This window comes from Salminus brasiliensis, chromosome 5 (assembly GCF_030463535.1).
Source record: "Salminus brasiliensis chromosome 5, fSalBra1.hap2, whole genome shotgun sequence".
Classification (NCBI taxonomy): domain Eukaryota; kingdom Metazoa; phylum Chordata; class Actinopteri; order Characiformes; family Bryconidae; genus Salminus; species Salminus brasiliensis.
In genome coordinates, this window is record NC_132882.1 from 28428205 (window position 1) to 28572383 (window position 144179).

A 144179-nucleotide genomic window follows, 5' to 3' on the forward strand; every position below is an offset into this window, starting at 1 on the left:
CAGTGTCGGAAGCATGTGATTGGGGATAATATGTATGGGTTGGGAAAACAGTGAGCCTATTACTTCAGTGGTCTATTACTAATGCTTCTTTCACTTTAAGTTACAGTTCTCTGTCCCTTTATCTTGTCAACAAATGTGTATGTCCATTAGTGATGGTTTAAGTAAATAATATTACAAAGTTACATAAGTTACATATTACATAAGTTATTATTACAGTACCTACGCATTTTCCCAATAGAATTTATGAATACGTTACTTTTACTTTGCTACTTAAATTTTAATAGCCATTACAGAATACATAAAATGGGTGTTTCAGCTTGTGAACCATTAGGAAGAACTAATGCAATGTAAAAGATTCCGTTTTGACCTCACACCCAGCAACACAGCCCAATACAGCTTCCAACTCCATAACAACTGGCCAATGTTCTGCAAGCATCTGTAACCAGAGGTTATATTATGCCAGAGGTTATATAATGCCAGACCTTGGGTTCGTTGAAACAACAGACAGAGCTGAGCTCCAGGTTCTGGAATTTGCAAGAAATATAAATAGTTTCTAATATAATCCTCATGAAATTCAGTTAACTATTCAATTTGATAAATGGCAATCATAGATTAAACCTGGCAACACATTCTAAGCACACATTCCTAGACCCCACAGTAATGTGATAATAAAAATTAAAAAAACGTTGGCACCTTTTCTATAACACAAGTTTATGTGTCCAGGCTATAATGTTCAGTCTGGTCTACACTCTTAAAAACACAGGTTCTGAAAGGATTCTTTGAAATGATGCTACAGACCAGTGGCATCTAACCCTCTTCCAGGAGATCTTTCTGCAGGCTTCACCTTCATTCCAGTCAGATGAGTTTGAATACTGTTTTTTTCTGTGATCAGATAATGTTTGGATTTCACTTTACCACCATCAGTCATCTGATATTTGACAGTGTATCCTGGTGAGAAGTGCAAAATTGTGTGAAACCTCCTAGGCCCTAAGATAGCACCTGGTGGGACTCAATATGTACTAAACCAAACAGTTACCAAATAGTTCTCAAACGCTTTTGCATCAGGATCAATTACTGAAAAACAAACCTAGAGTTTAAGAGGTTAAACTTATTTTTTAATTATATCCTAAGATTATGCATTGCAAACTTCCTGAGTTAAACGAGTGAGGAATGCAAAACTGGAACCATTGGTTGTTCTGTGAAGCACTTTCTATTTATATATCCTTATAGGGACCCTAAACTAAACAGAACTTTCCCCCTGAAAAACCTAATCTGAACAAATTGTTGACAATTGTTTCTTATTTCAGAATCTCAGTAAAGCTAAACATTTCAAGCCACTATTAAAGGTGAAGCACTTGCTTTATGTTTTTTGGAACAGGACGAATCAGTGCTGAATACGAACAATACCTACATACGATTACAGATGACTGAAAGCTGATATCTATCTTTGTGACCCTGCAATGAGGCCATATTCCTTGGAGAGCTTCACCCACTGCGCACTGAAATCCAGTTTCTCAGAGTAGACCTTCTATGCTGAGAGGTTTGTCACAGCTGCGGCACATGCCTTGACTGGTTGACAAATTTGAGCGTAAAATCCATGTTTGATGTCAGGATGGAAAGTAGATCAAATCTGGGTTTGATGTTAAAGCCTTGAATTGCTTTGACATTTAGCTTTTATCTCACCTTCAAGTTGAACAGCGATGCTGCAGCAGCGGGTAGGCAGACATTACCATGTCTGTATGTGCGCTACGGGCAGAATCACAAGCACATCAGTACAGAATTCAGATCAAGGCAGTGGCTGAGTTTTGTGATACTGGTTAGCTGTGTGATACTGGGATATCCTGGCTGATTTTTGAACTGTTTTTGTAATAGATCCAAGTAGACCAGTACAGTGCACATGCTATGATTAGGCCCAGTGAGCCTACAGCCCAGGGTTCTTCAGTACTGGTCCTGGAGCGCTGGTATCCAGCAGAGTTTGGTGATTGTTCTGCTCAAACACACCTGACTCAACTTAGCAGTTAACTGCCAGGTTTGTTTGTGTGCTGGAGCAGGACACTGAATCTCCAGGACCAGACCTGAAGAACCCTGCTGTTGTCGGTGCATGACCCTTCTCACACCGGTTTATATCGGCTCACACCGAATAGCGGCTCAAATGTACTTTCAGTAGTATATCCCAGTTCATGGAAAACAGACTTTTCCCTTACTTGTGTGGAAGAAAATAGTGTGGTATATTAGGTAAGCAATGTTAAGGTTTAAAATGTGGTCGGTGTGGTGCAACAGATAACACCACTACACACACTACATTGACCCACCGCTGTAATACGAGTAACCTTGTAAGTTGCTCTGGATAAGAGCATCTGCTAAATGCCATAAATGTAATGTAAAATGGACCATTGACACCCCATAATTTAATCAGAATCAAAATCACAATCTCAGAATTTCTCCTAGTATGCTACACATACACATATATGACTTGGTGAGAGCACACATGTATGATGTAACATTAATAAACTAACTAGAAGAGAAAAAAGGTTTCTCTTCTATATGACATTTGTGGCATAAAGTGAAGTTCTGGGTCACAGTAAAGGGGAGCAAGGAGTACAGCTCTGGGGAAAAGCTGCTAGCATATCTAGTTGTGGATTTGATAGTCCTGAGTCTTCTACCAGAGGAATGTATTTGAAAGAGGTGATGTCTAGGGTGAGAGAGGCCAGCCATAAACCTGCCAGCATGCAACAAGACCCTGCTGTTATAGGTGATGTCCTGAAGCGTTGGCAAAGAACACCTGATGATCTTCTGATTATGCACTGGAGTTTGGCTCGTTCTTGTGAGGTGAATAATCCAAACCAGATGGTGATGGATGATGTCAGGAGGATCGCTGTGTAGAACTAGATCATCAGGGCCTATGGCGGGTTGATTTCTTTCAGCTGTCTCAGGAAGAACAAGAGAGCTGTGCTCTCTTGGCTCTGAAAACCGTGTGCCCCCTCCTACTTCAGGTCCCTGGTGCCCAGGAACTTGACTCCACAGTGGAAGCCACAGAGCCATAAATGTTGAGGGGGGATTGAGGGTGAGGCAGTAGGCAGATATGTCACTGCTGGTTATGAGGCCAACCACAGTGGTGTCCTCCACAAGTTTCAGAATCTTTACAGATGAATGTTTGGAAATGCAAAAAGTCATTGGTGTAAAGACTTGAACAGAAGGGGTGAGAGCGCACAGCCTTGTCGTACTGTGGTACTGAGGGGCTGGGAGTCTGATGTGTTTTCCTAGATGCACCTGCTGCCTCCTGTTGGTCTGGAAATCCTCGATCCGTCAGCAGATGGGATGTGGCACCAACAGCTCAAACCGTTTGACCTGCAGGAGCTCTGGCTCAATAGTGTTAAAAGCTGAGCTGAAGTCCATGAATAGACCTCTACTGGGATTTTTCAAAAAAGAAACATATAGGAATGTAAAGAAAAAGCTTCTTAACTTTTGATGGATGAAAATGTTTTGGTTTTTTATTGGTCCATGCAATTTTGACACAATGTCAAGAACAAATTCAAATAATATCAAAAAGTTAAAAATGGAGATACAAGTTTTTGTTTGACAGTGGCAATATATTTATTAGGCCAATGGGTTCAATAAATAGGATTTGAAAATATTTGAAATACATTGTAAGAAGTCCTACATGTTAGTTAATGGATTCTCCCCAGTAAGAGCCAACTCCACCACTTTAAAATGAAAGTTAAGCAGCATTGCCTGCACCACACATGCACACATGTGCGCAAACCCCCTTCCACACATACACGCACACACCTACACAAAATCCTCCCCCCCTTAGACGTCAGCTTTTCTCCTGCCAGTGTGCTGGTCTGTGATAAAGAGTTGTTACCGGGGCAACACAGACCTAATTCATAAGCTTGGAATTGTCAGGCACTAACCCCTGCAGAAAGGAGTGAGGGCGCGGGTGCGAGTGGCAGCAAAAAAAAAAAAGTGGGGGCGGGGGGGCACAAGAGAGACAGTTAATTACAGAATGCAAATTATGTTGTCAGAAGAGCCGTTCAAAAAAGAGTCTCCTCCTGCCTTCCTGCTCCTCCCCCTAGTGCAGGTTTAATAAGCATCTCTTTCAAACGGGCCTGCCAGTGGCTTTCAGAGAGCGCTGGAAATAATCTCTGAATGATGAACAGAATCGTCTCCCCTCCTCCAGGCCTTGACAACCTAATTCATGCAAAATAGGGAACTGCAAAAGGAGCCACGAGCGCAAGACTATCCTCTTACTAGGTGTTGAACATCATCTACCCTTGGGCCTCCTTAAAATCATTTTTCTTAACCCTCTCTCTCCCCGTTTCTCACTGTCTCAATCTTAAATCCTTTAAAACCTCCAAAATGCCCCATTAAGAATAGCCAGCATCCTTTTATGTAAATCATGAAATGCAGGGGGAACTGTTGGTTTCGTAAATCTTCAACTGATATCATGCTGAGAGTAAAATGCTGAGGGAAATGGAGTAGGCGCAATGAATGAAAACTTTAATGGTAAAGTAGCCTAAAGAACACGACAACCCACACTAGACTCTTTTGCAGTGTTTAGACCTTAATAAACACAAATCACTGTGTAACTGATTACATTTTATATGTATTTGGCAGTCACTCTCATCATAGCGACTTACAATTTAATCATGTTACAGAGGGAAACCAATGTAGCATTGGGAGTTTTGCCTAAGGCCACTAAAAAGTGTAATTGCGAAGCCCAGTCCTAAATCTCAGGTCCTGATTTCAATTCCCAATGCGTACTCTGCTACACTATTAACCAGAGGTGAGAGTTTCACAAAGTCTCAAGTCTTGACAGTCAAGGCCCAGGTCAAGGCCCAGGTCAAGGCCCAGGTCAAGGCCCAGGTCAAGGCCCAGGTCAGTAGAAGCGAATCCCCAGTCAAGTCATTATGCATGAATATTTTACATTTTTATTAAAAGACAAAAAAAAACTACACATGAAATGAGATCAGTTCATATGCTTTAAACAATACAGTTCTTTACAGTTCTTTTCTTTTTTAACTTTATTATAATTATATCAAAGCAGTTCTTTTTATTCACTACAGCATTGACTTTATAATTGAACATCATTATTTTTGGCAGCATGTTTATGGCCTTCACAAACATGTTCAACAAATGTAAGTTTAATCTGAATTAAACCCATAGTTAGCCCATAAGCAAGTGGGCTACAGTTGGCTAAAGTTACCTTCTAATTCTAAATATAAATGTAGCTTAATCCGGCACATAGACTAGACATCTGCTAATGCTTTAAGGTTCTTCCAAAACATAATGATTGAAAGCTCTGACACGTTGCATATAATGCATGCAACAGTTCGAAAATCATTACTGGAATTCAAGGGAAGGAAGATCAGGGCAGGGATGTATGATTTGACTCCATTAACCATTAACCACTGTTTTATCTAAGTCAAAGAAAGCATGGTAACTTCTTAATGTTTTTGGGGCAACACACAGTCACCACAGCTGAGTAAACGTGTGGAGAACAGGCGATTCAGATGACCCAAAATAAATAAATTAATAATTGTTATCATTGAAATCAGCATCCAGATATAGAATGCCCCCTTTTTTTTTACAAATACTGCAACTTGCCAAGTAAAGCACATGTTACTTGCCTGCCTTTTGGGGTCTTCAGATATCTGTGTTTAAACTACAGCTCACATCAACTTTAAACATTACGTTGTGCTTAGCTAGCAGGGTGTTAACAGCGTGTTAGCACTAACAGGACAAATCTCACAAGCATGTTCAAAGCATTGCATTGGTATGCGCACCATGGCGTTATGACTGTACCTGGCTCTCAGAGTAAACAGAATTTTAAATTTATTCCTACTAACCAAACAAACCACAAGAATAGCCTACTCAACAGTCATAAAGCTTGACATTTGTCTTAGGCAGGGATTAGGTTGATTTAACTTAGCCCAGGAAATCAGAGTAAATAAGACAGCTTGAGGAGATATCATCCTTTTGCTCTGTCATGAAAGAATTCACAATTCATGAACTCAGTGCAGTTAATGTCACTAAAATTGCTTGTACTGTCTGGTTACTCTTACTTTTGTTATTATTATCATTATTCATCTTGCTACCCTGAACAAAGAATGATGTCGTTATGCTGGTATCGTTTGTTTACTATGAGTACTTTTCATATCTAACAGCACTTTTTTTTTTTTAAATCCATTTTTCTGATTCTGAGATTTTGAGACCAAATCAGGTAAGCGTTGGTAAGTCATATGCATTATTCTTTAACAAAATTGTGTTACTTGGGTCACATATAATTGCAAATATTAAATATTTCAGTACTGCAGAGGGAGCTAAGTTACATTAGCTCCCTCTACATTTAGCTTAGGGCCAAACTAAACTTAAACCTGCCTTATGGAAGTTAGTGGTATTACCTGCAATGCTATACCAGCTGTTTAGAGAATCTTTCTTTTGTTTATTTGTCGCGACCTAGTCTAGGGTCAGGGCATAACAGAAGAACAGACCCTCTGCCAGACTAAACACCGGACATTGTTTAGTATTTATGAACCAGTGGAAGCTTATTGTCAATCAGTGGAGGAATGGAGAATTGTGAGCATATGCCAAAACTACTACATCAGCACTGATTAACTAACCTGAAACAAAAGAAGCCATAATACACAGAACTAGCCTCTCTCCCTGGAGCAAAACATGGGAAAAGAGCAGACACAACAACAGGCACTCACTCCCTACTTTCATGTAAGATTTCTGAGTTTGCCAAAAAGTTAACAATACTAGCAAGCAAGTAGAGCAGATGTTTCCCAAGGACCCTCAGACAGAATTAAGTCTGCAGTCTCCATTAAACTGATCTGCTATTTATTAGTTTACTTAATTCATAACTTCATCTAATTAATAAGCACACAGCTTATTGCTCTGTAAAATCACAGGCTTTGCATCCCCTTCTGGTTTCCAGTTCCAGTAAAGGTCAGGCACATACATATCTACCTATACCTTTTGAGTTTCCTTCCAGAAGTTGTTGACTGACATCTCTGATCTGCATGATTCATCCAATAACATAGCAAAAATGGCAACTGGAAAACAAGGGAAGTGAGTAGGCCTGGGAAAGTCTGAGGAGGATCTTTTTCCAGATCATCAAAAGGGAGGAGCCCTAAGTGTCTCTTCTGGGTCATGCTTCTTCAGGCTCTTTAATAATGGAGCTTGCCCCCCTGGTGGTCACTCACAGGACTGCACACTGCAAAACATATAAGAAAACACACACACAGCAGCAGACAGATAAAGGGAATATCACGACCGTGAGCCACTACATATCCATCACTAAAGGAAAATAGTTGCAGAACAGGTGAAGACTTGATGTCCCTGTCTCAGTGAAGTATATATCTGCCTGTATTTATGGTGCCCATGTGCACAGCTCAGAAACACACCAGTTATGATACACATGCTGGAAGAGGCTGCCAACAACAGTTTCAGAGGGCCGCTAAACATTCAGGCCTATATTTTGCTCCCGTTTTTATTTTATTTTTTATTCAAGGCAAGTGTCGTTTGTCAAGTGGAAACAGATTCCTGTGTTTCGTGCAAATTTGCTCTGAAGTAAAATCAATGGATTTACAAAAGCACGAGTTCCAAATCCCATTCATCTTACAGCCTACAACTGCCCCACAGACTTCAATATGCAGCAGAAGAAAGATGCAGCACAAGTCTTCTCAAAGCTCTGGAGAGTTTGAAACAAAAAAAAAACAGCAAGAGACAGAGATAACAGTGAAGGGGGGCGTCCAATTACCCCCCCACCTCCCCCTCCAACCACCACCACCACCACCCATCACAAACCCCTGTTATCTTAATTGTACAAGACAGGCTGCTCCAACCTAAAAGTGAATCAAAGAGATCGACGCATTTATTTTAAATTAGAAAGCCATGCAGGCACACAGGAATTTGTAATTACTTATGCTAATACAGTAGCGATAGAGCCAGCAAGTGAGGCGAGAGGGAGGTTTTGATGAGGATGCCGAGGCAAGGCTGTGGCAGGCCTAGATGGCAAGAATGGAAGCAGTATCACTGAGGGTGTACTCTAATTAAAGGCAAAATTAATCCCTCTGACATGGCGGCCTAACCATAGACAGACCCTCTCTCTGTCTGTCCCCATTGGACAGCAGCAGCTGCTGAGTGGTAATTACTATTATCTGCCACTTGTTTTATTAACATGTGTCCTCAAAGAATGGAAGAGTTGGGCTCTTTGGCGCCACAGGCTGATGCCCACTCTTGATAGGTCCGCAGGAAAAATAATTATTACGGTGGAAAAACTCTTTTGTTAAGTTGCGTAAGGAGGAAACTCCCACGCAGACTTGCGCGATGTGGAACACAGTTTGGCTAATATGAGGACAGTGAATTATTAAACAGTACAAGAGAGATTAAACAGAAGATAAAGTGTTTGAGGAAGAAGAAGTGTGAAAGAGAGAGCGAAAAAACAAACAAACCGTAAGGCCTGAAACAATTCCGAGAGAGGGAGAAACACTGAGAAACGACAGGATGTGGAAAGAAATTTAGAAATGAAAATGGAATCACAATAGAAAAGGAGCAAGGCGGAGAGAGAGTGAGAGAGAGAGAGAGAGAGAGAGAGAGAGAGAGAGAGAGAGGAGAGCGAGAGAGAGAGAGAGAGCACATAAGAAAAAAAAGCATATATTGGGTCTTGTCTGCGCCAAAAGACAGTAATTACACGCCAATCATCTGCCCTGAGGACAGCACGAGGATTAACTAAGCAAGGAAATTGTGAGAAAAATTCAATTAAAATTTGAATTAATAAATGTGCTCTGGCTCCTCTGGCCAGTGGAAGCGGCACTGAAGGAAGAGAACAGAAGAGGAATCCACTGGTTCACAGATGGATGCAGCAGAGTGCCTGCTCTAAATCTGGCACACACTTTGCTTTTTATTCTGCCCATCATCTTCCATGTGTTCAAGAGCTTTCATGAGCAAGTTTCATGAGCTTGCCTTTGTCCCTGTAAGACTGGGACAGCCCTGTTCATTGCATTACCACAGCATAGTGAATGTCCCTCAGCATGTGTGAATCATAACAGCTGAGAGAAACTAGTTACATTTTGGTGACATAACATAGCGATGAAGTCAAGAAAGTAAAGTAGTGCTGACTTTTTTTTTCTGACGTTTTGCTACATGGACAAGTGTAGTGAGCTCGTCACGGCTAAATACATTCCGTTATTAACTACATGGTTCCATGTAGAACCAAATAGCTTTTGTGAACCCAGCTGAATAGTAGTAGCTGTGGCATCTGAACACTGTCATAAATTAAGCCATTAACTTATAACCAGTGCATCTTAAATAATCCTGTTGCTTACCTGCTCTTTCCCTAATCCTTCCCATTGATTTATCAGTCTACTCATGCTTTAGTAGGGTTCAGTAACACTGAGAAAAATAACTGATCAGCACAGGGAGTTATCAGTCTACTCAGGCTTTAGTAGAGCTCAGTAACACTGAGATAAATAACTGATCAGCACAGTGATTTATCAGTCTACTCAGGCTTTAGTAGAGCTCAGTAAAACTGAGATAAATAACTGATCAGCACAGTGATTTATCAGTCTACTCATGCATTAGTAGAGCTCAGTAACACTGAGATAAATAACTGATCAGCACAGTGATTTATCAGTCTACTCAGGCTTTAGTAGAGCTCAGTAACACAGATAAATAACTGATCAGCACAGTGATTTATCAGTCTGCTCAGGCTTTAGTCGAGCTCAGTAACACAGATAAATAACTGATCAGCACAGTGATTTATCAGTCTATTCAGGCTTTAGTAGAGTTTAGTAACACTGAGATAAATAACTGATCAGCACAGTGATTTATCAGTCTACTCAGGCTTTAGTAGAGCTCAGTAACACTGAGATAAATAACTGATCAGCACAGGGATTTATCAGTCTGCTCAGGCTTTAGTAGAGCTCAGTAACACTGAGATAAATAACTGATCAGCACAGTGATTTATCAGTCTGCTCAGGCTTTAGTAGAGCTCAGTAACACTGAGATAAATAACTGATCAGCACAGTGATTTATCAGTCTGCTCAGGCTTTAGTAGAGCTCAGTAACACTGAGATAAATAACTGATCAGCACAGTGATTTATCAGTCTATTCAGGCTTTAGTAGAGCTCAGTAACACTGAGATAAATAACTGATCAGCACAGGGATTTATCAGTCTACTCAGGCTTTAGTAGAGCTCAGTAACACTGAGATAAATAACTGATCAGCACAGTGATTTATCAGTCTACTCATGCATTAATAGAGCTCAGTAACACTGAGATAAATAACTGATCAGCACAGTGATTTATCAGTCTGCTCATGCTTTAGTAGAGCTCAGTAACACTGAGATAAATAACTGATCAGCACAGTGATTTATCAGTCTACTCAGGCTTTAGTAGAGCTCAGTAACACTGAGATAAATAACTGATCAGCACAGTGATTTATCAGTCTACTCAGGCTTTAGTAGAGCTCAGTAACACTGAGATAAATAACTGATCAGCACAGTGATTTATCAGTCTGCTCAGGCTTTAGTAGAGCTCAGTAACACTGAGATAAATAACTGATCAGCACAGTGATTTATCAGTCTACTCATGCTTTAGTAGAGCTCAGTAACACTGAGATAAATAACTGATCAGAGCAGTGATTTATCAGTCTGCTCAGGCTTTAGTAGAGCTCAGTAACACTGAGATAAATAACTGATCAGCACAGTGATTTATCAGTCTACTCAGGCTTTAGTAGAGCTCAGTAACACTGAGATAAATAAGATAAATAAGTGATCAGCACAGGGATTTATCAATCTACTCTTGCAATGTCGATGATATTATAAAAAATGGCATTTGGCATTTGAAACTTGTGCATTAAATCTAGTGAATAAAATCTAGTGGAGCATGTGGACCCTGCTACCCCTTAAATTACTGTAACGCATTGTGCGGTTATCTATCCATTAAAATATCCTAAAATTTGTACTATGATAGCATGCTTGTTTTGTATTAACCCCAAAACAACTGTAACATGTTTGTACTGTTACCTCCTAAATTACTGTGATTTGTACCATTTTACCCACAAAACTACTGTAATATATATATATATATATATATATATATATATATATATATATATATATATATATATACATATATACATATATATATAATATTTTTTCTCTCCTCTTATCCTACTTATCCTCTTATCCTCAGACTGCATTGAAAAATAGAATGGTTACATATTTTTGTATGCTCGATTTTGTTCCTTGCCCCACTGAGAGAATAGCAGAGATGCAATTTCACACCCAGTTCAATGATGTGCCACTAGTGTATTGACCTAAACTCTGTTAATGGAACACAGGGGACCAGTTAAACAGGGAGCAGATTTACATCCTGAACAAACACACCTCTGGCCTCTGCACCTCTATTCAACAAGCTGAGAAGGTTCCTTGTAAACAGAATGTTTACACATGATTACCGCCTTTGCAGTGTTGACTGGCAATTAATTAGGAAAAAGTCGACCCTCAAAGTGTTTGAAAATCACAGAATGACTTTGCAGTCACTTTGATTTCAGATGTCACTGTGCTTTTCCACCTCAAAAAATAAGCACTACATTTAAGCAGTCGGTGGAGCACAACGTCTTCTACATAAAGCAATGTTTTGTGGCAGCCCTCTTAGCTTCATATTTCTGAATGGAAGACATCTGCTCCGAGTTTTTGCGATTTTTACTGAGTTCAGACCTTTTATTGAATTTCTAATCATCTGATCCAAAAGCTAAATCTCAGCAACTCTTTCAGAAGAGATGTTTAAATCTTTCCACGCATGCTGCACAAATTGAGTTCTTCTCCCTCCTCTGCTCCGCTTGGCAGCCACTATTCGGCGTGGGGAGTGTAACAGAGACAAAGGAACTCCAAAAGTCCTTCTTAAGCGAAGAAAAACACTTCATTAGCTTGTATATGCATGACTAACCCCTTTTATTTGCCATCCGATTTTGACAGGGCCAGATGCCTGTGGGGCAGCTTGTACTTCACAATTAGCTCCTGCACGCCTTTAAGGCAGCAGAGGAATTCTCTTCTTGAGGTCTGGTTCAATCACCTCTTATAGACTTATCATTAAATCTTCTATCAAAATGTTGCATCATGTTTAACTGCAAAGAATAAACTATGATGAGGGAAATCGTATCTGTATTGTGGCAAAAATCCTGTAACTGTATTCTTAAAAGATGTGTTCTTTTTTCATATAATTTAATTTCTGCAGCAATAACAATACTATTACACCAAACAACCTTTTAAAATAATTTCACTTATGCAGACAAATTTCCATTGTCGGAATAACCTTTGCTAGAGTTGCAGCGCACTCCCGCCATCTCAATTGTTTGGTGTCTTTAATTGTGTTATTTGGTGTCTTAGTTTCTCTCCTGTCTTGATGTTTTCCTAAAATCTATCGTGATTTTATTACTTTTTTTCCCACCCACACTATACATGAATTCACACCTATCCAGTGCCTGTTGTAAATAATGTAAACATTAATTACATTATATCACATTATATCAAACCTGTACATTTAAACTGCTTTAAACCAGTGCAATATTGTAAATAGAAAGTAATTTATAATGTGTGTATAGTGTGTATAATGTGTGTATATGTATAGTATAAGTTAATGTGCAAATATTCAGCATGTCTATTGTGTAAATATGTGTTCCTTTTTGTACTACTCTGATGAGGTTTTTTGTAGAGTAGTACAAAAAGAAACACATATTTACAAAATAGACATGATGAATATTTGCACATTAACTTATACTATACATATACACATATTATACACACTATACACACATTATACATACTCTGTATTAACAATATTGCACTGGTTTAAAGCAGTTTAATGACAATAAACAGGGTTTGATTTGATTTGATTTGATTTGATTTGATTTTTTTTTTTTAACCAATAGGTTAAGCTCTCTCCTGCACTCTCTCTTCATTTTTTTTTTGGAGAGGGGAAAGGACATTTTCACATCTTTCACATCTTTACTCACAGACGATTTTGCAAAGACTGAGAGTCTTGCAGGGACACTATTTGCAAGACCACTATAAGATTCCTTTTGAGATTATTTCCCATCATGCTCCTGGTGGAAATTTACAAGAAGAGAAACTGTTGAACCATGGAGAAGAAACAGAAGCAGCTGTTTGGAAAAAAAACAACACCACCTCCCTCCCCCCAAAAAACATAGATGCCACAGAATGCTTCTTCCTGTTTGGTGCTGGAGACAGCTCACCTATTGATAATTCACTATGTCCAAATCACAATTTCTATGAGCCAAGACTAAAGACTTATATTAAACCCAGTTGATTATTTTTAGAAAAAGACTGAGCTAAGACAGCTATCCTGATCACCTTATACCAAGCGACCGAGATGACGGGAGCTCTCCAACCATAGCAACCATAGCAAGACTCACATGAATTTATTCTGATATTGAAAATTTGTCTGAGACAGTGAAATTGCTTGAAAGGTTGTTTGGTGTAAGGTCGGCATAAAAAGCTCACCCAGAAACACATCTAAGACTTGCACCTCAGATACACAAGACTTGAATCAGACTTGCACCCAAGAGACTCAAGATTCGACTCGGGACTTACTCAGACATGCTCCCAGAGCCTTGAGACTTGACTCAGAATTGCATCTAAACACTCCAGACTTAACTCAGTCTTGCACCTTAGAGACTCCAGACTAACATCAACTTCACATCCCAGAGACTCAAGACATAGCTTGTTCTTGCAATCTCACTCAGAGATTTCAGATCTAATGTAGAAACTTAGTTTGGCCTCACATCCCAGAGACACAAGGCTTGAACTTACACCCCAGAGCCTTGATACTCAATTTGGAAATTGCACTTAGACGGAGACATGTGATTCAACTTGGACTCTCATTCATGGACTCAAGGTTGAACTGTGATTTGCATCCCGAGTTTCTAGACTTTACATGGCCTTGCACCCCAGAGACTTGCAACTCAGCTTGGACTTGCACCCCAAGGATTTAAGACTTGACCCAGAATTGTACCTAGACAGAGACTTGAGACTCAACCCAGACTTGCACCCTGAGACTTGAAACTTGTCAGACTTCAACTCAGAGACTTGACACTCAACTTGGACTCTCACAAAGAGACTCAAGACTTTTGGATTTGGATTCACACCCAGAGACTTGAGACTCAGCCTGGACTCGCAATCAGAGATTGATGACGTGACCTGGAATTGCATCTAGACAGAGTTTTGACACTCAACTGGGACTTAGGAGATTTAGGACTTGACCCAGAATTGTACCTAGACAGTGACTTGACACTCAACTCGGACTTGCACCCAGTGACTTGACACTCAACTCAGACTTGCACCCAGTGACTTGATGCTCAATTCGGACTTGCACCCAGTGACTTGATATTCAATTCAGACTTGCACCCAGTGACTTGATGCTCAATTCGGACTTGCACCCAGTGACTTGACATTCAACTCGGACTTGCACCAAGTGACTTGACATTCAACTCGGACTTGCACCAAGTGACTTGACATTCAATTCAGACTTGCACCCAATAACTTGATGCTCAACTCAGACTTGCACCCAGTGACTTGACATTCAACTCGGACTTGCACCAAGTGACTTGACATTCAACTCGGACTTGCACCAAGTGACTTGATGTTCAATTCAGACTTGCACCCAATAACTTGATGCTCAACTCGGACTTGCACCCAGTGACTTGATGCTCAACTAAGACTTGCACCCAATCACTTGATGCTCAACTCAGACTTGCACCCACTGACCTGATGCTCAACTCAGACTTGCACCCAGTGACTTGACGCTCAACTCAGACTTGCTTCCAGTGACTTGATGCTCAACTCGGATTTGCACCTAGAGACTTCACTAGTCTTGAGAAACCTAGTAGAGCCTTAAAACTCAACATGAACTTTTACTCCAGAGATAACCTAGACTCAAACCCAGAGACTCAAGACCTAACTTGAATTCACACCCAGACTCAAGACTCAGCCTGGACTCAGAGATTCACGACTTGACTTGGAATTGCACCTAGAGAGAGATTTAAGACTCAACCCGCACCCGGAACCTCGAGATTCAACTTGGATTCCCACTTACATGAACGATGTCCCCTAGTGTCACCATTTCGGAGAGGTTTTATTTCACAGGTATTTTGCTTATGTTTTATAAATGATGAAGATATTGCTATGTGAATCAGCATATGGCATGCGTAGCATGAGATAAGATGGTCTTTAACTCTTTATGAGCTTCAGAATTCGCTTTTTCTCGGAGGACCATCAGAGGAGTTATGTTCAGTGGACACGCCCACCTAAGGAGGGGCCCAATCAATCTCCATGGCCAGAGGGAGAGACAAAAAGAAGAGGATGGCAGCACTGGGCAAGTCTTTTCCTATGCCGTCACAGACCCGTTTAGCTCCCCCCACCAGCCCTCAACTCCAACACCATCACCACCGCCACCACTCTAACCCCCAACGACTTGCACCACCCTCCCTTTCCCATTCTGCTCATGTGTGAAATGAGCAAGGGTCTTATCTCTTAGAAACACACCACTGAGCCAGAGGAGACACAGGCAGGGAGAGAGGATAGAAGGAACGAGAAAGAGCGGGAGCAAGAGGAGGGAGGGCAGAAAGCGAGGGAGAGCGAGCGTGTTTGAGAGAGAGCGTGCACGCAAGAGAGAGAGAGAGAGAGAGAGAGAGAGAGAAAGAGAGACAGCAGTGAGAGCCACGTGGCCTGCACACTAATGGCGACAGTGTTTGGTATTCTATGAGCCTCACATTTGTTTCCAGCAGCGGGGGAAACATTAATCTAGCTCAGCGGCGAGAGTATGAGCGCCAATACAAGCCGCTTGTCTTGCTGAGCATACCTCAGTGCATTCCAGTGTAAACCAATGTCAGTGCATCGCAAGCGCACCATTGTTTAATGATCATTACTACTGTTAAAAAAAAGGAGAGCTTCAAGAGGATTTACATGAATGAACTAATGTAGGAGGAATTTGCTGCACTTCTGCGGTAGATGCAGGCCACTCTGAATTGCATTCATCGCCCGAACCCACTGAGCGATGATGGTGAGTGAGGGCAGAAGAAGGAGAGAGCAATAAAAGGGTAAGTGTGAAAGGGAGAATCAAGTGAGGTGTAAGGGTTTCAGAGTGGGGCACGGCTTTATTACCGCAAATATTTTCTGCTTCAGCCGCTGCCATCCACTGATGTCTGTCCACAATGTCTGGACTGAAGAAAATTGCTTCCCTTTTTCCTGACAAACTCGATTGCCTTTTGATAAAAGGCTATCAAAGGTGTGCGTTGCTAAGGAAACAAAGACGAGGAACGTAAGGGTTAGAGCTAAAAGCTGAAGAATAGAACCGTCAAATCACAAAATCAGTATTAGCACTGCTGGTGGTGCAGTTGTTGTTAGCAATTTAGCACACTGTGCATATGTGTGTGTGTGTGTGTGTGTGTGTGTGTGTGTGTGTGCATGAGAACAAAAGACAGAAGGAAAGAAAGAAAGAAAGAAAAACACTTTATGGCCACTGCACAGCAGCACGATGGAATTTCACCTCCACATTTAACCCATCCATGACAGTGGACACACACTCACTACCCAGCCTACATCCTCATGTAAGGGCTCACATGGGTGAAATGTGGGGTAAATTGGTTCCTGGTGGGCATAGGCTCTGAGCAGGTTTGTGAACACATTGTTAATCTCATTATAAACCCATGGATTTCATCCAGGCCCCATGTGCATGTCCTACCAAGATCCCATCACCCTGGTGGACCTCCATAGGTGGGGTCAACATGGAACCTGAAGACAAAACTTTCTGGTTCCCGGTTGACCTACCCATACAGGTCTCACAGGGGAATGCAATCTGAAAAGCAATTACAGCAGTGAGAACACACACCCGAAGTGGTGGGCTGCCACCTCAGTAACAGGGGAGCAACTGGAGGTTAGGTGCCTTGCTCAAGGGCACCTCAGTCATAAAGGTAAAATGAGGAGAAGGCATTGTTCCTTCACTTCCCTCAAACTCCACTAGGGTTTAAATCGGCAGGCCTTCAGGTTCCAAGCCCACTTCTCTTACCTGCTAGGCCACGGCTGCTAATGTTAATAGTACCGGATATTAATTACTGATTATTAGACATATATTGGATATTAGACTTTACATACTTTTGCGAACTGATTCAGAGAATAAATATAATGTGTTCCCCTTTGTTGTTTGCTGAAGAAAACTAAATGAAAAACGCATCCAGCTGTCAGAAGTTTTGCAATAAAGTCAAATGATCTGGGATAACATCTGTTGCTAAACGTTTCAGATCACATTCCACAAAGAGAAAGACTTACTGAAATGTACTGGTGCTGTCAATGCAGCCGATCTAATTACCTGCAACTCAAGGTGACAAAGTGACGGGGTGGTTTGATCTCTATCTCCGCACAAAGTCAGAGAGTGAGGCAATGCTATTTCCGTCAACAGACTGTATTAGTAATGAGTCACTGGGATTACTCAGCTCTTTCAGGGTTTTATCAGCATTTTGCCGTGTGCGACGCACTGTACTTTGTTCTTGCTTGCAACATTCATAAGGAAATTAGCTAGTTACTGATTTTATAATTAGCCAGTTAGCCAGTTTCACAGACCCTCATCGAAGGCTAATTATGACTAGGCTTAACCCATTACCAGGGGACTCAAAAAGTCCAATAATTAGCTTAATTCAAAAGCATTTTTAATCACCATTAACAATGTAGTCCACAGCTAGGCCCTACATATTCAACTTGTGTTCAACCCTGTATGTTTTTGGAGACACCTGCTAATTCAAGATTCTCCACATATAAAGGATGCTGGAACAGTTCTTTGGAACATTGCTGAGGATTTGACTGCATTGATGAGTTCTGGGTCAAAAATGCTACTCCAACTCATACTATACAGGAGTTACTGAGGTATTAGATGGTCCATCACTCCAGAGAACACAGTTCCACTGTTCCGCAGCCCAGTGCCTGGGGGGCTTAGTACCTTAGTGCGGTTAAGCTTGAGTGCAAGTGCTGCATTCTATTGGCAGAGCTTTTCTAAGGAGATTTAGCCGTGTGTGCAAGTAAACATGTGGCAGCACCTTAAAGAAGCTGAGCTAGAGGTAAGAAGGGGTGTCTGGATACTTTTGGACAGACTGTGCATTTTCTTGTTCATGTGAAAATTCTGTATAGATTCAAAGTCAAATTCAGTATATCACTTTGGTCAGTACAGACCAATACGGGAAGATAATGGGAAGAGAAATAAATTCATGCGCCATGCACTACTTGAGTCCCGCTTGCCGATTTTGAAAGGGTGGTCCAAGAAAATCTCCCCCACACTCCCACATCTTGGGACTGCAGCAGAGACTGAATACTATTGCCAAAGTGCTTCTTATTAGGATCTGTTTTCATTGGGAATTCATAATTGCTCACATATGCTTATGATTGCGTATCAATTATCTCCTGCTCTCTTGATTGCAGGTACAAGTAATACTGCAGATGTGTGCCAGTCGTTCTCCTAGCCAGCGGGCTTCACCCTTCGTCTGTCTCTGCAGGTGTGAGCTCTAAAGATAGCATGGCATTCTGATTGGGTGTTAACACAGCCTTAGAGCTGTACGCCCACTCTGTGTATAGATGAGCGAGAACTTATTCATATAGTAGGCTGCCCATGTAATTACAATACTCCTCTACAAAGTGCCACTTTCACAATTAGGAGACGAAGAGGAGGAACACTGACAGCTCACTGTTTACTAAAGTGCTTTACAAGTGGCTGGATTTAATAAACAGCCCATTACAATAATCAGCAATAAGGACGAAGGTAGTTGCTGTAGGAGCTCAAGCTCAAGAGAGATCACACTTGGTCAATGTGAATGTGAAATGTCAGTGGAATGATCTGTCTGGTCTGGTAAGTGTACTCCTGTCATATGGGAAACTCAATTTAACACTGGACTCATCACAGGTGTGTATAGATAAATGTTAATTGTATGCTGAATCTCAGGCCTGTTGTTGGGAACCGTCTAGAACAGAAAATTCCATTCTAACAGGCCTGCACTGTCCTCTAGTGGTCATAACACAGCACTCCACACAACTCAAATATTCAGATTCACTTAAAGACAGTAGATTCAACAGTTAAACTAAACTACACTCCTACATGCCTCAAATGATTCTTTACTGACTTCCCCGGTGCTGTATAGAACCATGACTCGACTCAAGGAGCCCTTGGGATGCTCAACTGGTTCTTTGTTTTTTAAAGGTTTATACATGAGTTTAAACAACTTTAAACAACTTTACAGGCCTTTGCAGTACTACACAGAGCCCTCTTTGCTTAGAGTGGAGGCATCAAAATATACTTTGGATCTTTTAGGCAATATTTCAAGGATTTTCACAAGACCAAAAAAATATTCACAGATGAATAATCTTCTCTATACTGTACATTCATAAATATGCTACAAAGGGTTCTTTAGGGGATGCCATAGGCAAACAATGTGTAAATCCCCTGAGAACCTTTTCAGTGACCTTTTTAAAGAAGTTTAAAGAACCTTCAAATAATGATCAATAAATTCCACATTTATTTCAGAAATGCCATGTATTAAGGCAGAGAAAAAGGTAGAAATCTATAATATAATAAAAATTTAGGAAATAAAGGAGGAAGCGCTATAGACGCTTTGAATCATATTAAAAAATGTTAGAAATGTGAGTGTGAAGAAACATTGAATGGGTTAGTACCCTAAAATTAGTATAACAGGTTTAAATTTCTGAAATTATTAGGAATGTCCCCAATCTCCAATCCGAGTCTCTCAATGCAGAGTATCAGCTGATACCGATCCGATCTGCTTTTTGGTGTTTTTATATAAATAATAGTCCAATCCCTTTATGTTTAGTAACAGCTTCTATAATGAGAGATTTTAGTATAAGTTTAGTAGAGACTTAAAATGACTTGTTTTATAGTGTGTTTAATATTTTATAATCCAGTCTGACTCTCCACCCTGACCAATCAGCTCCCAGCTCCTGTAAAACACTGTTTTTTGACTACTGATGTGAAATTACTGGTTTATAGTGGGTGAATTTGCTGTGATTTAGGTTTCTATAGTGTGTGTGCATTAGCATTAGCGTTGGCCTCCCCTTGGTTCTGAATGTGTTCTTCAGTGCTGGTTTAAAAACAAAGAAAGGTGTGCGGTTCTCCCGCTGGTAAAACAGAGCGTATCAGTGATAGTTTTAGATATAGATAAAGTTTCAGATATTATCTGATATAAATGTGTAAATGTGGATAGCTCTCAGAACTAGCTCTTAAGACTCAACTGGACTGGGAATAAAATAGTCATTACCTGATTCATTAAAATATGCCTGGATCCGGATTGGCACATCCCTATTAATTATTGATTGAATTATTGATTAGCTTTTTCTCTGTTTATGAATATGAATATTATGGATATTTTGGATATATATATTATTTATTCAGCTCATTATTTTGGACCCATCTGAAATGTCTAATCTATTAATTACTTGTAGTTGCACTGGGCTAGTCTCTCAGAATCATGCTGCATATTTATCTGCCAGCATACAATACTGCTTTCATATTATTTTTGTAATATGAATTTTCAGAGACAGCTGCTTGCATGTACCTGTTTTACCTGTAATTCATCACTGCCTGTTTTGTTGACTTGCAAACAACAACATGCAGAACTGGAATGATGACATTTTAGCTCAGTTCACTTAATTTGCAGTTTGAATGTTATCTTCTAACAAAGGGTAGAGAGAGAGAGAGAGAGAGAGAGAGAGAGAGAGAGAGAGAGAGAGAGAAGGGATTTAGCTATGTCTCTATGGGTATATAAAATAAGATTTTATGGGTCACTGGTACATGGCCCAGTCACAGTCTGAAGGATTAAATAACATCTTCGGTTCCAGTATGTATTAAACTCTGTGGCTAGTGAATTGTCATAGCCAGTGTGATTAAAGTACATTTCACACTCAGTTGGGTATTTGAATAAGCAGTGTGGTGATGTGACTGAATGGTCACTGGATGTGATGCTTTTGTTTTGTATTTAGATTAATAAAAGAACTTATGTATTTTTTTATTTTTTTTTATTGAGTTTCTATGTTGGCTAAATATATCACAGCCTTTTTCTAGCCTTTTTGAATGGCAGGTTTTTTATTTTTTTTAATTCAAGGGGTTTAACAAGAAAACTGCAGTAACTGTTTAGGAATTGCAGCCATTGTTTACACACATTGTCCACCCAAGTAATTGCCCCAAATTAGCATAATATTAAATATAAGGAGTATTTTTAGTACTTGGAAATAAATCCTTTTCAGTTTGGAACCCATGGACGTCACCAAGTGCTGAGGTTTCTCCTTTCTGAAATGCTTTTCCAGGTTTTTACTCCAGCCATCATCCGTTGGGTTGCTGCTGGAGTAGTTGTACATTCGTTTGACCTTTTCATAGTTTTGGAAACAGACAGTTCTGACAAACCAAATGTTGTCTATGAAGTTTATAGATCTAAAGACAGTACATTTTTTGATTCTTCGTATTCTCATGTGATCAGCAGGACTTCTTCTATTGCTCAGTAACATCATGTTTTACCTTTCTCCTTCTAGCACCCTTATCTATCATTAAACAGAAACACTCAGCTAGCTCAGAGACCTTCCCTGATACTATTTTCCTCACAAATGCATCATCAGGTTGGATACCTGAAATGCTGCGTGACATAACTTCACAATCCCTGGAAGTGCTATCAGTGAACCACTAGGGGGCCCATGAATAGTTCTGATGATCTATGGGTGCGTCCCAATTGCGTCCTAATTAATAATACTAACTAGTAGAGCTGGGCAATATGCTTCTCTAAGCATATCGAGGTAATTAGACTGGTTTATTAGATGAAGTGCAGCAGATGTTGAGTAAAAAACACTGTATTCAGAATGGGAGAGTATCTGAATAGTAGTTTTTAAGATTCGGTCACTACTGTCTTATTTAGTCTGAACATGTATTGTGATAAATATCATGTATTGTGTCTTTAATGTCTTTAAATATGGTAATATAGTATTTTTACCATATCGTCCAGCACTACTAACTAGTTTAGAGTATTAACTATTAACTATACTCAAATGTCCCAAATACATTCTCAGAACCGGTCGGTTGCAATGGACGCTATTATCCCACAATGCAGTGTGAAACGGCAAGGAAGGTAAAACTGCTTCTTTAATGACATGGAACTTCATTCAATGCCAAACACATACATATTACACACAGTGTACACACACGCCTCAAGTGTTCATCATAATGACTTCCACACTCTTGATCAGGAGCCTGAAACGTCTAGATTTGTTGTAGTTGAGCTGAACTGGGACTCATTTAAGCATATTCTGAGCACAATCAATGATCATCATGGTAGAAGACCATGGTAGAGAAAATTAGGTCATTCCTTCATCTTGTGACTTCATTGGTGACTGCAGGATGTGCAGGTTTGCATGTTGTTGCTACAGTTTTCTTATGAAATTAGAGGGGAAAGAACCCACACACGGGATACAATTCATGGTTTCAGACAAATCCCTGGTAATCTGCTGCAACAGCGGTCAGGTGTGATTTTGGGTGAATTCCATCTTCAAAAGATCCATATCCTACACTTTCCTTAATTCTTTAAGAAACTCTTGTTTTTCCCTCAAGGTCTATTGACGTTTGTCCACCACTTGTTGTCCCTGTGAGTGTTTTAGATGTTTTAGCTGGACCTACCAAGGAGTAGGAGTGTCTGGATAATTTTGGACATCTTGTCATTTATTCTTATTCTTTTTTGACTCTTTAATTTTTTTTTAAATATAGAAGACAATTAGGACACCTCATTTAAAACTATGCATATCTAAAAATAATTTAATTACATTTACGTATCATTGGAGACAGTTGCTTTGTGCATCTTGCAGTCAGCTCTTGGGCTGAGCTTGGTAAGCTTGACCTGGCCATGATGGCAGTTTTTCATGTTGTTGTTGTGGTGGCGGACAGTGGGACAGGCTGATTTCTGATTGGTCTGGTTGTAAAACCCCCTTCCAGACTATCTGAATCTACAACCTCTTTTCTAAAGGCCCCGGAGAGCTCTTTGGATCTCTTCAAGGTGATACAGTTCACATCAACAATCAAGAGCAAACCAAACTAAGGCCGCGTCCCAATTGCGCACTCATGCTGTCTGAGTGTTCATCGGAAGGTTGATGGTTAACTAGTAAATACAACTTCACTCCGTTCGGGTGCTTGTAGGAAGATCTGCCCACTTAGCATGGAGATCTAAATCATATGAAACATATGCGATATTTATAGTCACTCCTGGCAAATTTGTATATCATCTAAAATCATGCTCATGTCTGGAAAAATGATCTGGAATGAAATGGGACGATACAAATGTAGAATTGTGTGTACTGACCTGCCAAACGTGCACTATTAAGATTAGTATATAGCATATACACCTTTTTGTATTTATGTGTAGTACCCAATCTAAGACTGGAGGTAGCTGACTTGATGCCTTGATGCCTTGATGCCCTGATGCCCACTCTACCTCACAAGTCAGTGTTTTAGAAGGCAGTGTGGTGAGGACTGTCTCTGTAGCCGAAGCCAGCGATTCGTCCTGACAGTCCACTGCTAGATATGAGTGTTTAGCTGTGTTTTCACTAGCACTAGCTATTAGGCAGTACTTCCTGTCTCAGTAGGCAGCATAGCTTGCGTTTAAGACACAGCGGTAATGTCTGAGGTCTGCGTGAGGTCCTCCGAAATCCTATTTTTATTATTTGTATTAATATTTTTAAATTACCTGTAAATTATATTACATTTATCTCTCAATATTGTTTCAATTAATTGTGTCAATCTGTTTAAATATATATTTAAAAAACCGCCAAATTTTAAGCGCTAAATGCCCTTGATGTCCACTTGATGTCGCTGTGCGCAGGCAGTAGTCTGATCCTAACAGTCAGAGAAGTGCAGAGGAAGAGAGAAGGCAGCGAGGAGCCGAGCATGTTCTGATGATGGTCTCTGTGTGCTTCAGTTCCTATAAACTGCTCTTCTGTCCTGCACATGTCGAATAAAGTGCATACTCGGAGTCGCATAGCTTCCCCGTTATCTCACAGTACCAGTCAGACTCACCGTGCTTTTATATATAGGCTATAACGGCGCCGGATGTTGGTCGTGGAGAGTTCTGGAGCTCTGGATTCACAGCATCTCCAGCTTCCCCCTGAGCCTGAATCTCAGCCCCCCCGTGTTTGTTATGGCGCAGGTTAACGAGTCAGACGCAGCAGTAGAGGCTTCCTCTCCGGTTCCTCCTCAGAGGACGGACTCGAGTGTCAGGGCTCTGTCTGAAGAGGAAAGAGAGAAACTGAGGAGTGAGCGGGTTTTAGTGTCTGACTTTAAGCAGCAGAAGTTCGAGCTGGAAGCTCAGAAGAACTGGGACTTATTTTACAAAAGGAACAGCACGAACTTCTTCAAGGACAGACACTGGACCACCAGAGAGTTTGAGGAGCTGAAGGCCTGCAGAGAGGTGAGCTAGTGCTGCTTGTGTTATTCAGGAGGAAATAATGTGGTGATGAATAAAATAGCATAATTATAATAAAAGCTAAAAAGGGAGCATCAAAAATATCAAATTTATGCATTTATAAATGGGTAAATTGTAGTAATTTGGCGATAATCATTTCATATACGGTCTTATGCAAAGTAAAGATAGTAAATAAAATCTCTGCATAAAACAAGCAGATATTTAGCTTTCTGCATATTTTAGACACAGTTTCTATGTATTTCATAAATTCAACATATTGGAAAAACCCTAGCATATCGGCAAGCTGCCGCTGTTGAGCCCTTGAGCAAGGTGCTTCAGGCTACCTGCTCTCCTGTGACTGCCCACCGCTCCGGGCACGTGTGCTCACAGTCACTGTGTGTGTGTTTGATCACGTGTGTTTGTTTGTGTGTGTGTGTGTGTGTGTGTGTGTTTGTTCACTGTAGGATGAGTTAAAGGCAGAGGTCATATTCCATCTGTGTCCAGCACAAATGGTGAATATGCTGTGACAAATGTCTAGACTAGTCTAGACATTAGATTAATGTAGAAGCATCAAATTATTAAAATATCATTTTTTGTCTTACATTTAAATACATTTACATTTACATTTAAAGCATTTAGCAGACGCTCTTATCCAGAGCGACTTACAAAGTGCTTTGCTGTTTACCCAAGAAAAGCCTTAGCTAGTTAGAATAGGCTAATAATTCAAAAGATACCTCTAAGCTTAGACATTACAAAGCACAAGACAATAAGGCGACCATAGAACTATTCGTCCAAGTATTCTCGGAAGAGGTGGGTCTTCAGTTTGCGTTTGAAGACAGCGAGCGACTCGGCCGCTCGGACACCCAGGGGCAGCTCGTTCCACCACTTTGGTGCCAGGACAGAAAAAAGCCTGGACGCTTGTCTTCTAAATACCCAATACAGTATGATTCCAGTTAAACTTATGGAACTGTATGAGTTATGAAATATACTCGAGTCTGTATTTAGTATATAGTCTGTATAAAAAGGTTTGATGTGTATGTGTGTGTGTGTGCGCATTGTGAAAAATCTTCACATTTTGTTGCCATATGTCAGCATCATGAGACAAAAGAACCGTAATCTAAAGTGTATACACTGAGAGCCATGTCACTCCACTGCTGCGTTCTCTCCACTGGCTTCCTGTAGCTGCCCGCATCAGATTTAAAACACTGACGCTGGCCTACAAAGCCAAGAACAGACCAGCCCCTCCGTATCTGATGGCAATGGTCAAAAGCCGATCCGCACCAAGAGCCCTTTGAGCTTCAAGTACGGCTCGGCTCGACCCGCCATCCCTCAAAATCCGCGGAAGACAAGCGTCCAGGCTTTTTTCTGTCCTGGCACCAAAGTGGTGGAACGAGCTGCCCCTGGGTGTCCGAACGGCCGAGTCGCTCGCTGTCTTCAAACGCAGACTGAAGACCCACCTCTTCAGAGAGTACTTGCCTTATTGTATTGTGTTTAGCAATGTCTAAGCTTAGAGGTATCTTTTGAATTATTAGCCTATTCTAACTAGCTAAGGTTTTCTTGGGTAAATGCCGTAAATGTAAATGCCGTAAATGAGAGTACACTACCTTAGGACACAGCCTTGCCATGATCCATCCTTAAAAAGCATGCACATACAACAACATATTCATTAATACTGTACTGAAGGGTATTAATGACAATCTGTGTTAACTTACACTGGATGCAGAATAGATTCCAATTTACCCACTGCAGAGTTTATATATCATCTAAAAGGTTTATATGTATAACCCTACACCGGTAAAGCATAACTTACCACAGAGTCTAGGTATTGTCTATAACTCTGAAGTATGCACACATACATAAAGTCTTCCCATAATGCAGTAAAAGGTAAATAAACTACTTTTACTACTATTTTGTTCCTGATTCAGTTTGAGACTCAGAAACTGGTCATGCTGGAGGCAGGATGTGGAGTGGGGAACTGCATCTTCCCTCTGTTAGAGGAGGACCTCAACATCTTCATCTATGCATGTGACTTCTCACCTCGAGCTGTACAGTTTGTGAAGGTAACCAACACATGTTATGACACCATTCCAAGTTCTTTAAAATGGTACTCTTTTTGCAGCTGATTTCTAGGGATGTGGCGTTTGTTGCTAGGGCGCTGAAAGGTTATTCACCTTTCTCACACATTTTTGCAGTACTTTTAATGTGTCATACTTTTAAGTATGATGTACAGTGAGCTGCAGAGGAGTGCATCATCTTGGTTCTGCAGGGTGGTATCAGTTTTGAAGGAGCTTTGTCAATAATGTCCACTCTCCTTTGTTTGCAGCAAAATTCCCTTTACTGCCCAGAACGATGTCTGGCATTTCAGTGTGACCTGACTAAAGATGATTTGCGAGACACTATCCCAGAACAGAGTCTTGATGTGGCCACCCTGATATTTGTCCTGTCTGCCATTCACCCTGACAAAATGCAACAAGCGCTGGAAAACCTTTACAAGGTAAGCGGCACTGTTCCTCTGATTAAATTCTGCATCAAAGCTAGGAACAATTTAAGCTAATTAAACAATGTTTTTTCCAAAACCTCAGTAACTAAAGTGCTATTTAAACGTGACCTGACATTTGGGTTTGTCAGAGAGTTTTCCTGCAGTTCAGAACCCAAAAGCCAGGGGCCACTAATTCTGGTGATACACGTATAAAAAAACACAGGAATAATAAGAAATAAAAAACCCATCATCAAATAAATCAAAAGTAAAGATACTATCAATACCAACAAATTATTATTGTTATTGTTATTATTATAGAAACAAATGTTAGTAAAATATTCATAATAACTATAATAATTTAAATCATGTCTATACTATATATCTCTCCAAAACAGCAACTTTACAAGAGGAGGAAAAAACCTTCTTCACTTTCAGTAGAAGTCTAAAACAAAAACATGTAAATTTAGAGCATTTCTATTGGTCCGTTCATGTATAATTATTCCCACAGAGTACATGGCAGCTACAGGCTTCAAAAGATGGAGAAAACTAAAAACAGCTATTAGGGTAAATGCGTAAAAAAAAAGGTAACCTTAAGCTGTGAGCAGTTAGATTTGCATGTTATTGTGACATGTTATTGTCTGGTTGTCCCGCTGCCCCTCCTCCTTTTCTCTTTTATATCTATTTATATCTTATTGCTTTCACATGTAGACAGAGGGACTTGGAGGCTCTCTTTATTCTCTCTCTCTCTCTCTCTCTCTCTCTCTCTCTCTCTCTCTCTCTCACTGTTCTCACCTTTGGATTTGAAATGACTGAAAATAAATGAAAGCGAGTCACAGAAATTCTGCCTTTTAACATATAACTTATTTCAACTTATGAAATCATGATGGATCGGACGAGGATAGTGTGTCAGTGTTGTTGTGTGTGTAGAATCACATTGAACATTCTTTTACACTTATTGTAACACACTACAGGCTGGACTGACTACCTCATGGTGGGCTATAGAACAATAGATGGATACTGAACTAACGTGCACAACTGTCTGCTCAAATTAAATGAGAAACCTGTATTAGTCCACAAAAGTCTAAAAATACATACATAGGGACAATAAAGGAAGCTACACGTTGAGTGTAGGTTTATAAGGCTCTTTGTGAAACATTTAGAAGAGTTCTTTTCACACGGCCCTCATTAGTGTGTTCACTTTTGGCTAAGACTGGCCATTTTCAGGAAACTTTGGAATTCGGTTTCACAGACTAGTCTTAAAGAATTAGTAGTAAAGGACTAGTTTACAGGCCCTCAGATTTGGTTATTGCATTAGCACCAAGTGTTCTAGATTCACTGTGAGTTGTTTCAATGTTTTTAGTGTTGCACTGGAGCCACAGGATTATTAACTCTTAACTATTTAAGATAAATGCAAACTGTGTGCCGAAATCATTGCACAGCTGCCTTAAACCATTGTGTAAAATTGAAAGCAATCCCTTATGAGGTCTAGGAGTGTTGCACTGTACCTCGTATAGTTTATTTAAAGCTATATTTCTTTAGTGACATAACACGATGATATGATCTGCAGAAAATGTTACAGTGCCTCTGTTTTTTATCTGACAGGCATTAAAACCAGGCGGTATTGTCTTGTTCAGGGACTACGGCCTCTATGACCATGCCATGCTGAGGTTTAAGTCGGGGAGCAAGCTCGGGGACAATTTCTATGTCCGACAGGATGGCACTCGCTCCTTTTTCTTCTCAAGAGGTTAGTCACTGTCAAGTCTTTAAAATCCACAATTTCTTCTGTGCCGATCTGTCCTCTGCTGACCTTGATCACATGAACCCCTTCTCTGTTTTTTAGAGCATCTTGCCAGCCTGTTTCACCAGGCTGGGTTTCAGAGCCTTGTGAATGAGTACGTTCTGAGAGAAACTGTGAACAAAAAAGAAGGGCTGTGTGTTCCTCGAGTGTTTCTCCAGAGTAAGTTCCGCAAGACGGAATGACTGTTTGGTGCTTCAAAGATAATTAATCTCTGTGAATAGTGTTTTTATGTCCTTGTACGGATTGATGAGATTTTTATCAATTGATTTTACTGTATTGATTTAACTCTGATCAAATGTCAAATAAAGAGAGCTGTTTTCTAAGATCTTACTCATTGATTTCTATATTGGTTGACTTAATTAATTACATCAAAGATTGAAACATGAAAATATACTGAAATATGTAGATGAAGAGCGTTCATTATTGATTGTTATTTACTTACTTAACTGAATCACAACAAACCATGCATTCAGAAACTCCAAAATACTTTACTGGAGAGCATTCCAGCATTTCATTGAAGATAAAATACAAACACGCAGCATGTCCGTCCACGTGGCTTCTTGACAGGACCTTTCAGAAGCAGGCAGCTGATCCCTTGAACTCTTTGATATCAGAGAGTTTGATCCACCATAGATGTCTGAAGCTCTGAAGTATCTAGAGTAGATATTTTCTTTTCCTGCTGTCTTTTTGACTATTAACCCAAATAAATTAGACTATCTAGAACAATTAATGTCGCTGGAACACGCCCCCAAAACCAGGACCAAACACGACCAAACTGGGAATGAAACAAGCACATATCTGCTCAACTTAAAGGCAGTTGAACTCGACAGCAGTTCATCCAAATGACCAGAGAGCTAATGATCCATGGACAGTGATGTGTATACAGGCTCAAATGAGGATAAAGCCTCAAATCTGAGAGCACAAAGTCGAGTGAATGGCCATAGGAGTGTTTTTCACTGTTTTCAGGCACATTTAGTAGGCGGGTTTATCCAGGTTTGCTTGCTACACACCTCCTTTCAGAGCGTGACTTCACCACTCAGTGAGCACCCACACGTTTAGGAGCCTGGATTCCAGTCATTTCTGAGCATTGAATCAATCAGTTTCTCTTCTCTTGAGCTTTCAGCAGTCTGTCCGAAAGGAGAGCACTGAATTCCTGCTGAATCTGTTTATACAGTCAATCGCACAACAGCTCGTTCTTGTTTGTGTGTTTGTGGCATTCACACAGAACACTAACGCTGCCACTCAGGCCGTCTTTTTGCCACTCTGTGGGCATGGCCGCAGTGACTCCCGCCACCTGTGACATCGGGTGCATACTATTCAGCGGGTGCATATGTATTCAGCACTTCCATGGTTACCTTTAGCTAACAGTAGACACTGGCTATTTAACAGATCATGCCCCTATTTGTCCCGTTAAGTGTGTTTACAGGGAATTCACACAGAGGACATCATGAACATCACTGAGAACAGAATGTGTGCTCAGGATTGAACTGTTCTTAGTTGTAGCTTAATTAATGCTTAGTAATCTGTAGCAGTTGGATTTTGTGTTCCTTTCTACAAGTGTGCAGAAAACAGGTCCTTAAATTTCCTTAAAAAATATTGTTTTAGAGGAATTCCCTCAATTTAATTAATTTTTGGCTTTAGTAATGTTTTATATGGAAACAAAGTCATTCAGAGTGGTTTGGAGAAACTTACTGAGTCTGCATTGTTCACAGTAGTGGTGATGGGAACCGTATGTCTGAGAAGTTTACTATCTCTTAAAAACTCCCTCACAAAAAAGCTATCACATGGAATGATTATGGATACCATGCCATGAGACATCATTTCACACTATTAATGTGGAGTGATACAAGAAGGGTGTTGTAAGGCTGCAAAGAAAACTTTTTTTTTTTTTTTTGGTTTTGACTATCATCACACATAAAACTCTGAAGCTTTACTGGTTTCCATCACTGTCAGGTAATCCATGTCAGTAAGGTTCTCTACAACAGAACATTTGACCTTAAACTGTGAATGACTTTGATCACGCTCACACTCAATAATTAAAAAAGATTAATCATTTTTAATGTACAATTTTTATTTGATCTTTTAACAGTATAAAAAATAATGTTAATACATTCATCATGTAGTTGTTTACATTTGGAAAATCTGTGGAAATGTTCTAGAAGGTCCTTCAAAATCCTAAAGATGTTTAGAATATAAAAAAATGTCACAAACTGTAAAATTTCTACACATTTCCACAAAGTTCTTTTCATTACGGTGGTGATTCTAGGCGTGTCACTGTCTTCATAATGCTGTGTTGTTTTATACCTGTAACAGCAAATTAAAATGATAGTGATAATATTATTAATATAATTTTTTTATTAACCAATTCTCAGTATTTGTCCAGGTGCCAAAATGAGTCGACAATCTCTGTATCAGGGAAACTACATATAAATAAATACTTTTGATAAAAATATATTCAGCCCTGGAAAAAAAAATTGTTTGCAGAAATGACAACTGCTCAAAAACATAAATTATTATAAATTATTCTAATTTAAACAACACAGTTCTAATATCTGAACTTTGAGAGGATTAAAAAATAACTATGGTAAAATAACCTTGACAGTCAATCACAGCTTTCATGTCTTGGCAGGCTCTCCACTAGTCTTTCACATTGCTGTTGGGAATTTATGCCATTCATAGTCTGCAAATTCAGGTAACTCAGCTTTGTTTGGTGAAATCCCTGGAATAAAATGTCTGCCAAACATGTAGAGATGCACATTTAAGAAAACAAAAACTATAAATATTTCTCTATTAGATTTTTACTTATCTGGATCTGAATTTTCACCTCCAATAAAGGTAACGATTGTGACGGCCCTAATGTAATTCAGGACCACTCCTGTCAGTAGCTTTGTTCTACACATGAGGGCAGCAAAAGCTATAGATAATTTTTAAAGGGTAGTTCTCTATCACCATTTAGACTTCTGATTGTCCAAAACCTCATCGCTTTCAGCATAATGCATATTAACTTAATATTTTACACCTGTGTTTGTGTTTGTTCTCTTTGTGTGGTTCACAAAAAAACAGTTACAGTTATAGTTAGACAGTAATAATAGCCATAGAAATGCCACAAAACCCACCTTGTTCATTTGAGCATGGGTGCATGTATAACATACCCTCTTCGCTCCTCCGTCTCACTAACTTTACTCGTAGCGTGTCTCGTTTATTCAGCTCATTGCACTGACCTTCTCGATGAAGATAATGTCCATCTCTGAAGAGAATCAACACCACGCAAACGTCCCACGGGCCTCATAGAGAAGCCTCAAAACCAACAGTAAACTAAGCACTGGCTACATCAGTGGGTGGGATCTCTGGTCACTGATCTACAATCACTTTCTTTATTCCATATTAGCAGATGCTTTAGTACAACACTGAATACGCTTGTACAAGAGTGTGCTGGGTACTGTGTATGTATATATAAATATGTGTGTGTGTGTTTGTGTGAGCATGTGTGGTGCGGTTGTTCTGTTTGAAAAGCATGTCTGTCCACGTGCCTTGTTGCTACGACCTTTTCTGACGCAGGCAGCCCATCCCTTGAACTCTTTGAGATCAGAGAGTTTGAGCCATCATAGAAAGAGCAGGTTGTTGGCACTGGTGCACGTGGCATATAGAAAAACCTGGGACCATCTAAAACACCCAGGGTGAAGACTATTCTATTCAGCTTTGCTGTCTTTAGACTGATATAGGGTTGTACAGTACAACGAAACACTGTATAGCTTAATCTCGGGTGCAGAATAGGTAGGGCATGATACAGTAATGAGGGACAATAGACAAAACATGCATAGACTAACCTAGGACTAAGACAATAAATACAAATATGTTCATTTACATTTGCAAATGTGTGCATGAAAGCTGACTAAGGCCTAAACTAAGTTACTATACTAATAATAGGAAATGGTATAAGTGTGTAGATCAGTGATATAAGAATAAATATATCAGTGCTTTCACCAAAGCATAGGAAACCAGTCATTTCTTTAATATTTTATGAGGCCCTGAAGCATACGTTTGGACACCCTACATGACCAGTAGTTACGAACACCTTTTGTCAAGCATCACAGCTTGTAAATGCTTTTTTCTAGTCAGATAAGTCCTGTTTTTACTTTAATTTAATTTAATTCCTGTTTGGGGAACTGTTGCCCATTTGTCCTTTGAAAAAGTGATGGATGAGTTGAGGGACCATGTTAGGGACATGGGAAGAAAATCTTCAGCTGTCGCCTCTTATGATAGTCCATTGTGGAATCTGAGATGCATTTGGGATCATTATCTTACTGTAGAAGTCATTCTCTTTTCTCCTCAGCTTGTTTACAGATGGTTAGATGGACGTTTGCTTCCAGAATTTTCCAGTATTTAACTGAATCTACAGTGTCCTCTACCAGGAAACTGGTCTGTGTGCCACTGGCTGCAACAGAAGGCCAAGTCATGATTGCTTAACACTTTTTGGCATTTAATTAAATTTTGTCCTATTTTGTCCAAACATGGTGGACATTTGTCTGATGGTGGCCAAAACGTTTTGTAGTTAGGAGGAGTTTAGAGACTCTTCCATGGAGGTCCTAAGTGTGCAGGTGTCGCTGCACAATAGAACAGTGCACCACCACTCGAACGTTTGCCAAATCTTCCTGATTTCCTGTCTTTTGCAGGTTGTATTAAAAAAATAGATTCAACGGGCTGGCAGTAATGTGTGTAATCATGCCTGGGAGTGTGTCTAGTTTAATTACCTCCAATTTTCAACTTAATTTAAATTAAAATTAAGAGAGAAATTATTCCACACAGGGCCAGTTGATGTTCAGTAGCTTTTTTTTTTTTGTCTTTGTCTTATAATTGAAACTGTTAAGGACATTGGAAGAGAAGGACACCATTTTCACAGTACTGTCTCTTGAGCAGTACATAATTGAACATTTGTCTACGATGAGAAGCAGTGATTCCTGCATGGCTCACCCAACCTATGAGCAAATACCTACGTCACGTCAAACTGAGTGTTGATTGTCCAATGAGGACTGTTGCGAACTGTCCACACTGTCCACAATATAATAATCATAATACAGATACAGTTATAAAGTCTGTCTGTCCTCTTCTTAAAAGTGCAGCTAGGATTTGCCTGACCAGAAAGGGGGCGGGGGGCGGGAGAGCAGCAACACTGCAGGTATTTCTTTTCCCACCTATACTCAAACAAACCCCGCCCGTTATTATGCGATTGGCACATGTAGCCCTCAATCACAAAGCCCTGTGCTCGGATTGGCTTGTTGTTCGTACCTGTTTGTGTGATTGAACTGCAGTCCAGCCAGAGCGTCGAAAGCTAATAGAATTAGCCAATCCCTGCGCAGTAGGCGGGGCGTGTCTGAAAACGGGTGGTAAAAGGAGGCTTGACGCCAGCGATTGTTGCAGTTGGACCGCTGCTCTCTGAGAAAGCACACGGACTCCGAAGCTGAGCTCAGAGAAGAGACATTTCTATCATTTTACACAGGAAATGCACTGAATTGTCGAGCATTTGCGTAAACATTTTATCCGTAGGTGGACCTGCTAGGCTATATTATTTTTATTAACACGCGCTGTGTTTCTTCAGACACAGGAGACGCGCTTATTTTGGTACTAGATATCGGCAGAAAGCCTGTCAAAATATTAAGGTTCGTTCAGTATGGACAACACAGACAAGGAGAACAGGTCGGACGAAGAATGTGAATCAGGCGAAGAGGAAGAAGTGGACCCCCGGATTCAGGTAACGTTAGCTAGGTTAAGCTGCTATATATATATATATATATTTTTTTTTTTTTTCTTTTTAGACTATTTAACTGTTTAAATAAGCGTTTCGTTAAATGAATGAAACGGTTCTCAGTCGAGTGACCGCCATGTGCAGGCAGAGCTGTTCGATTCCTGTGAGAGGTCTGAGGGGTCTGAGAGGTCTGAGGGCTTTCTAATGAGTGTAAGGACACCACCATCTGCACCCAAGTGGCCTAGTGCACCCCCAGCACTGCACAGTTCAGCTCACTCCAACACACTGACTCTATCTAGCTAACTATGCTCCCTGATTCAGGACTCGTTAATGATTCAGTTCAGTGAGTTCAGGGCAGGTGGACTCTGGGAGCAGAGAACACTGGAGCAGAAGGGCTGAAGTCTGTTGGACACATGATCAACACTATCATACTTCATATTTCCAAAATGACAGCTTGACAGAAGGAGGGCACAACCAATTAAATCAATAAAAGTAACAAAAAAGAAACAAAAACAAAAAAAAACTAATTCCATCATTTTGGAGCATTTCTATTGGTCCATTCACAATGGATGTTGGACAATATATGAAAACCAGCCCATTTACCTTATGCTCAACTATTAAAAAAAAAAGGCAAACATGGAGATCCAGGGTTTTTGAGGGACAGTGTCAGTTTTTATTTATTTATTTTTCACCTTGTTGGAATGTACAAAGGTCAAAGTCCTTGTGAAAATTAGGATGTGAGAAATAAGAGAAGAGGGAGCTGCAATAGGAAAACGGTATATGCGAGGGAGTGTGCAGCGCCAATCAAGGCCAATCAACGCTTTCGCCTTAGTATGAGCTCTGACTGGAAGGCTGACAGGTGGAGCTGCAAGCTCCAGTCTCTACAGCGCTTGACAACATTTGTCCTGTGTTCCCTCATATACCCTCTAATGATTACCTCCCATATACTCCTTATTACAGTGTATGTGCTCTGTATAATACAATGTGTGCATAAAAGAGCATGTGCAATATCTGCAGTCTTGGAGTCCTAGAAGCTCCTGTAGACTCAAAAAGTCCAGCTTTGTGTCAAGTTGTTGTTCATTCATTTGTTCGTTTATCAGGTTTTCTAAATTCTCTATTTCTGCTAACCAGGGGGAGCTTGAGAAACTGAATCAGTCCACAGATGACATCAACAGATGCGAAACAGAGTTGGAGGTATGGTCGCACATTGTTTGAATTCTCCTACACTTCAGTAAGGTTCAATAAGGCTGTTCAAAACATGTCTGGGACGTCCAATCATTGTCCAGTTACCGTTGATTGTGGAGTTTCTGTAAGATGCTGATCTATGACTGCTGTAATCCACTTGTTAAAGGTGCCCTATGCTGGAATGTTGCATTTTCCTTGGCATTCAGAATAATGACCTCCTTCAGAAGAAAAATGTACTTTAGTATAACAGAGCTGTAAAACGGGACAAATGCAAACCCCTGACTCTTATTTTACAACTGCAAAATGTACACACATCCAGCCCACTAGCAAAATATCTGTTAGCCCTAGTCAAAAGCTGGCAATGTGGGGGAAAACCCAGTGTGCCAAGATTGTGCTTTAGTAACACTGAAGAGCGGGACATCATCACCAGCATCAATGATCGATTTTGGAAAGCAGGTAGCTACACAAACCAGGCGCTATAAGAGAAGCAAAAGTCAGGAAAGCATGCAGGTATCTGTGCTAAGCTACAAGCTAACACTATCCATCCAGCAAAACTATACTACGTGATGCTATGCAGTTTTACAGTATGAGGCTGTTTTTTGACCATTGTGCTACTTTGCTGTAAACCAGCCTATCAGATCAGAGCAGAGCTCATCAAATTTTTCATGTTAAAAAAAAACTTCCTCTTGTACCTTGGACAGTCAAAGGCTACCACCCCATGGTGGCATATGGTGTCCAAAGTTTGCTGCTTTAGTTTAGCACTGCAGCAATGAAGATGATATAATAAGTTTGTGACCTGTACTTCCACTGCTTCGACTTCCAGTACTTAGATTCATTAGTATCACAGCTCAAGTTATGAGGATATTGTTTTTTTTTTTTTTTTTGGTGAATTATTCACCAGCTTTAGGTGGTAGTATATGTGCTACCATCAGTGTTTTATTAATTTTCCATCTGTGATAAGCAGACAGGACGTCTGGAATCTAATGAATGTACCCGTTGCACTCGAGGGACAAAAGTTAGAGAATTGAGCAAAGCTAGCAAGCTCTCATGACTACCTGCCCTAGATCTTAGGCTCTGTTGGGGCATGCCATAATGTAATAAGCTTTGTTGGCTCATCTACATCTGCAGTGTGGTCAGCGGGTCAGGAACAGAGGACACACCCAGTGAAAGATTCCCCTTATTTACTTCTTAACTTTTTAAGTTAGAATCAAGTTCTTCTTTTTGTTCATCAAGCATAATCTAATCAAACATTTCAGGTTCTTATTGTTGCTTATTCAGGTTTTCTGTCTATCTTTATTTGTTTACAGGTGCCAAATAATGCGTTTTTGCATATTTTAAGTTGTTTCATTGTAGCATAGCTTACAATTGTACCAAGAACAGTGTTGTTGTCCTCTTAGGGTCCTCTCAGTGAACAGTTGGCACTGTGTGTGGTTAGCTACCTGAGGAGATTGTCGCCGGTCAGCTGGGAAAGCTTTTAGCCTTTTCAGCAACTCGGGCGGTATCCCACTCCTGTCGGCCCTAGCTTTAGCTTTTAACCTTTATAACCTCACTTTTCTACTCTCCTGAAGTGACGTTAGCCACTGAGTTTAGCCTTGAACGGCTTTCTCTAGCGGACTGGATGCATGTTGGTTTTGGCGACGTACGAATAACGAGCCAGACTGTTTTGGGGGTTTAAAATTGGCCTGTTTTACAATCATGCATTCCTGATGTGGGTTTTACTTTTGAAGGGAGGCAGCAACAGTGTTTGAGGTTCATAGTATGTCAATATTAAACAATGCCAAGTAGTGCTGGGCGATATGACCTCAAATCAATATGTCGATTCATTTAACATTTTACCTTGATTACAGTTTAATGAACGCTTTTATATAAGCTGTCCGAGTCGCTAAGGTGGCAAGAGTTTTTCTCCATGTTGCTTACATGTTGCAGACTGGATAGGACAGAGTCATGTGGCTACACTTGCGGTACAATGTTTTTAAGTGGACAGTACATGAACACATGCAGTGAGAAAAGTGCTAACAGAATAAAATAAATAACTAAAAATACTTGACATGGGCAAGATTACACCTTGATTGATTAATTAATTAATTAATACAACCTTGAATTGATTAATTGCCCATCCCTAAAGCCAAGGTAAATACAGTTTTCCAGAGTTACAGGCTGCTGAACTGTATATTGGCTCCTCTACATCTGCAGTGTGGTCAGCGGGTCAGGAACAGAGCACACACTTGATGAATATACTTGTATACTTATTTAGGAGTTTGGTTGGGGCGAAAAATGCTCAGATGTGGTTTTCCAAGCCTGTTTACACCTCGTTGTTTTGCTTCAGGATAAAGCACATAGTTTTTCCCTTTCTCAGAGGTTCTCAGTGTGTGTTTTGATTCATTATTGATTAATTGCCCAGCCCTAAAGCCAAGGTAAATACAGTTTTCCATTCTAGGGCATCTTCAAAACCATAAAAATAACAAACCAAATCTGACATGAAACCAGTGTTTCAGTCTTTATTGTGCTGAACTGTGTGAAAGCAGACAGTGTGAAGGTAAACAACTGATGCAACCTGAAGTAACTGTTTAAAACCTGTAAAACTCCCAGTTGATCATGAGTTCACATCAGCCCATGCTTCCCTGTCTGGTGTGTCTTGTGGAGAATTGTGAGTGCAGGCGTTCCTGCAGATGCTATAACCATTCCGTGTTTATACTTCTGCTTGCGCCCACCAGTTTTCATGATGTCTCTTGGTGCACTTTTTTTACAACCAGGAACAAAGTCTAAAGGTGCTGAGAGGTGTCACAGTTGATGGTAATCTAGAGCAGTGCTTTGCATCTAGGAGAGAATGTGTTTTTATATATAGGAGAGAATTATTTTATATATAAAATAAATTTGTTTATTTATTAATGGCTTTCTTACACCGCTGGAACAATCACTGGGGACCTACTTTAGAATAAAAAAAAAATACATAGCCTGTTCCCTGTGTATGAATTGAATTTGGCCTGTTGACGTCATTACAGATGACGGAATTGATGTGAATCAGATAGCTAGACGGTCAAAACAAAGCAATCCTTTTTTTTCTATCTGTAAGCTCTTTTTTTTTTTTTTAAGCGTTCCTAGAAGTTACTTTGCTCCAGTTCTGAGAGCTGCTTTTGAAAGTGAGTTCCAACCCAACTGCTAATCTAATGAGGAATCTGCGTATTTGTGTTTATACCATGGACTTCATTAAGTATGACGTTTGTCTGTGGCTATATCTAATCAGCTGCTGTTTGAACTGAATAAAAGGGTGATATTGTTCTGTCATTGTAACCAGTTCTTACTAGGATTGGTTTTTAATAATGTGTGTGTGTGTGTGTGTGTGTGTGTGTGTGTGTGTGTGTGTGTGTGTGTGTGTGTGCGTGCACTGTGGTTGCCAGGATGCGAGGCAGAGGTTCCGCTCTGTGCTGGTGGAGGCCACGGTAAAGCTGGATGAGTTGGTGAAGAAGATTGGCAAGGCGGTGGAAGACTCAAAACCGTACTGGGAGGCACGTCGTGTGGCTCGGCAGGTGAGGCTCTCTCGCTCTCAACCTCATTTCAGCCCAACATGCAGGACCGCCAACCATTCCCCAGCCAGTACAGTCGTTCCTATACATGCACAGGTGCCGTTATTTCAGAAGAGCAATTGGCTATCTGCTTAGCTTACAGCGGCGCCTATCGTCGATGCACTCTTTAAAAAATAAAGCTGCTATGAAGACTTCTTTGAGTGATGCCATAGAAGAACCACTTTTGGTTCCATAAAGAATCATGTTTGTAATAAAGAGATGTGTAAGGGTGAAGAACTGTTAGTGACACTTGAAATCAAGATGTTTTTAGACCTTTTAAAAGGTTCTTCACACTCCCACATCTCTATTACATACATGGTTCTTTATGGAACCAATGGCGGCTCTTCTGTGCTATCATTCAAAGAAACATCTGAAGCACCCTGATGTTTAAGTGTAATGTATTTATTAATGTTAAGATGGCTTTATTTATTTATGTATTCATGTAATAGTTCACTCATTTAGGAATTGCAGGCTGATGCCATTGCAGGTACATAAACCCAAAGCCTTGTCCATACCAACTCTTTTGAAAGTACACTTCGAAAGTTATATTTAGTAATTTTTAACAGACAAATTGATGTTTTCCTCTTGAGAAAATCTAGGTCAAGGTAGTTTAGATGGAAAGACTCTGTGGAGAGAATATATTTTCTGCTGGCCCACTTATTTCCCTGACAAAACGTCAACTTTTTTGGTCGTGTCCTCAGTGGCCGAGAAGAGCAAAGTGCACAGAGCGGTTAAAACAGTTCCTCAGAAATGACAACAGCGTTTTATTTTGACAAGGAAATACCAAATAAAATTGTTCACCTGTGTACCGTCTTTATGTAGGAGGCTATAAAGTTTTCTGCACTGGGTGATGCCTAAGCTGTTTTGGTGTAATCACTGATCGCTTTCAGAAATAGAAATTTAGAAGGGAAATAACAGTAGGCTAAAACTGCAGCTGTGTATTTAAGTACTGCTGCATTGCAATTGCAAACCAGAAGTTGGATTGTACTACACAAAAGTGTGAAAAAGTAGGACAATGTTGGGTTGATTAAATAGAAATGTAATATATTTGTTGAGCTAAAGAATATTTGGTAATTTTTTTTTTTTATTTGGTAAGGGGCAATTTAAGTGTGGCATTGAATGCATGTTTTGTGCATTTTAGGTTGACTTTGGTTACGAGTGAAACATGCTCAGATGTGGTTTAACAACCCTGTTATTGAGGATGATTTTCCATTTACAAAAAAACTGCGCTTTACAAAAAATCAACCTTTGCTTTTGTTGGCTGGTTTATGGTACTACAACAGCCCACATGAGCCTGGCAGCAAAGCATAGCTTTGCTTTTAACACTGAACATTGGATTAATTTTTTTGTAATTATTTCCTGTACAAAAGTCTTACCGGATAGTATTGCTGTCTTCTGTGTCCTCTCAACATGATGTGCGGTTACCTAGTTGAAGACATGTGGCACGTTCCCTTCTGATACTGGCTGTAGTTTGGCAGTCAGCTGAGTTGGTCCAGTTAGTATTGGGAAAGCAACAGTTGGTTGAAAAGGTGGTAAAAGACAGTGCTAGTGTTAGCTTTTAGCCAAGCATGGATACCTGTTCAGTTTGCTGGCTTTCGCTAAATTATTTGTGCTAAATTTAAACTTTGGGCATTTGCACACATCATCCTTCTGTGGATCAACCTGTATTTCCACAACTAGCAGGGTCTGGAAGTGATGTACTGTTCTCCAGTGTCAACAACACCATGTTCTCCTGAAGTAGAGCTGAGAGTGTTGCGTACAAGTTTTTAGGATTTAGGAATTGGCTCGATGTACAGCTCTGTTTTTAGTTCTGCTGAATTTCCTTTTGAAGAAAGAGACGGCAGTGTAAACACAGTTTTCCATTCTAACCGTATTCCCTCTGATCCACCATTTTTCTGCTGATATTGGTGCACAATATTGAATCAGCGCCATCTCTTATGCGTTGATTATTTGAGTAGTGATTGTTTGCTAAACAAAGGCCGAAGTACGTCTGGAGAGGATATCCAGTTTGAGTTTATGTAGTCTCAGCGGTTTATTTATCTTTTGTATTTTGCAGTCAGCAATGCTGACAGACGGAGTGTTTATAGATTAGGCAGAGCCCCTAATGGTGACATTATCTGATGGAAGTGCGGCTCCTCGTGTCCTGTAGAGAAGCAGCAGATTGGCAGCCTGGAGGACATAGAGGTTCAACTGTGCTTTTGTGAAATGGCTGGGCTATGTATCAAAGGCTGATCTCCTTAATCATGTGAAAAATCCAAACACATTACTCACAGTTTAGGCAGGCTGGCCCCTGTTGTGTTCGGACTTGATGGGCAGGAAAAAAGAGGACGAAACAAGGCAATACAGATGAGAGAAGTGATGCACCTCCTGCTATGTTCTCTTCTGTCTCTTCTCTCTCTCTACCCACTCCCTATATAGCACACATTTTTCATAGGTCTTTAACTGCACTAAGCTGTTGGTTCATGTTGGTTCATGTTTCCAATACAAGCTCCCTCCGCACAATCGCGATATGCTACCAGCACTGGAATAGTAAAGGCTAGCACATGCTTCCTTTGATTCCATCTAAAGCCAACCTTAAAAAGGTGACCGAGGGTGTTGATACAGACGACATAGTGAGGAGTGTGGGAATATTTATGCATTGATATGTGAACGCGGGCTGACGTCTGTCAGTGCCATCAGATGCCAATGTCCAGAAACATTTAGAAAATGTAGGAGCTGGGTCTGGACAAGGCTGGACAAGAGCTACTCTGCGTCTGTAAAAATGATCAATGCATAATCGATGCAAATCGAACCACTTATCCAGTGCTGATTACATTTTTTTTTAAACATTTATGTCAATACCGTTATGATTCCAATAACATCGGACATCCCTAATGAACAGTGTCTTGATGTGACCATTCAGGCTCCTCTTAAGAGGCTTTGATTAAAACAGATTGTCCTTAACGTCTTTAGGACAGCGTTAATGGCCACAGCTCTGAGAAGCAATTAAAGAAGCATCTTTATATGTGTTTAACAAATCCATCTCCCCATAGATGAGAAGAGGTTTGGATGCTGGCGATCACTCTTGTGCTATTAATTGTTTGAGAACCCTTTCATGGAGGGAGCTGTTGAGGGCTGATGAGCCTGGTTTGGCCCTCAGGTTAATCAAGATAGTGCATTTTCAGATGAAGGGATTTGCAGTGGCATTTTCAGATTAATTACTATAAATACACTGCAACAACCTTTTTTTAATTATTTAGTTTTTGTCTGATTTTATTCCCTTTTTCTTCCAATCTGGTAATGCTGATTGACCCACTAGCAATGCTTCTGGCGTTAGGAAGGTAAGAAATTAACATGCATCATCTCATGTCGAAAAGAAACGGTGACCGGCTTTGCAACACCAGCTAACGGACACCTGTGCCGGCCAACGTCACTGTAAGAGTGATGAGGGGAGAGGGCAGCACCTACTCACTTGATGAGAGCACGGACAACTGTGCTCTCTCTCACTCCAGCTGCTGATGGCAAAGCACCATGGCTCGGGATTTGAATTTGCAACCTCTGCTCCGTAGTGGTATTATACTGATAGATAATGTCGTATATTTATTGGTAGTATGAACCTGAGTCAAATAGCTGATATTGGTCTTATTTATCACATTTTGTTAATCGTTTATTGTCCTTTTGTTCTTTTAATAGATTGACGTGGTCAATTAACAAAGCCAGGAGGTGGAATAAGATACATTTTGTGCCTCATTTGTGTAGCCGGCAAGATTAGTCAATGCTTAATCCTCAGGCCTGAAAAAGTTATTATCCTTTCTAATGAACTCTGTCCAATTTCATTCCACAATCAGCTGCTGGAGTACTTAGTTCATATATAGGTGTAATTGTTTGTATCCCTTAGAGCTTTACAGTACCAGACATCCGTGCAGTCTCTTGTGTTTTGTGTGTATACATGACTCTATTGGTTGGATTAAGTGTGCTTGAGCAGTGGTGGCGGTGAGCTGTGGGGTTTAGGTGGTGTTCTGAATTAAATGCCTTGATCCAATAAGAAAGGTTTAGAGGCCGCCAAAAATGTGATGACCTCGACTGCAGATTGCAGCTTGGAGATGTGCAGGGGCATGTATTTGATACAGAGATTTTCTGTGGTTTCTCACATGGCTCACATAGGTGTTGCATCATCTTGTTTAATAAAGAAATATAGCACTATAGCAATGTTTTATTAAAAAAAGAAATTATAAAAAAAAAAAGTGGTTGAGAGGCTACCAGTTTATTAGCGTTTTTGGCCAGGGTATACTTTTTTGAGAATGTATAAAAATGTTGGCAAGGAGGAAATGTGCATGGCAGTGCACCCCCCTTGACTCTGTCACATTGCATAGTTATAATGGAGTTCTGGCATGCTGAGTGGTCTTAGGTAAAGTGTGTGTGTGTGTGTGTGTGTGTGTGTGTGTGTGTGAGTGAGATGTGATGTAATGAGTTGTGGCAGAGGCCCTTTCCACCCTTGGTCATGGACGTTTATCACTGCTGTACAGTCAGACTGCATTCTGTGTACAGTCAGTTCCATTAGTGTAATGGTTCCTACTGGTCAGCAGGCCAAGGTCACTATACCTGCATTGCTAAAAGATTTACATTTTACAGTCAAGTCAACTGCTACTAGAATTCACAGTTACATAGCAATACTGAGATTACTGTAAACTCTCAGATAAGTAAAAAATAAATAAATAAAACAGTTCCCATGTACTGTTAATGTACAGACTCCCTTACAGGGAAATATTGCACTGGCTCTGCAAAGTCAGCAGTTAAACCTACTCTTACTTGTAACAAAATGAAACCAATAAATGACCATAGAAAAACTGAATTTCACGCTTTAATGAAATAGAGGTTTGAAGTACTGCTCACTCCCTCAGTTTACACAGTCTGTATAAAAAAAAAAAACATAAGCTGCAAAAACAGCCCTGTATTGATGTCTTCATGTATTCACCTTTTCAGCTTCCCACAGTTTACCAGCTTACCACCCAGTAGTACTGCAGTTCTCAGGAAAATTGCCGTTCTGAGTCCTTTTAAAGAGGCCCTATACAGGTCAACCAATCAGAGCAGCGCTCCTTTAACTTTAACTTAAAGGCACAGCCTGTTAAATTATAAGGACTCAAAATGTAAAATCCAAGGAAAACATAGGATACAAGCCTTTTAAACTAGTAAACACAGGACCTCTAAGTGCTTACATACACTTATTAGTCAGTCTTTAAGACTGCAAAGCCAGGTGCCATTACTGATCACCTCTCCGCTGAATTGGCTGATCACCGATACAAATCGAGGGAGGGGCTGCATGCCACATTTACCTTTCCAGACAGACTTGGTAGTGCATCATCATGCAGGGCTTCTGTAACATTACTGCATTGTTTCTCAAGATGAAATGTACTTTCACTGTTTGCTGTTCTGTGTGGTTAGCATTGTTTGCTAGCTCTGCTGTGTTCTGATACTCATTGTACTGGGCTGACTGATGGACTCTCAGTGTATATCCGGTTAGTTGTGTTAAAAGTCTACACTCTGCTGATCTGACCGGCTTAATTGGAGACATTTCAGCCGATCGGCTCATCGGATTTTGGCTGAAAATGGGCTGGTACCAACACCTAGCCGATTGATTTCACCTCTGCTGTGCATTTATTTAAATCTGACGTTCTGTATAATGTGATCTGTGTGTCACAGAATACACTGTTTTCACAGCAGTTTACTGTATCTAAGGAATTTGGATTTCTACTGTAGAATTACAGCAGTGTTTACAATGTGGTTTTGACTGCTTAGTATGCATCTGTAAATGTACTCCACTGAGATTAACACAACACACCATATACTGCTGTTAAATAGATACAGCTCTCATATGGAAATCTTCTTAACTTGACACATTAAAGTTGACACCCTAAAAAAGTCTGAATCATCTGCAGCACCAACCATGATGCCTGTGCTTGTCTAAAGCCCTGATGCTTAAACACTCTCGTGCACCCTCCCTCTCCCTGTCTCCATCCTTTATCCATTCTATCTGCTCTGCCCTTCCATGACCTCCCTCTCCAACTCAACAGTTTTTGTCTCCCTGTTTGCTTATAGCATGAGTTTTGGCTGACTCTGATCAGTGTGAGGTCATGGTACCTGGCTAAAAACCCTCTGCATTTCTCATGGACTGTTTGCGCTTTCTGTGTGTTACCCTGTTGGACGCGGTTATGTAACTGCAGCTGCTGCAGCCAGGCAACCTCATTATGTTTAACAGTGACCCAGTGGGGTTTGAACCAAACCACGATGCCAGATTTTACACAATCTGCTTATGACTCATACATCTCCCCCTTCCCCCCTGCTCAGCTGCTGAACGTTCAGTGGGTTGATTCTGCCAAGTTCTGCATTAGAAGGGATTTCCAGTAGAGAAACCCTCATTACTCTTTATTTAAGGGTGTACTTAGATAAAATGAGCTACAAAACAGTTATGCAACACCTGTGTGCTCCTAGGCTCATGGGCATTTCATTATTAGGCCAGTGTTCTCGGCAAGATCCTGGCAATAGTATACCCATCATGAAACATAAGCGGTTATATATCAATATAATATTATATATATATATATTGATTGTGATACTGTAAGGAAGGCAATGAACAGTGTTTGTTGTGAGGCTTTTTTATATGAAATTTTAGGAAAATTGTCATAGTATAAAATACTGTTACATTTAAGTTTTTAGTAAAAGAAAACCAATAGAGCTTATTTTTAACCAACCATCGTGAACAGCAGGATCCGAAGGCAGAGTACGGCACTGTTGTCTAGCCGTCAGGGTTTAAACACAACACTAAATAAACCACTGTCTGCCACTAATCATTTAAATACTATTTATTAAATACTATAAATTATTTAAATAAACTATTTATTAAAATCTTTAACGTATTGCTGAATACTATTATTATTATTATTATTATCATTATTAATACTACTATTGTGATACTCAAGTGCATCGATATTTTCTTACTCCCCTATTGGCGATCATTGCATATGAAGCTGCTTATGTATGTGTCTGAGCAGCACAGCATGATGCACAGTGGACGGAGAAAAATGGAGAGAGTGTCTGCTTTCCTTTTCTCCCAGTGTGAATGCCTGACTAATGGCACAGCTGGGATTCTACCCCAAATGCCAACTGAATAGGACATAGTGCTTTAATCGACTGAACTAGCAGCAGTGGTTGTTGATTTTGTTACATTTTTTTTGTTATTTGCTGACATGCTCCTGACACTAGAAGGGTGAGGACTTAACACACGTCCCCTATTATACATGCATAACCGGCCACTGCCTCTTTTCAAACTGCTGCCAGTTTCAACACACTGACAGAAAAGCGCCGGGTCCCCTGCTCAATTGTACCAGCTACCAGACGCCTGTGCCGGCCAATTTTGCTTCAAGGCTGACGAGGCAAAAGAACGCCATCTATCCACCCGGAGAGAACATGGGCTCTGGCCGCTGATGGCAAGGCGGCACGGCTCGGGATTTTAACTCAGGAATATAACTCTGGTGTAGTGGTAATGCATTAGAGCACTGAGCCGCTCAGACTTTATAGGTTTATGCTTTTATAATTTTTTTTCAACTCTATTTTTCCGTGCCACTGTGTGTCTGTATACATGCCGTGTGCTCTGGAGCTTGAGAGGCAGGAGTCCTCCGAGGGATGAACTTTGAGATGAGGCAGACATTACAAATGACCTCACGTGGGAGAAGGTTGAGGAGCATGTGGTGGAAATGTAGGCCAATAGTTGCATGTATAACACTGCTTCAAGTGGGTCACACTGTGTTTATCGTTTCCCTAAGGAGCCAAATATGGCAATGCGCTTCTTTTTTCATTATTCAATAGCCTTTCTGAGGCAATACATCAATACCTAAGTGCCAAACACTTGACAGAGAGGAATGTACTGCATCAGCTTGTGGTCAACTAACTGAAAAACTAAGTCCATCATCTCTGTGTGTCAGACAGCTCTTAGGCACTCTGGTCCCTATGAAGTTAATGATGCACTGTCTTAAAGGTGACCTATTATTCCCCTTTTCTACAAGTTAATACAGTTCCTGGGGAATGTAATGAAATATGTAAACATCACTGTTCAGAATGGCTGATTTGAGTACTTATTTAAAGTTCTATTAAATTATTAATGACCACTTTTTTTTTCTCTTCGCTACGCAGATTTTTAGACTTTAGAGTTTATCATTTGTCACAGGTTGCACAAGCTGCCCAGTGTTTACTTCACCTTGAGTTCGGAAGATGAGTGGGTGGAGCTACTCAGATGAGGGGCAGGAGAACTCTGAACACTGTGCTGGCTTATGACATAGAAAGGGCTGCATCTGAACAGTGTGTGTTGAATGCCCTGTTTTCTGACTTGGGCAGCCCACCATAATAAAAAAAAAAAAAAACGACAGGGTTGTCTTATTTAAGTTTGCGATGTAGTAGGCAGTCCAGATAACCAAATATCACAGTGTTATTGGATGGTTGCCTTACTGTTCTGTGTAAAACACATTTCTATGCATTTCTGTCTGTTCCTGTCCAATCGGTGGTTTCTGCCTCTGCAGTCTACATCTGTTGTAAACACATGCTACATTGCTAGATAATTACACAAACATACAGCGTCCATAAATAAACCGCTCTTTTACTGCTTAGTCATTCTGAATGAAGTGTCTCATATGTTTTCTTTGCTTTTTAGTTTATTTTGATAATAATCATGTACCATTGGTGCACATAATATTTAGTAAGGGTAACAGCTTAGCTCAGAGCTGCACAATGCCAGCCTGCCAGCACTTGTATGTTTTTTCGCTCAGGCGCTCTGTGTTTTTAGCTTATAATGGCACAACAGGTTATCATTATTTTTTTCATCTGGCAATCATCTGCAATTACACTGTTTAAAAAAAGGTTTAAAGGGTCTAAAAGGTGATCAAATCCATGCAGGAATGTCATGTCAGTATTTTCTTTTATACCAGGGTACCTCCTAAATTTTCTCATTTCTCTGAGGTAGGCTACACAAATACTTCTATTAGTCATTAAATGCACTAATTAGTTAAACTAATATGTTTTTGCGTGTGTATTAATATATTGTGTGTTCTTAACTGCAAATAATGAGCAAATAAGCAAGTAAACGTATAGACTTGGACCAAAAACGAAAGCATTGGACAGTCTGGTTGGCGTGATCAGTGACGACGACTCTGCTGCTTTGCTGAAAAGGATGACTTTTTACACTGCTGGATTACAGCATATTTGAAGGGAAAATATGGTAGGAAAAGGTGCACGAACAACAGCGATGACCAATATCTTAAGAGGACGTTTAAGAAAAGTCAATTCAAGTACTTGGACTGAGGCTGGTATCAATGCAGCAGGAACCACTGTGCACAGACATCTCCAGGAAAGGGGTAACTACTGCCGCATTCCTAATATCAAGGCATACTAACCAAATACCTCTTCAGAAGCATCTAACCTGGGCTGAGGAGCTAAAGAACTGGACTGTTTCTCGGCAATCCAAAGTTTTCAGATGAGAGAAAATTCTGGATCTGGAAAATTCTGGGAAATTGTGTAGCACAAAGCTTTATGGAGATTTTCTTTTCCAGCTGGAGTTAGCACTTGGCCCACAGTGCCAAAACTACTACAAAAAAGGTTTGCTCATGATCATGACTCTCCAGACTTCAGAATCAGTGGGTTATTGTCAAGAGAAAGATGAAACCCTTGACACCAGCAATACAGATCAGCTGAGCTCCATGATCAAAGTATCATGGGCTTCAAAAACATTTGAGCAGTGCTACAAGCTGACTGCATTTATACCTAGCCAAATAGATGCTGTGATGTGTGATGTGGTTGCTTGGAATGTCACTTCATGTGTGTTAAATATAAAAAAACCCCAAAAAAACCTATGGACATAAAACCTACTTTATTTATGATATTCTAATACAATGTACCCCCCCCCTTCTCTCCTCTACTGTTGAGTATCTGCTTTGGGTGGTGCAAACAAGTAGACTGTTAGTTCTGTGCTTTGGCTCTGGGGGAAGTTCTGTAGCAGAAGTGCTTTCAGATGAGGAACTAAAGAAATTGACCACAGCATCACTTCATGAATACATTTAATGTATTCATTGACCTCTCGGATAGGTGTCCATTCTGCACGTGATGACCATCACAGACGTGATGTTTGTTCACTCTGTCAGTTGTCTGATGTTAAGGCTGTTATCGCCCAGTTTTCCCCCCCTGATTGAGTCATGTCCAGTTGTGTCACCTAGCTGTGTAGTTTCTGAACTTGTCATGAACACAAACTTGGCATTGAGTTTATTAAAAGTTATATAGTGAACACACCTTTCTGTTGCTGTCCATTGAGGAACCACTTACTGAACTTTGTGCACATTAGGTTCAGTTTTTCTCTCGTTTTCTTTGAAAATTTGACCTGTGCTGCTATTCCATTTCCTTTTTTTTTTCCAGCATAAATGGTATTTGTTGTATTTTCTCCCTAAATGTTAACCACTTCATGCTGAAAGGCTGATTACACACCAACGTGTATTACTTTGTAACTACTGGGACTTCTGTATAAAGTAGTGGGGCTATTCTTTGGTAATAGATGTTTTTAATGCAAAAACTTTTGGCCCGCTGGTGGGTCCTGGGCATTTCAAAGGGTTCAGCTTTATCATAAACCCTGAAAGAGGCAGAGGAAAACACATTCTTAGTATTTAACTTCAGCATGAAGGATAAGCGTATAGGAAGGAGCCCAGTGTGCCAGTGTACAAAAGCTGTGAAAGCTCTGCAGTTAGAAGGAACCTTGTGTTCAGGTAGCATATTTAAAGTGGATACATTGCTGCCAGTGGTGAGTTTATGCAAGTCTTTACAACTTGGCTAGTGCCCAGACAATAAGTTGGCTTAGCCTGGAAGTGGTTTTCCCGGCATTTGCTGACAGGCAGATTAGAGTGAAAAAGTGTAAAAAATAGGACAGGATTATGCAGATAAGACTTTAAAAAAAAAACTGTACAGGAAGTGCTGCCGTTCTCTCATTTATCCATTAAATTCAGAGGGAACCTTTAGTACAGAGTGTTGATCAGTCAAAGCTGTTTGAAGAACCTTTGTTTGCTTTACCCTGCAAAAGTAAAGTTTCTCTCTGCTGTACTGTAATTCCTACAGCACACCGAATAGATCGAGCACATCGTATACGAGGGGTCAGGGTCGCCGTCCAGTTGTTGTGTTGGAGAGGAGAACATGGCATAAGGAATGGCTGATTTGTGGGAGGGGAGGAATTGGCCAGCTGGTCCCTCAGCAGGGCATCCCCACTCGTGCCTGGCAGAGTCTGCTTCATGTGTGACTGTGTGGGAGTCTGGCTGACATGTTCTGGCATGTGTCCACTGCCACTGGTGCCTGCCTGAAGATGCTGATTCTCTCTTTCCTCTTTCCAGGCTCAACTGGAGGCCCAAAGGGCCACACAGGATTTCCAGAGGGCCACAGAGATGCTGCGTGCGGCCAAGGAGACCATAGCCCTGGCCGAGCAGAGGCTACTTGAGGATGACGAGCGGCAGTTTGATTCAGCCTGGCAGGAGATGCTCAACCATGCCACCCAGAGGGTGAGTGATGTGGAGCTTTGCCTTCAGAGCAATAAATATATATATATTTTTAATTATTATTTAAATCAATACAAATCTCTTGCTGGTGCTATCTTATTGAGATAAAGAACTGAAAGGTATGGTGTATTGAACTGTTTGCCATAATTGCACCATTGAAAAAGTATTGAACTTTGTGCAGCTGTACACTGGCATCAAAGCAAGACTCACTGAGAGTGCCAATGTGGTATGTGCCAATATGGGCACTGTGGGCAGATGTCTGATATTCTTTATGTATAAATTGGGATGGCATCTTACTGGATTAACTGGATTCGCCATACAGATACATAATAGGACAATACAGCATTTATTCTTACAGGCTTACAAATGACAGTACATTAACTGTACAAACACAGTAAAATGGAACAAAGTAGAATAAATAATTGTAACAATGAAATGTAATAATAATTATATAATAACTATAATAATAATAATGCTGTTCAGGAGTACAGTGAATACATCTTTGGTCAAATCTAAACATCTGTCTGATGCTGATTTTCTTTTTCTTTTTTTTTATGTTTACATTTTTTAAAGCAACTATCTACTGATGTAATTCTGATATCATGTGTCCCTAGTTATTTCATAAACTGTTGCCCATAGCCATTCAAGTCTTAAATAGTTTCTGAAGGTGGTGATTGCCTGTCAGCCTGATCAGCTGAGCTGTTGTTATCCGTAACTCACAAATCTGATCTGATTGGCTCTCAGGATCGGCAAATAAGAGAAACCTTTGCGTATTTGAGATAAAAACTGTCCGATATGATGCGTAGCTGATCAATTATTCCATGTCTGTTATGTATTCTCAGTAATTCTGAAGCATATCTGAATTAATGAATGAATGAATATTAAATTGCTGAATAGCGCATCTTATTTACACCCCTAATAGCTGTTGATACAGAGGCTTTTTAACTTCTGCGTTTGAAGGTGATGGAGGCGGAGCAGACAAAGACCCGCAGTGAGCTGCTGCATAAGGAGACGGCAGCCAGATATAACGCAGCAATGAGCCGCATGAAGCAGCTGGAGAAGAAGCTCAAACGCACAATCAGCAAGTCCAAGTGAGTGTTCAGATACATACGCCTGGGTTAAATATTCATATCCCCGTAGCACTTACCAGCACAACCTGCCTTTGATGCCGACAATCCCTTGATCTGATTAGACAAAATTGGTTCCCCACACTGGAGCTGTGGGTCTTCAGAGCTTCCTCGGCCTCTCTCTATCCTTCACAGAGAGCGCTCCCACCTCCAAAGGATTGTGTTTCAGGCGTGCTATTACGCAGTATCTGATGATAGACAAACCTCATATACTGTACATCACTTCAGCAGGGATTATGATTGCAGTGCTTTGTGTTCTGTTATTTTCTGGGTTCACAAGAGTAAGCAACAGGCAAGCGCTTAACCCACACACACACACACACACACACACACACACAATGGGGAGTGTAATCTCTCCTCACTCAAAACATGCTGCAGAGTCTGGATATGAATAGGGCCATGTGCAGATCCACTGAGCTTCTACTGCAGCTTCATGCCGCAGGCAGGGGGACAGGAGGGTAAATCCTCCATGCTTCACACAGCAAAGGCAAAGCTGGCAGAAAAGAGCAAACAGTTTCCATGGTAATATGTACCATTCTGACAGTTCTGTTCATAGATATTAGGGCAGTGTATTGGCACGAACCAATTCAATATATTGTGATATACTGTGTTTGTTTTTGTTTTTTTCATCAAATTTTTGGGAAACTGTCTAGTATAAAAACTCCACCATATGCATTAAATCAGAGTAAAATAAATGTTTACCTTTTATGCAATAAGAACAGTGGGATCTGAAGACTTTTTGAGAATTGACACAGTATTGCAAAACATAATATCACAATCCTTTTAATAGATTAATATTTTCTTACACCCCTAATAAAAATCTTCTCTCTACCTCCTCCTTTCTCAGGCCTTATTTCGAACTAAAGGCAAAATACTACTTACAGCTTGAGGTAAGTATTATTTTCTATATATGAATTAAAGAAGTTGAGAATATAGAATAGAATAACAGTTTCTGGCTTGGGCGTACGGTTCTAGGCACGATCTTATAAGCAGAGTAGTAGGTAATCCTTTCACTTGGGACAATGGCCATAGCAATAACACCATGCTTTACCAACAAGAGCCCTTCTAATGCTACATTAATCTACCTCTGTAATCTGATAAAGTGTACATTGCTCTAGATAAGTATGCTTACCCAATGATGTGAGCGTTTTTCCTTTGGCATCACTCCAGAGAACCCGTTTGCCACCTTTATTTTTAGGCATGTAGGTGCCATTTGAATGTGTGAGCCATCATCATTACTCTCTGTTTTTCTCTCTTCCCCACCAACTCTTTATAGCAACTGAAGAAGAATGTGGATGACCTGCAGGCTAAGCTGACTCGGGCTAAAGGGGAGTATAAGACGGCTCTGAAAAACCTTGAGATGATTTCAGACGAGATCCACGAGCGCCGCCGCTCGTCCACCATTGGCCCGCGGGAGAGAGGGGTGGGGGCAGAAGGTGACGGGGTATCTGGAGATGACCTTGTGAGCTTCAAAATAGAGTCTGATGGAATATCCAGTGAGTACACACTAATCACAGAGCAAGTCATGCTCTGTCATTTGGTGAAATGATGGGTTTGATGGTCACTGTCCTTTCTGTCCCCTTTATAGTCAATAGTTTGGGACAATAGAGCAAGAGCTTTTTGGAGTTTAGTCCACAAATACCCCAATGCTAATCTTGTTTGAGCAAGTTCAGACAGGAAGCAGGCTGCTTAGATTTCGGAAAGCATTGGTTTTGCGTTGAATTGTTTAATATTTCACAGTTTTTATAGCCGTATTTGTACCATACAGCGGTACTGGGTACAAACTAGGTGGTTAAGGCCATGGTGTCAGCAGGCCAAAGACAGATAAGGGTCTATTGCATGCTGAGTTTATGAACCCAGTGTCATTCAGAGTGCACTCACACAGACTGCTTTTAAGGCGCCTGTACTGTCTTTGTGTTGAGTATTAACTTGAGCATGTGCCTTATGGTTAAATGACCTTGCTTGCTTACATAAACAAGGCAGCAGAGGCAGTTACCTCCAAACATTTAAGACATTTTAACATCTTTTTTTTCTTTAACGAGGTTGAAAGGAAGTACATGGTCATACCAGAAGATTATGGCCACCCCTGGTTTGAAGTGAACTCTGGCCATTATATCAGCTTCACTGACCATAAATGAGCACTGTAGTTCTTTAATTGCCAACTGTAGTCTGTCTGTTTCTCTGCAAACTTTGCTAGCCTCCTTTCAGCCTGTTCATCAATGGTCAGAGTCTCACAGGACCACCACAGAGCAGGTATTAGTTGAGTGGTGCATCATTCTCAGCACTGCAGTGACCCTGACATGATGGTGGTGTGTTAGTGTGTGTTGCACTGGTACAAGTGGCCCATTACCTGGGCTAGCTTTTTGACCATTTCTAATGATAAAGACTTTCTGTGATGGCGGTAATTTGCAGTGGTTCTTGTGGAGACTTAAATAACGCAAATATAAAAAAAACTGTTATCCAAGTGCTATCTCATGCTTAATTCAAATTTTGAATAAAAATCATAGTAATAACAGGACAAGTTGCACGCTTTGTAATGTTACATGCAGCTGGTATGATATCCACAGTATGCTTAGGAAAGCATGCTGCGCATCATATCAAAATCTCCCAATTTGATAAAAATATTTAAGCTGCACCCTCACCCTGCTCTGCTCTGCTTTCTCACTGCAGTGGCATCTGAGTCATTTGAGGACGAGAACTGCAGCACCAGCGCCATGTCTGAGGAGGACTCTGAGACGCAGTCCACCTGCAGCCTGAGCTCCGGAGCCAGCAGTCCTGTGGACCTGCCCTGCCCCTTTTCTTCTTCCTCCTTCTCATCGTCTTCCTCTTCTTCCTCCTCTCCGTCGCCATCTTCCCCTACCCCCTCGTCTCGGCCCTGCAGTCTGGAGTTGCCCAGCACCGTGTCTCTTTCCGACTTTGGTCTAATTTCGCCTATCCTGGGGCCTCGCAGCGAGTGCAGCGGAGCCTCCTCCCCAGAGTGTGACATGGAGAGAGGTGAGCGAGCACAGCCTCTGGGCTCAGTGTTTAAAAGGGAAGTCACAATCTAGTCTGACATAAGCATATTTTATTGAATGTTTACTCCCTGAAAACCTTACACCCAAACAACAGATATTCTATTAGGTGGACATTCTGTATTCAGAATTCTTTGAGTGTATTTTTTTATTTCCTTTTTTTCCCAAATAGCATTTTCTTCCCATAAAATGAACCAACAAGATTGCATTTTTTCTTAACCTTCTGAAGTTTGTTGCTAAATGAATCAAATATTTATTGAATTGTTTTTAACACTAAAGAGCTAATTGTAACGGTCATTAAAAAGTCTGGTCAATTGGCGCAAAAACAAGATATAGTTTGATGTTGTTTGGACCAGATGAGCTTTCCAACCTAAACACATCAAAATAACTGCATCAAAAATATGCATTTGATGCAGAAAAAAGACCATCAAGCATAGCAAAAGTATTTTTACTTTTGACAGCAAAATCAGAACACAAAAGTATATTTGAAATAAAATAAAATAAATTAACCTTCCTTGAATTTATATGAGGGGTTTGTGACTTGCATGTTTATATTTAGCTAATTAGTTAAAAAAAAAACCTGTTCCATATAACCTTGTGTTTGATTGTCCCATGGCTAAACAGCATGGAAGAAGCTTGGCCTGGCGAAGAGCCATCATGAATCTTCTTTCGCCATGCTGGATATATTGATATATGCTGGATACATTGATGATGTTTGATAATGAAGAAACTGTGGTCCAGATAATTCGTCTGCTTGGTAGGAATGAGCGTTATGTCCAGGCCTGTAATGATGATGTTGGCAGTATGTTAGGTACCTGGATCATGCTTTCAGCTTCAGGGGAGAACAGAGGAATTTTAGGCTGGCGTTCAGGTGGCTTCTGCTTTATGGTCCCTTCTGGAATACTAACACATGCATAACACCCCTACATTTATAAAGAGAAATGAAGGTGACGTGTAAGAGAGACAGTTATAGTACTCTGGTATCCTGTTTAAGCAATATTATGAGGATGGATCTTTCTGTTCTTCATGCACCTGTGCCTTAGGAAGGTCAGTTTATCACTGTGACAGATACTGCACTGCCTTTGCCAGGTGCAAAACTAAGAGCTGCCCAAGCAGAACTGCATTCCAAATAGAGCTGTTACAAATGGCCAAAATTCATGCACAAGTTATCGTTCAGTGTTGATGATCATCAGTAATTATTATGTGCATTTCCTAAAGCTCTGAAGCCTAATCCTGAATTCTGTTCCGGACTCCGAAAGAGAGGCTTTTAGGTGCTTTGCACATATCGTTATCATTTTTTGTGGACATGGGAGCACTTGCTCTGAGACTTTAGTCAAGTGTCGGCCCAGAGAACCCATCTCTGGTCTTCTCGAAATCAGTGGTCTGGGGCTTGCTGGGGCAGTAGACTCTGTTCAGTCTGCTCACTGGGCTTGTGAGCGCTACTGCTCCCAGTGCCAGGTGTGGGGTTGCATTTTTCGGATCATTTTGGTCACGTGACTGCTTTAACTTGTCGCCCTTGTGACTAAAAGCCTTCTACAAGAATGGCGTCTTATTTGCAGGTGTTTCTGGACGGTGGAATGCCGTGACTCCATATAGCGCAGTTCTTCGTTTTTGAGTATTGGTATTCATGCAAAATAATGAAAAGCGATAAACTGATGAACCTAGGCCCGGCTATTTTGCAAAAACATGTGCATAGAGTGACGTTTGTAATTGTGCAAGCGATCCACGATTTGTATTGAAATCTTCTGTGTGAGAACAAACCCAATGAAAATGAGCCCTTCCCCTATATGAGCCCAGAATCGGTCCTGGATGAGAACGTGTGAAAACGCCTGAAGTGTTGGGTGTTTTTGAAATGGTTAAGAATGGTAGTCAAAAATGTTACAAACAATATAATTGTGTTTAATTTTGATACATATTGTTATTGTTGTTGCTCAGGCCTACGTCAAAGACGCTGCATCCTGTGCTTATCAAAACTTAATGTGTGAGGTCGTCCGTCTCTGGAACTACAATCATTGCTGTGAATTCTAACTACTTCTTCATATGTTTGTGTGTCTTTGTAGGGGACAGAGCAGAGGGCGCAGAGGCTGAACTGAACAACGCACTTAATAACAACAGCAGCATTAGTAGCATGAAGAACCGCTTCCGCCTCCTGTCACTTAAACGCGGACAGATGGACAACGCCAAAGTCAATGGACACAACCCCTTCAGTATGTCCTAGAGACCCTCATGTTCCTCCTCGATGAGGTGCAGAACAGGCTGCTGTTACCCAAACATCTCACCTCCCTCCCTCCCTTCCTTCCTCCCTTCCTTCCACATCCCATGACCTTGAGACGGGCATTGGCAGCTGCCCATCTCTACATCACCCATGAATTCAGCACCATTCCTGTTGTCATGCCTGTTTAGAAAGTTCTGGTCGTTGAAAGGAAAACTGCTGGGTCTTGATTGCAAGAGCAAACGTCTGTAGAATGATCTTCTAGAAAGTGACTGAGAACGTTTACCTGTCTACATTAAGAGCCTAACACTGGCTTTATATAACAAAGAATCTAACAAGCAAAATAACCAAACCTTTCAGGTATGAAGAGACTTTGGTGGTTAAAGCTGGTGTGCAGCAGAGTGAGGTGGTCTGGAAAAGGGTGTCTGACGCTGACTGTGTTTGCTCAGAAAGGCTTAAAGAGCTGAGTAGATGTGAACAGAGATGGGTGGTGGCTTTGTATGATCTTCTTAGACTTTTGACTTTCACTGCAGCAAAGGCATGGCCTCATAAATACTGAACCATTCATGCTGCAGTGTAATAAACGCTGTGCTTGTGCTTGCACTTGAGCCTGCAGCAAACCAGCCGCACCACTGACGAAATCTGTCCACAAAGCATAGAACTTTCCATACTCGAAGGATTCAATATCTACAGACCTTCAGTAAGTAGACGTGGTTGGCTACTTTTTTTTTTTTTTTTAAGTGCAATAATGGGTCAAGCTAAGCTAAAGCACATGTACCGACAAGAGTCCTGCTGGACCTCTGCTCCCACATACATGACCACCTTCCTTCATCCTTTCCTCATAATGATTCGCACCCCAGGAGCACCATGCTCCACTCACAGGCTTGACCATACACCTGGACAGTATGCATGCTGCCATGTCTGTGTCTCTATAAAGATGAATCATCATCACTTTGGTAGATATTGGTAGAAAAACATAGAGCAATAGCTTGTACCTCGTATTCTTTACATGGAGGACGGGTCAGTGTTGTATTGGGTAGCCTAGTTTAACACTGGTGATTCACTGTGCCTGTGTTGTGCTGAGATCAGTCGTATGACCGTATGTCTGTAAGGGTTTGGTGGCTGGGGGATATTTCACAAAGCAGGATCTGCCTGGTCAGCTACTCAAAGACTGGCCAATGGGAGAAGTACTGAACTGAACGTTCTTATTGGATGCTTTTGGGTTCATTTCCAAGACTTTGGAATTGCCGCAGTCTTGAACGTGGAGAATGGGTTAAAGTGTAAAGCTCTAATAAGAAAAGAGAAGGAATGAATGTTAACCAGTCCTGTAACACAGCAGCTGCTACTAGATGTAGAGGCTCAAAGCACAGCTTCCGTTCAGTCAGTAGGCTGTTGTTCTAATGCACAACCCCCTGTGGTGTTTTCCACCTTTTTCGTTTGTGTTCCAGCGTTTTCTTTGTGTGCTCTTTGTGAATGTAGTGAAAACAGATGGTAAAAGACACTGAAACTCTTTTTATGTCTTAGGACGGTTCGCTTCTGAGTTTCAGCAGCTTGCCTGGTTGTTTTCAGACTTAAATAAAGTAATATTCTCTGATCTGTTACGTCTTTTGTTCTTGGAATTGGGGGAAATGCACAGACATGGGAATTGTGGGCTGATATAAGTATATAGTAATACTATAGTTCTGCTTACAGAACAGACTCAATTCCTCATGGCATGGATTCTTCAAGATGTTGGGAACGTTTCTTTGTGAGATGTGATCGAACTGGAGGATTTTCCTGAACAATCAGCAGAAATTATGGTCCAGAATCTCAAACATTGACTGGGAAGGCAGCTGAAGAGCCTTGAACTCATTGTCGTGTTCATGAAACCAGTTTGAGACATTGTTTGCTTTGTGACGCGGTGCATCATCATGCTGGAAGCATCCGTTAGAAAATCAGTTGTGGTCATGAAGGGAAGCGCATGGTCAGCAACAATACTATGGCTATGGCCTATGGCTTTAAAGCAATGATGGATTGGCATGAACAGGCTTAAAGTGAGACCAGAAAGCATTACACCCCCACCAGCAGCCTGGACCGTTGACACAAGGCAAATTGGGTCCATAGATTCATGCTGCTGCCTCCAAATTCTGACCCTACTATCTGTTTACTATCTCAGCAGAAATCAGGATTCATCAAACCAGGCTCTCTTTTTCCCCCAGTCTTCAACTGTCCAGTTTGGTTGAGTTTCTGCCCACTACAGTCTCCGCTTTTGGCGCCATCAGTCCTGCTATGCTCAAAATCACAGAGATCACATTTTCTCCCCACTGATGGTTGAGGGTGAACTTTACCGGAAGCTGCTGACCTGCATCTGCATGGTTGTTTGCATTACAATGCTGCCACACAAGTGACTGACTTGATAATTAGATTAATGAGTAAGAGAACAGATCTTCCTAATACAACGGTGCTTGGTGAGTGTGTCGGTATGTACATAGAGATATTAGGATACCTAGATTACCTAGACGTACCTTGATTAGCATTAACAAAAATGTAAAAGTAGAGTTTATAAATGTAGTAAAATGAATAAAAGGCAGGTGTCACCCAAACATTCTGCTCTTCTGGAGTTCAATAAATACACCATCAAATAATCCGTTTAAAATATTGGTCAGATCTTGGCTCTGAGTGGTCCAGCGGACTGAGGCGCTACCGCTATGACCTGAGGATCACTGGTTCGAATTTTGGCTGCTAACCAGCACCAGTGTTTCCTAGCCAGCGCATTAGAGCTGGGTACCCGCCTCTTGACAAGCTCTGAGGAAAGAGGCGGGTACCCAGCTCTAATGCGCTGGCTAGGAAACATGGCTACGCATGTGTTGTCCTCACCCTTCCAATGTTGGATGCATCAGAGAAATTCTATCTAATAGAAGTCTCCACAAAGCAGTACAGAAGTCAAGACCTGGGCGGTGAAGGGAAAACTGTGAAGGCCTATAGAGGAAAGATGGACTTCATTATTTGACCACTTTAGGTCCATAGCTGTCTCTGTATTTATACTGTACATTACATATTTGTTTCTCCATTTTCAGTCACATGAATACATGTACAATACACGTATACCTTACATCTATTTCCATGAAGATATCATCATGTGTTTTAACATGGGGATGTCAGTAAAAAGGCTGAACAGTAAACATGGTAATACACAAGTTTTCAACCCTGTTCCTTGAGCACTTCCTCCTGGCCGGCACATTTTCGTGTCATCATGGTCTATAACAACTACTTCACCTCAGGGGGGGGGGCTTTGTAGGCCAATGTGTAGGACCAGGAGCAAAGTTGGGAGCCACTGCTGTAATTGATTTGTAATGCAGGTCAATTACTAAAAAGCTTCTTCACTTATCACGTTTGGGAGCTCAATGTTGTTCTTCACCATTTTCCAAAACCAAGAGTTTTCCCCTCAGCCCAAATCATCTAGAGATGGTTTCCCAGATAGGGATTAAGCCTAGTCATCAAATTTCAATAGAAAAAGCTCTATTCCAAATACAGTCCAGTACTAGGCTTTATTCACATCCAAGAAAACCAGCCACTAGAGTCTAATGTATGCTTCTTTAGTTTTGTGCTGGAGCCGAGAGGCTATTGTAGCTAACAAGTAATGGAAGCTAAAGTACACAGATTAGCACACACTCACCTCAATGTCAGAAATTAGCAGCATCGTTACATCAAATTAGTCTTAAGTGCAAAACTAAAGAAGCAACCTGCAGACATCAAACACGTCCAGGCAGATCGACTGCATTTTGGGAGGGAAAATAGTGAGCGTTTTCATTTTTGCAAAATTATTGCTTTAAAATATGCATCCTGTCTCAGGATGGAAAACGATCCCACATCAAAAGTGAACCTTTCATTAATAAGACCTCTGGACCACATGGATGTTTCTAAGAAAGGCATTTCTGTTACAGTGGCTGCTGCTGTGATCTAAACCTGCTGACTCCAATTAGGACCAATTTAGAAGGTTACTTCACTCCATTCTCCAACAACAACAACAACAGCAGCAGCAGCAGCAGCGTCCCCGGTGTCTCCTCCGGGCAGTTCTGTCTGTATCACATTAAGTCTCATTTATGAACGTCCATATAATCTTTTTTATAACAACATTCGTCATTCTCGAGATAATTTAATCTGTCTGTTGATGTTTTTTTCTTTCCCCTCTTTCCTTTCACTGCACTGAAAAGAAAAAAAGACTCTGAGTGGATAAAAGATAAACAATCTGGGTAAACAATCCTCTAGAAATACCTACGTTTATTAGGAAGAACGCATTCCCAAGGATCCTATCACCTAAGGCAGGGGTGCCCAATCCTGCCTCTGGAGATCTAGTTTCCCGCAGAGTGTACTTCCACCACACCTGATTCAGATAATTAAGAGCTGCAGGGGCATTTGCATTTTTTCTCAGCTCTCAAGGACAAAAGGGCCGGATTCACAAAAGTGTCTTAAGAAAGAAATTCTTAGATGTGCTTAAAAAATAATTAAATAATAATTCATAAATAAATAAATAATCAAACCAAAATAAATTCTACTAAAAATGTTTTAATTGTTATCTTGTTTTCTTTAAAAATAAAAAAAAAGAACAGATAAACTAAATAATTTGATTTTGATGGTGGGCGAATGCTTTTTTTTTTTTAAATGTAAAAATACAGATTATTCTAGACAGTATTCTTAAATATTTTCTTGACTTGACAACAGCCTCGTGCTGGTCTTAGACTGTAAGAGTTTAGAAAGTGAAATTGTTTAAGTTATTTAAATAATAAACCTTTATACAAGGTTGCCTACATAAGGACAATAAATGCTTTCAATGTTAAGCCACTTATTTTCCAAAGCAGATTTTTAAACTTGTTGGCCGTGTCTTCCACCATCACTTCTATCTCTTGTCTACAGATATAATTTTTTTACACTTAGTCTGATTCAGTTTTTCCTCGATTTTGTAGAGAATTAACTAAGAAATTAAATTTAAAAGGTGTTGTTTATGATCATAAGTGCATTTTATTTTAAACTGTCTTTTGTCTTAACAAAAATAATTAATACTTTTTTCCCCTCAAGAACTGCACGTAATTTGGGAACTGCACATAATTTCCACTTTCAGTTTTCATTACGATTCTGACAATCACCAATGTTTTCTTATTTAGGATTTGTTCAATTTACAAGGACAACGGGATCCATCATTATAAAATTAGAGCTGTGAACAATACTGAAACACATCATGAATCTGACGTAGACCTTTTCTTTGGACGTTTCTCAAAAACAAAGTTAAGAAGTTTCTAAGGAAGATAATGGTAACTTCTTAGTATTCATCAACTATTTTCTTAGGAAAGCTTTTCTGTATCCGGCCCCAGGACTGAGCATCCCTATTCTGCAGCAATACAGTATATTACCCCTTTTAAGAAGCCAACAAAACAGCTTTGGCTCGATGGGTCATGACATCGCAAAAGAGAGCACCTGAAAACATGAGCTTACCAGACACAAAAGCAAATGGCTTCCTTTGAGACGTAGTAAAATAGTCTTGCTGGTTCTACATGATGCTTTCTAGATAAGATGATTCGGACACCGGCATCTAGCGCCGCACCTGACGTCATCTGCACTTCATATACCGTAGGAAGAGCCCTTAAAAAAGCTACATAGCCAACTATGTACCCAACAGGAATGTTCCTGTAATATACAGCACTGTAAAGTTCAACAGTTTATTGCAGTCTCCTGAGTGAAAAGTCATCCAAGGGAAAAATGAGACGAATAAAATGTTCATGCACCAGCGTCGTCGGTGTGCTGATTCTGAAGCAGCGTGTGCCTCTGACTGACCCCAACGCTGTACAATCATAGCAAGGACCATGCGGCGTCCGGTAAACAGGGTGTGAGAGTCTGTCAGATCGCGCACTAGGTGTGGGAAGCACTGTGGGGAACAGTCTGACTGAACGAAGGGGGTAGAGGGACAGACACTGCATCACTGGCGAGAGAAGGCGCCGCCGTGCTGCAGTAGGTTATTGATCGGTTTTGGGGCTGGGGGACACGCGAAGAGGAGTGGCACTGCTGAAATCCAGAAAGAAGGGCCCTTCCTGTTTGGGCAGAAAGGTGGAGGGGATGACCTTGTAAATGCCTGCAGGGACGTGGTCCATCTCCAAACAGCAGAAACCACACCTGACGAGAGGTTAAGAATGGAGAGTTACACAGCATGTACAGATGTGCTCAGATGTTTACAATACACATTATCATCACAGACCTGAATGCCATGGAAATATTAAACACAAGGTCAGAATTATACCTACAGGATTAAAAATATTTATACAACAACCAATATTTGGTTAAATGTTTCTTAGGAACTTTCACCTTGACCAGACGCTCTTGGTAGCCATCAACAAGCTTCTGGCAGAATTCTGGTTGGGTATTTGATCACTTGACAGAATTGGTCAAGTTTAATTCATTTGTCTGGACCTGACTTTTAAACACAGTCCTGCTAAAGGAGACAAAGGGTCACTGTACTCTCCAATATACCTCTGGACATTCAGGCTAACATATTTGCCTTGTCTAACCCTAAAACCTTTCCTCCAGCAGCTCTTTTAAGCCTAAAATGTGTCTATTTGGGAGCAAGGGCTACATTCTTATACAGTAGATGTATGAGATGTAAACCTCTCCTGACTGTAGACACTAGTGTTTCAGCAGCCTCCAGTTCATGGCTGGCCTGTGCTATGTTGATTTATGGGGTTATGAGTTTTAAAAGACCCCCAAAAATGAAAAACATCTGCACCATTTCTGTTTCTATTAAAAAACGTATATTGTAACTCATGCTGCCCCAGAAAAAAATATCTTTAAAGAAAATTCTGAATGCCTTAGATTACCATGACATGTAAGCTGTAAGCTTCCAACCACAACTGCAGATTGTCTCTTTTAAAAGGTCTTTCTTGACTTTTGACAAGACAACAAAACAAGGAACCAATATTTATTGATTTAGAAGTGACTAAGATAATGAGGCACCACTTATCCACAAGGAAATATAATAGAATATTTAATCAGGAAATCACACAAAATTCACAGAATTTATTTGTTTATAAATTATTTCTGTGTACTCAAATTCAACCACAGAAATTATGTCCACAGTAGTGAAACACAGAGATATTGGAATTATACCAGACAGATTTTAATAATTGCTTAAAAACTAGCATTGGACCAAACGGCAGATTCTGGGACATACCCAATTAATCATGCAACCAATAGTACCAAATGGCCGCTAGTGTCCACAGCTCAATAATCGGCCCATTTCTTCGTGTGTTTATTCATTTTACTGCATTTGTAACCCTACAGAAATAAATACTATATTTACCTCTAAAGCTCATGCAGGGAGTGCTAATTACTAAACTGCACATGTTCATAATATGGATGTCCTCATACAGGCATATCCAGACATTTTTTTTTTTAGAGCCTGTTTTTACCACTCAACCCACAGTCCCCTATACACACTATTAACAGAACTTAATCACAGCTCATAACAGCATTCTCAGAAGGTAAAAGCAGCAGTTAAAGCAGCAGCTGGAACTAATGTACAGTGCAACACAAAACTTTAAACATAAAATCTGTGGTTCTAGTGATCTGACTGTGTTTAAGTTGCTGTTCCTCCAGATGTTTGTCTATTTTCTGTTGTTTTTACACATACCTCCAAACCAACCCAGTTGTACTTGTACAATGATTTTGATTTGTCATTTTGACAATGAGCCGTACTTGAAGCTCGAAGGGCTCTCGGTGCGGATCGGCTTTTGACCGTATATTTTGTCTTGACCATATATAAATGGAATACATAAAATCACACTACTCTTGAAATATGGACCACATCATAACCCTTGACTAGATTTAGAGAAATAACACTGGCTTTGATGGGTCCATGTCCTATGTTCACATACAGGCTTTTACAAGCACTTAATGGAACTTACACACTCGCACACTCACTCACATTTAGTAGGCCCACAATTCTCCGCGATGGAGAGCCCTTACCATACCATAAATGGTACCTCATAAGAATGGTCCATACAGTAATTATAAACAACTGAAATGTATGCAGCAGTCTATCATTGAGCCAGCTGTTGGGAAAGCCTCAGTAAACAGCATGTTCCCCCCCTTTTTTCCAGTGAATATCAGCCCTGGCTTTATTTTCTGTATTTTCTCCTTTGTCCTGACACCTATACAATTACGAGAGAAGACTTCTCCTCCATACACCTCTCTTTGTGCCTTTACTCCAGGGAAGAACAGAAGAACCTTACCTGTAATCTCCACTGGCCTTCCTCAGGACAGCTGGGTCACCTGCAATGGACACGGGGAGAACCTCAAAGCCCACGCTGTACTGCCTGCCACAACAAAACCCACAACATTCACATGTTTGACAAGTAGTCAAATCACCTCACAATACAGAGACTACAATCCTAACCATGCATGTGTATGTTCACTGGGATGCTACTATAGAAAAGATTACTTAGTATGCAATGCTGACAGTTACTGTTAGTGAGCCTGTGGACCAGTTGTTGTTTGCCAGTCTCAGAAGGTTGTCATCAGTGAGTCCACACTGCCCTCTCTCCTGACTGTGCCATGGTTCCAGTAGCTTTTTTTAAATTTATTATCATTTTACATAACCAATGAATTTTCCCCCACCACTTTTGGACATTTGGCAAGCAAAAGGGATATGTGCATCCTCAAGTGGTTCTAGGTAGACAGGCAGTCTTACCTTGAGCCTCGGAGCTCGATGAGCAAAGGCCCCGATTTCTCCAGGTTAAACTGGTAGCTAGGGTTATTCTTGTAGGTGTCCCTGTAGTTCCCACAGCCTCCTGCAGTGATCCCTTTCCACTGGCCATTGATCTGCGCAGACAGATATAAGAGGAGGAGAAGACAGGAGTCTTTTTAGTATAGCAGGAGTAGTAACGCACACATACGGTTCTCACAATAAATGAAACGACTGATCTAGATCACGCTTACCCTTTTGGTGTAGGTGAAGGGTGTTGGAATTTTGCCAAAATTAAATTTGCACACTGAGTAGACCTGGTAGAGAAATCAGAGCATTTAATAATAATAGTAGTTAGTGAACTACATGCAAAACTCTAACTGGTTGCTGCCAGTCTCTCAGTAGTACTGATTTCATATTGCCAGGATGCTTTTAAAAAAAGCTTCTTAAAATGAGCCAGAAACACAAGGACTGTAAACAAACACATCATAAGGATATCTGAACATACCAGAAAACAGTTCTGTGAGCAAGGATGAAGCTATTCTAATGTAAATAAGCTCCAGATGAGCTTGGGGTCATATCAATGTTAGTGCTGTACATTTTTTTCTCCTATTTCTCTCTCTTCTACAAAATGGCAGCATATAAAAGTCACACAAGATCAATAGAACACACCCTCACACACCATGGTACCATATAAATGTGTGTGCAAAAGAGAGTTACCCTTAGTGTGTAGTTGATGGTATTTTGCTTTTCATACTGGGACACCACCAGTGTAAATGTGTGAGTTCCAGCACTGGTCAGCTTGATCTTGGTCAGGTAATGTGGGCTGTTGATTCTTATGCCATCAATATAAGGTGGAGGATCAGCTACAAGAGCAGAGACAAAGACAAAGAGTCTTACGTAAACTGATTTAGAGCTGGAGTTTAATACATAAAAGCTTAAAAAAACAGAATTACTCATAATTGCCCGTTTGATTTATTCAAAGATGCTTACCTGGATAATAGACCTTCTTTCCGTCAGTCTTGTAAACAACTAAAGTGATGAACTCTCGGTTCTGGGCAAAGTCATCCTTGAGGATGAAAGAAAGAATAAGCATAATATCACAGTTTAAATGTCATATAATTGCATTCAGTTAGTCTACTCTGTGATTAAATATAACAGGTGAAGGTCATTGTCATTTGTGGCTGTACCTTGTCAGTGATGTGTCTCGTCAGCAGCACCCACACTGCAGCACCCCCCTGTGGACACTGCACCTCCAGCTTGTACTGAGGGTTATTAGCCAAGCTGTAGGCATCTTTCACAGGGCCCTGTTTCCCATCCCAGCTACTGCAAAGGCAAGACAGAAAACAAAAGCTGGACATTTATGCATCCCTGCAACCTCCTCCATCCTCAATTTCATCTTCAGGGACTCTTCATGTATACTTTGAAGATTAGGGCATTATTGGAAAGAAGGTTTATACAGAGGTCGCAGCTCAGTTATGATGTGGGATTAAAGACCTCTTGGGTCATGCATCATTTGGTAGTTGGTCAAATAACAAACAAGAAACCCTAAGTCTAAGCTGTTTTTGATTATGTGCTTATTTGTCCTACCCTTGAACCATTAATGGATCACATGAGTTATGAGTTTGTTACAAATTCTGCTTTGTTTACTAGTGTCTAAGCTTAGAGGTATCTTTAAATTCTAGTCTATTCTAACAAGCTAAGGATATTTTTTGGAGTAAACAGCGAAGCACTTCTGTAAGTCGCTCTGGATAAGAGCGCCTGCTAAATGCTGTAAATGTAAATGCTACATACACCGATCAGCCAGAACATTAAAACCTAATAACATAAGCCCAATATTGTGTAGATCCCCCTTGTCATGCCAAAACACCTCTGTTCAGTGAAGGCATGGACTTCACAAAACGTCTGAACTGATGTCCAGTTGCATCTTGAATCAAGACGTTAACAGCAGATCCATTAAGTCCTGTCCAAATGGGCTAGCCTTCACTCCCCTCGAACATCAGTGAGACTTGGGTGCCCATGACCGTGTAGCCGGTTCATCAGTTGTTCGGTACTGACCATTACATCCCAGGAACACCCCACAAGATCTGCCTGACCCACTCATCTAGCTATCACAATCCGTCCCTTGCCAAAGTGGATCAGATCTTTATGCTAGTCCATTTTTCCTGCCTCTAACACATTTGAAACTTTGAGAATTGACTGTTCACTTGCTGCCTAATATATCCACCTCTTGACAGATGCCACTGTACCCAGATCATCAATGTAATTTACTATTCAGCTGTTAGTGGTTTTATTTTATGGCTAATGGGTGTACATGCATGTCATTTAAAAGTAGAGCCGCTATTACAAACAAACAGGGGATATGTGTTGATGGCACGTTCTCCCGCTGAGAGGCAAATCATTCTGCAGCAGGCTGTGTTTATTAGGGGAAATAGTTAAAGGCAGTTGGTCATGACTGCAATCCAACCAAATTACTAAAGAATCAGTGGTCCACGGACATTGCCGCGTAGCCAGGAACTTCCAGCTAACTGAGGCCATTCACAGGATCAACATCATAGGATATAGCTTCAGATCTGAGAGCAAAGTCAAGTGAATGGTCTTAGGAGTGTTTGCGTTAGCGGCATTCATACTAAACACGTATGCTGCCACTCAGTTTGTCTTTTTGCTACTCAGTGGGCATGGCTGCAGTGACTCCCGTCACCAGTGACGTCACTGGCATACCTTCTAATATACAGCAATATCAGCGACTTGTCATAGCTATTTGACTTCTGACAAAGCTTGTAGTTGGTTTGGAGGAGCACTTTGGTAAGGTTGCCAGTCTTTTGAGGTCAAAACAGGGACGTTATGTTTGAAGCATATAGCAATATTCCTATTTTGACTACTTTAGAACTTCATAATTTATGTGACACAGATACTTACTCTAGTAAAAAAAAGTACAGGCGGGTTAAAGGTGAGCCGACTCCTGTAAACATCCTTAATTTTTCCTCATAGACAAACAGCGTTGACCCAGAGCTTAGCTGGAGGTTAGTGGCAAACTACAGTACAGTACATAATATCCTCACAGAGACAAACTGACACAGCGCCACTCACATAATAAAAGATGAAGCCATCCAGCTTCGCACTTGTAATACGGATCTTAAAGGGGCTGACCTGTGTATGCACGAAGACTCTTTAAACAGACTGGGATTCCAGCTCAGGTAGATGACATCATAGTATTGGCACAAGTCCTCCCAGATGATCCAGAACACACCTTAAATACAGTCCCAAGTTAGTTCATGGCCCTACTGTGGTACTACGCCTTCTCGGTTCACCTGGTGTTGAAGACCCAGAAGTTTTTCTCTTACCGTTATCAAACTTCTGTGCAGTTTTGGGGTCAAAGTTGAGGTACTTAAGTAGATCAGGAGTCCAGTTCTTCTCATCACGCTCGCAGTAACGGCCCTTCCACCTGAGATGGCTCCAAGGGTTCTTCAGCTGCAGGAAGCGCTTACCCTGCAGTCCATAACAGTGAATCAGACGCCTTGGTTAGGAAGGCAAGACTGGCTTATTTACTGTAGAAATTGCTACATGTAATGCATAGACTGTGTCGGGAATATTACTTCAATATATCTCGTTTTAGTATTATGGGCTTTTCACATGGCAAGCAACAGTGACATATCAATTGTTCATTTTCTATGAGCGGCAGATGGGCAGGCAGGGGATGCAATAAGCAAATTAGACCATGAGAAACCACAACATGTGTCCTTGAGACAAGCACACCTCCAGCTGCCTCAGAATTGAAAGTTTTTTTAAATGATCATTATAATGCTTTAGTTTGTGGCCCTCTGCTTTAGATATTTGTCTTTATTTCTATTTTTGATTTTTTAAGTATACACTGGACAGGCGCTAACTAGCTAGCCACAACATTACAACATTAGAGACAGGAACACTAGAGACAGGAACTAACTCCAATATCAATGTAATTTGTAGTGGTTAAATTAACGTATGTAGGACAAAATGTACAGGCCTCAAAACCCGTTGGTTAACAATAAAGCATGGGCCACTTCCTAAAATTCCAGCATAGATCCAAGGCTTGTCAGGATGTTAGTGGTGAAGCACAATATGTCCATGGCAACACAATCATTTTAATGTGCATGCATTGAGAATAATGACCAAATGAAAAGTCTGTAGAAAGAGAAAAGGGCATCCCAAACTGACCTTGTGTTCCCTGATGTCTAGCACAGCATAGGCATGCGTAGGCACTAAGCCCCACTTCTCTCCTTCCTCCTCCGTCATGACACCTGTCGCTGTTGTTATGAGGACGTCTCCTCTGTGAAACCTGTCAAAGTGAAATTCACAACAGACAGTGACGCTCAAATATCTGTCAGCTAAAAGAACACAGTCTTTAATAACAGCAGCAGAACACTGCGATGGCAGGTCTGCGGGTCTTCTCTTGTGCTTACCTTTGGTAAAGCATGCGGAAAGTGTCATCCTTGCTGAAGGACTGATTGTCTGAGTGCATGGCAATGCGCTCTGGAATCCAGCCAGTCAGTGCATGCAGATCAATATTCTACAAATAAAAACAAATAATCTCAATAGGAAGAACAAAGGGTTAAAAAATACGTAATAGTTCTATTAGATTATATTAAATGTAATTGTCTTATTAGCACACAGATTTAAAATGTTGTTATTAGTACTTATCCTTACAGAATTGGAGCCAGGGAAATCGTATCCACCCATCACCTTCATGTAGGCCTTCTCTATGAGAGAAACCCATAGTTCGTTTCGGTTACTAGAGTAGGAGCAGAGCAGCTCGCCGTTGCGGTCCACTGGGAGGAAATCATCAATGATCACCTGAAGGCAAAATGCTTTCAACACATCTTTGCAAATAAACGGTGCTAATCAAATGTCATTAAAGATCAGCATGCAAATAATTTTACATTTCTTCTAATTCACTGCTCAAAAGTTTGGGATAAATGTTTTTATATAATATGTTTTATATTTTATGTTTTTATAAATTAATGATTGCGAATAAATAAATATACAATTATGATGTTAGTCCAACTTCACACATTTTAAATAATTACTAATAGAAAATAGGATGTTTTGTATCTGGAATGATGAATGGAGCTGTACATGGTACTAAGATGAATAAGAAACATGTGCAGCATCAGGAATGACAGAAATATTATCATCCAGACTCAATCACAAGCAAATAATCTGACACATTATATAACATCATGAGTTATTCAGTACATAAGCATAGCATGAAGTATATCATCAAGGTCACGCAAAAACCTTGTATTTCTATTTTTGCAGTTTTTCTGGCAGTTGTTCCTGACACTGTTTCACAATTTCTTGATGAATGGACTGACAGAAATGCCCCGAAAAGACTTGGAATAAAATCTTTGTACTTTGACTTTTACTGAAAGTTAAAAAAGACTTTTTCCTTTTCCTGGAAAGTTGCCATTTAGGAAATACAAGGTTTTTGGAATCTATCATTGTGTTCTTAACAATATACATAAAATATTGAATAAAATATCTATATACACCCTCCGATGTCATTATTTATATATTAATAATATACAACATTGTACAAATCGGTGGTTCTCAAAACAGTCCCACAGTAAACACATATTTTTGTTCTCTCTCAACTCATTACATATTAAGAGGGCCCTGACAACTGGTTTTAAAAATCACGGTTATCGTTTTATTATTATTCATTATTTTATTAATAAAGTAATTATTATTACAAAAGTTATTATTTATGCATGTGTAATTTAACAATAATCAAAATTCCAAACTTTTGAACAGTAAAATGTAAACCACAGAATCTGTACCTTCCTAGGGACTCCATTTATGTGCAGTTTCACCATGTATTTCCCACATGGATTATACTCTGGCTCCCCCCTCCTATTCTGCGGGTAAATGATGCTGAAAATCACACACACAGACACACACAGACACACAGACACACACCTCTGTGAATTTCTTATGTCGTCATCACTGCGATACTCACACTGCTGTCCATTACTAATTCATTAAATTGAGTCAGGTGTGCTTTGAGAGTGCACTGCCGAGAATACGAAGCAGATGATTGAATGGTTTCAAGGTTTTGCGCAGTAATCCCTGTCGTCAGCTGTGACTCAGCTAAAGTAATGCAGAGGATTTGCAGTGTGACTCTACCTGGTGATCAACTTCTTGTTAAAGCGTCTCTCATATGCCGCACTAATGGCCAAAGAGGCGACGAAAGAACAGTCTGATACTACCGTCTGCAACAACAAAACACAGTATTTAGAGCTGCTTTAAAAACTTTAAAAACTCAGGACATGAAAAGGTCAGCGGATGTGTTAAGAGTTCTGGAGCACAGGAAACAGTGGCACCTGTTTGATGCTGAAGCTGGACACAGTGAAGATCATGGTGGGGTTGTTGCAGATGTCGTCCGGTCGGATCCAGCGAGAGAAGATAGCAGTTTGTTTAGGGGACAGGGCCAGCTTTCCAAACTTGTCCCTTTACAGAAACAAACAATGATCTTTTTGAGCAAATCTCTGAAACTATATTATATTACGAACATAATATAGTATATTAATCAAAGCATGTACAGCTTTACCACTTTAATGATAAGTACCCTACATTTGACTTATTCACTCCCCTAACTGCATACATTACATATTAGTGACTGTAGTTACTGGATAATTCATAGTAGTTACTAAATAATATGTCTAAATATTAATGACCATGTTTGAATTATGAATTATATTTAATATAGATAATTTAATATAGATAATAAATGATATTTAATATAGATAAATATCACAGAATAATATGCCTAGAGTCTTACAGCAGTTCTATATACTTGGTCATTAGACAACGCTAGTTATCCTCAGAAAAGTACACCGAAAAAAAAACCAAATAACTCACGAGAATGGAACAGGAAATGCAAAGCGTTCCCTCAGGTCAACATTCATGAATGGCACATACTCAATTCCGTTTATCTTGGAAGTCTTCCTTCAATACACAAAGCAAAATCAATATGAGAAACACATCTGTATTTGACATACAGTGGCAGGTAAAAATGTGGGCACCCCTGGGCACATGCAAATGAAGAGAGTTAAGCAAGTTAAATATAACCTAATTCCCAAAAGGTAAATTAAAGAACTAAAGTAACTAAAACAATTCATTTAAAATGATTATCTTACCAGTGGAATGTTCCCTGTGCAACTGGCTGGATCTAAAAGCATGATTGAGACCACCCCCGTGCAGCCAAAGGTTCTGTTTTAATAATTAGTCCACAGAACTTCTTTCCAGTATTGTTTGGATTAATATTAGGGATGTCCTGATTATTTTTTTCCTGAGTTTCTTAATGAAACTATCAGTCAAATTCCACCTTAAATAATGCAGCAGTGACGTTCTACTGTTGTGTACATAATGTAACTGGCACTATTTAAATTGGAATGGAGAGTTAAAATTAGAAGCCAACTTCAGCTTTTGTTTTGACTGCTAACTGGTAACGTCATCACACTTACCAGTTAAAATAAAGCTCTGCTTTGTTCAGCTTTATAATTGTGTTCCAAATGAGGGTCTAGGGTAGTTTTTGCAGGAAATGTTTTATTTAGCTCTTTTCATGAAGGATATATTTGTGCAAGTGTGCAGCACCATTCCACGAATAAACAGTGGGTCTAATTTGCGCTTCCAGCAATCCTTCGAGCAGCTCTCCTGGAAAGGTTTACAGGTATTCCAGACCTTATATTGACCTCAAACACTCAAACACCGCCATTTCTTAGTTACATTACAACCTAAGGAAACAGCTACTAGAAAACACTATCTACACTGCTAGCTTCTTAGAGCCTTCTCGTACTTTGTGGTCATCAATTATTTTATTGTCAGAGTGATAGACAGCTGTTTAGAGGACCCCATAACTGCTGATCGTTGGTACTGGGTTTGATGAGTCAGAATATTTAAAAGCTTTGCAATTTGCTTCATCTGGCTCCTTCTGAAGATGACTGATCAAGCCATAGCCCTAACAAGCTAATTAAAATGGAAACCAATTTAACTAAAATTGTAACCAAACAAAAATAATTCTAATAAAAAAAGTTTATCTTTTGTAAACCAGTATTTTTCCTTACTTAACTATTTACAGTAGGAAATTCTTACCAGTGGTGCCCAAACCTTTGCATGTCACTTTTCACAGCCATATACGTGGGGCCATCACAAATGTGGAAGTATGTTAGAGTGTGTGTAGCTGCAGCAGCTAGCTGTCCTAACCTGAGCACCTCTATCTCCTCCGCCGTGTATCGCTGACCCTGTGGCTCGCTGGACTGCACCGCTCTTACTGGCTGTGGCTTGTCATTGAGTGAGAAGTCAGGACCTAGAGGCAGGTATTGCTTCACTGGAGCAGGGGCTTTAGGAGTGGAGGCAGTGGATTTTTCCTGGGGTGTGGGTTTAGAAAGGGAGTCTTTCAGTCCCTCTGCCCTGAACGATATGAAGAAGGAGAATGACAAAAAAAAGGTGATGGTGAAATTAAATGAGCCCCAATACAACACATTAACTACATCACAGAATAACAATCAAAACAAGGCAAAATCATTCAACATTTAACTGTTATGCTGAACTTATTCGACAGCCATCATAACCAGCAAAGCAGCGAATGGTTTAAATTATTGACTAATTGTAGTTCTGTGTATCTGTGCTACAAACTGCTATAGCCACCACATTAAGCAACGGTATTTAGAATTGGGTGGGGAAAATACAGATTTCATATTTACATATTTAATATTTTGAGCCAATCTGATCATGGGGCCTTTATGAGGGCTTCTTGCATCGAAGGTCTGACTAAATCTCATTTTTCTCTCAAATCCAAATGACTTAATAATCATATATTATACAGTCCATTTCTTGTACTATTCAATGTACACACACAGATGATCCAGAGAATTAGGTTAAATGCCCACAAAAAGGTTCTCAGGGAGTAAATCCCAGGACTGCAGGCACTCCAGTAAGTTCAGTAAATGTGATTAGACTAGACATGGAGAGAAATTAAAGACAGCAACCTTTCCCATTTAAACCAATCAGCCATGTTTCTGTAGTGGGATTCACACACTTTTATACCCCCTACATTGTAATACATCTGGAATATTCCACAATGCAAGTTCACCTGTCTAGTGCTTGGCGAGCCAACTGCTTCAATTTGCCCTGTAGTGCTTGATCTGAGGTCTCGTTGGACTGCAGGAGACAGGGAGAAAGGAGAGTAGAGGTCAATGAAGCAATCAATCTTGAAAGAGACACTTTAGCTCTGTGCTCCCACACCAACACCTGCTGCAAAACTGACAGGTTATAAAGTCATGCTTGCATTCTCACTATCAAAACTCCTAGGCAACAACCCTGCTGGCATGTTCTACTACCATACACATGGGATACATTTTCTCTCCATTTGTCTCCTCTATACCATGTACCATGTACCAGGTAATAAAATGACATATTATGAATGCTCTACCACAGCTTCCATGCACCCTAGTACTTTTTTACTAGCATTTTTTCCAAGGTCAGAATTATACACACTGGATCAAATATGTTCATACAACCACTGAGTTTATTATTTTACTGGTGCTGAAAAATCCAAAACGCAGACCAAGGCCTTTTAACTTGATCATGATGGACTATGGCTGGTAACTTCCCTGTGCCCACATAAAAGGGCACTTATTGGATTGACCAACACAGAGTACAAAGGGAAAGAGAAAGGAGCTCAGTGCAGATCTGAGAAGGACAACTGTAGATTTACACAGGTCAGGAATGTCTCTGAGCCATTACTAAACAACTGCAGATTCCAAAATAATCTGTGCATTCAAAAGTTGTTGCAAATGTAAGTACAGATTATTGGGAGGTGTGGAATGGATAAAGCAGGCGAACATCAAGCTTTATGATTGGCCTTTCCAAAGGCCCGACCTGAAGTATGTGGATTGTGTTGAAAGGTCAGGCGCGTGCAGGACAATCTACTAATTCTGCCCAGATACCTATCAAATATCCAACAAAAAATTTTACCAGAAGCTTGGTGATGGTTACCAAAAAGGCTCTGGTCAAGGTGACATATAACCAGATATTAGGTGTGCTGTATGTATATGTTTGACCTTGCATGCACAAATTTGACCCTTATTGAAGCGGTCACTGTAGAAATATAACATATAAACTAAAAGTTCTACACCAAAACATTCTTCTCACACGTTCTGAAATCAGGAACTGCTGCACCACGGACAACACATGAACACATGAAATCCAATCTGACTCTTAATTGGATTAGAAACCACACATGAACATGACCGGTGCTCTTTTGCTATTCAGATTGCAGAAATTCCGCCCCCTGCTAAAATTAGACCTGTAAAAAAAATACTATTCGAGAGGTCTGTCTGAACAAAGCTAATGACTCACTGCTTGTATGCACAGCTCCACGGCCTGTGAGTAGAGCTCTATGGCCTCGTCACTGTTACCCTTCTCATCCTCCTCAAAGGCCTGGGTCACCAGGAAGTACGCCCGCTCGAGGTCCAGCTGATGCTTGGTCTTTAGCGGGTCACTGCTCTGTGCTTGAACTGGTGAGGGAGATTTGATCAGTGTGTTTACATACAGACGAAGAACATAAATGTAACCATTCAGCAGTTAAAACTACATATAACTTTGAGGTGATGTTAAACTCTGTTACTGAAATAAAGTCAGCAAATAGTCCAGTATACAGTAGAGGCTTATTAAACTAATAAACTGCACACATATGACGTAAAAGTGGCATGCTTCTTGATTTGCTTACTCAGAATCAGAGTCTGATGCTTTATTATCAGAGAAGTGAGTCATGTTTCTTAATACTGGGGCTGGGCTATCATATTACTATTCATTAATAGAAAGTGGGAGATGGTAAAGTCTTTTATTTACAGCCGTAAAAAGAAAGGAGGATTTTGATGACGTAGATCCTTTCTGAAAGTCACACCCATACTCTTTGTTACTCACATTCAGACTCTAACCAAGCCCTGGCTGGAGCCAGCGTTACTGGAGCATAAGCAATGGAAAGTATAAGTTCATAAGTTCTCTCCTGAAAGTGAAACGACGACGACGACGACAACACTGAGAGAAACCCCAAAACGTTTTTTTAACGTTTATTTATTTCTCAAATAGATCCACTTCTATATCTATAAACTGAACTGGTAACAGACCTAACTGCTTGTCCACTTTGCTAGAGTGTGTTGGCAGTAATGTCTTCCAGACAGTGTCACTATATTCCAGTGTTTCAGAGAAGCACTGACCAGCGCTGAGGAGAGTCTGTACTCGTTCCAGGTACTCATTCACTTTTCCCTGAATGTTCTCCAGTTTCGACCCAGCCATGCCGGCATAGATGAGCGCTTGGGCTGCCTCCTGAAAGCAAAAGGAAACCATTAGTGGTCAGTTTTCCATCTTGAGTCTTTTTTTTTTTTGATGCAGATTAAAAGGGAAAAAAAAACATCATGTGATCACATTACATAAATAACCTATCATTTACATATGTGTCAAGTGTATTTCTAATAATGTCTTGAAAGTAGGCACTGTGGGCCAAAGTGAATGTGTGTTTATGTGTCTACAAGTGACAGATCAACACACTTCTGAATACAGCACAGAAAGCACCTCCACTTTCTGTCTTTTTTCTGACAGTTAGTTAGTTATCTAGCTACCTGTCATCACATAGAGCCACTGGTTTTGTAAAACTCACCTTGTAAAAGAAAATCGCTTCATTGTATTTCCCTTTCTGGTCGTGAAACACCGCCGATTTGGCAAATTTCACAGCATCGAGCTCCAGCGCACTACAATCCATTTTAGCACCCTAAACACCAGAGAAACACCAGTCCCTCTCCCTCTCTCTCCCCCTCTCTCTCTCTCTCTCTCTCTCTCTCTCTGACAGTCTGTGATAGCCTGTGAGAGCTCTACGGCTTCTTCTCCATGCCAGCTAAGCTAAACACAGGCTAAACACGAGCTAGCCAAGTTAACAGACAAACCGTCTTTTTTAGCACACAGCAGTAAAATTCCACTTCACTCCGTTTCCAATAATAAAACGATTTCAAGGTAGGGACGTTTCTCGAAATTGTCTACCCTCAAAATACCCTCAAAGTCCCTCCGGAGTAAGAGAAAGTCCTCAGCTAACTTAGTGCTAATAGCTCTTGTCAATAACAACCCTAGCTACAAACACGGCGCACTTCCGCCTAGGTGGGCGTTTCCCGGAGTTGTCGTCTACATCAGATGGGCTTAAACCAAAAACACAAATGTCCCAGCTTCGCTCATTTGCCTAGACTGTATACCCAAACCCATGTTCACGTATTCACATATCTAATTATACATCTGCGACTGAACTGTCTTCCCCTAGCCTGGCTGGCTCTCGTTGAGAGTTGAATCTTTTGAACCGGTTCTCCGGTTCTTTAATGAAGCGTCAATCCGATGTACACATCTAACTGAATCGAGTCGTGACGTTAGATCCTAACCACTTACCAATGACCAATTAACCAATTCATTTTAGTCTTTATTATTTAAAAAAAAAATCATAATCTTAAACTTACGATCATCATAAAAAATATATTATAACATTTAATTTCGGTTCAACTTCACTGCATGCATTTGCTCATCAGACTCGTTGAAGACAAATACGGTGGAACTGATCATTTCCAGATAAAAACAGAAAAGGCTAGTTAGCTGGACACCAGCAAAACTAGCATATTGTGAACGCTGATGCTGTAAAGCAGCACTAAAGATGATCAGATTCACTGTAAAACGGACAGCTCTAAAGAATCGATTGAATGAACTGAGTCGAATTGAAATCATCCCTGCAGCTCGTGGGGGCATCCACGCTGCCAGGAGCGGATTCATACGTAGCTCATTAAAGAGCGGTCATTAAAATCACTGAAACCTGAAGATTGATTCTTTTGATCATTAAAAAAATCCAATAATTAAGTTTTCCTACCCAATGATTGTTTTTTGTGGAGTCATTAGTCCTATCCACCGAGCTACAGATGATTATCGCGCGTGCGCAAATATAGTACAATAACATCTTCTTATATGTTATTCTGTTACTATTATTTTATATTACTAATAATCTGATCTTTGCCTCGTGATACAGTTCTTTAGGTTGTCAAAATGTTTCATTTAATACGTCACTGGATAAGTGACGCTCCTAACGACAGTTGTTTTGATAGGACGTCATTCAGCTGTACGACGTCTGTAAGGCATTTCGTCAAGGTAGCACAACACGACAAGTTCCCTTGAACACGTGAATGTGACGAAGAAATATATTAAATTACACTGTTTTTCAAACTATGGACTAATACGACAGAATTGGTTTAGCATATACCATTATAATTTTATAATATTCGCTTGTGTCACTTTATTCATTTATTCATATTTGAAAATAAAAAATCCAACCTTTTCAAAAAACAAACAAACCAGTGTAAGAAGGACCAAATTGGAGTACTAAATATAGGTAAAAATATTTAATATAAATAAATATAGGTATAATTAAATATGGGTACATTTTACATCATGTTTTTTTTTTCGTTTATTTTCCATCACATTACATATACTTGATCAGGATACCTTATGATCAAAATGATTTTATATTTATGATATTAAATGATGATATTTGCAGTTTCTCCTCAGCTTCATTCTACCACAGTCTGACGTTGGAGCACTGAAATCAGTGGCAGTCTGAGAGAAGTCAGGAAAAAGCAGCACCTCACCTCAGAATATGAATCGGCTACACACAAAGGCTGCACAGTAGATGGCGCTATAACACAGGAGAAAACCCCTTCAGAGGCATGAAGGGGATAATTATTGTCAGTAATTCATACAACACTTAATTATTAAATTAATTATTTAACACATTGCAATCTACACTTCCTTTGACTTAGTGTTTTTCAGTCCTGTCAGTGCATGTATTTATAAAATCTTTATAAATGCAATCATTTGCATTTATGAATTAAATAATAACAAATTAAACTTTGATCAAATTTTAAGATTTGGTTCTTTTAGGTTCACATTTGCCCCAGCAATCGTAAACAACAACAACAACAACAAATACAATCATCATAAAAACTAAATAATCTATAGTTTCATTAACATTAACAACTCATTATCTTTTGATTACCGGGACAAATACAAGACTTTAAATGAAGTTAAAAAAATATATCTGGAAAACCTTTCTGAAGTGCTTAATATTTTACCTTGAATTTTCCCTTTATTTTCAGTTTCAAGATGTCATCAATATTGAATAAATCTGTAATGCTGTTATCAGTTATTAGTAAAAATAAGAAAAAAATCCAGATGGTTTAGCATTAAATATTGCTACAGATTCTTTAACATGAATTAAAATCCCATTCTTAAAGCAATCATCTAAAAGAAGAGGTTTATTTTTTGTATTTAATATCTTTGTTATTCCACATCAGACACCTGTGAGGACAGAAATTGAGCTTACATGCCATCAACAATGAACAGGATTATGTACCAGAGATTATTTTGGACTCCAGAAATGGCCCTTCTATATACCTCCAGAGGTGAGATTCATTACACATTCCTCTTATATAGACTCCTGTTTATGCACAGTCCCGTTTCAATTTCAATTCACAGTTCAACCTTAGTTAAGGTATACGTGTGCACACTGATACTCACAGACTTTGCTTTCCTCAGGGGTTTATTGTGTAAACGGGGTTATTAAGGGTACCTAGTGTAAACAGACCGCTTATATTAGCATCTCATTCACATACAGCTGTTTATGTTGCTTGAGGGACCAAAACCTAAAGCAAAACCTTGTACAAAAGTTGGACCATGACGTACATGATATGTATATGTACCTGTATATGATAATAAGGAAGGAGACTGTAAGAGAGGGGGAAGACTTCAAATAAATTTGTGTTGGAGTTCTGATGGCTTCTGACTTGTGGTTGAAGGCCAGACCCCCACCCCCTCTCTGATAAGGGGCGCTAAGACAGCAAGACATGGCAGAGTTGAAGGGAAGTGATGGGGTGGTGGTGGGTTGTGGAAACGGTGTAAAGCGGTGAACAAGATTGGAAGTTGGAATTTATAGGATGTTCGATTGGGTGAAAAAGAATTCTGAGGCGTCCTCCAAAAATTCATTTATTCTATGAGCAGAAGAAAGAAACTGTAAACATATTTGATTCTAAGTCATTTTGGAACATTTTTATTGGTCAATTCACAATAAAATGTTACTATGACATAAAAGACAGTTGGCATTCTCAACTGGTGTAAACAAATAAAGCAAAATTGTTGGTGTGTGATATGCTAGTGACAATATGCACAAAATAACAGTGTAACAATTTCTACACAGCACCAAAACACTGAAGAACTAAAACCACATAACTACATATTGAAATGTAAAACTGGTCTCTCATTTGCCATTTCAATGAAACCCACTGTTTGTTAAAAGCCAGTCATCTGGATGCATCCTATCAGGGAAAAGCTGGAGGGGGGCTTATACCATACTTACACACCCATGCTTAAAGGGCTTAATTTGTTAAAAGAACAGAACAGCAGGTGTTGAAAATTCATTACCTGAGCCAAATCAGCCAATGAAGTAAATTAATAGCTAAACTATCAGACGTCTGACTGAATCTTGACTGAATTGACAACTGTGGAAAATTGTCCCTGAAATTGTCACTGCTCAGATGCATAAATGTCATGCACTGATGTTCAGCAGACACATGGATGTGTTTGAGGGGATCTATCCTTCTTCTTGTCATGGATAACCACAAACAACACAAACAAACTGAGCATGCAGCGATGGGGTGGCCTGAGGAGTGAGAAAGTTCAGGAGATGTCATGAAAAACACAAACACCAGATTTAAACACATTGAGAGCTTGTTTGTAGGACTGTATTGGGAAACTGCTAGAAAACAGCAGTGGACAGCAGTGAAGAATAAGTGGGACGCAGGTCATTTAGATCATTTTAAGAAAATGTTATGATAGTGTGACAAAGCAGAGCGAGGCATCAAGGCCTCAGGAGGACCTACAAAATACTCAATCAGTATTTTGTATAATGTATTATGTAGAAAGATCAATATGAGGTATTCAGCTAAATCAGGCTGGACAGCTTCTTAGCTAAGCTTTGCATGACTGACCATTTCGTTAGGTCGCTGTACTGCGCCACCTGGTGGATGTGGCTGTTCACAAAATTGTAGTCAAAGCTGTCGGCCTTTCCTGAGACCAGCTGGCAGACACCTGTCTCATCAAAGGTGTCACCCACAGTTAGAGCGAACATGACGGTTCCCTGAGCCTTCACAGCCTCTGCAGCTCGTGGCAGGTTCCCTCTAGATGTGGATACCGTTCTGCCGTCTGTAAAGGCAACCACCCTGCGGGAAACACTGGGCCGCCACTCCTTTTGCACCACGCTGGACAGGAAGCCAAGGGCTGCAGGGAGATCAGTGGAGCTATCCATAAAGCTCACAGCATTCAGCCTGGTCACAGCGTCGTCCACGTTGTTGGTGAATGGGACCTCCACTCTGTGTTGCTGGGAAGCACCGTACTGGATTACAGACACACGTAGGAGGCTGCGTGCCTTTGATGAGAGGAGCCTTGAAGCCATGTTTGCCACAAAGTCTCTGGATTTCTTAAAGTTATTCAGGCCCACACCAGACGATCCATCCAGCATAAACACAATATCCGTGGCAGCTTTGAAGTCAGCTGGAGGAACATCAGAATTTCAGCAAGTGTTCCAAACTTCACCCAGCATCCATCTTTTTATTAGAGTGTGAAATCAGCATGATTCAAATTACCTTGGCAGGTCTGATGTTGATGGTTCTTATCTGAAATATCACAGCAAGCAACACAAAAATCATGATATTAGAATGTAAGAAATTCTGCTACAGAGTTGGGGACTAACTCTGGTGTATAAGAACAGCACTAACCTTAAAACGTACTGCTCAGTAAGTACCATAGTCACAAGAGTAAAAGGCCTTACAAATGAACATTTGATGCCTGTCTAACTCTTTTGTGGAAACCCACTGTCAAAGATCAAAACTAAGAATTTAAATGCAAGGGGGAGCTTATGCCCACACACAAACACACACACACACACACACTAGACATTCAGACATTTATTTCACACACCTACACTCAAAAGTCTTGATGTTTTCCCTAAGGTTGCTATTTGGCTGGCATGGCAGGCAGTGAAAAAAATCTATTTGAGGAATAAGGCCCTTCATTCGTCTGAGCCGACCAGTCTGCATAGAATAAAATTATATCACTTTAGAATAAAGGCCATTTTTACATATTTCTAATCATACGTGTCTTGGCCATAACAGTATTTGTTCTCTGACTTGTATTTGTGGTGGGTTGGTGTGGCGCAACAGATAACACCACTACCTGCCAGTGAGACCGGAGTTCGATTCCCAGTCTGGGTGACTATGCTGCGCTACACCAATAAGAGTCCTTGGGTAAAACTCCTAACACTACATTGGCCTACCTCTGTAATACTAGTAACCTTGTAAGTCGCTCTGGATAAGAGCGTCAGCTAAATTTTACATAAATGTAATATAAATGTATTTGTATATGGATTAATGTTGGTCTCAAGAGTATTTGGACTTAATAGTGGTTGTACTCAGACTTGTGTTGTTCTTTAACAGAGTTTGGCTTGCCATGAGCTCAATAGTGTTTGTACTTAGCATATTGTATCTAGACGTGTTTCTAGATCAACAATATTTGGACTCAGTAGTGTTTGTACTTGGACTTGTCTTGGGCTTGACAGCTTTTGTATCTGGACATGTCTTGGAATCAACAGTATTTCAACTCAGATTTGTTTTGGACTCCATCGTGTTTGCACTTGGACTTGTATAGGACTTAATAATGTTTGTGCATGGACTTGTTTTGGGCTCGACAGTATTTGTACATATATTTATCTGGGGCTCAAGATTATCTGTACTCAAATTTGACTCTGACTTGTATTGGTTTCAGCAATCGGTCCTGCCAAATTTATTCCCTGACCTAGACTAGGTGTGCTCGGTCCGGGGCCTTATCACCTATAACCTTGCACAGTTTATCTCCAGCTGTAATCTAACAACACTTATCTGAGTAATTAAGTCTTATACAAACATGTGAATATTAGGTGGATCTGAACTCCCTGGGATGAGGACACAGCATCCCTGACCAAGCCCTAATTAAACAAAAAATAAGATTTTAACTGTCATCAAAAGGCACTGACCAGTTGTTTCTGCCTGCTTTAATAAACTTGATTTATTTAGAGCATTGGTTGGATTGATTCAAGGTTTTATGGTTAAAGTTGGAACTGAAAGCTAATGTAATAAAGCCGTCATTACCCAAAAAGGTTTTATGAAGAATGATAAAACATGGAAAGTTTAGACAGCAAACACGTCTTGGACAATGAATTTGAGGTGAAGAGAAGAATGAGAAGCTTAATTTTTACCATTACTTTTCCAAAACCATCATTTTAGCCTTGGCCTCAAAGAGGACTTGATGTATTTTGGTGTCAATACGGTCTTGGCCGCCTTTTTACTTGGCCATGAGTAGTCATAGTCTCACCGAACATAAAGCGATGAACTTCAAATCTAATCCTGACTTTAGAATCAAAACTCAAATAAAACCTGAAAACATTTATTATTTAACACCCAATTAATTCCCTGATCTTAAAATCTGGACATCCGGACTGACAATTAGTTCATACCTTGGCACACATAGCTGGTGACATTGTTGAAAAAGGTTTCCTCCAGAAGCTGAGAGTGATCTGTGATCTTCAAATACAGGCCAGGAGTGGGTGTGTTCATGCATGTGATCTCTTGCAGCATGGTGAAGTAGGGGGGTCTGCGGAAGATGTCCCCAATACCAATACCCACCACCTGCCACACACAAACAACTGCTGCACTCTGTGTTTGAAGGTATGAGCGGTGGACTGCCAGTGTATTCATCACAATGTAAGCCATAAACAGTAAATGCTCTCACCCTGATATTGGGCACGGTGCACAGAGAAGACAGGGGTTTAGTGTCCCGTGTGTCAGACCTGCCGTCAGTCAGAACAATGGCCACTTTACGAGAAAGCTGAGAGTTTCCAAACGCCTTTCGGGCAAAGTCAAGAGCCTCCCCAGTGTAAGTACCTCCAGCAATCCAGCGCATGTTCTTCACAGCACTGTGTGCATAAATGGTCATTGGCCAGGTTACGTTAGTTCATCATGGACATCTAAGGCTTTGAGGAGTTCAATTGTAGTCGTCTGGTCGACTCAAGACCACAGCCTTGCAGAAATTAACCTGTCTCTAATTCTAATTCCCTAATTCTAATGCTCTAATTTTATGAAAATGTAAAACATGACATTATAAATATATTACAAATGTGATTAAACTATGTCTAAAAAACTACGTCTGATACTAGATTTCACACATGTCTGCGTTCTGTGAGGTGGAATGCAAAACTCTAAAAAAGCTTTGGCTCAGGCCTGGAGTCCGACAACCCTGAATTGAAGAAAAGAAGAGTCTATACAACAGCACATACAACACATGCTAATTCATGCTTTATCTGACATGCTAGAAGTTCAGATGTGTCACTGAAGGAAAGCAGAGCAAAGTCTGACCTTTTAAGCTCAGAGAGGGTGGTAATCTTGGGGTCATCCATAGACACTAGCTCTTGGGTTCCTTCATGACTGTACTGGACTATTCCCACCCGCGAGCCATGCTCATTCTACACGGCCACACGGCCACACACACACACACACACACACACACACACACACACAATACATGCAAGCTGTTCATGAGCATGTCAGTCTTGTAAAGCCTGGCATTTATGAGAATGATCTACAGATGTGGAGCTTTGTGACTACAATGAAGATAAAGCTAATAAAATGCCCCAGTAGAAGGTGGCAAATTAAGTGTCTATAAAATAGTGTCAACTTGCCTATACAGATTAAAGAAAAGCAGGTAAATGGTGCCTGTTTCTACACAAGGGATTTATTCACCAAGTTGTCTTAGACAGAAAACCCACAAGTTTTCATGAAGAATCTGACATTCAGCATCTTTTTATACTTGGGATTTGTTCAATTTATAATGAAATTTGGATCCATCATTATAAAAGCAGAGCTGTGAACACTTCTCACTTTTAGACTGTTTGGACTTTTCTCAAGAACAAATTTAAGACAATTCTTAGGAAAATATTGGTGAATATGAGCCAATATATTTGAACATTATTAAAAAAAATCTTTTAGGCTTATCTTTAGTTATAAGGCCATATCATGGACGCAACAAGGCTGCCATTTTTAGCCATTTTTAAGCTGAAGTTTGGTAGCGATACTGTGGACTGATACCTTGTTGTTGCCAAACTTTGTGATCTTATTTATGACATGGATGATGAACTCTTTCTCCAAGGCAAAGTTGTAGCGCCCCACACTCTCTGAGCTGTCCAATATGAAGAGCAGCTTCACAGGGCTGCACTCATGCTCTAAACAAACGGCACACAGTCATTAGTGTTTCCATAAATGCTTCCACTCCAAATTACGCTTAAGAATCCATTGCTTTCTGAAATGGTGCTGAATGGGAATGTGCAGGTTAAGACACTTACCACAGCATGCTGAAATGAGAGCACAAGACATGGATAACGGGTCAGCTGGCATTTTTCCTTATTTTCTAATTTCTTATAGCTATAGTTCTTACAGCATCATGTGATTAAATGTTGCATTAAATTCATATGTAAAGGGCATGATCTTACAAAGTAGTAACTTTATATATTTTTTATTACATTTCTATCCCAGGTAAGCTTTGCAATGAAAAAGGCTACATTTCAGTCACCTTTCATTAATGAATTTGCTGTTTTATATTCCGTTCTGAATCTCTGACAGTGCATCTAACAATACGGACAGCACCATGCTACTTTTATAGTGAGAGAAAACAATCCTATCCCACATGCTGATGCATTTTACTCTGCTAAATAGAGGCGAATATGGTTTCTAGAAAAGGATTTGAATGAGTTAAAGGGTCTGAATGTATCTCCAGTGAGACACAGTATTGCTAGCATTGTCTAATTGATGTTAGCATATGGTGATTCTCTGGATGCTCTGTGGCTGAAGGAGCCCAGTAGCTGAGATGTGGGTGTATAAGAACTAAGGTTAAATAAGTAAAATGAACGATGCATTCTTCAGTTTCTCATATTAAAGGAACTAATGCTGGGTATAAGAACAAAGGGGCATGGATATGTTTGCTTTATGGTGATATGTTAGGTAGGTCAAAATGTATGGGACCTTTTTTTATAAAAAAAAAACAAATGTGCTTGGGAACTTACACAAAAATCATCTGAATGCTTAAATGGTTCTGTTCATGATTCAGACAATGGTTGTATAAGAAATTCTATACAGGTTACACATTGCAATGTAGGTGACTTAAATAGTAATACTTGTGTAAAGTGCAAACCTCCAACACCCTTTATACTTTAGGTGCTACAAGAGTTCTTTGAGTGATGCCATAGAAGAACCACTTTGGTTTCTATAAAAAGCATAAAGAGGGCTCTTCTTATATGCCATTAAAAGTAAAAAGGTGCAAGGACTTTATCCCTTCCAGCAAACCGTCCTATTGGCTGTAAGTTGCAGGACAGCTGTAGGAGAGTTTGGATCAACTCCAGGATTTCTTTTTGGCTGCAACTCGTTTAGGAAGCAAAGTATGTGAAGAGCAGCGGTAAAACATTCTTCACTGGTATGCGTAAATATTTGCTCAGAACACACCATTTTAGGTCTATCCACTGCAGTCTTGCAAGCACATGACCGGTTAATCACCAGGACTAGTTTGGAGAAAGCTGCACATGCTTTAGTCTTGAATTTAAATTTAATGGCAGAATGCAGCTTGAAAAAGCAGATGCAATAAACACAGCTACTAAGCATGTCCAGTCTGACTGCGTTTACCATATTTAGGCATGTAATGGTTTTCTTACAAAGAAAAGTGGGTACAGGAGCAAAGTCATGATGTACTGGCCTATTGAATCGTTCTACTCAAGCTGAGGAGTTGGATGGATGATGCTGTTTGCTGAGTGTATTTGTCAAGAATACTTACAACAAAATTTCTTTAGAATTTCCACAATTTCGCATTCCTAAAAAACAGAGAACCAGAGATTTAGATAACACCTTATGTTAGAACATCATGCTTTTCTTGCAGATACACCAATATTATTAAAATTAAAAGCGAGGCAGTCTTCCCACTCCAACAGGCTGGTTGTGTCCTTTATTGCTGTAGTGCCTTGATAAATGTGACAAGATTTGAACATCAACAAATAGCTGCTCTGGATGCAATCAGTCCCATTATGTCTTAAGAACACCCATTATTTGCTTACTTAAGGTCTGTCTACTCCCATTAGGCACATATGGTACACAGTACTGTGCAAACGTCAACCCGAGTAACCTCTGTAGCACTTCTAGCACCTCTGTAATTCAGCCTTGTCTAGCAAGCCTCCCACAGTAAGTTATTTACATGCTTTAAAAGGATGCTTTTCTATATACACAGCCACCTAGAGGGTGAGTAAATAATACAATATAGGTAAATCTAATAGACTGGGCCCTATTTTACCGCTCTTTAGGCAAACCGCGTAGCTTGATTTAGGGCGTGTCAGTGTATCTTTGCTATTGTAATGATGGGAAACGCATGCCTTGCGCGGCTCCAAATGCACAAAAGGCATGCACTAACTCTCTTAATTAGTCATGGGTGTGTTTTGAGCATATTGTGAAATAAACCAATCAGTGTGGCACTTGTGATTCCCTTTAGGAGACAGGTGCTGTCTGACTTGGTGGATTGCTATTTCAATAGTGCACTGCGCACAGTCAAGGAAGTTGGTGGAGCGTCTCGCCTCTAGAATAATGTTGTTTTATTTTGTTTCTGTTTATTGTTAATATAAAAGTTTGCATAGCTGCCAACTGCCATGTGCTATGGTTGTGTGCACTGCTGCATGTACATGTGGGGCATGCAATTTACTGCCAAGATAGCAATGAACGTCTGACTGTTGACGTCTGCCTAGGTTGTTTTCAGTCAGTGGCGCACCTGTGTTTTTTTCGATTGTCACGATAGCAACACACCAGAAATTTACCTGAACACACCTCATTTCCCTACAGCATAGATATATTCGCAAGCACAGTTGCTATTTTAATGATGCAGTCAGAAGGTGTGAAAATAGACTGTTGACAGGATGTAAGGGCCAGATTTTTAACATTCATCCTAAAATGGTAGCACAGTGTAAAGGACAGGCAGATTCAAATAATGTCAAAAAGTCAAAAACAACAAGACAAGGTGCTTGCATGATGGCGGCAATAATAGATTTTATCGCTGGCAGTATTTGTCATGGCGGGTACGGCCAGACAAGACGGGAGGAACACTCGCAGAGATGGAACTAAGCAAGGAAACAAAATGAGCAGCAAACTAATGGCCAAAATGGAAAACCAAACAGAACGTGACATGAGATGGTGAAAACAACAAACCTGGGACTGGGAGGAGTAGGATACAACAATGAGGTAAACTAAGGACAGGGACAAACGAAAGCCACAAGCCTAGCTTGGGATACAGGGGTAACTAGAACTGAGAACCAGAGCCGTGCTCTGTGAAAACAAAAGGGGTAGCTGGAGAGCCAGCTGCCTGACTAGATAACAAGGCAAGCCCAACCTGAGTACGCCGTGACTGCCTTGTGAGCTGGGGTCTTACCTGTAGAACCAGACTGGGATCTCATTCGTGTGAGAAGCCGTCTGCCAGCTCCTTAAATGCTCCCAGTCCCAGGTGCAACACATGAACATAAATACAACACAAATGAACAGGAAACAAGGCGGAAGTCCTTATATGGGCCTGTGGGCTAAAACGAGGATCTGACAGTATTGTGCAAAAGTTTTAGGCACCAGTGAAAACTAGAATTCCTCCTTATCTGCTTCTCATCTGTACAGTAAGTATTTATTTCCCCAGAAAAACATTAATATTAGAAAAGATAAATACAAATAACATTAATACTATAATAAATGTAGTGGTTTTACATCATCATGTTCATTGGAACATTTGCAAAGCTCTCCTCGTAAGAGTCTAACTCATCATTTATAGTTAATATCCAACACCTGGTTTGGTAAATCAGTGCTTATTGATGTTATTGAAGTACAATAAGCTGGTGATGGAGTTGAGCACATCCACACAATGGCTGGAAGCATCCAGGAGAAATTTGGAAGCAAGCTTTGTTTTTTAAACTAGCTCACAATGTCTCAACACTTTCTTCAACATGAAAAATATCTTTAGCTAGTTTGTATAGGCTACATTCCAAAAGATACCTCTAAGCTTAGATACTACTAAATACAAAAGTCAGAATGGAGACCACAATACTCAACACTACACTTCGCCCAAGTACTCTCGGTGGGTCTTTAGTCTGCCGTTCGAACACCCAGGGGAAGTTCGTTCCACCACTTTGGTGCCAGGACAGAAAAAAAGTCTGGATGCTTGTGACCACTGCCAACAAGTACGGAGGGGCTGGTCTATTCTTTGCTTTGTAGGCCAGCATCAGGGGTTTGAATCTGATGCGGGAAGCAGCTACAGGAAGCCAATAAAGATAATGCAGCAGAGGCTGAATTTGGGAACATTAAAGGCAGCCCGTGCTGCTGCATTGTGGATCAATTGCAACCAGGAGTTGCATTAGTTAAGTCTTGAAATGAACAAGCACCTGAGTGGCCTGTCTAGAGAGGAAAGGTCAAATTATCTCTATGCTTTAAAAGAGAAATCTGCAAGCCAGGTTTGCAACATGTGCGAAGGTCAATAACTGGTCATCCACAACTACACCAAGGCTTTATGCTTCTGCAAATGGAGTGACCAGTGAGTTCTAGAAGAAGATGGCAGGATCATGGTGAAGAATCTAGAATTGCAGGCTGTAAGCCCTACCCCTGCAATTCACATTTCAGCTAAATTGAAACCACCCCTGAATCAACACCTAAATCAACTAATGGAGCTCCAAGCTTCTAGGCTAACCAAAAGACATGAGTATTAACAGGATCTAGTGAAAAATATATTCAAAAAACAGCCTACCTTGCAAGTAAGGGTGAACCCAAGCAAAGAAGCAAGCAAATTCAATTATGAATATCTGACTTTTGCACAGTTCTGCACATTTCAATTTTACATCCTACACACATTGCTCCCTGCTCCTTCAAAATCCTTAACATTTTGCCTCAAATATAGAATCATGGGTTAAAGTGAGCAATATATATACATTATATAAACAGTGAAACAATCTAATGTAAGCTGTTATGCTGATATGTTCATCTAAACTAGAGTGGGTCTGTTTAATATAACAGTTAGACAGGAACTCCTGGGAAACAAAACATATGTCCTGCAAAGCTGTACTCACATTTGGCTCTGCCAAGCCATGTGGTCCTGGAAATCCCTGCAATATATAGAATACTGTAATTGAGCTAGATAGATAGATAGATAGATTGATTGATAGACAAATGATAAAACCCAGTGAGACTCACAGTTTCTCCTGGTAGTCCAGGGTATCCCTTGGGGCCAGTGAGGCCAACACTACCGGGTTGATCATTCTGGAGAGAATGGAAGAATAGTGTGATATCAGAGACCCTGCAATACATATTTGTCTTGTGGGTGGAATCCTGATTTTAACTCCATGTTCCAGTGTTCTTCTCTTCAGAATTGGTGTATTTAATCAGATGGTGTGAAGAAACAACAAGACACTCATGACTATAATAGAAATTATATTCTTTCTACATTTCTTAAAAAAACGTTTACACAAATTCTTTCAAATACCAAAACTTCAATATGGAGAAAGGTTGCCTTACATCATTACCAGGGTCACCGGACAGTCCACTTTCACCTTTCAAGCCAGGCAGTCCTCTGATGCCCTGATACACATAGGAGAAAAAGCCTTCTATTAACACTAGACATGAAAGCTGACAGTGCACAGACCATAGAAGTCTTTGTTTCTAATAATCAAATAAGATAAACATGTCATAGGAGAGTAATCACCTGTGTACATTACTATACAGACTGACTTACCATGCAGGCATGGTAGAACACTATGTATCCACAATACACAGGCACCAAAATGTTTCTATGCCTTATCTTAGCCTCTGTGGGAGATGTTAGGCCTACTTCGTCAAATATACTTGATTTATTAGCCATGTTTTATTGCATGCTTTGGCAATATGTACCAGAGTGAACATCCTGTAACGTCCCACAAACCTTTCAAAGTGCAACAAATCAGGAAAACAAATTGTGTGTATGAGGGTGGAAGCATAACCATCTCCAAAGCTTTCCTGCAAAAGGCCAGTATTTACAGTTTCCATCCAACACCTAGTTTTTCTACTCAGTTTTTCATTAAAGTGACCAGCAAGTTGGCAAGCTGTGGAAATTAACACATCCATACAGTGTCTCGAGTTCACAGAGTGGTCAGCAACCAATCCAGTGTTTTTTTGACCAACTTTACTAAAAACAACACATTCTGACTTCTGACTACTGGATTTATGTTCATGTAATAATTGCAATTATATACAGATTAGAGATATTCTGGGTACACATATACTTACTGTTGAAGTAACTGGCTTATACAGCATTTATCTATTTTCTATTTTTTACTGTATGCCTGTAATATATGCATTTTACAAGTATATACATATTATAGTATATATAATGTAATGTAATTTTGTCTAAATCTACAGTGACTTGTAAGATTAGCTGCAACAATCATTAATGGTCAGAAACAGCATTTTCTATCTAAAAAAAAATTTATGACTATTCCATGACCTCCAAGTTCTGGCACAGTATAAATCCCCCAATTCTCCCTCCTGTCAAACTAATCCTTTATTCAGACTCGTTCACAAAATACAGACAGGATATGGTGCAGATTTCCAGATAAAGTTCTTGGGTACTGCTGTAACAACAGGATTTCTTCATCTCCCTCATTAAAAAACATAAGGGATCAGGGGTGAGCTAGAGCCACCCTGACGTAGCTAAGAGACACTCAGTACATGTAATAAAGCAGATACCTTCACTCCAGGTGGGCCTCTTAAACCTGGATATCCCTGTTGGGAAAACACAATATAATTGTTTCCAAGCATATTGAAATTATTTCATTTTGTTCTGTAGTGTCTAAACTGTTTACTAAAGAAAAGTGGTGAAGGATCAGTGAGTTTCAAAATGTGTGGGAAATCTTCAGATATGAAGGGAAGAATGTCACAACAGAAGAAATCTAGGGCAGTTTCCACAGTTCTTCACTAATGTCCAGTAAGAGCAAAACTGACCACATTTTCCAATGAATTACTATATTCATAATATATTTTGGCACTGTCCCACAAAACCTTTCTCGTTTTTCTTTTTCAGTTTATTTACTTTTTGGCATATTTTACATTCTGCCAAAACTCCATGACAAATGAACCAATAGAAATGGAATAAACTCATTTTACACAAATTTTCATTGCAAGTTGTAAAGTTATTGAAAGCCTGTAAAATGTATGTTTTGGAGGCTCAAGGTTTTTGAGTGACAGCGACAATACCAAATACCAATACCATGGCAATACCATGTTCTCATTTACACAACACAGCTTGTGGGTTCTTTTAACATTCGAGGCTCTCGAAGGGGAACTGGGCTGGACACATTTCCGTGAGCCAGAGCGTAGCTGTGGATAAATCAGCAGGCCACAAAGGACCAAAAGCCACAGCAAACTGGAGTTTTCCTGTTGTTTGTTCAGGCTTGCTGATTTATCCATTGTTCCCTCTTGAGCACTATGCACCGTAGCTTGCCAAGGGCACCTTTACACAGTTCTAACATTACTTATATTGCTGTCAACAACAAGCTTCTAAATGATCCTTCAGACCTAATGGACTCTGGTCATTAGCAAACGCATGGTATGAGAATAGCTGAAAACAACTTTCTTATGACAACCATTAACATAACATCAACATCTGTATGTAAATAAGGTAACTGCAGTCACAGATTCTACCACTGCAGCATACAGCGTATGTCATGAGTACCACCATCAACTGCTCCTGCGTGTTCTGCTAAGGATAGTTTGAACTGTCCAATTATGAAAATTGATTAATGCTGTTAAAAAGGTCCCAATATATTTAAGCTTCAACAACACTAAAAAAACAAGTTCCATATTGTTTGATTTTATATCCTGTAAAAAGTGAAGTACAAAAATGCTAAAATAGCTTTGTGACACTAGGCACCAAAGCTGGACCACTTTACAGATAGATTTATCAGGCATGCATCCATATCAACTAAAACATATTTATTTAGATTTTAGCATTTATTTGCGGTTAAGCTTCCTTCATTGTGCTCCACACAAGAATGGATTCAAATGCAGATGACTTTTAATATTTTCCAAAGAGAACATGTGTGTTTCATAATCCTCAGTAGGAATTTCTTTAGAACTTCGCTTGATGACTTTCTTTCCCCTTTTTAAGGAACAAAAACATCTACTGTTTCTCCCACGAGTCTTAACAGAACCACACTTTCACTTGGACTGAGTTGTTACTGGAAATAGCATTAGTTTTCATTGGCTTTGGATACCTAAATAGGATGCACATCAACCAAATGTGTCTTATTGCCTGATTTGAATGCTAAATCATTGGCATAAAGTAATGCAGTTTATTATAAAGTAAAATTTTTACAAAAAGGACAGTTTACAGAAACTGTCAGAGAAATAGCAATGTGCTTTAATTGTTTGAATAAAAATTTGCATACCTGAAACCCAGAATAACCAGGTTCTCCTAAACCTTTAGATCCGTCTTCACCCTAAAGATTGGAGAAGGTAGTTTTTAATTGCTATTAAAAGAAACAAGGACGAATCATTCATTTGACTTTTGGTCCATTTGACCAATTATTGTACTCAATAACTTACGTGATGCTATAGATTAACCACTAGGTCACCAAAAGTAGCTTTTATAAGAGGTGTACTATATCAATGTTGATAAAAACTCTAAACATACCATTCACTTCCCTAGTCCATACTGTACAGTATCTTATTATATACCATACCATTCTATCTATACCATATTTGGTTTGATTTGTTATATGAAAATACACCAAAATGTTTTTATAAGTAGTCCTTTACCCCTTAACATGCCAAGTCTTTCAGAAACTACAGGGACGTCTGCAAAAACTGGTGGGCTATTCTTTTGTAACAGAAGTTTGTAATAACATATTCTGGTCCAAAGTCTTTTTAAGGGGTTAAAGGACAAAAAAAGTAAAAATGTAGGATAATCCAAGTGCATTAGTGAATTCTTCCCTAGCTAGTTTATGTTCTCACATTATAATAATTTGATACCTAATTTTTGTGCTTAAACTCTACAGCTCCATCTCTCAGTCTATCATATTAACTTGACATAATGTGACATTCTCAGAAAAGGCAAAGTAAGTATGATATGTAAAGAAAATCTGTTCCAGGATCCAATGCTGGTTTCTGACAACACACACATTGCTTCTAAGATGAAAATACTTACTCTCACGCCAGGTGCTCCAGGCTCTCCAGGAGATCCTTGAGGTCCTTGTGAGCCCTTAACACCCTGAAATTGGAAAGTTCACTGCACAGTGAAACCAATACAGTACATGCAAAAAGCACTTCCAACAATAGCTCTTCTAACAGGCTTACCGTGCTACCACAGCTATCTGAACGCAGTGTTGTGGTTTTCAGAGTTCAATAAATGTATACAAACGAATGGGTTGATCCTTAAACTAAACTGAACTGATACAGGTTTGAAAGCTGAATGGAACTATCACACATTTACTAATCATGTTATTAAGCTTGTGCTAAGGCCATGTGGTCTGACTTTTTGGCACTGTGGCAGAATTCTTACCCCAGGCATCCTGGCTTGTCTCTGATCCACACTCTCACAAAGACTGCAGCTAAGACCAGCACTTTTAAGGAGTGATTACTGTTACCTTTTCACTCCTTGAAAGTGAAAACATCTCAAAAAATGGACTGAGGGGGGACATTTACCCATACTTGTAGGTGCATTTTTGCAGAATACCAGTCAAGGAGAGGAGGAGGCCTGGTCACACACACTTAATACAGTGTTTGGTTTAGTATTTACATGAGTCAGTGCGTCTTTCCACCTAAAACTCTATGTAAAAAGGGCTTGCGGTATGAGAATGCAACCTAATAGCAACTATGCTCTGTCAGCATAGTCAGAACCTTTAATACCATGCTAATAAAGAGGGATGCTACAAGGTGATAGCAGTGAGGGTTTCAGTTATTTAATTGACCTTTGAAAACACTAGAAAAACACACTATTCAAGTCAATTAGTTTATTTTCTTTCCTCAATATAACTGGTATGTCATCAATATAACTGGTATACCTACTTACACACCTATCAGGACACCATCTGCTAAAAAAACTGTTTTACATAAGAACTGTTCTCCTCTACCTTAGTAACTGCTGTGTATGTATAAGCGTATGTATAAACTGTCTGAGAACAGCTATATGTCATAGCATGTTACATACCTCTGCACACATTCAGTACTGAGCGCTGTGTGGGCATTGCACTGTCCTGTCTGTTTACTGTGTCTAATATCTGTTGTATTTCTCATATTTATTGTATTGTTCTGATTCCATGTTTGCACATTTATGCTGCACTTTATGTATCTGTACTGTATTGTATTCTATACTTGTCCATTTTGCACCGTGATCCTGAAGGAGCGTAATTTTGCTCCACTGTGTACTTATACTCAAATGGAATGACAATACAAGCCTCTTGACTAGACTTGACATCAGGCCTATGATGCAAAACAGGACTGAAAAGCCACAGAAAGACAACACAATAGTGTATACACAGGACAATTAACACACAGGGCAATGAATAAATATGGCATTAACTAGCAGAGCAACAAAACAATAAGCAAATCTCGTTATATTATATTCGTTCAAAGCATTCAGAGTGAATGTTTCCTACTGCAAATGTTTACTTTTGCTACACACCAAAACAAAAGGTTTACGTTTTAAGCCTTTGAAGCCATCATTGTAAACTGAGTTAAATTCATTATTCCATTAATCAATAATTATTTTATGAAGGCAATTGCTGTCTTGTCCTTTTACAGTATTATTATAATCCAGAATTATTTGATCTATATTATGTTTATACGTTCTCTCAAGAAACTCATTATAATTACAAAATATGGGAATTAGCTGTGATTGGTAGTGTGCCAGTGTGTCTTTTTGTAAATTACAATCCATTTATGCAATTTAAATAAAAATACAGATAATTAATAGATATAATAAAAAAAGAATTAGTGTGTGCAGATAATGTAGTGTTTAATACATATAATAATTAGTGTGTGCAGATAATGTAGTGTATAATACTATAGTGTCTCTATCCAATGAAAAACATGTATCACCAAATTGTGACTTAAGAAGAGTTTATTCCAAGTCATTTTGAGCATTTCTATTGGTCCATCATCCAGAATTATTTGCACAGTGTACAGAACAGCTACAGAGCTCAAACCATGGAAAAAACTAACAAAAATGGAGATAGATGTTTGTCATTGGACAGCAGCAATATAGTGTAATTCTGAAATGTGTAAATACTGTAGGAACATAGTTTTGAAGGCTGAAGGTATAAAATAAATAAAAGAACTGTAAAAAAAATATGTTAACTGAATGTATTTGGGGTACAAATAAGAATTGGGCACAATTAGTGTTTTGTGCTTATTGTGTGAGACGTTTAAAAAAATGTAAAACAATTCTCAGTGCTACTTGTTAGCACGTGTGTAATGATATGTACCTCAAGTCCACTTTGGCCTGGCTCTCCTTTATGTCCTTTAAGCCCTGAGACTCCACCAAGACCCTGCCAAGAAACCAGAAGCATGAGCGTGATTGTGGGACTGAAAATCACAATGTGTCAACGGATCTAAAAACTACACTGGAGGGGACTCACCACTGAGCCTATGTCTCCAGCCAGCCCCTCATGTCCTTCAGCCCCAAAAGGGCCTGCATCCCCCTGTGAAGGAACAGGGGTGTGCGGGGGAGGAGATACAATGCAGGAGCATTAAACATCCCTGTGCTGAATAAAACACTACCATATAGGGAGCTCAGTCCACAATGTTACTTTACCTTCTCCCCCTGGACACCACGCAGGCCTGGAGGTCCCCTGAGCCCTCTCTCTCCTCTCACACCCTGAAATACGAAGTATGATGCCAGAGTAAACAGAGACGCCCATTTTATTCTTCACACCACCCTTCAAACAGATGAAGCCTAACAGTTTCTGTGCAGTGAAAGAATTTATTGCAGTAGATATGCTTTGATGGGCATCAGTTTTATTTTTTCAACACTGTAAACAGATAGAACCCCCAAGCTAATATCTAAAAATACATACCGGTGTGCCAGGAAGTCCTGTTCTGCCAAAATCCCCCTACAGAGAAAAAGAAAAGCACTTTTGGATAATGACATCATGCCGCTACAGGAACGGGTAGAACGTGATCCTACAATTTCTGCTCATTACCTCCCTTTACCACGGCAGAAGTTCCTTATGAATTACCGGGCACAGCACATCCAGCATGTTAGTGTTTTTTGGATGCACTCATGGATTACATGCTGTGCAGCTATGATAAAAGCAATACAGACTCACAGGGAACAGTTCACTGCAATCATTTTAACCACATTCCAAAGGCCTTAACATAACAAACATACTCTGCAGCGTTCATCATGCTTATGCAAGCCCCCTTTCTGGCCCCTTTGAATTCAGTGAAAAAAAGTTGAATATTCAGAGCAAACTTGAAGAAATAGCCTTTGGTTACACCAAGCAGTAGTCAAATATTAGATGATTAGAATGATTATATATATATATATATATATATATATATATATATATATATATATATATATATATATATATATATATCATATCAGTCATATTAGAACCACCAACCTAGTAAAATGTAGCCCCCCCCCCACCCCATCTCACCAAAATAGCTCTGACCTATTGAGAAACAGCCATATAGCCAGCAGTATCCTTTTTAGAAGTTTGTGCTACAGTTGCTCTGCTGTGGGCTCTGATCAAACAGGCTAGCCATCACCCATGACAATGCCGATTTAGCAGTTATCCTTTCTTGGACAACTTTTGGTTGCTGCTGACCACTATATACCAGGACCACTCCACAAGATCTACCGTTTTGGATATTTGGACCTGCCCTAATATATCCCACCCCTTGACTGATGTCATTTTAACAAAACAATCAATGCTATTGCCTTCATCCCACTTCACCTTACTCCTTACTTCACTTCAATGTTTTATTGTAATAGCTGATCAGTGTATAACTGACACAATTGCTAGAGCAGATGTGTGCAATCACGCTCTTTGGGTCTTCTTTTCATCAGCAGTTCAGTTGAGCCCTTCAAAGTTGGAAAAAAGGGACCCTTAAGCCGTACTTATACGAAAGCATGTTATCCACCCACTTCCTGAATAGCCCACTCATGAAAAGATCATGTAGCCATGACACAATGCTCTGCTATGGCAAGGGCTGTTTAAATACAAGAGGAACCTGATACTGCTTATAATCATCAGGGAAAAAGGGTTGAGGAAATATCCGTAGGGATTCCTCAGTTAACTACAGAATAAAGGAATTTTGAGTCCTGAAAATTCCATCAACGGAAAAGGAAATTAAAAAGCTAACTCCACTTAGTACAATTCCACTGAAACCCAGTCCTACTTGGATTGAATGACCCATTATACTGAATTATTACAAAAACAAATCTAAGCATTTGACTGCATGGTCCAGACAGCTAGACACTGCATTAGCAGGACTCCACAGGATATCTGCTGGCTCTTCTTCTGCCAATGTTACTTACAGTAAAAGAAAGAAGGAATAAGACTGAATTATACCCCTCTTTATTTTTTTTAAATGGCTGTATTACCTATGGTGTACACTAGAGGTCCTGTCCTCCCAAAGTTAACCCATTAAAGTCCATAGCAGTGGTCCTTATGTTCTCTGAGTTTTACATAGACATAAATCAATTTTTCTGGGATTGTTATGTTTCTGTTTTCTATTTTCAAATGTTTAAATGTTTCTTCTTAAATATTTTGTCAAACTATGACACACTTTAGACGAACCAGAATGGGTTTTACGACCACACTAAATTTCATTTTTGTATATATGTGGGTTAAATAATGCACACACAATCACAATCATTATTTATAGCATTTTTTTTACAGCTTGGCGGCTGAATTATTATACTTTAAATTCAATGGATCTAATAGAGCATTTAATTTGACATTTGTCGTAGCTTTAGCACAAGATTCTGTACCAAGACATTAAACTTGAGTCCTGTTGAGACTCATTTATTTCAGTAACCAAGTGCCAATGAAGCCTTAAACAATCACATCTGACTTAATCATCTTCAAACATTACAATACATGCACCATGTTGATTGTGTGTCCTCCAGTGAATCTAATCATGCAGAGAAACATCTGATCCAAGGCATCCATCGTTAATGTTATTAACTGTGATTTTGTAGCGGAGTGTAAGAAAGCAAATCAGCCGGGATCATTTCTGAATACATTTAGATACAGATAAGTTTTTTAACTTAAACTTGGATAAATGTGCTATTGTCGTTTGTTCATTTATTGGAGGTGGACTGAAATATCTGATAAAGTGTATGATGAAAAATGATCAATTTCACTGTATTAAAAATGCAGTCAATTTTTAAAGATACAAATTTAAAGATATGTTTGCAGTCCAAATTTGCTTCTTTAGTTTTGCCCAGTAACAAAGAAAAAAATAATAAAGATAAAGACCTAATTGGTTTTATAATCCCAAAAAAACTTTTAGTTTTGCATGCAAATAAAAACATCTTTAGATTTATACTCTAATAAAAACTTCTTAAGATTTACACTCTGATAGACTTCTTTAGTTATATGCTATAATAAAGAATACTAGTTTCATACTGTAATAAACACTCCTTTAGATAGATAGATAGATAGATAGATAGATAGATAGATAGATTACCAGGTTTTTACAGTTTACAACTGGCATGCTTTTCAGTAGCATACAGTCATGGCTTAAACTTTTTAAAATATACATATTTTTTGATCTACAAATTTTTTTAGAAATATACTGGTTAAAACAAGCGATTTGTCCAACAAAAGCCATTTTAGACCAATAAATGAACACTTTTGCTGTTCCAAACTCGACTAGAGCGCCCCCTAGTGGTTGACACTTTAGTTCTAATAATAAAATAGAGAGGCTTTTTCCCTATATTACATAGCAGTGGGCAGCGACCTTCCGAATGTTGATCTACTGATGAAATAGAGAGCATTTTGCTCTATATTACACAGCAGTGGACGGTGATATACAAAGCAGAAAAGCCTCTGATCTGCCATGTCAGTGCTGTAGCTAAGCCCTTCAGCTAAGCCCTGCCTTTGAATGCTCTTTATCAACCCCATATGGCACATTTTTGAGAGCTGATAGGCAGGACACTGATACAGATGCAACACTAATACAGAAGCAGATACAGATACAGATTTAGTTTTACAGTCTAATAAGACAATTTTCCCCATGTTCAAAACAGCCAACTGGTAAAGACATTTATGGTCTTAAGTCTGTAAGACTGAATGTAGCTGTAGCCATAATGTGTCTGTGTTTGATATGTGAAACTAACCTCATCCCCTCTGTCTCCTGTGTTCCCCACTGCTCCTGTTCTTCCAGACTCCCCCTTTAACAAATGAGGCTTGTTTAAATCAAGTTGATAACATCTCATTATCAGCTTCAAATGAAATGGATTTATGGACATTTACAGCTTCTTAAAACCAAGGGCATTTCCAGCAGTGATAATGGCTAGTCCACAGTCACCTTTTAGGGCATTTGTTTGCTCTACCAAAGAAAGACTCAGGAGAATGTTTACTGATAAGCTGATAATACCTTTTCTCCACTGGGCCCAGATAGTCCTGGCAGACCTGGTTCCCCTGGAGGTCCACTTTCCCCCTCGAGACAAAGAAGACAAAATGTTTACATTTTACAAAAGTCTCAGATCCCAGAGAAGGCTGTTTTATTTTAGAAATATGTGTTGATGAAGTTCACCTTTATTCCCAGCAGTCCATAAGAGCCTGGGTCTCCTCTTTGTCCAGGAGCTCCAGGTTGCCCCTGTCACATTAAAATTGTGTAAAGAAGAGCTAAGGTTGGTGTAAAAGTATTAGAATGCGAAGGTAAACTCTATTAATGCTGAAAACACCCGATACATTTCACCTTATGCACAAAACAAGTCCAGGTTAATTTGTTTTAAAAGGAATATAATTTATTTATTTATTAATATAATAAAAAGAAAAGAGCATGTTTCATTCTGAGCCATCTGTTCTGTCCCATACAAAGTCACATACTTAATATTTGCTATTTTATCAGTTAAAACATACTGTAAACTTGACACCAGAGTAAGGTCAACACTTAAAACTGCTATGTTCCCTCACAAAAAATAAGGACAAAAAGACTTAAGGTACATATAACCAAACAAAAATCATTTAATTAATTATTCTTTCCTAATGCAGAATGTGTAATACAAAAAATATACCAAAATACCTTCTGCAAGACGAAGTTAAAAAAGCATGTTTTCCTTCAAGTCACACAACTAAATAACTCAATAAAATAATAATTCAATATGACAATGTTCACTTTTGCACAGTAAGTATCCCTGAGTCTTTGAAATCTCAGTCTTCCAAAGGCACCCTAATTACATTCTAAGGCTTATTGCAGCGATTATACTGTTCAGTCCAATAATAAGCCAATAGTTTGCATGAACCTTTTAAAGTTGGTTGTGCTTATATTATAAGTAAAAGGAACTGAACCTTGCTGTTATACTGCTCGCATGCTGAAACAAGCCTTTATTGAAGTTGGAGTGAAAATCTTCTACAAGAGCTCAGTGGTGCTTCAAAAGAGAAAGTCCAGCAAGGCACAGTGTAGATGTAGTAGGGACAGATTACTCAAAGCAGTAAGAATGGTGCTTTAATTGAAAGCACATTTTGTTGGAGGGGGAGGGCAGGGACAGGGTTATCTGGAAGTTGGAGAATCAGTCAGTTGAGAAACTGGAAATGATCTGCAGCCTAAAAATGTCAATATAGATGGCTCTGGTTGTCACACACACACACACACACACAGCGGTGAATGAGGACACAATGATATGTACAGTATATGATGTCTAACTTCACCATGCATGCACTGTGACCAGAGTGTGAACTAAAGCTATGATTGAAGTAAAGCTAAACTTAATTGAAAACAAACCTGTATTGTAGAGTAAGCAGGTGCTGTTCAATCACTGATAACCAGGAATTGTAGGACTTTCCACAATGCAATGTGTGCATGTGTGAAATCAATAATGTTAGTATTAAATTAATAATGTCAGCATAAAATTAATAATGTGAGTATTTAATTAATAATGTGAGCATTAAATCAATAATGTGAGTATTAAATTAATAACGTGAGTATTAAATTAATAATATGAGCATTCAATTAATAATGTATTAAATTAATAATGTGAGCATTAAATCAATAATGTGAGTATTAAATAAATAATGCGAGTATTAAATAAATAATGTGAGCACTAAATTAATAATGTGAGTATTAAATTAATAATGTGAGCATTAAATAAATAATGTGAGTATTACATTAATAATGTGAGCATTAAATAAAAATGTGAGCATTAAATAAATCATGTGAGTATTAAATTAATAATATGAGTATTAAATCAATAATGTGAGCATTAAATTAATCATGTGAGTATTAAATTAATAATATGAGTATTAAATCAATAATGTGAGCATTAAATTAATCATGTGAGTATTAAATCAAGAAGGAGAGTGTGAAATCAATAATGCAAGTATTAAATTAATAAACAGAGTGTGAGTGTGAAATCAACTATGAGAATGTGAAGTTAATCAGCAATGGACAATCAGCAATTCAAGTGTAAAGTCAACAATGAGAGTGTGAAATTAACAATGCAAGTGTTCAATTTAACCTGTGGTGTTGATTTAACACTGGCAAATCTGTGAAAGATAAGGGAAATGCTAGATCTGAAGAATTTGTACACAGCATGAACATCACAGATTCCTGTACTACTTTTGCTGAACTTCAGAGGCTTATTTATTGAACAATCTCAGAGTTTAATAATAGAAACTGGGAGTTGCAGAGGAAGTCAGTGTAACAGGGAGGACATTACAAAAAACTCAAACAAAGACAAATGGGAATTATGTAATAACAATTGTAATAAGTCTTTGAGATAAGAACTCTGTGGCTGATATAAGTAGCATATCATATTGGATTGTTGGATTATGATGATAACAATGATAACAATGATAACGATGATGATGATGATGGTGTTGTTAATGATGATTATTGCTTTACTTACATTATCTCCATCATCTCCTTTACACCCGGTCAAGCCAGCCATCCCTGGCTCCCCCTACACAGAGAATAAAGCAAAGTAGATAGACAATCATTGGACACTGTGGTTTGTAGGCTGTAGCATAAAGTCAAGTGTTAAGCAACATACAAGCCTACCAACACCAGAGGGTGGCTGCAATTTTATGGATGGATTTTAATGGATTGTCTAGAACCTCCAGGCAAACATACATAGGCACATTGAGTCATAATCAATTATATATTCATAAATGATCAATGATAAAGTAACAGTTTCTTTGCGTGGATTATTTACATTTACTAGTGAAGCCTTTGTTTTTCTTTCACTCTTCCAAAAAGCAGCATGCAGTGTTTACTCTGTGAGACCCTGATGTCCCCAGTGTAGTGCACTTAGTAGGTTGTGAAATTGCAGCACCTTCACCCAAGACCTGTCTGATTGAAAGGCACGTACATTCAAAAATCATCTAGACTCCCTATAAAAAATGCTGTTGTTTATATGTTATTAATATAAGTAGTGCACTGTATGTAGGGAGTATGGTGTGGTTTGAGCAGAGTAAACTGCAGGTTAGTGGTGAAATGAGAACCGAGAGTTTCATTGTGGAGATTAAGCTTTAGGAGTCTCTGCACACAACCCGTAGCTGATTTTTAGAGTCGCAGGTCAAGACCCTGAGTGGTCCAGCTTAATAAAGCACTTTAATCCTTATATTCATTATCTTTCAGTATTTTGAGGGGGGAATCCTATACATGCTTGTGCAATTACACAAATTATAAATGAACAGCAGCCAACCTTTTAATATTACTGTAAGCACACACACACACACACACATATATATATATATATATATATCTTTTTAAATGATGTGATTATGATTATTGTATGATTATTGTGACCGCCTCAACTGATGATGAAAATGTCCTCACTGTTACTGTAGCAACCTTCCGATTTGATGTTCCCACTGGTGGCAGCAGGGACATAAGAAGCAGAAATGCCTTATAATTGAGGGTGGCCATACTCCTTCAACAGTGTTCGTGGCAGTGTGATTGATCACATCTTCTGAGAGGAAAAAATCCACTGCAGTTCTGTGAGTTCTATAAGCAAGAAATGCCCATTTTCGCATAAGGCATCTTTAAAGGAGTACAAGGTGAAACAGCTGTACATGTGCGCTAAAGGAATCAAGTCTGTGAAAAAAAGCCTGTGGACTGACGTGGATAAGTGATATAAGAGGATTTTACACAAAGTTTTAAGTGGTTGTTTAGAATTTTTGTAAAGTTACATTTACTGGGATCATTGTTTTACCAAAGTAACAATACATTTACTTGACTGTGGGTTTAGGCCACTCTAGCCACCACCACTCATACTGATCCCCTCAGTCAGTCAACCCTATGACTTTTGTTAGGCTGCGCTCACAGACCATCGGTCAAGGTCCCAACTAATTGGGCCAGACTGATGAAGCTGACAACACACCACAGCTGCTCTCTCTCGAAAGGTTAGAAACTAAACCACGAGTCAGACGGCTGAGCACTTGTTTAAAATCTGGCAGTGTGCCAGTCACTTGTGGGGGGCCCAGGAAGGAAACGAATAACAGAGAACTTTTTTTTTGGTTACATTTTCATATGGTTTCAATTGTAGGCTTCCCTAATAAGTGGCATCATGTATCACTCACCTCATCTTTCACCTTGCAATGGCTTTCCAACATGGTGCAGAAAGTCTTCGTATACAGTAAAATATACAGTACTTCTCTGAAGCACTGACAATTCTGCCATATGTAAACATTTCACGTCATTCCTACTGTAGATCTCCACCTGGCCTGTTTCTAAACAGGCTGGTGCTTTCCGGATATAGGGCGTGCTATAATAAACACAGTGCAGGCCTTGCACTTGGTAAACACTTCAGGGAGAGAGTCCCCACATATGGTTTTCCTCCCCATAAAACCCAGTAAACATCAAGCATTATGACATTAAACATCATTTAGGCTTGTTAAGACCCTTACCACAACAACCTCCAGCTCTTTGATGCTTCACTGTAAATGCGTTTAATCAACCCCCACCTTTAGGCCAGTACCACAGATATGTGCAGGGAGTCTTTGTGTTGTATTGTGTTGTGTTCCCTGAGGCAAGTAACTGGAGTCTTGATTAACCTCATCTGGGCTCTGGGAACTTTGCAAATGTCTGTTCGATTGGAGGGTTTTCCTGTGTTTCAGAGCACAAAGTACTCTGCTGTGTGCTGTCTGCTTAACCAGAAAAGACAAAAAAGACAAACCATCAAGCCATCCTTCCCATCTCTTCCTCCAGCTCCTTTTCCCCCCTATAACAACAAGAAAAAGAATTGGTGAGTTTAATACTTCTAAAAGCTACAGTTTATATTACTTAAAATGTATTGATTTCTAATGATTAAGCCTTATTGATTAACTCAACTTAGTTTAGTTAACTACTAACTCCGTTTTAGGGGGTGCGGAACATGTCATCAGGACATGATAATGTAGGAGGAAACTGCAAAGAGAGGAAACCATATGTATTCCTATTTGCAAGCTAAGATTCCCCCTTTTGCATGATGAGGTTCCTGGGGTAGGTGCAGACCTCTGAGGGCTGCAGGCTGGCTGGGATTGTAATCTGTTGAATTATGAGGGTAATTTGTAACCTGCAGGTGGGAGTTAGCAGTGAATGAATAGAGGAGGCGAACACAGCACTGATGTCTTAACTTAAGGTGTATTGTTGACATAACTGACATTTGAGGATGAATTAAACAAGAGTCAGGAGAAAGTTTGACTAAAATAAGTTGAGTTATTTGATAAGTTAGCATTTAAATGAGTTATTACATGAAAGACTTATAGATACACTGAAATATTGAGGGTGTTACAGTGGTGCTGAGGTCTAGTATTAAAGCTTTGTACTGAGGTATAGTACTGGGGCATAGTACTGAAGTGTAGTACTGAGGTATAGTACTGAAGTAAAGAACTAATGTCTTGTACTGAAGGATAGCATTGAGGTCTAGTATATAAGCATTGTACTAAGGTATAGTACTGATGGTAAGTACTGGGGTATAGTATGGACGTATACCACTGAGGTATAATAATATAATGACCTGAATATTTTCTACCCCTGAATATATATATTATATTAATAATATAAGTGTGTGTGTTTACATTTTTTAGGATCTGATGGTGACTAGGTGTAGTTTCTAGCAAATGTCCATTGGCCAGAAATGCATGCAGATTTTTTTGTGATATGCTGATAGCCTAGAGACAAAGGGTCAGTAGTGTGAGTGTGTTTGTGCTGATATAAAAATCTGATGTTATAATTAAATTGGACAAATGCGAGTATGAATGAACATCAGATATTGAGAAACGCAAACGACAAACCTTCTGTCCAGGTGGACCCCTTGGCCCCTGTTCAAAATATTGATAAAACATGATAAATAACATTTATAGAACACATTGTTTTCAGGACAGTAACATTCAGACTTATTAGGTGAAGCATAACAAAAAAACTCACTCTTCCCCCACTGGGACCAGGATCACCCTACAGACACAAAACAGGCAACGCTCATAACACACCACCAAAGCTCATTACAGGCTTCTTAAACACAACCAGATCCGAGTAAATATAGTCTGAAGGTAAGAACCACCTTCTCCCCTCTGTGTCCTGAGGGACCCGGGTCTCCTGCTGCTCCCTGCGACCAAAACAAAGAACAAAAAGAGTGGTGTGGTTATGCTGTGGTGGCAGCTCTGCACAGGTTTGCTCTGCCAGTAGTGAACAACCTTAATCTCTTGGAACTGTTCATACTGATTGTATGGTAACTTTATAAGCACATCCCTGACTGTACTCTAAGACATAGGATCTGATTCAGGGGTTCACTATAGCTAATGCTAGTCCTACTCTTAAGTGGAACCCAACCAGTATTTCAGCTGGACGATATTATCAGCTGATATTGATGACTCACTGACATTTTAGGACTGCAGCCAAAAATAAATATATGGGCCAAAATGGTCCACTTTATAATGTACATAAAAATTACATATGATCAGGCATAACAGTAAAACCACTGATAGGTCAAATGCACAAATGTAAGAATCTGAGCCAGTCTGACAAAGGTTACATTGTGATGGCTATATGCCTGACCCAGTCACTAGCCACTGCATCTCCGAAACATCAGGCAGGTCTTGTGAGGTATAGAGGGGTTAGCACCTACCAAAAGTGCTTCAAGGAAAGACAGCCGGTGAACCGACCACAGAGTCATGGGCGCCAAAGGCTCACTAATGCGATCCATGGAGGCCTCACCTCACAACTTACAGGACTGACTGCTACTTTATTGCTTAAGTCTTTGTGCCAGATACCACAGGACACCTTTAGGGGTCTTGTGAAGTCTGTGCCTCGACAGGTCAGAGCTGTTTTGGTGCCACATAGGGGGACCTGCATAATATTAGGCAGCTGGTTTTAATGTTATGGCTCATCAGTGTATTTCTTATCCATCTCTTATAAAGCTGTTGTTTTATATATGCCTGGTTAAACCAGTAACTACCCCAACATTGAGCTGTGATATGTTTCAGTGAATAACAGTTCACCTGTGCTCCCAGTCCTCCAGGCCTCCCAGCAATCCCTTGCCTTCCTGGGGTTCCCTGCAGAAGAAGGCAGTGGTCTGTTGCTTCCTTTCAATCTCTGCATACTAATTCAAATATCTGATCACTTACAGCTTACAACAACAATCTGCCGTTATTATTGTAGAAGTACAGCATCAGAATTTAATCAGTGGTTTCATTTCCTCTCTTCCTTGTGCAAAAATAGCATTTTTAGAACTGCAGTGGCATCTGGCAGTCATCTTTACAATGTACTTAGAGCCTTCAGCTTTTACCACATGAGAATGGGCAATGATGAAACTCTGTCTAGTTCTCCTTTTAACCTTTTACTGATGCCCAAAGGGCCCATATCCTCCCTGACTATTATAGTACACTATATGTCCAAAAGTGTGTGGACACTCCTTCTAATGAATGCACTGAGCTACTTCAAGCTACATTTATTACTGACACAGATTTTGCAAGCGCAAACATTCAACTTGTGTAGTCCCTGTATTGCCAGTAAAATACAACTCTGGAGCAGATGAACATGAACCTACTGGCACCATGACTCAAGCATTGAGCTGTGGAGCAGTGGAGCTGTGCTCTCTGGAATAATGGTTGGTCCTCCATCTAATACTTTTGGGATGTGTTGGGGAGTTGGGAATGAGGTATGATAGTGATCATCCAACATCCTGACCTCACTAAAGCTCTTGAATGCAATCAAATCCTCACATCAGTGCTCCAAATATCTAGTAGAAAGCCTTCTTCCCTGGACAGTAGAGACAGTTACTAACACATAAAAGCAGAATAAACTGTTTTTAATGCCCTTGATTTTTGAAAAACAATGGACAGGTGTCCAAATATTTTTTTTTGTTTAATTGACATTTAAGCAGATCAAAACCAGGTGATTTGTCTAAAATCGTCCAGCAAATATATAAAATCATGTAAATGATATATATAAAATAATAATAATTGTAAACAACTGACTTTTTTATTTGACTCTTATTTATGCTAATAATATATTTACATACTATGTCTAGTTCCTTTTTTAAGTAAAAAAAAGGTCAGCTTTTCCATAAACATTGTTTTTATTAATTTATTATTAATATTATATAATTTAATATAGACTATCAATGCCTAGCAACACAGGTGTTACTTCTCCATTGTAATGCAGTAAGGTTAGATTAGGAAAGGGAATCTTTGCTCTGGTATTTCAAAGGCCATAGTGAGGCCATAGTGAAGGTCCTAAAACAACCATGTGGTTGTGCTTTATGTTAGTCCATATGAGTCGAGCATATCTGTGTAGGCGCAGGGCAACTTATATACAGATCTAGTGGTGGTCCTATCAAGTTGTTTATCTCAAAAGCTTTACATTGAAATCAGGACCAGATGGTAACAAATCACCCAATGTAAATAAAGCAGGGTTCGAGTGCAAAGCAATCAGTGATGTTCACTGCTTGCTTTAGCAGAGCTGTGTTAAAAGGTCAGAGTAAACATCAGACACTGACAGAAAACCAGCATTAATGGTTCTGTACTGAAACGCAATGAGCACTGTGTTGTTGGACTAACCACACTCTGCCCTCAAGTGCATTTATTCAAAGCAACTGTTGCAGTGAACCAGAGTTGAGTTTGAAATCCCATTTAGGCTGGAGTTTAGAGTTCCTACATATGGTAAAACTACTATATATTAGACAGTGTAACATTCATAAATGTAATTATTAATAATAAATAAGAACATGCTCTATAGATGAATCTTATTAAAATATGTTATATATACTATTGTTGTTATTATTATTACAAATCACAGTAGAAAATAATGATGGATGAATTCAGATTTTTAAATTAAAATTTCATTAAAATGTCATTCCAATATTCAAATATTTGTGAACACACATTCTAATTAATGCATTCAGCTACTTTAAGTTGCATCCATTGCTGACACAGATGTGCAAATGCACACACACACACACACACACACACACACACACACACCTTGTCTAGTCCCTGTAGAGAAGTACTGTGAATAGAACGAGGCATTGAGCTGTGGAGCAGTGGAACTGTGTTCTCTGGTGTGATGGTACTTCATACCAATCTTTTGGCTTTTTAAGTAAGGGGGGTCAGGGATGAGGTGGTGTCACTATCCAACATCCTGACCTCACTAAAGCTCTTGTCAGATCATTTTTTTTGACACCCTTGGTTTTAGAAGATGTGACAAATTGGCAAGTGCCACCAATACTTGTGTCCATATAGTGTAATGTATATGCTGTGTGTGATGACGAAAAAGAATCAACAGATTCGAAAGTGCATTACTCACAGCTTCTCCAGGATCTCCCATTAACCCTGAAGGTCCTCTGGGGGCCTATGATTTCACATAAGGTACATGCATTTGTCACCATCTCACTATAATGGCAAAATCCCATTCTTTATTGATTTGACTTTGAAAAGGGCAGCATGCTTACCTTGCACTCATATGTACAACACTGAAATGAATCAACAAAAAAAAAACATCAATATCAAACAATATCTTAATCTGGCTTTAAAATCTACTTCATAAAGTCAGTTAAATAGCTTCTTTAAAACTTTAGCTGCATTATGGAAGGAGTTTGGGTTGTAAATAGCTCGGATTTATGTTTTCCAAAATGCTGTCCTTAGAAGTCTTTGTCCAAAGCTCATAAAACATAGGATAGATTTAGGCTGTGGCTAAAACTCAGTCAGAACAGACAGGGAAAACACATTTCTTACTGCTTAATCTACAACAGATCAGTCATTACTCACCACATCTTCTGAGTCCTTGTACTAGAAGAACAGGAAACACACTGACATCAATCACAGTTTTGCCATTTAAGACATGCAGAGAAATCTCGTATTTGGCTAAAACAGCAGAGAGCAAGAGTAGCACTCACAATGAGAGACACAATGGTGTCAATGGTGTTTCTGACCATACGAGGGTCATCACTGGTGGCGGTCAGGTTTAACATGTAGGGGATGTCTGATGCTATGGCACCGAGGCGGATGTCCTGTAAACAAAGGAAAAACACATTGATTTGCCTTGAGCTCACTTTCCTGAAAGCATAGTGCTAAGGGCATTACAAACTCCATAGTCATCTATTCATTTAAGTGTAGGTGTTGCTGATTCCTTACTTACCTAGATCCTTATCTAAGCAGTTATCTAATGGGCCAGGATACCAAGCTTTGGAAAGCACTACTCTGACAGGGAGCATGTAAAACATTTACTTGTTTGAAATTATGTGTGTATAATTTGTAGAAGTCCACTTTGGCTCAAACAACGACGGATGGTGCAATCTGACACTGATGTTCCTTGAGCTTGAAGTTCACCTTTAATCTCTTTAGAAGTTTTTGTGGGCTCTTTTGTTACCATTCGTATTATCTGTCTCTTTGATTTGTCATCAATTTTCCTCCTGCGGCCATGTGCAGGGAGGTTGGCTATCCCATGGATCTCAAATTTCTGAATAATATGTGCAACCGTAGTCACAGGAACATCAAGCTGCTTGGAGATGGTCTTCTAACCTTTACCTTTAACATGCTTCTCTATAATTTTCTTTCTAATCTCCTGAGACAACTCTTTCCCTCGCTTCCTCTGGTCCATGTTGAGTGTGGAACACACCATGTCACCAAACAGCACAGTGACTACCTGTAGCCCTATATATAGGCCCACTGACTGATTACAAGATTGTAGACACCTGTGATGCTAATTAGTGGACACACCTGGATTTAACATGTCCCTTTGATCACATTATTTTCAGGGGTACCATCATTTTTGTCCAGGCCTGTTTAATGAGTTTACTTTTTAAAATAATTCTGTTGAAGCATGGTTCAAAATCAATGTTGGATTTTAATTTGTTAATTTTCATAGAATTTTTTATTATTACTTTTGTCAGATTCAAGTTATTTCTGTCACCATTGTGGGTTTTTCTTTCATTAACCGAGGGGTACCAACAATTTTGTCCATGTGTGTATGTATTGAATGGACATGTCTTCTTGAGATGATAGATGGATCTTTATTAATAGATCTTTGCCTATGCATATATTAATATTCTACATTTCATATTTATATCCTAAAACATCCACTTAAGTTCTAGTTTAGAAAAGCAATAGTTGTCCCTATAGTACTGCCCGAAGCACCTTCTCCCTATAAATTCCTATAAATTTCATCTGTACTTTGTTCACACATCTAAAAGTTTTTGCAACCCTCCACCATGACTCAATCAATGTCTCCACAAATTAGAAGAGGGACTGGCTTCCTACCACAAAGCGGAAGCCACTTAAACGCCAGCCCAAACCCCTGAGTTGCCACACAGTCTTCTCCCAAATCCTCATAAGCCAAATGCATTTTCAGAACGAGCAAAAAAATGTTTTGTATTTATTTCTTTGACAGAATGGATATCCTGCCCATTGTAACGCTGTCACAGCAGTGACACATTTGTGAGGCCCTTGTTTAATTATGAATATATGAGCAGAAATGATAAAGTGATATGTTAATCTCTCTTTATCGAATTCTCTCCGGAGAATTCGACCCTTCCTCTCTAGAGAGGCCACCCAGGTGCTTGTTCAGTCTCTCGTCACTTCTAGACTTGACTACTGCAACTCTCTTCTGGCTGGTCTCCCTCTGCGCACCATCAGGCCCCTGCAACTCATCCAGAATGCAGCGGCACGGGTCGTCTTCAATGTCCCAAAATTTAGCCATGTCACTCCACTGCTGCGTTCTCTCCACTGGCTTCCTGTAGCTGCCCGCATCAGATTTAAAACCCTGATGCTGGCCTACAAAGCCAAGAACGGACCAGCCCCTCCGTATCTAATGGCAATGGTCAAAAGCCGATCCGCACCAAGAGCCCTTCGAGCTTCAAGTACGGCTCGGCTCGACCCGCCATCCCTCAAAATCCGCGGAAGACAAGCGTCCAGGCTTTTTTCTGTCCTGGCACCAAAGTGGTGGAACGAGCTGCCCCTGGGTGTCCGAACGGCTGAGTCGCTCGCTGTCTTCAAACGCAGACTGAAGACCCACCTCTTCAGAGAGTACTTGGACGAATAGTTCTATGGTCGCCTTATTGTATTGTGTTTAGCAATGTCTAAGCTTGGAGGTATCTTTTGTATTATTAGTCTATTCTAACTAGCTAAGGCTCTTCTTGGGTAAATAGCAAAGCACTTTGTAAGTCGCTCTGGATAAGAGCGTCTGCTAAATGCCGTAAATGTAAATGTAAATGTTGACACTTTTGTGGTCTCAGTCTGTTCTACTAGTACTTTTTTATGATATTTTAATGATGTTAAATGCTTTTATTGCTCTAACTAAAATATGTTAATCAGTGCTGCCCTAATTCTCACAACTAAAGGCTTACTGTCACATTAGCCTTATAGTGTTCGTATTTCTTGTTTATTGCTGTGTTATCCAGTGTCATGCAGAGGAGGATGGGTTCCCCGTTTGAGTCTTGGCTCCTGTCATGGTTTTTTACTCTCGTTCTGAGGGTTTTCACTTGCCACTGTCGCCACTGGCTTGCTCAAAAATTGATCATTGTAAAGTTGGATGGATCTCTGGATCCAGTATCAGTGCTGTATTAGTGTAAACAGTAGTACTTATACACCAATTAGCCATAACAGCAAAAACCACCGGCATGTGAAGTGGATAACATTGATTACCTGGTAATAACGGCATCTGTCTAAGGGCTGGGATATATTAGGCAGCAAGTGACCAGTCAGTTCTTGAAAGTCATTTCTTAAAAGCAGGACAAATGAGCAAGCCTTTGGGATCTAAGCCACTTTGACAGAACATCTCCAAACCATCATGCAGGTTATATGGGGCATTCCCAGTATGCAGTGGTCAGTATCTAACAAAAGTGCTCAATGCACACTGATGCGATTTATGGAGGCCCCGCCTCACAATTTACAGGACTACAAGGATCTATTGCTAACATGTTTGTGTCAGATACATCAAGACATCTTTAGAGGTCTTGTAGAGTCCATGTCTTGATGGCCCACTGCTTAATAATAACAAATGTCTAATAACACCTGTTTCATCAGGTAGGTCATGAGAAAAGAAGATAAAACAGTGCACTTTACCAGATGGGCAGGAGTGATGGCCACAGCAAAGATCTTGATCTCCACTCCTCTGGCCTCTGATACTGCATAGCCAATTCCGCCACATGGCTCTTTGTACCCATCAAAAGGATGCCCATCTGTTACCACTACCATGTATTTGTTACCATGGATGGGGGATCTAGAGTGGATCAAAGAAACAAGGAAAAATAAGCATTCAACTAAAAATCTACAAAAATCCCTATCCCTAACCTCCATCCAAGACCAAGACCAGCATAGCCTTGGCCCTAATCCTAACCCTATACTGCTGTTACAAGTCAGCTGTTCACCAGGTAGTTGGGACAGCTGTAGATAATAGGCATTGTGTAATAATGTCTTATCCATGTACAGTAAAACCCTCTAGCTGTTCTAGAGTTCATTTCACCTGCTTTTTCATTTGTTCAGATGATTGACTTACCCTGTCATCAGGTGGCCCGTGGCCACTGAGATGGCGCAGTCCGTGTGTGTGCCTTGGCCAATGTAGCGGATGTCCTGGACAGCTTTCTTTAGTTGTGCTTTCCCACTGGTCTCCCTCATGCTGGTGAGCTCACTTACGATCTTGACCTCATCACTGTAATGCAGGACCCCCAGACTCCAGACCAGGTTCCGCCCACACCCATAGTGTCTGAGAGCCAGTGTTAAAAGATAGACAGTTACTGTGGTGCTTGAAGTATGTGCGTGGAGAAAACCTTTGCTGTCAAGGTTCTGCCACAGAACACCTTGACAAAGACCAGGACTGATTTTTTTTACAGGAAGGGCTTCCTCTAGAGATGCACAAATTGAAGGTTTTTTTTGGCGATTACAATTTTGACTGATATCAATTTAAACTGGCAGCATCCATAAATATTAAAATTCTTACATACAATATGGTGGAGTATCAAACCTCACTGAGAATGAACAGTATTTAAAGGTAAAAGTGCAAGTATTTGTTGCACACTGTACTACGTATTTGACCTGTGGTAGTGAATACACACACATACACACACACACACACTAGTGAACTAGGGCAGCGAGCACACACACACACCCAGAACGGTGGGAAGCCAGCTCCAGCACCCGGGGAGCAGAGAAGATGAAGGATAAAGGATAAAGGTAAAGGTGCACGTATTCGTCACTGTACAGTGTGGACTGTACAGCGAAATGTGTCCTCCGCATTTAACCCATCTGGTAGTGAACAAACACTCACACACACACATGTTAGGGGCAGTGAGTACACACACTTGTGGTGGGCAGCCAACTCCAGCGCCCGGGGAGCAGAGAGGGTAAAGGGCCTTGCTCAAGGGCCCAACAGTGGCAGCTTGCCGAGCCCGGGAATCGAACCCACAACCCTGTTATCGATATCCCGGCGCTCTAACCGCTGAGCCACCACTGCTCCTGCTGAGCCACCACTGCACCACCACTAAGGGACTTGCTTAAAGGCCTAACAGTGGCAGCTTGCCGAGCCCGGGAATCAAACCCACAACCCTGTCATCAAGAGCTCTAATTGCTGTGCCACCACTGCCTCACATATTTGTAATGGCTGCCATGAGATGAGAGTAAGACGGCGTCCGAAAAGTATTTACTATTTTGTATTGTGTATCTTTGGGCTTAGGTGATATATTCTAAAACCTCTATCCTTGACTACAGAAACTAGATGGTCGTTCTTATCATTGCTAAAGTACCACATCAGAGGCTGCTGGCTTGTGACTGGCTCTGCACAAAAGTAAATTTGACTGGCACAGAGTCAGTTAAGTATAAAACTTGTATCCGGTCACTGGCTACTCGATCTGTGGATCTTCAGCTTCCCATGTTAATCAAACTGGTTTGATCTCTATCTGATGGTAGATGCAGTACTTTGACATCGATCAAATAGGACCATGGAAAGAGCTACCTGTAGGTCCCATGATTACATTTTATGATTGCTGGAGACTTCTTTATGTATCTTGCGACCTGCTCTTGGGCTGAAGAAATTAGGATGGTCTGACCTGGCCATGCAGGCAGCTGATTCGCTTGTTCTGAACCCTTCCCTAAAAACCCTTCCCAGACTCACCTACATGCATCTACAACCTTCTTTCTGAAGGCCTCAGATAACTCTTTGGATCTTGCCATGGTAAAACCTTCACTTCAGCAATAAGGACCAGCCCAAACTCACTGTCTGAGGTTTAAAAATAAGACAGGTGCCTCCATAATCCTCTCTAACTGTGTTCTAGTCATTTATTTTCCTCACAAAAAACTTGAAGATTACATGATCACATTTTCTAAATGATTTGAAAAGACATTTGTAGTTTGTCTGTTATAAATGAAAAAGATTGCATGTTCATATGTTTAGATATGCTACAAATGTAGGTTAAAAGTAGATTTTTAACGGGTCCAGATGATTTTTTCAGATGACTGTATTATAATTCCTAGACGTTATCATGTATCTAAAAGGGAAAAACGCCTGGAGAACCGACAACATGGTCATGGGCAGAGAATGTGAAGGAACTTGCTCAAAGGCCCAACAGTGGCAGCTTGCCGAGCCCGAGTATCAAACCCACAACCACCTAGAGAACCGACAACATGGTCATTGGCATCCAAAGCTCAGTATTGTGATTCTCTTAAAAATGAATGAAACAGCGAGAAGTTACCAATTCCCCACTTATGGACAGCAAAGCAACCCCTGCAATAAAAAGGGCCATAACTCTGCCATAGTCTGAAAGGCAATCTGTCTCCTTAGTAATCACCCTTCAGTGTGGAATGCCTTTCTCACAGGTTCAAACCCTGTCCTGAGTGAAAGATTAGTATCTGCCTGTCAGAACACGAGAGTATAAATCAACAAAGATTTCAGTCACACTGTACATTTGTGAATGTTCTTACATTCGAACACTAACGTCTACTCTGTCAATGACATTAGACAGCTGATATCTGATATGCTGAAAGCAAAATGAAATCCAGGCTCGAACATAGGGAGAGCATGTGCTTTCCAAATAGTGAGAACCTAGACTAGATGAAGAATGCATATGAACTGCATTAGTATAATTAGTACAGTCATGTATAATGACTTCAAGGCCCAGTGTCAAGGGAGGGCATGGCTGAGGTTAGCCCACCCTGATAAGACCCTGAAGTGCCCCCACTATCACCACCACCACCACCACCACATCCCACAGCCCCCAAGCACCCAGGCCTGCTGGAGCTTAGGTAATTGACAATATACTCTTGTCTGAACACGTCGTTCCCAAGACCCGCCTTATGTGTTTTGTCATTCAATCAGGATTTTTTTAGTTTGCTATATTTTCCTAAAGTTTGTTGTGTGTAATTAAGTAAGTATAATCCTGTGGCAACTCGTCTCTCCTCGGTTTTGTAGAGCTGCAGATCTGTTCAGTTCAACCAGTTCAAGTCAAGTTTAAATCCACAACTCTCCGTCTGAGACTCACAAATCAGAAAAAAAATCTCCTGTGGCTTAACGTTTCTGGTCTGCCTAGTCTCGTCTTGGAGGTTCTACCAGACATACTTTTGGAATGACTGTAATGTTAAGACTACAAGAGGAAGAGCGCAATGCAAAAGTTTGGAAATGGAAAAGTTTGGACATCCCTGTGCATGGTTTGTTAATTAATTCATTAAAACAATCCTCTATATACCACACTACATTAACAAAAGTATTGGGACATCTGCTACTGGACTGCTAACCAGGACTCTTCCTAGAGCTCCACCAAACTAGACGGGGAGAAGGACCTTGGTAAGAAAGGTACTCATTGGTCACTCTGACTGAGCTCCAAAGATCCTGTGCACAGGTGGGAGAGACTCTGTGATACTGTGTCTTTCACCAGCTTATTCAAGCTGAGGTTTCAGGTCTGTGTTCAGTCTCCAGCTGTTACAGAAAACAAAGAAAAAAAAGTTGGCAACCTCTGTTTTACAAGTATACTAAATTAATTCATAATTATTACACAAACATACTAGACCTGGGCCTAAAACCAAGGTCTCTGAGTATTTTTTGGCCTATGATTAGTCATTTCTTTTTAAATAACAATTATTATTTTACCTCCTCCCACTCACACACATACACCAATGAGTGTCTGTTAATTGGCCAGATTCATTAACAGCTATGGTTAGCTATATGGGAGAGCAGGGGAGTGCGACAGCTCACTCCAAACTATACCTGTAGCACCCTATATTCATTTGCATATAAATTAAATTAAAAAAAGTTATATTAAAGGTTTAAGTAATGGATTAAATATGACTCAACATATGACTCAACATATTCAATTGTTTTGTGCATATCACTGCTGTCCAATAAAAAAACATGTATCTCCATTTTTGTCTATTTGTCTTTTTCTCCATGGTTTGAACCCCGTAGCTGCTATGTATACTGTTTAAATAATACTGGATGAATGGCCCAATAGAAATGCTCTAAATGACTTGAAATAAACTCCATTCAGAGTTAAGAGTATTTTTGACCTTCTCCAGTAAACTCCTGTAAAATTAGACAACAGAAAAAGTCATTGCTTTGTTGTGCCAGACCACTTGGCCCTAGTCTGCTGCCCCCTTTTGTTTATTTTGTGCTGTGTGTAAACTATACACCAATAGCAGTGGGTTTTTTTTGGACGATCAGTAAAGCTCAGACGCAACTTCGTTTCTATGGTGAATCCATTTGAACTTGTTTGGTCAGTTGAATAATGTTGGTGTTTCGTCTCTAGAGTGTGCTTTTAAATGTTTGGCTTTGGGTGGATGGGAGAGGGGTTTCAAAATTTGATGTTGTTGTTGATAATGTTTCAGCCAATTTGCGGTTTAGGCGACAGCTTTTTTGATATATGTTAACATGGACAGGGTGATGTCATGGTTAGAACAACCCTGTTGAAACACACTTGTGAGAAGTGGTAGGGTGGATTTTGAGTTTTTGGATGTGATGTGTGCTGCAGTAACACTAGTGTCACGTTGTGCAATATTGGTTTTCTGGATTTTAACTAGACCCATCTGGAGCCCTGGAGCCAACAAGCAGGTTAAAGTGCCTCTGGTCAGAGCTGTAGCATTAACCCCTTAGAAAGTCTATGGTCTGCCAGCGGGCCGAAAGTGTTATTACAAACTTTGATTACCAAAGAATAGCATCACCAGTTTGTACAGATGGCCCTGTAGTTACTGAGTAATACACCTTAGTGTGTAATAAGCCTTGGAGTGTTAGGCGGTTAGGAGAGTTATTACTTATCAACCACTGTTCTGTTCAGCAGAATGATACAGATTTTCTGAATAAAAAAACATTGCACACTTTTCACCAAATCAGATTGTGTGGTCAGAGCTAACAGAGATCTTATCGTTTTACAGCATTTGCACATTATTTAATGTAAGAAAACTGAGAAGTGTGGTTCAGGGTTGCCTTTCTACCCACAGCAAAAGACTTTTAAAAGACTCAGCAAGCCCAGTTTTGCTGGAACGTCATCGACTGCAAAGCATTTATATGAGATATTGGGACAGGACATAAAGAATCATGGTTCTGGGTGTCCACAGTGTCTGGAGGACATCATTTCTGGGCCTGTTTACATCTGGCATTAAATATATTTTGTTTCTGGATCTACTTTCACCAGATTCTGTATGCACTTGTCATAAAAATACGTGCCCAGTGTGATCAGATGAGATCGGATTTTACTTTCCCACATAAAAAGCATGTGTGTGTGTACACATGTGTGATTTCACTTCCCGTAATCAACAGCTTTTTTAATAAAAATGATCCTGCTCCAGGAGACTGTGAACAGTTTAGAAGAAAGGGTAACAATAGGTGGTTATCGCATTCCCAAAAATTATTATTATTTAAATGTAATTATTTGATAAATGATGATTTTACTCGTTCACCTACAAAGTGCTCATTCTAAAAATATGAACATCATTTCAAAATACCAGATTACGTTCTGTTGCACAGAGTGGTCACAAGTTCATAATCAGTGGAAAGAGTGAAGAAATCTTCCGGTTAAAGAAGACTCGTAGTGAAGGAGAGAATTTCCCACAGAAAAACAGCCCTAGCTTACACACACACACATCGTGTTACGCCACCGTGCTACTGCACCTTTTATTAGTAACAATATGATTGAACTCTACATTTGGGTGGGAGTTGGGTGGGCTTTGCATAATTTACTATTTACTGGTGGTTCCATTTGGCATTTGCACATTTCAGTGATGGCTTTCAGGGACAGAAGATGCCAGAAGATGAAGCGACTAGAAAAGACACTGTTCCTAGAAACAAGTTTGAGAGTTTGTTCTTGTGGTGAACTCTCACAGTTAGATTTCCAGTCTTCAGTACAGAATTCAGAGCCTGTTGTTTTCTGGCCTTAGTGCTTCATGGTTCCTTACCATCAAACACAAACTCACTGTGACACCAAGAACAACATAGCGTTGTGTGAGCACAGAACAACCCAGAGTGAAAACATGGAGGGGAAAAGGAAAAAAACAAGATAAAAGGTGTATTTATCTAGGGCTGATTGCAGGGACATTCGGTTGAAAACAATTGGCAAAAAAAGAGTTTCATACCTGCTGTTCAGCTGATCTACAAAGTCCAGGGTGAATTTTTTGATCATCTCCACCAGAGAGCCATAGGGTTTGGCCCGTAAAGCCACACTCTCAGATGTGTCTAATACAATAAACACATCCACAGGGCAGTCTGAGGAAAAACAGAAGGGAAACAGTGGTAACAGTTGGTTACAGAAGTGCTCAGGGTACAGATATGTGCTCTGTATCACTGGTTTTCAAAGCAGTCCTCAGGATCTCCAGACTACCTTGCTTCATCCCAGCTCCCAACACACCAAAACCAAGCTGCAAGGAACGTTTCAGTCATTTGTCAGTCTTTCTAAACCAAAATGTTGATCAATAAACACCTCAAACATTCAAATCTTAAACCTGATAAACATGACGTAGTGGTGAACTATGTCCAGTCTTCAATTTAGGCGTCCAGGAGTGTGTTAGTGCTTAGACAACAGCTATGCACTTGAACACTTTTCTAGATAAATATTTGAATATTATGATCAAAGACATACATTTTATATGAAGCTTACTACAGAAATGTACATATACCCTGTCATCAACTGTTTTTGTCTGCATTTCTGCACTTTTTTACATTGTATTTAGTGTAGATTTTATAGTGGATTCTAATAGATTCTTAAGTCTGGCAGGAAAACTACTGCAAAAGGTAGGTACATCTTTGATGCACAAGCTATAAATTATGCAATCTTCTTATATGTGTAAAAAGGTATAGTAATAATAATATAGTAGTTTAGATAATCCAAGATAGTTCACTGCTCAAAGAAAAATCATCATAACTGTGAAGCAATGGTGGTGGTAGTGAGGTGGTTGAGGAATACTTTGCTGCATCAGGACCTGGACACCTTGCTACCATTAAAGAAACTACTTTATGTAATTTCCTCTGTATCAAAGTAATCTTAAAGATTATTTTTTAAAGAAGGGGGGATCGCCTTTTTACACAGGGAGTGTAATATACATACTTTCAAAAGAAATAAATAAAATGTTGATCACATTGTTGTGTTTCCCTAAAGTGTATTACTCAGTACCTACAGGGTGTTCTGGTACAAACTATTCCTTGGTATTAGAAGTTTGTAATAACACTTTCAGGCCCGCAGGTGAGCCATAAGCTTTTTAAGGGGTTAACAGTGACTCTATTAGAAAAGAGCCCAGATTTCCACCACTGTTTGCTTTTCTAACAACTGAATGGATCATGGTTAAACTGCCTCTTCTATTTACAGTCAGTTTCCTTTCATGGTCCAACACACTGTATATTTTACACTATTGATCATTTCCTGACTGTATTAATGGCTCATCTGATGGATACAGCCTCCAGTCCAACTCTTAATGACAATAAAATAAGACTAGTATGTTAATACTTGCAAGGTTCTCATCAAGGCCCTGATGGTTTTCCACTAGTATGGCATCAGTTTAGTACAAGTATTAAAATGAATGTAGCTGATTGAACTTTAATCCAAATTGAATAACCAATAGCATTTAAAACACGAGTCTGTCCAAAACCATGGGAAATGCATGTATTAAATATAATAACTAATTTTTATGTGCTACAAGTAGCATGCTATTGACCTATTTTGGAGCAGGTGTCACTAGTTTTACCCACAGCCATGATGTGGCTGCAGGTTTTCCTTCCAGTCAAACAGTTTATTAGTTACATGAGAAGTGCTCTTGGCTGATTGGAATGAAGAACTGCAGCCACACCAGTCCCTTGCAGACGAACCCTTGCCTGGGGGACCTAAAAGACAGCTGCTACAAGCTATGAATATGAATTTTGTATAAAACAAGCCAATAAGCATTCAATTGATATATCAGAGTTTATAGACTGTACTGCACACATCTATAGGTTAGATGTTTCCCCAAAATATTGAAAATCTCTGTTCCAGCTCCTACTTGTCCTTAAACATATGAGTTCTGCAGAATTCTAAAAAAAAACACTGGTACAAAATGTTTTCCAGACCATCTCTATGGGACAAGTGATTCCACAGAATTTCAATGAAAACAGGCTGGATAAATTTTTTTGTCCAATCGTACACATGGTGAAATTCATCAGAACTCTGGCACCCAGTTTCCTTCCTCATTATACAGACCTGGTTCACTGCCATTCTCCTTCACTACAAAACCAAAGCTCATGTTTTTTGTGGCTACATGCAATAACGTTTACCACCATCTGGTGTAAAGCTTTCCTAGCAGTGTAGAGGCTGTTACTGCGGCAAAGGGGGACAAACACATATATAAAAAATTTCATAAATTTTGACTGAACTTAATGATATGCTAATAATGCAGTTTGCATTTCATTAGAAATTAATTCTAAGAAGAATCTCTGACTTTAGGACCTTGTATTTCATGACAAAATCTACTCTTGGTACTCCTTAGTATGTAAGCTCAATATCACTCTGGTAAATCTAATCTAATGTCTTAGAGGAGCCAAGATAACAAGACAACATGTGGTATGGCAGCTTTAAGGTTCTAGCAGATGGCTTTAGACATTAGGTAGCTGTCCTACTGATGTAGCTTTGAAAACTAAAAGTCCCTCACTTGTTATGTTGTGTGGTTTATTCTGCTAATTAATTAAAGTACTTGCTGGTTTGAGTTAATTAGCGTATCCGGCAATTACTGTTTCTTAAGGTCTTAAGTGGTTGCTGCAAATCTGGAGAAGTGTTTTTACTTTCTTAGCCTAAACTATACACCTATCAGCCATAACATTAATACCACCTGACTCATATTTAGTATGTCCCCCTGGTACCGCCACAGCAGATCTGAGACCTCTCCACAAGACCTCTTACGGCAACCTATGGAATTTGTCACCAAGACATTAGCTGAGGACCCTTGGATCACATTTGGGGCCATTTGGGAGCACTTTTTCACCTTAAAGATCTGACAGTTCACTTTCTGCCTAATATATCCACTCCTTGACAGATTGCCGATCACTATACACCTCAGCATACCTCCTGCATCTAAACTGACATTACGTTCTAGCAGATTTATCAACAGTCATACTGAAATTGATACTATTCCCCCTAAAAAAAAAAAGGAACGCTTGTGCTTCCTTTCCAAATTTCACTTAGCCTACACCCCCACACTACCAAACCATGACGGAGAACATTATCACATGGCAACTCCAGTCTTCTACTCAATGTCAGACAACCCAAGCCAAAATAAAAGCCTGGGGAAAAGGAGGTGATTTGGACAGTCTTTGCTTTTGGCAAACCATGCTCGGAAGACAGAATCCCACTGCTTTAGCTTCCTTGTCCCTTAGGGATGGAGTGAACATACCCATGAAGGATTTCTTTAGTGCCCCTCCAACACACACATTTTTCCACCTGTTGTTAGTAATAGCCAGTTCTCATGGCTAAAGACTTCTGCCCAAAAAGAGTCAGGGCTAACATGAGGGCATGAGGTTTCTCTCATTTACCTTACACGACATGGCAGGAAAGTCATTGCGTAACATACAATTTACTGTATAATAATGATAAATGCCGTGTTCCTACTAGATATGTGCAAATATATGTAACAGTTAAATGTAGCTTATGATATGTCAGATATTGTACATAGTCATATAGGGGACTACCAAGCATTTTCTACAATACAGTGGTTAATGTTTCTTTAATAACTTAATATGGTTCAGTTAAAAACCATAGGGTATTATCGAGGTAAATGCCTTACCCCAGGGTAAAAGACCTCTCACTACCTCTTTGTTCTATAAATAAAATGAAAATATTAATACATTTGATCTCATTAAGTCACTCCACCAGAAAAGGCCTGAGGCAGGCCGATCTTACACTATATGGAAAGAATTATTAGGACACCTGTTCATTTATTGTTTCATCTGAAATCCAGGATATTTAAAAAAAAAATAGTTTATCCTGATTTGTTGGAGTTACTGTCCTGCTACTAGATTTTGGAGCACTGCTGTGAAGATACGATTGCATTCAGTCACAAGAGCTTTAGTGAGAGCAGGATGTTGGATGATCACCACCTCACCTCATCCCCAACCTCCCAACTTATCCCAAAAGTACTGGATGGAGCTCCAACCATCATTCCAGAGAACACTGCTACACAGCTCAATGCTGTGGGGCTTTAAACCCCTCTATGCCCACATCTGGCATTAGGCACGGCCCCAATAGGTTCATGTTAATCTGCTCCAGAGAATCTGATTCTAATGGCAGTACTTCTCTACAAAGACTAGACAAGCCGTATGGGTGTGCATTTGCACATCTGTGTCAGCAATGGCTGCATCCTAAAGTAGCTGGATTCGTTAAAAGGGCTGCCTACAAACATTTGGATGTAAAGTGTATACAGTTACATTACACTTAATATATTATTAGACTGCGTAATAATGTTGGTAGGGATTTACCTGAGTGTGCCTGCTTACACTTAAAGACAGCATGACTGCACAACAAGTAAATGTACAGTAAAAGACAAACAAAGCAAAAACTTATAAAAACTCATATTTCACTGCTTGTCTGTTCGCTGCCAGTAATCTTTGAGGCTTAAAATGGTTTAAGGATCAAATTAAAGATGAGTCTTTGATGTGCTTGTTTATTTTTTGTTTGTTTTTAATGGTGTACATGGTGCTGTCTAATAATATAATATCTCCAGTACCTAATTACAGTATATGCAAAGGCTTCTTACTTTTATAGCACAAAAATGCTCTGACCCTTCATAGTAATATATAAAATGTGCAAAATGGTGTAAAATGTACAGAGAAACTGTACTTTACTGAAAGTATGGGTACTGTATTAAACATTTATCCAATTAAAGTAGGACGTATGGAGCCGAAAACATACAAAAACATACTTGAGTAAGTAGAGAAGTATCTACAGTACTGTACAACAATCTGACACCTAAAAGACACCTAAGCCTATTTTGTCTTTTATCATTTGCTTTATCCAGGAACACGGTCTGTTTATGCATATATAAATACTATGTGACATTTGAATCTATGCAAAAAAGTTGTACAGTAACATGGTAAGTCATAATAATCTAGTAGTAATCTTGTTAGCCAGTGAGAAGAACACATGGTTCATCCCATATTTCTCCTTTTTCTACCAGCAGCATCTGATTCAACTTAATGAAGCCCTGATTAGCCAAACCAAGTTTAAATATATATATATATATATATATATATATATATATATATATATATATGGCAATATTCATTAATGGCATTTATATTCATGCTAATATTAGCACATATAGACTTGTTCTCTGATAAACAGTGTGATAGTAGAATTTTCTCAAATGTGTAAGAATTAGACAAAGTAGAAAAGTGAAATAAATAAATTGATGCACAGCAACTTGACCAAAAAAAAAAAAGAAAAATAGAACTTTGAAGAATCTAAATAACTAAAAAATAATGAACATTTACCATCCCTGGTAAAATGTAATACATGATTTATCGTCATTCTTGGATCAAAACCTCCAAAATATCCAAAATGGCAACAAAATGGAAGTCAATGATATATAGATCCATTCAAAACTGAGAATCAGCAAATGGAGGTACAAGGTTTTCACATGACAGAAACAGTAAATGAAATTATTTGGCCTTTCATTACATGCACAGAATACCTACCACGGTAAGACTTCCCCGTGTCCTTGCTGCACTGCAGGGACCATGCACTGCAGAGTGAAGAAAGCAGGAGGACAGCGCTGATCAGCGTCATTCTCAAGGTCAGAACTCGCACCGATTAAACGAAGCCTGAGAACACAACACATTCAGCACATTCAGCACCACCAAGACGGCTGACCTCTCACTTGCAATTACAATAACGCTTACAATTGTACCATTAGCCTACCTGTCATTGAGAGACACTGGAGACTTTGCCTATAGAAGTGATCTCTCACCTTATTTAAACTCGGAGAGACAAAATAATGTCCTCATTGTGCTTTTCCAGGCATGCAGTTGTGTACCATTCCCACCTGCAGGCTCCAAGCCTATTCACCCCCCACACACACACACACCTGCATTCCGACAAGCCACACCTTCTGGGACCGGCTAGTAGATCATACTTAACAAGTGTGAGCTTCAAGCCATACATGGTGCACAGTAAATGAGGAACTGCTAGCCAATTCCAGCAAATGAGATGGGATAATACAACCTTATCCTAGGGCAGGAGGTGGAGTTTGTCAGGAATGGGCAGGAAGACATTTCCAGTGCTTACAGGGCATATATCTCACCTGCATAAAAGACTGGCTATGTCATTTTAGTTTAATTTTGATGCCTGCTGGCCTCAAGCTACCTTTCTGCACCCAATAAGCATTGCCTATATGCAAATCAGTGTAGATGCAATTGCATGAACAAGTCGTGGCCTACAGATAGGATCTCTAGTTTGCATCGCTCTAGGTTACTTACTGCCAGTAAAGCCATGATTTGACAACAGTTGTTATCCTGATTTTAAAAGCACTGTAATATTATGGGTGATTTAAGGCTTAACATCAAAAAGCTACCAATTACACATGTCTTATCATGCTAACTGAAAGTACTTGGCAAAGCATTATAACAGCATCAGCAGTGGTTTGCGCTGGTTGCACTCCCATACTGGCTAATCAAGTGGTCTATTAGCTGAATATTGCATAACAATTGCATAAAATTCAGCTCTTTTTCCTCATTAATGAGGAGTTATCCTCTGCCTTTTTGCATGAGGCTACAATGGGAATGAATGTGATGCTGATCAGTGACTCAGTTGCAGATTTTTGCAGGGTTACACTCATTCCAGTGTTTGGACATGCCCGCTTCTTCTGCCTTTCCACAACAGCATACAAACAGTAGTTGCATTAGTGTGCAGCCTCTTTATGCTTGTTGCAGTTATTGTGCATTCTGACAGAACTGTCATCAGCCGTCCTACGCTTCACCTGTATTGAGGCACGAAGGCTATAGGCGAAAGTGTGCAGACGTGAATGTTTGTCTTGCTTTGACAGGTAGAATAGGTTTGTTTTCTCATAAAAAAAAGGTTCCACAGTGTCAGGGTCAACGGGGGTATGGTAAAAGGTATGGCAGCAAATATTACTTCAGTGATGTCTTAAAATGATGGTTATGATCAGACTTGTTCTAGTAACTGGATCAACTGCCAGGTACGGAGAGTTTTGACTGAACTGGAAAAATCTGCTTATAGTCACAATGCATTAGCAAGCTGGAATTCATTACAGGAAACCCTGAAGCGCAACCTGTTGGAGTCACTCAAGCATTTTAATCTTTTCATTCCTAACCACTTCCATGCTCTATTATTGTATGACTCGTTTTAAATAATTTTTTGTTACATTTGTTTTTTTTGTTGATGATTTTATTACATTTTTTGTTAAACATATTTAATGAATATTTATATTGTTATGTTAATTGTAGTAGTCTTTATGACTTTTATTAGTTTTATTATTATTGCATTAGTATTTGTTTAGTCTCATTTTTGTTTCCTTTTTTTGGTTGTTTTAACATTTTACTTTACTTTTTTTTTATTCAATTTTAATTTGTCCCTTTTCTCCTATTTCTAATTTGTTTTTATTTTTATTTTATTGTTTTTTTTACAGTAGTAGTATTATATATTTTTTCCTGACTTACTACTTAAATCTTTATTTGATTATTTAATATCAGTTCTGCTCATTTTTTAATGTTGTTAATGTCATGTTTTTAATTTGCTCTTTTATCTCAATTTATTGTAAATGCCCAGCCACAATAAAAATTAGGTTCATCCTCAATGTCCCTCTGATACCTCTGAAAATAAAGGTTCACTGATTGACTGACAGATTGATTGGTTGACTGATTGATTGACCTAGGCTACAGAGTCCGAAAAAATCAGAAAAGTTGTTCAACTAGAAGCACAAAAAAAAGCATCAAGTACACCCCTAAACTCTTTGCTAGCCTTAAAAGGGAATTAGGGCTATTTTTGAAAATTCTGCACATTTCTAAAGGCTGTGGTGCAAGCCCAAAAAAACCCCTCATAGGATTTAGGTGATCTTAAATGGTAGAGAGAGTGTGTGAAGTAATGTTTTCTCTACTATTTAACAATGATCCTCGCAAGAGGCTTGCAGAGTGTTTTGATGAAATGGTTAGTTGCGGACAAACATCAAGATAACTCAGATTTCTTACCACTGGTGGAAATAGAATTCAGGGATTGCAATTTATGCAACGCCAATATGCCCATTTCATTTACCATCCAAAATTGTGGTCAGTTGAGGTCAGAAGTTTACATACAATCATCACAGACATTAATGTCATGACAAAATTGGGGTTTAAATTATTTATTTGATCTGTTCTTTTTCTTTTTCTTTTTCTTCAAGTTATACATCTTCAAAGAAAAAAAACAAGAATTTGGTGCACAAGCTGTAATGTTTTGGGGACCTTCTGAAACACCGGGTTCAAAAGTGTACATAAATTCACTTAGATCGCTCATTCAGTGGGGCTGAAAGTTGTCTTAACTCGTTTTAAAATGTCTTAACTCGCCAAACTCAAAACATCTTAACTTCCTGTTAGTGATCATGATGGACTACAGCTGGTACCGTCTCTATGCCCTCATAAAAAGGCATTGTTTGACAGCACTCATTGGATTAACCAACACACAGTACAATGGGAAGGACCAAAGAGCTCAGTGCAGATGATCACAAATAAAGGAGACATTTCATAAACAACAAGATTTTGAAAGGTGTAGAGCCAAACTTTCCCCCTCAGCTGGAACTGAATGGTCTTGAACAACTCAAAAACCACTAAGGCACAGGCCTACCATGAATTGGAAGCTACTGGAGGTGTTGCAGGGTTACTGTCTACAGTCAAGCAAGTTTTACATCCCCATGGACTGAGAGGTTGCTGTCCAAGAAAAAGGTCCCTTCTCCAAAATAGACATCTTTAAGTTCAACATGTGTTCACAACTGACCACATGGATAAAGAAAACATCAGGAAAAACCCTTCTGAGAGAAAAGAACGGTCAAATAAACTTCTAACCATCAAACGCAAGTTCATATCCAAGAGATAATACATTAAAACTCCTTAAATTGTTGTTTTTGATGAATGATCAGAACAACTCCATCTCTAACAGTCCTCCCTGCATTCCTAGGTGATGTTTTTCTTGGTATGATGTTTTGCACAAATGTATAAAAGTTCAAGGATATTCAGGCCATAAATTGTCATGTGATGACATATCTGTCATGCTAAGAACAATAATACCAAATAATGTATCTTATTAAATTCTGTTCATTTAAATGTTCCTTAAAAGGTAGGGTGAAGTCATGTAAAACGGGCCAGACGAGGTTGGAGCCTCATAGCCCTTTACAGCCAATCATGATAACCGACCTCGCATTGCTCCTACAACACTATTTGACACGATTGCTCTGTGGTTGCTAGGGTGGGTGGGGAGTTTTTTGCACAGAGCTTTTTACATGGAGCTTGTAAGAGAAATAGTATGGTATGCAAGCATGGCTTATGAAAAAAGTTAGGTACTGACCTATTTGACCTTAAACAGCTAGCTAAAACAATGGGCCATGATTTTACATTTGCATTTAAGGCATTTAGCAGACACTCTTCACTGTATACTCAGAAATTACCCTCAGCTAGTTTATATAGACTAGAATCTAAGCTTAGATACTACTAAATACAAAATATAACACAATACTCTACATACACTACAATCTGCTTAAGCACTCTTGGAAGAGGTGGGTCTCCAGTCTGTGCTTGAAAACAGTATTCTGCTGTTTGGACACCCAGGGGAAGTTCGTTCTACCACTTCGGTGCCAGGACAGAAAAAAGTCTGGATGCTTGTCTTCCAGGCAGCTACAGGAAGCCAGTGAAGAGAATGTAGCAGAGGAGTTCCATGGCTGAACTTTTTGGGTACACACACTTTATACTGAAGCTATTAGCATTAACTGGGGGTGCACACCAGGTCCATAGGTCCCAATATGTATCCAAGTAAAGTCTTGTATTTATTGTATTGTATTATAAGTTATATTGTATAAGTTGCCATGACAGGGGGAAAGGAGAGACAACAACAGTCTATGCAGCCATCAATGCATTTAGTCACACAGTAGTCATCGTTAAATGGATGTTAGCCAGGTCTAAGTGGCTTGATGGTTGCCCAGAAAATGTTGCAGTTAGGGTCTCTGATAATGGCTGGATAAAAAGTGGCCTGTAAACAGTGAGGTCAGAGGTTTGCAGAACAGCTGTCAAGAGATGACTTCAGGCAACTTGCCCTCCACATGATGACCTAGCCATCTCATACCATACATGTCCTACGGCTTGCTGACAAAACATGTTCAAAAGTTTAAAACACAGTTGGTATAAGAAGAGGTTGGAAGACCCCGTTTACTCCTGGTGACTTGACTTGTATCTAATAAGTGCTGATAAGATTTTAGCCACATGCATTGGGTAGTCAGACTGGAATCCGATTGCTGCATGTGATGGAATATGCAAATTCGCTTACTTTTCGGTTGTACTGGGAGGGGTTTTTGGTTGTCTGATACTCAGGGTGGATGAAGTGAGCAGGTATTAATGGGGCACATAGTACACAAATACACAGAATCACACACACAGGACTCACATGAGCCACAACATGACTTGTCATGTCATTTTCTGTGTATTTAATAACTAAATATTTTATATACATTCAATTTGTATAATTCAAATATTGTAATGTTGATTTGTGGTTAATATAAAATTAGATTAAATTAAATATTTTCTACAAATAAAAAAGTGTTGTTCTCACTTTATATTGGCCCATTTCCTATGAACACTGCATTATATCTAAAGAGGGAACTTGCTGATACTCAAGCCATCAATTTTTTTAAACTAAATTTGTGAATGATATTAATCAATGATATTAATTCAAATATCATTAGATCTCATTCAGAGCTTATTTGGTGGTCTTATAAATCATTTTCCAAAAAATGACCCATTTCAGCTGACTCCACCCTATGTTAAATACTGTAATGTAACTTTTAGGAACTGTATATATGGCACATTTGTGCACTCTGGTCAACTGGTGAGCAAAACACTCTAAATGTCAACAAGCTGTTTCTAAATATAAAAGTTCCACATGCAGAAATGGCATTAGGCATTCAATGTTTTATTGCTTTAATCACCCTAGTCAATCCATGTTTCCGAGCACTGTGGAACTGAGCAGTTCTGTGGAAGAAAGTGTAAAGCATAGTGCAAGCTGGAACACGAAGCTGAGGGGTAGAATAGGGAGGTGTGAGTGGGATGTGTTGGATAATGCAGGGATGGGCCTCTTTTGGCTTCTTCCCTGGTCTAGAGGGCCCAATGTCAGCTCCACTGAAAAAATGCGTTGCCTGAAGTTGTTTTCAGCAGTACACAGATTGAAGTGACAGCAGAGCTGCCAACTTGCTTCTCTGGAGAGGGTTTTGCAGTTGGGCAAAGTCTGCTGTATCTAAAACAGCTGTAGGACACTTTATCAAAATTTAAATTCATCCAGAGGTTGTTTTGGAGGAAAACAAGAGGTTGTTAAAATGTGCAACTAATTGCAAGTGTGGTGTGAAAGTGTGAAATCAATGGAAATGCTTGAAAGCTGGTAGCCTTGTCACAGAGACAGACTTGGACCAGATTTGTTTGGGATTTTTTATTTTTCCCCAGCCTGTCATTTGAACTAAATGTCCAAAAGTGAGAGCTCCATGTGGTGCTCCATCCCATAAAGTCCTTAAAGAAGCTTCTAAAAGCAGTGATGTATGAATAACAACGGCACAATTTTACAACACAAATAAAGATAAAGGTTCTTCAAATGCTTTTTTTTAGGGTGAAGGCATAGACCCACCTGAAGTGGGACAGCAACATCAGCTCCATCATACAGAGAGAGCAGAGCAGAGGATGTACTTCCTGCGTCAGCTGAGGAAGTTCAGTCTTCCTCAGGAGTTGATTATGCAGTTTTAGTCATCATAGAGTCACCATGTCCATCATAGAGTAGGGCAGCTGGGACGGCATGCTTCCAGTAACAGAAAGCCTGCAGAGAACATCTCACTGGTCACTCCTTCTACAGAAGCTCGAAGTCTTGGTGTAGTCATGGATGATAGTCATGTTGCAAACGTAACTCGGTCCTGCAGATTTCTCCTGTACCACATCCGGAGAATTCGACCCTTCCTCTCTAGAGAGGCCGCTCAGGTGCTCGCTCAGTCTCTTGTCACTTTAAGACTTGATTACTGCAACTCTCTTCTGGCTGGTCTCCCTCTGCACACCATCAGGCCCCTGCAACTTATCCAGAATGCAGCGGCACGGGTCATCTTCAATGTCCCTAAATTCAGCCATGTCTCTCCTCTGCTGCGTTCTCTTCACTGGCTTCTTGTAGCTGCAGCCCACATCAGATTCAAAACCCTGACGCTGGCCTACAAAGCCAAGTACGGACCAGCCCCTCCGTACTTGATGGCAATGGTCAAAAGCCGACCCGCACCAAGAGCCCTTCGAGCTTCAAGTACGGTGTGTTTAGTAGTGTCAAGGTTTGGAGGTATCTTTGAACTATTAGTCTATTCTAACTAGCTGAGGTTTTTCTTGAGTAAATAGCAAAGCACTTTTGTAAGTCACTCTGCGTCTGCTAAATGCCTTAAATGTACATGTAAATGTAAACATCTCAGCTGATCATTACCCCCCCCCCCCCCACATCCTTCTGACTGGTGTTTCAGACAAATGAGAATTAAGACACCAAGGCTACAGAGAAGCTTTTTCCCATATACCATCACTCTTATGAATAGTTCTGAATTTCTCTGTTGAACTTCTTCATTATCTCGCTATATTGTATCACACACAACCCTCCGTCCTCCCAAACTTACATTTCTTTTAGTACCTCACATATTTGCCTTATTTCTGCACTATATCTTTTACCTGCTGCTGCACTCAGCACTTTAACATAACCATCTCTATTCTAAACATGGTTCTTCATGGAACTATAAGTGGTTGTTCTGTGGCATTGTGCAAAGAACTATTTGAAGCACCTTTATTTTTAAGACTGTAACTATATGCCCAAAAGTTTGTAGACACCTGCTTGTTCAACATTTCTTTTTCAAATCAAGGAGATTAATAGAAAGTTTGTTCTCTTTTCCGCAGCTTCTACTCTTCTGAGAAGTCTTTATTATAGACAATTATTGGAACATTGCTGTGAGGATTGGATTGCATTAATCCACAAGATGTTAGAGAGTAAGTTCAGGTACTCATGATCAGTTTGAGATAGCAAACACCACTCCAACTCAACCTGAATGTGCTGGATGGAGTTCCATCACTCCAGAGAATGCAGATCCATTTCTTTACAGCCCAACACTGACTTTATACTCCTCTAGCCTCACGTGCGGATGATTCAGAGGGTTCTATGCAGAACATATAAGCTGTGTGTGCGTATCTCCAACAAGTGCACCTTAAAGCAGCTTAAGTAGTGTCTGTATCCTTTTGGACATAGAGTCTTCATGTGTCTCAGTGCAGAACACTACTTTTCACTCCTTTGCAGCTGCGAATTATGAAATACACTGGCATGTTTGAAACAAGAGAATGTGGCTGGGAGTTCCCAAGAACTGCATTGGTAAATGTTGCTGTAAGTGATGTAATTGTGTGTTTTCCAGGTTCCTGAGGTTATAATGCACCCTTCTAAAGGAAGCCTAATCTTAACAGATACAGACTGTGCTCATGAATCCCTTAAGGATGTTTTCCATGGCTGTGTCTGGGAGTTGATGGGAAGCAGGCCTGACATGAGAGAAAGAGTCCGATTCAGGGTCAGTCCACAATATTTATCATTTGACACTTGGAGAGGAGGACAAGCAAGAGGAAAGGTTCATGTTTTCATATTTACCAGATTGCATGCTCGAGTAGGATCCTTGCCCATTCTATAAAGTCATTATCCCATTACACAATTCTTCAGATGCAAAACAGACATGACAGAGGTCTGCTGCCAGATTCAGCCACAGACTCAAAATAATGCTGTCTAAATTAGTCTTGCTCAGCAAACAGCTTAATTCATGAAGTGGAGCTCTGGACTAAATACCACCTGTGCTGAACACCTGAGCTGTAGGCAATGTTAGGCAGGCATGATCCTGCAAGAGAAATGTTTAATTAGGCTTGGACTAAATCGGCCTTGACTGACAGGCATTGTACCCTGGAAATTAAGCATCTGTCTAATGCAGTTGTTCTTAAAGTAGTCTTCAAAGCCTCCCAGATGGTCCACATCTTTGCTTAATAATGAGCAAATCTGTGGACGATCTGGGGCCCCTGGAAAGCACTGGTTTGGTTTGCCTAGGTATTAAGCAACCATCTAAAAGCATGCAAGATTGTGGTTGAACATTTAGTTAGGTGGGATCTGGGCCATGGAGGTCAGCATTACAAATTCTCCAAATTGCTTGCCTTTATTTGTTTTTTTTCTATTGAAAAATTCCTTTGTACATTAATCTGTATGAAGAAAACAGATTTTCACTATAAATTTCTTTCTATTTTCTGTTTAGTATTGATATGGCCACTGATATGACAACAATTCGCATGGTGTTGACTTTGGGAAACGTTTGCCAAGTTGCATTTTTTGAACCATAATACCATATTTTCTGTGTGTTTGCTAGCTGATAGCAATGTAGTATGTATCTACCACATACATGGACTCCAGAGCCAATCTACCAGCACTACCACCACCACATTCCCCACACATGCCCAAAAAGTGAGGAAGCCTGCTCTAGTATGTTTAAACAAGAGTTGCAGATGGGAAGAATGAAAGATGAGGTAACCATGTGATCATACACTGTGACTAACTGTGAAACAATCCTAGGTCATGGTAAAGTGGTTAAGTTCACTGTTAGGGGTTACAGCCCCTCAATACAACCTCATTTGTAGACCCTCTGGAAAAGGTTCTAATTGACACCAGAAGGCACGCTGAAAATAGTCCCGGAGCTTTTTCGCCATGTGGTCGGGGTGAAGCTGAGTTATGTTTGGGAGGACTTGTTCTGCTGACCCTTTCTTGGGACATGACCTGCAGGTATTTGGGAATCTGGGAATCTGACATTTTGTATACATATACAAGTATAACAACAACTTAATAATGTACTTTGCCTTTTGTTAATTACATGTACATGTTTACATAATTAAACATACAGAAATAAGTGAATCAAATGTTTAGATTTGTATTTTCTTTAGCTTTAGCTTCAAACGTACCTAATTAAAAAGGCTCAAAGATAGTTGTTGTGGCATGAAGGCATGTTATGTCAAGGTTTCATGAGAATAGGAGTGACTGCAGCTGTTTCAAAGGCAGTGGGGACAAATCTGGATTTATTATCTGGTAAATGCAAAAAATAAATGACACAAACCATTCCCAAGAGACAGGCCTAGAGAATATTGGGCAAAAAGACAATGAAGGGAAGCTAAAACATGGGTACAACAATTGCTTCTTCTCACACCACAAAGTAGCAATGCCGCAGTAATTTGACCTAGCTGCAGGCATGCCAAACAAGACTGAGACTCATATATTACAGTTCTGCATGTTTTAAGATGAAAGAAGATGCCTTTGACAGCCCCTGCAGTTTATCATGGTAATTGCGGAAAATGGTAATACTACTACTTACTCAACTATGTTAATGAAAATATTCACTTCAGTGCTTCAGATTCTGGCACATTCATGATCATATAATTACACAAACTTATTGTTGCAATACTGAGCTTTCAAAGATTTCTTTCACCTGCGTTTTCTGTGCCAGAATGAGTGTAGAACATGTACCTAGACAAAAATCTGGTGCACACATTTTTATTTTATAAAAACAAACTTTCTGCAATCAGCACAGGGCCAAAATCGTGTCTAAATACAAGGTCTTAAAAATATAAGACATATAGTACACCTAATATATAGTTAAATGTCCATTAGTAAGTTGCACTTTGACCAAATGCTTATTATCAGCAAGCATTGCTGGCAGAATTCTGGTTGGACATTTCACCAGTCTCCTTGGCAGAGTCTGCTTTTCTATTTTTGAGTTTGGGACTTTGAGAAGAATTTTACAAAAGCGTAATGTTTGCTTTTATCTATTTGTCTTTTTTGTCTTTGTCTTTGTCCATGTGTTCAGCTGCAAACTTTAATTTAACTTGAAGTTGTTGATTTTGGAACAGGGTCTTCTTTTTTGGCCTTGCAGTCCATGGTGACATAAAACTGTCTTAACTATAAACTGTACTGAAATGAGACAGTACAGGGGTCACAGATCGGTGCCTGCATTCACACAGAGAAGATCCGGTAAAGTCACAAGCATGCAGGGAATCACCCAGAAACCTTAAGTTGATTTGCGAAGTATTCTGGGAACTGTAGTGGTTTAGGAGTATTGCGATGCTTACTGTAGTCTTGTTTGCACCCCCCCTCCCCCCACACCCCTACTTCTTATTAGTTGCTGTGAACTAATATCATGCACATCAGACCAGGCATCATCCAAATACTTGGATGCTGACTCACTCCAGGCACTGCTCATTATCTCTGTTTCTGCATTGTATCAAACCCAGAATCTGACAACACAGTAGGTCATATGAGGTTTGCACTTTACTTATTGAAAGTAGTCAGGATCTGACCAGTGATTTTAGATTGCTGACAAAACATACCTCATAAACTATATGGACAAAAGTATTGAGACACCTGATCATTCATAATTTCAAGGGCATTTATTTATAGTTTCATAGTTTCAAGAAAAAAATAGCTTATCTTATTCTGCTGGAGTAACTGTCTCTACTGTCCAGGAAAAGGCTTTCTGATAGATTTTTTGAAGCATTGCTCTGAGTATTTGATTGCATTCAACAACAAGAGCATTTGTGCAGTCAGGATGTTGGATGATCACCACCTCACTTCATTCCCAACTCCCCAGCTCATCCCAAAAGTACTGGATGGAGCAGCAGCATAATTCCAGAGAACACAGTCCCACTGCTCCACAGCTAAATTCTAAAGCACAGTGAGCTAATCCAAACACAGAGAAATTACACACAGTAATTAGGTGTCATCAATTATTAAATCCATCCTTGAACTTCTCATAAGTTTACAATAATGATTTCACAGACCAAGAAATCAAGAAAGTGTCAAGTCTATCCCATAACCAAACAGTACCATCTCAACCATCCACCCAAATCTACAGAAGTAAAAGCATGTTTACAGTCCAAAAGAGCTTTGATTTTTTTTTTTAAAACAGGTTTAGCCAATACACATACGGCATCAATAAACTGGCAGCAGACCAATGCCTCTAGTGGTTTGGCGCTAAACATTAGAGACTGTTGAGACATTTTAATCAACAAGCTGAAGTGGGTGTGGGTAGCTGTGCTTGGCTAAGAGCTAACCCTAGCTTAGAAAAGCCCTTAGGGACGTGCCCCTGGGGAGAGTGCAGCTCTGGGAAATGCTACTGGGATGTTAACACTTCTTCAGCCCTCAGCAGCAGTACCGGGTAATAGTAATTACCAAAAAGAATTACATGTCGTTATGTGACATTATATTTAATTACATAATTACAATAACCTCCAAACCACAAATTGTCAATCCCTGCCTCACATGATAACAACATTTATTAAAATGTTGTTTTATTATTCAAAGGTTTATTTATTATAAACCCTCTCTAAAAGTATGCTTACACAGGTTTACTTAGTCCAAGTACTTTTGGTATATAGCCAGGACACACAAGACATCAATAAACTGGCAGCAGACTAGAGCCCCTAGTGGTTTGGCACTAAACATTTGAGTTTTCTGAATCATTTTAATCTGTGGGAGACCCTAATGTGACGTAAACCAGGTTGTAAATGGGCAAAGTGTAAAACCGCATCTGGGCATTTTAATAGCTTAAGCTCTCCATGCTTCCTTGTCACACTTTCTAATGTCAATTGGTGTTTCTTAACACCAAGAACACAAAGAAGAGACTTATGTTCTTGGAAAGAACATTTTTGAAAAGTTACCTTCAGAGAACCAACTCGCAAGAACACAAGGACGGAGTACACCTATTGATCTGTGCTGTGTCATTGCTATTGTGCAATACAATGAGCCCAGCTGTTAGTCACTATTATGCACAGCTAACCAGCTTAGCTAAGACTACCACAGGGGGGATATACGAGCCTCATGGCATAACAAAATAAACAATAATCGTTTGTATCAAATGAACTACGATTTGGCAACTTTACATCCGGGAGGTTTAACCTACCCTCTCTTAGTAAATGCGTTCTTGAGTATTGGAAGGCAACTTGGACAGTGGAAGATGACATCAGGCAAGAACCCCCCCCTGAATGACGCACATCCTGAGTCGCATATTCAGAAATTTGTTCTGTCCTCAAATCAATGTTTTGATTGCTTAAACATTTTGCCATGGTAACAATTAATCAATGATTATGTAAGCTGCTTAAGTTGCTCAGCTGGCTCTGTTTTTAAGCAGCTACCATGCCACAGACGGGACGGGGTGTGAGTCATGTGACTACTTGAACACACACAGTGGAGAAAGTACTAAAAACATTTTTCAAATGTTTAATAGATCTAAAAATAAATAAATAATCAATATGTGCAAGATTGCGTTGACTAGAGGTTCCAAATGTCAGATTCTATTAATTCTCAACAAATTGCCCATAATTCATATGAATATCACTCAAATGTCACTTACTTTTTTTTATTACTTTTTTAAGTATGTAGTATGAAACAGTGTCAAAGGTTGGGTACACTCAACTATCCATGATGGATCCTCCATTGCTTATGGACACTCTTATCCCATAATGCAATGTAAAACAGAAAGGGAGGAGCTAAGCATGTGTGGAAAATTAGAAAAAATGTATTATTATTATTATTATTATATGTATTATTATTATTATTATTATTATTATATGTATTATTATTATTATTATTATTATTATTATATGTATTATTATTATTATTATTATATTTATTATTATTGTTGTTATTATTATTAGCATTATTATTATTATTATTATTTGCGGGATAAACTTTGCAGAAGAACTTCAAGTGACTCAGGTTGGCATAGCAACGCTCCATCCCTTTCTGTTAGTACAACAGGTGTTTCTGCACTATGTGCACTAGTGCCTGCCCAACCCACACTACTGAGATCAGTATACGGACTATACCTTATAGTATTAGTGTGTAGTGCGCAATTGGGACGCAGCCAAAGATTCAGGCTTTTTGAGCCCCTCTGTGCCTGATCCACACCCGTATTCCAACAAACTCCTCCTTCTCTTCTGCAATTGGCTGGAAGTGTGCGGTCGTCTGCTCTGTGATTGGTTACTACCTCTCCCTCCGTTGCTAGGATTGATTAGCAGCTAAAGCGGTCGGTTGATGCGAGTATGAACTACTGCCCAACGTGAGCGCGTGAAGTCGGCTTGGCGGAATACGGGTGGGAAATTGCTGAGGACAGAGGCGCCTGCCGCTGAGTGAGATTACCACCCTGCCCTCCAGCCTCATGTAAGTAGAGCAGACTTTCCTTCCTATGCGCACAGTCACTGCTAAATATTACTATTTACCTTAATTAATTAACCAGCTGGATAATTTGCTAAAACACCACCTGCATCGACTAGCTGTCGTGAGGAGCCCTAGTCATGCCTGGTTTAGGTCGGGAGAAATCGGCTGTTTGATACTGAGACCGACAGCTGTGATTCTGAAGGCGTTTCATGGCAGAAAATCTGCGGCTGTTTGGCTTCATAGATGGATGGAGGTCTGCAGTAATGCACAGAATCCCCTTCAGAAAAGTCCGGTCATTTATTTACTCTCTTTGCACCGATTCACTAAATGCATGTGGGTCGTTATTTTCGCTCCAGTACTGACCAGAATCCAGTCACAGCCCAAAACAGCAGTGCTAGGGAGAGCTTTGCATTTCAGAAAAAGCAGCAGATCAGTTGAGATAAATGCCTTATAAGTTTACCTTCTGCATTTCTGAATTTCTGCTGAACCCAAATACAGGCAGTCAGGGGTCTGAAGTTTGCCTCCTTACTTTTACCCTGGAGCTGCTGCGCCCGAACCAGCGTACTGCCATACTAGGAGGTGTGTAGGCTGGTGCCTGGTGGTGTGTGTATATATATATATATATATATAAAATAAGTAGTGACTGTAAGTAGTATGTGTTGTTGTTGGTTGTTTTTTTCTTCTTCTTTTTTTTATAAACCTGCCTGTAAATATGTGTTAAAGGTTTGAATATCATCTTTCATCGAAATGTTAAAATATTATATATATATATATATATATATATATATGTATATATTTTATATATATATATAAATAATATTTAAAAATATATTATATATAAGAAATAATTATATATATATATATATATATATATATATATATATATATTAATTATTCTATTTTTTATAATATTTTATCATTTCTTGATACTTTAAAAATAAGTAGTGGCTGTAAGTAGTATGTGTTGTTGTTGTTTGTTTTTTTCTTTTTCTTTTTTTTTTATGAACCTGCCTGTAAATATGTGTTAAACATTTGAATATTGTTATGCAGGTGAAGCAGAGTTAAGAGTCTTGGCTCTTACTGGTGTAGGGTGGTGTGCTTGCCCAGCTTGGGAATCAAACCCCAGTTTGCCATAAGGAGGGCAATGTTGTGACCCACGCCTCTCTAACAAAACAACCCCCCAAATTAACACAGCTAGCAAAACCCAATACAATAAAATAAAATGAATAATAACCCCCCTAGAATTTCTAATTGATTTATTAAAAACAAAACCTATATTTGGGCAAGCATAATATGAGCCCCTCCCCGTTCCCTGAGCCCAGCTGCTTGTTCCCATTGGTTTCAATGAAGGATGATACACAAGAGACCCTCCAAAAACAAAGGGGCTTATTGGCCATGCAGTTTTAAAATTCTGAACAGTGTTTTAGATTAGCTTTTTTTAGTAGGTATTAAAAGTGCTATGTGATAAATGTGCTTGTGGATGCAGCCTATGTCACCTAAGGCATTTTGGTTCCCATAGACTGCCATTGTTTGCTACATTAGCATCATAGCTCCAGTGCAACACTAGTAAAGTACTGACCTTTTTATTTAAAGAAAGTCTGGTAATGGTGCTCTGATTGTGAACTTGTCTGCGGTCTTGACTCTGCATCACTTAGCTTTTTGCTGAGTCTTTAAGAGGGGAGGATGTTTATAAAGAGGCTTATAAACCAAGCCGAGGAATGATGTCCAATCTTCACCCAGCAGGATAAACAGAAGATAAACCATATTAGTTGAATGTCAGGATAGACCACACGCATGTTGAACATTAGACATTTGAAAGGGACATATATCTCATATGAAATGAGTGTCAGTGTTTCTGTGATTTCATTAGGATTTTGTCTGCTTTTCTCATAGGTCATTTATGGTTAGCTGTGCAGGAAATGTGCAATTTGCTCAAATCCTGTTTGAATGCATCAGTCACTTTGTTTGTAAACAAACTCCGAAAGTATGGGATTAAGTGAATTTGTTGAAAAAGGAATTGGCTTACAAAGACATAAGAGTGGAAAATAAGCACTGACACTCTTTGAATATCCCTACAGACACACACATATACATTTCTTTAGATATTAATTACTTGCACCTACTTTGCAAGTAATCATGTATTGGCTGATTTTCTCTGCATCACACCTCAGTTCAGACTTTATAGGACACAGTCTGCTGCCATCATAAGCAGAGATGGGTTGCTAGTTGTGCTCTCCTTGTGTCTCTTTTTGTGCTGGTATCAGTGCAGTGGCTTGCTCTTGTGTACCGATTAACATAATCGGACATAATGGGGAATTTCCTTCAGCTTCGGATCCAAAAGACTTTAGGAGGGTGTGGTTCTTGAGGAACTGCCATCTATATGTCTAAGGAACTGGAGCTGCTTGGAAATACTGAACTTTTGCTATTCCTATTGCTTCATGGGCATTTAGTTGCTTTGAAATTGTGGAAGTCATGCTAGTTAATGGAATTTGAAAAAATGCAGTTCTCATTAGGGCTGCACAATATATTGTTTCAGCATCATCATTGCAATGTGGGCAAGCAATATGTGCAATGTCATGTAAGACAAACTTTATGCAAAAGGAAAATTGCACGGTTCTCATTTGCCATGACATACAGACTATTTTGTGATGACACTTAGTATTGCAAAGATAAAAACACAGTTCATGTAATTAAATAACAAAACTTGAAGCAAATTAATGCAAATAAAATACAAGAAAAGTAAATAGGCCTCTTTTTTTAACTGGAATGACCTAATTTCTGCAATTGTGCAGTTTGTTTAGCATATTAAGAACACGTCTTCAGTAAGTTGTTTGCAGTGAGGCATGATTCATACTGACCAGACTTTCTTCAGAATAATAAATTTTTCAGTAAACAACAAAGCAAAGCACTCATGAAACCCACACTTCCAATCTCATCTCAATAATGAAAACACTGTGACTGTTGAAATAGAAGTTCACTTACTTTTTCTAGCCTGCACTGTGAATGTTTAGTTAGATTGTGTTTGTCTATGATTGTGACTTATATAACTATCAAACCACATTTTATTAATAATCAATTCAGAATTTCAAGTAATTCCAAATTTCTACTTGAAATAGTAGTATATATGTGTCTAAATGTTTGTATGCACATCTTATAAAATCAAGGGTATTAATGTAAAGTTTATTGATGCTAAGTTGAACCATTGTCATGGGGATTTGAAGGCATTTAAATGCAAATTTAGCAAAAAGACAAAAGCTGCACAACAAAATCTTGCTTTTTCAGCTGGAACAGGAGCTCCAATTCCATTTAAGATACAAAGGAAAAGCTTCAGAGAAATTTTGGCATAAAACCTTGTTGAACGTTTTGGCTTCAATTTCTGGATTCCTAATTACTTCAAGCCAGCACAGCTCCAATGCCAAAGGTTACTGTGCCTACAAGCAGGCCTGGTGGTGACAGGATGTTGTTACAGGGTTGTTTTTCCTCATTTCGGAAAGGGGCTTCAATTAAGATA

The 144179-nt window shown here is 39.6% G+C and overlaps 4 protein-coding genes across 4 annotated transcripts; 2 read left to right on the plus strand and 2 right to left on the minus strand.

Annotated features, from left to right (window-relative positions):
• The first annotated feature begins 23973 nt into the window (after nucleotides 1–23973).
• Nucleotides 23974–29094, plus strand: mettl6 (methyltransferase 6, methylcytidine). The gene is made up of 5 exons (XM_072678900.1): nucleotides 23974–24516; nucleotides 26436–26570; nucleotides 26834–27004; nucleotides 28592–28733; nucleotides 28830–29094. Exons 1-5 carry the CDS (start codon nucleotides 24247–24249, stop codon nucleotides 28967–28969), a joined length of 858 nt encoding a protein of 285 aa, XP_072535001.1. The 5' UTR covers nucleotides 23974–24246; the 3' UTR covers nucleotides 28970–29094.
• Nucleotides 29095–34214: 5120 nt separating this feature from the next.
• On the plus strand, nucleotides 34215–58774 carry sh3bp5b (SH3-domain binding protein 5b (BTK-associated)). Its single transcript, XM_072678901.1, has 9 exons — nucleotides 34215–34536; nucleotides 35662–35724; nucleotides 39114–39242; nucleotides 50669–50833; nucleotides 51791–51921; nucleotides 52805–52847; nucleotides 53234–53453; nucleotides 54628–54951; nucleotides 57029–58774. Exons 1-9 carry the CDS (start codon nucleotides 34456–34458, stop codon nucleotides 57184–57186), a joined length of 1314 nt encoding a protein of 437 aa, XP_072535002.1. The 5' UTR covers nucleotides 34215–34455; the 3' UTR covers nucleotides 57187–58774.
• Nucleotides 58775–60688: 1914 nt separating this feature from the next.
• On the minus strand, nucleotides 60689–78230 carry capn7 (calpain 7). Its single transcript, XM_072680062.1, has 21 exons — nucleotides 77586–78230; nucleotides 77146–77254; nucleotides 76286–76443; nucleotides 75018–75085; nucleotides 74129–74335; nucleotides 72785–72871; nucleotides 72247–72373; nucleotides 72050–72135; nucleotides 71704–71797; nucleotides 70571–70717; nucleotides 70327–70433; nucleotides 70082–70202; nucleotides 69232–69376; nucleotides 69038–69137; nucleotides 67078–67213; nucleotides 66881–66956; nucleotides 66608–66753; nucleotides 66142–66204; nucleotides 65894–66024; nucleotides 65436–65519; nucleotides 60689–63324 (listed from the first exon to the last, which is right to left on the minus strand). Exons 1-21 carry the CDS (start codon nucleotides 77685–77687, stop codon nucleotides 63168–63170), a joined length of 2451 nt encoding a protein of 816 aa, XP_072536163.1. The 5' UTR covers nucleotides 77688–78230; the 3' UTR covers nucleotides 60689–63167.
• A 2875-nt stretch (nucleotides 78231–81105) lies between these two features.
• Nucleotides 81106–108478, minus strand: LOC140555858 (collagen alpha-1(VI) chain-like). The gene is made up of 23 exons (XM_072679177.1): nucleotides 108401–108478; nucleotides 107837–107881; nucleotides 107704–107730; nucleotides 106472–106516; nucleotides 104201–104254; nucleotides 98187–98222; nucleotides 97925–97987; nucleotides 97749–97811; nucleotides 97596–97658; nucleotides 95318–95380; nucleotides 94560–94610; nucleotides 92860–92895; nucleotides 91654–91716; nucleotides 91333–91398; nucleotides 91209–91244; nucleotides 87908–87944; nucleotides 86430–86438; nucleotides 86176–86309; nucleotides 85447–85553; nucleotides 84824–85007; nucleotides 84549–84720; nucleotides 82645–82674; nucleotides 81106–82552 (listed from the first exon to the last, which is right to left on the minus strand). Exons 1-23 carry the CDS (start codon nucleotides 108476–108478, stop codon nucleotides 81945–81947), a joined length of 2070 nt encoding a protein of 689 aa, XP_072535278.1. The 3' UTR covers nucleotides 81106–81944.
• Nucleotides 108479–144179: the final 35701 nt, after the last annotated feature.

Coding starts and splice junctions, on each gene's coding strand:
- mettl6 (XM_072678900.1), top strand. CDS start 24,247: ATGGCGCAGGTTAACGAGTCAGACGCAGCAGTAGAGGCTTCCTCTCCG. Junction 24,517..26,435: donor AGCTGAAGGCCTGCAGAGAG/GTGAGCTAGTGC, acceptor TTCCTGATTCAG/TTTGAGACTCAGAAACTGGT. Junction 27,005..28,591: donor CGCTGGAAAACCTTTACAAG/GTAAGCGGCACT, acceptor TTTATCTGACAG/GCATTAAAACCAGGCGGTAT.
- sh3bp5b (XM_072678901.1), top strand. CDS start 34,456: ATGGACAACACAGACAAGGAGAACAGGTCGGACGAAGAATGTGAATCA. Junction 35,725..39,113: donor GATGCGAAACAGAGTTGGAG/GTATGGTCGCAC, acceptor TGTGGTTGCCAG/GATGCGAGGCAGAGGTTCCG. Junction 53,454..54,627: donor AGAGTCTGATGGAATATCCA/GTGAGTACACAC, acceptor TTCTCACTGCAG/TGGCATCTGAGTCATTTGAG.
- capn7 (XM_072680062.1), bottom strand. CDS start 77,687: ATGGATTGTAGTGCGCTGGAGCTCGATGCTGTGAAATTTGCCAAATCG. Junction 66,205..66,607: donor CCATCAACTACACACTAAGG/GTAACTCTCTTT, acceptor TTTCTCTACCAG/GTCTACTCAGTGTGCAAATT. Junction 63,325..65,435: donor AAGGCCAGTGGAGATTACAG/GTAAGGTTCTTC, acceptor ACCTCTCGTCAG/GTGTGGTTTCTGCTGTTTGG.
- LOC140555858 (XM_072679177.1), bottom strand. CDS start 108,478: ATGGATCGCATTAGTGAGCCTTTGGCGCCCATGACTCTGTGGTCGGTT. Junction 97,988..98,186: donor CAGGACTTCCTGGCACACCG/GTATGTATTTTT, acceptor TTCGTATTTCAG/GGTGTGAGAGGAGAGAGAGG. Junction 94,611..95,317: donor CTGGAGCACCTGGCGTGAGA/GTAAGTATTTTC, acceptor TCCAATCTTTAG/GGTGAAGACGGATCTAAAGG.